This window comes from Sphaerodactylus townsendi, linkage group LG11, assembly GCF_021028975.2.
Source record: "Sphaerodactylus townsendi isolate TG3544 linkage group LG11, MPM_Stown_v2.3, whole genome shotgun sequence".
NCBI lineage: Eukaryota > Metazoa > Chordata > Lepidosauria > Squamata > Sphaerodactylidae > Sphaerodactylus > Sphaerodactylus townsendi.
This window is the reverse complement of record NC_059435.1, coordinates 73,211,622-73,351,710: the sequence shown is the minus strand read 5'-3', so window position 1 is coordinate 73,351,710 and position 140,089 is coordinate 73,211,622. Positions and strand designations below refer to the sequence as shown.

The window sequence follows — 140,089 nt, the reverse complement described above, 5'->3', positions numbered from 1 at the left end:
GTGTAAAACATATTAAAGAAGTGGAAGTGTTTGGATTTATACTCCTCCCCCCCCCTTTCCTGTAAGGAGACTTAAAGGGACTTACAAACTCCTTTCCCTTCTTCTGCCCGGAAACAGACCCCTTGTGAGGTAGGCGGGGCTGAGAGAGTTCTGAAGAACTGTGTCTAGCCCAGGGGTCTGCAACCTGCGGCTCTCCAGATGTTCATGGACTACAAATCCCATCAGCCCCTGCCAGCATGGCCAATTGGGGCTGGCAGGGGGGGATGGGATTTGTAGTCCATGAACATCCGGAGAGCCGCAGGTTGCAGACCCCTGGGCTAGCCCATGGTCACTAAGCAGGAATTTTTGAGTGGGGGCCAAACCTCGTTCACCAGCTAAGAGTCCGCTTCTCGTGAAGAGCAGTGGGGAACAAAGCCCAGTTCTCCAGATTAGAGCCCACTGCTCGTTACCACTACACCACACTGACTCTCTAATTCCTATGTCTTTTCTATTGTCTCACCCCATATGTCCCGAGTCGCACCCTTCGCTCAACGGAGGCAAACTTGCTGGTGGTCCCCTGCCCCTCTATGATGCGGCTGGCCTCCACGCGGGCCAGGGCGTTTACTGCCCTGGCCCCTGCCTGGTGGAACACTCTTCCTCCAGCAGTTAGGGCCCTGCGGGACCTTGGGGAGTTCCACAGGGCCTGTAAAACTGAGCTGTTCCACCGGGCCTTTGGGGGGACCAACCGCTGATTCCGCCCCTCTCATTGCCCTGTTCACTGGCTGTGTATCTGACCATCTGCCAGCCCCCTCCCAGAATTTGACCACTCCCAGGATTTGATCACTGGGGTGTGATGCCAGACTCCAGCAAGTTATTATCATTAATTATTAACTATTTATTGACGGATGCCGCTGCTATAGTTTTAAGGTTTTGTATTTTAACTGGGGTTATTCAATTTGTTTTATTATGTTTGCTGTTGTTTGCTGTACACCGCCCTGAGCCTTAAATAATAATAACAATAATAATAATATTGTTTTTCATAGATATATCTCACAAATGTTAATGCACATTTCCTTTTTTCCAGTTAAACTGAAAACAGATAACAAAGAAGAAGAGAGGTATTTTTTAAAATTTCTGTGATATTTAAAATTCAGTTGAAAGTGTTTTTGCTTTTCATGTATACACAAACATTCAGACTGGCCATTCAGGTTATTTAATTTTAAATTAAAATACACATTTTTAAATTTTTGCTTCTTAATATAGATGTGGATATAGATTAGTCACGTCCAAATTGTAGTCTTATATCAATGGAGCAGAAGTAAATAAAACTTCGTGATAATTTAGTGACCTGTAATCATTTCCACCTATACTTGTAGAATGAGTTTCCTTTCTGGATTCAAAAATAGTACAATGAAGAATATTTTATTGTACATTTTATTGTCATGTTTTTAGAAATAAGAGTTCCATGCGGCTGTTTTGCATTTTTCTTTGTAGTCAACAATGCGCCAATGAAAGCCAGTTGAGAGAGCTCACTCAGTATTTTGGAATCAACGATAGATTTGAATTGCCTGCCAGCAAGGAGAGCGCTCCAAAGGTGATTTATTATTCAGAGTTTCTCATTTAAATGTACTGTTCTTCAGAGGACAAGAAGACAATAACCTCATCATATCTTTTAACGATAAATACTTATATAACTTCACCTATTAGCTAGAATGTGTTTTACTTTTTAAAGAACCTTGCTTCCTTTGTTGCTTCTGAGGCCCCTTCCGCACATGCAAAATAATGCGTTTTCAAACCACTTTCACAACTGTTTGCAAGTGGGTTTTGCCATTCCGCACAGCTTCAAAGAGCAGTGAAAGCAGTTTGAAAGTGCATTATTCTGCATGTGCGGAATGAGCCTGAGTAATCACTTGTAACAACACCTTGTGAAAAACTGTATTGTTGTTTTCAGATTTTTGATCCTATAAATCCTAGAGCAGGAATATGTTTTTAACAACTCTGATCGGTTTCCCATTCCACCCTTTTTTCAAAGTCGAATATGTTGGTGGTTGTTGATTAACATTAATGAATAGGGTTTAAAAGTGATTAATGTATATTAAAAATTATTACATCCAATGAGAGCAGTCACTGTTCATACACATGTGCTGATGTTTTAGCAGAGATTTCAGTTTAGATTTCAGTGTTTTAGAGTCAGTCTAGATTTGGATTAAATTTACCAAAGTATGAAAAAATCCCCACCTTGAAAAAAATGAATGTTTATTGATAGGTTGATTGAATTTAGTATATCGCCCATCCCCGAAGGGCTCTGGGCGGTGTACAAGATAATCAACCATTACAATCACAGCAAACTATACAACAATTAATAAACCTAAAAGGATAACATAGAGAATTACCGATTTGACCACTGATATTCACAGGACAGAATCAATCCATCCAGCTCTGTCTCATTGGAATAGATCTATTGATGGAGAATATGGGTGGCAATCAGCGGTGGAACATCTCAGTTTTTAAGGGCCCACGGAACTGACCAAAGTCCCGCAGGTCCTAATGGTTGGTGGAAGAGTGTTCCACCATGTTGGGGCCAAGGCACTGAAGGCCGTGGCCCGAGTGTAGGCCAACCAAATCATGGAGGGGCCAGGGACCACCAGTAAAATTGGCCTCTGCAGAATGCAGAGGCTGAGTGGGGACATAGGGAGAAAGACGGTCCCTGAGTTATGAGGGCCCCAGGCCACGGAATCCCTTGAAGGTCATCACCAATATCTTGAAGACGATCCGGTATTCAATCAGGAGCCAGTGCAGTCGGTGCAGCACAAGAGAGAGGTGATCCTGCATAGAACATAGAACTACAGCAGTGGCGTAGGAGGTTAAGAGCTCGTGTATCTAATCTGGAGGAACTGGGTTTGATTCCCAGCTCTGCCCCCTGAGCTGTGGAGGCTTATCTGGGGAATTCAGATTAGCCTGTGCACTCCCACACACGCCAGCTGGGTGACCTTGGGCTAGTCACAGTTCTTCGGAGCTCTCTCAGCCCCATCTACCTCACAGGGTGTTTGTTGTGAGGGGGGAAGGGCAAGGAGATTGTCAGCCCCTTTGAGTCTCCTGCAGGAGAGAAAGGGGGGATATAAATCCAAACTCCTCTTCTTCTTCTTCTTCCTCTTCTAATATAGTGAAGTAGTGAAGTGGCACCATGCCAGAATTTCTTTTGGAGAAAGATAAGATCTAAGAACTGAAAAGACAGAGCGGTAATTGGCATTCTGCATATTATTTGACACATACACATCACATTTTTTTCCAGGGGAGCTCCAGGGATGGAACAGATAAGTCAGATATTGAGATAAAATTTTACTCTGACAGACGTAAACTAGTCCATGTGATTTTTTTTAAAATGGCAGTATTTATCCAACACATAAGGTGGAACTAATGCTAGCCCGACTGAACGCCCTACCTTCAGCAGTCCTGAGCGGCAGATTTCTCCAGATCCCATACCAACAAAGAATGTGTCCCTGCTCACAAAAAGCCATTGAAACAATCGAGCACATCCTCCTAGATTGCGAACTATATACTTCATCTAGAAGACAATTTATAGACCCATACACTGAGAACTATGCCAACTCACAAGACATGGTTAAATCCTTCTTTCTGCTTTGTGATCAGTCTCCTCAGAGATCCCTAGACGTTGCCAAATTCCTGGCGCTGGCACAGCAGATTCGCCACAGATTTTAGTTTATTTATTTATTTATTGTTTTAACTGCTGGAAATGTTCGAACCTACTTATTTTAACTTGATTCTCCTCAACCTCCCTGTTGTGTTTTAGACTTATTTTAGACTTATGCCAATAAAAAGGTTGATGATGATGATGAGGTGGAACTGATGCAACTGTTTGTTCTTGAACTGCCATTCCGGGAGTACTCAATGAGATCGCCCTTTAAAAATATTCTATGTGTGATTTATTATACATGGAGATTAAAGCTATGTAAATGAATATTATTTTGATATAATAAATATACTTGAACATGTGTTTACAGTATTCAGTTGGTATTCTACTGGGAACTTTTTTATTTGACTTTTTTTTCAGTCTGGCCTTGAAATCAGCATAGACAGAGCTGTAGCCGACAGAGATATTGCACGGGCTGACGAGCTAAGTGATAGATTAGCTACTCGAGAGGTAAGTGAACCTTTACAGATCTTTCTACTATGGCTAACTATTATACTTTGACAATTTGTCTGATTCTCCTGGTTCTTTTAGGAAACATATTTCTCAGGTGTATGGCTAGGAATAGACCATTACAGTTGAACAAGTGGGCACCCGCAAGGACTTGTGGGAGGCATCTCATTTCCCCCTCCCTCACTATTCCCTACTTCCTTCTCCTGAAAGCCCTCATAAACTCTTCCTTCTCTTCTTAGGGTTGCCAGTTCCAGGTTGGGAAATTTCTGGAGGTTTGTGGAAAGACTCTTGGAGGCAAAGTTTGGGGAGGGAAGTAGGATGTAATGCCAAAGAGTAATCATTCAGAGCAGGGGTGGCCAACCTATGGCACCCCAGATAAGAACATAAGAACAAGCCAGCTGGATCAGACCAGAGTCCATCTAGTCCAGCTCTCTGCTACTCGCAGTGGCCCACCAGGTGCCTTTGGGAGCTCACATGCAGGATGTGAAAGCAATGGCCTTCTGCGGCTGTTGCTCCCGAGCACCTGGACTGTTAAGGCATTTGCAATCTGAGATCAAAGAGGATCACGATTGGTAGCTGTGAAGAGTTCAGGAACATTCTGAAAGTGTCAGTTGGAGGATGTGGCTCAGAACACAGGAAGGGCAGTTAGTGAGTGAGGGTTTAACTGAAGCTGAAGCCCAGTTCGTTTTTTCCTGAAGTTTTCTTTCGTTAATTCGTTAGAGCAACTTGTAAGCTTGCCTGTTATATGTAATAAACTACAAAAAAGAAGTTTCTGTGAGTGTATTGAATCAATAAGCAATTCAAGTAGAAGGGGACTGTGGAGTCTTCCTTGACATGGTGGCAAGCGGAGGGATTTTGAAATACACTCAGTGAGCATTTTGTTGGCAAGCAAAGAGTGTAAATTTGCTCTAGTACAAACCACAGATTTCAGTTGAATGTGCAGATGGACGAACCAGTAGTGAAACCTCGATCTAAAAAGGTGAATGAAGTGCAGGCCTGCTACTGGAAGAGCTCCAGAATATGCACACCATTTTTCTCAGTTGAAGCCAGAATCAAGCAGCAGAGTGGTGAAGCCCAAGAGTTGGGAGCCACGGGACAGCTTTCGTTGAATGGCAAGGAGTTGAGAGACATGGATGAGAATGACCAAGTGAAAGGTCTGTAGTACACCCCCAGAGGGACCTTCCAGAGTTAATGCAACCAGACCGGATAGTATAGACACAGACGATTCCCCAGTACCAAATCCAGCACCGAGGGGTTTGGATGAGGATGTTGTAAACGCTTATGCACGCTAATAAGAAACCACCAAGGAACTTGCTGATGCAGGATAGACAGAGGGAGCTCTCACTGCAGCTTGGCAGAAGAGACAGTTCCCCAGGTAATCGTGCAGCAGGGTGAGTCAGTGGAAAGTTTTTTTAGCTTTGTTTGAAGCCGCCTTGAGAGCCGAAGTCTCTAGAAGAGAGCAAGTGAGGGCGCTATGGTCTTATGCTATTGGAGATTTAGCTCAGTTATTATGTGAACTTACACGTGGGTGAGTAGCCGCCGATGAGTATATTAAAAGGCAGGCCTTAGCCAGGTTTGGAATATCCTCGAGGCAGTTGTGAGAAGGACTGAGGGGAGCTTTCCTGGTGAGGAAGGAGAGCTATGTTGCTTTTATGGCTCGATTGAAACTTATAGTTCAGTTAGAATGGTATAGAGCTGCAAAGGTTCAGTCCATAGGAAGACTTTTTTGCAACTTGATAGCAAGAGAGCAATTTTTTCACACACTCCCCGAAGAAATCTCAGCTCTTGTTCAAGCTAAAGAGAGAACTTAGATTTATCTTAACTTGGCTGCTTTCGTGACCACAGATGGCCGCTATAAAAAGCAAGGAAAGAAAAACCAGCACGCTTTGTATCAGAGAAGAGAGAATTGTTTAAAACCAACCCAACAGAAATATTGGAGTTTTACGGGTAAAGATGGAGAAAAAAGCTCTGTTTGTGAGAAAAGGACTTCTTTCCAAGGCCCAGTAAACCGCTAGCTTTCGAGATCTATATACACCAAGGGAATATAATCAGTTTTTTTTGTGTGGAGAAAGGGGTCACTTCTAAATCGCCAAATGCAAGAAATAAGAGAGAAACAAGAGTGCAACATGTTGGAAATAATCGGGTTTTGGTGCAAAATGAAGATTGGGAGGAGATTAACATTCACCAGGTAGTTCTGCTTGTTCCAGTGAAGGAGAAGAGCCGGTCACCGTGGTGATGAAGAACTCTGCTAAGTCCTGGAGAAACTCTATGCTTGACAACTTAAGAGATATGCTGCTGGTGATGAAGAACTTGTTAAATCCACTGAACAAGAACCAAGAGTGAGAAATGGGAGAGTTAACAGCTGGTTGATGTAAATAGTGTGATATCTGAGGAACAGAGACAGTGGGTTGGAGATCCTAGGGCTAAGGAAAGTGTTGCTACTTGGGGGGAAGTTGTAGAAGCAAGGTTGCTTGACACAGGGGCAGATATAAGTTCTATCAACAGAAAGTTGTTAAAGCAAATAAGTCACTGCCACAGTAGCTGGGAAGGATGCAGGTTACCCCATATGAAGGACCCCCCATGTACTTAGATTTAGTAATTGATTCATATCCAGGACTCCCAGAATTGAAAAAAGGACATATATGCCATTGTACATGATGTTTCTGATATGCCTTTTATAATTGGAGCAGATGTGTTGTACCAACCTAGGGACAAAATGAACGCAGTAGTTACTTGTGGTCAAAGGCTAAAACAAGCACTGGTGAAAAGAGAGAAACAGAAGGCTCAAAGGGGGGAAATTAGAAGATGTATTAAGGAAAAGTTTCCAACTAGGGATCTCTAAAGCTGGAAAAAAACTTAAGTCAAATATATAGGTGAGCAAAAAAGAAAAAGTGGGGTGGAAGTGGGAGTTGACAGCAAAAGCTGAGCAATAATCCAAGTCACAAATTGAGGGAAAGAAAGATGAGTCATTAAGCTAACTCCTAGTCCAGCTATGGAAGTTGAAACTCTTACATTTTGAGGATAAAGAAAATGTATGTCATGAAAGGTCTGGAGCAGTTTAAAACTGAACAAAGATCATGTACCACTTTTAAAAGAGTTATGTGAAAAGGCAGAGGTTGCTTCTGGAGAAGTATCTAAAGAAAATCCCTGAGAGATTTATATGGCAATCTGGCTTATTGTAATTTCCAAAAATGGAGGCAGGGCTTTTCTGAGAAGGGAAAAGTAACCCTTACAGTTAGTAATTCCAAGAAAGTACAGGGAAGAAATTTTAGAACTATTCATAGTGTCCCATTGGCTGGACACCTAGGAATAAGAAGGACTCATGGAAAGAATTCAAAGGCAGTTTTTTTAGCTAGGGTTGGACTAAAAGCAGTTAAGGATTTTTGCAAGACATGTGATGTATGTCAACGGGTTGGGCATCGCCACTGATAGAACTAGGTGCAGCTACGCACCTACCCAGTAATTGATGAACCCTTTGTAAGGGTCAGTTTGGAGATTTTAGGTCCCTTACCTAAAAGTAGTCTGGGAAAACAGTATATATTGTAGTTATAGTTGACCATGCAAACCAGATTTCCTTTGTGCCTTTTGTGTGAGAAACATTACATCTGTGTCAGTAGCTAAGGCCTTAATGGAATTTAGGTCCACATATGGTGTGATGAAAGTACTCAATGACTGATCAAGCCCCTAATTTGATGTCACAGGTGATGAAAATTTTCTAGGAGTTGGTTGAGGTTCAGCATGCCCCTGTAGTGGCTGTGAGCAACCCTCAGTCAAATGGTTTAGTGGAGAGGGCCATTCAGAACTAATGGACAATTGTTGAAGTCTTATGTACTAAAGCATTCAAATTCATGGGATCTGCTGCACCATATTTGGACGCTTGCTCTCCTCGTGATTCAGTCCAAGAAAGCCTAGGATTTAGTCCAAATCAGTTATTGTTTGGTAGAGATAATAGAGGGTCCCTTTTGGGTTTAGCTAGAGCAAATTGGGAAGGCTTTAATTGACAACTCTTTGTCCCAAGGATGTAAATGCATATTTCTGTGAGTTGCAAAGAACTCTGGTGGAAGTAAGGACAGCTGCAGTAGAGAATTTGAAGCAGGCTCAGTAAAAGCAAAAGACCTACTTTGATGTTAAGGCTAGACCAATGCAGCCTTGCAGTGGGTAATAAAAGTTTTATTACTGTCAGTGGATAAGCCTGTTAAGTTGGATGTGGCTTGGAAGGGACCTTATGTGATAATACAGGTTTTACCCAATGACAATTATGTAATTCAAGAAGATGATGGGCAGAGAACTGTGCATGCGAATAGGTTGAAACCGTATTGTGAGAGATCTGTAATGACTTTTCCAGTACAAGTTGACACTAACGCAGATGAGTTTGTGGAATGGAATTTTGAGGAGTGTTCTGATGTGAGTAAAGTTCGAATTTCAGATGGTTTATCAGAAGGGCAATGTAAGCAAGTTAGACATTTGTTAAAGGACTTTGAATTGTTGCCACTGAATATCTGGTTTGACTCACCTGATTTCCCACCACATTGACACTGGAAGTGTCGCACCTATTAAAACCACACCATTATCAGACTTATGTAAAAAGCGAGCTCCATTTAAAGTTGTTTGGAGCGATAGATGTCAAACTGCTTTTGACGGGGTAAAAAGGGCTGTTGTAAATGCTCCAGTATTAGTTGCTCCTGATTTTAACAAACCATTTGAAGTGTATACTGATGCTTCGGAACGAGGTTTAGGTGCTACATTAGTTCAGAAAGGCGAAGACCAATTGATGCATCCAATAGTTTTCCTTAGTAGAAAGCTGTTACCTTGGGGAGAATGTGCATACTCAACGCATCGAGAAGGAATGTCTTCCCGCCATTTTGTGGGCAATCAAAAATTCACATCCCACCTAATAGGGCTCCAAGTTTATTGTAAGATCTGACCATAATCCTTTGGCCTTTTTGAGCAAGATGAAAAACAGCAATGCTCGTATTTTGAGATGGTCCTACAAGATTATGAATTTGAGATTCGACATGTAAAGGGTAAGGACAATATTATTGCTGATGCACTAAGTCGTCAGGGTAATGGTTAATTATATATAATTGCCTGTATGATATGATTTCGATCTTAACTGAAATTTTGAGACATTTAGCCCTCTAAATTTCAGCTGAAAAGGGGTATGTGAAGAGTTCTAGAACATTCTGAAAGTGTCTGCTGGAGGATGTGGGTCTAGGAACACAGGAAGGGTAGCAGTGAGTGAGGGTTTAACCGAAGCTGAAGCCCAGTTCTGTTTTTCCTGAAGTTTTCTTTCGTTAATTCGTTAGAGCAACTTGTAAGCTTGCCTGTTATATGTAATAAACTACAAAAAAGAAGTTTCTGTGAGTGTATTGAATCAATAAGCAATTCAAGTAGAAGGGGACTGTGGAGTCTTCCTTGACAGTAGCCATAAATCGACTTCTCCATAAATCTGTCCAAGCCCCTTTTAAAGCTATCCAGGTTAGTGGCCATCACTGTGGCAGCATATTCCAAACACCAATCACACGTTGTGTGAAGAAGTGTTTCCTTTTATTAGTCCTGATTCTTCCCCCCAGCATTTTCAATGAATGCCCCCTGGTTCTAGTATTGTGAGAAAGAGAGAAAAATTTCTCTCTGTCAACATTTTCTACCCCATGCATAATTTTATAGACTTCAATCATATCCCCCCTCAGACATCTCCTCTCCAAACTAAAGAGTCCCAAACGCTGCAGCCTCTCCTCATAAGGAAGGTGCTCCAATCCCTCAATGGCCAATTTGCCTTGCTGGCAGGGGCTGATGGGAATTGTAGTCCATGAACATCTGGGGTGCCATAGGTTGGCCACCCCTGATTTAGAGTCATTAAAATCCCAATAACACCCATGAAAGGATGGTTTTTGCAGTTGTTTGATGTAGGATTCCATTTTTCTGGTTTGCACCTCTAGAATATACATAATCCATCATGATTTGTTACATAGCATGCCAGTCATCTTGTGCATGCTTGACAGAGAGAATTACACTGATAAAGCAAATTGATTTATAAGTTAATTTTTGATATAGTTTAAATCAGTGCTGACATTTTAAATAAATAAAATAATGAATACTAAATACCAACGTGTCATATTATTTGCCATACATTATCTTTCATTGATCTCAAACTCTGAACCTTTTAGAGCATCTCCCCAGCTTTCTCTTTAAAAAAGTACATCCCACTAACGAAGTCCATTCAATTAAATAACACATCTGACTTCTAGCCAATGGATGATTAATTGAAACAGTGAAATGTGTTGTTGCTGTTGCATGGTCATCTCTGCCTTGTTTCACACTGTCCTCAAATTAAACGTGATGTGTAGTTGAGTTAAATGTTCTATTGCTGATTTTAACCTAGCATATGTCATCTTGTGTGTGTTGAATGCAATCCACCGGCGGTGGGGAGGGGGGAAGGCTGTGGAGCCAGCTTGACCCTGCCTCTGGCATCATTGTCAGTCCACCTGGCATGTGGCACTTCTGCCATGCAGGGAGCACTTTGCTGGCGCCAGGGAGCCGTGCAGCCCCATGTCGCCTGTGTGCCATCACAGCCACTGTGCATTCCTCCCCCTAGGAGCCAGAGCCAACAGGGTCATCCCCGGGGGCAGTGCCGACTTTAGTTAGCTTCTAAAAGCAGCAGTGGCATAGTGGTTAAGAGCAGGTGCATTCTAATCTGGAGGAACCTGGTTTGATTCCCAAATCTGCCGCTTGAACTGTGGAGGCTTATCTGGGGAATTCAGATTATCCTGTGCATTCCGACACACGCCAGCTGGGTGACCTTGGGCTAGTCACAGTTCTTCAGAGCTCTCTCAGCCCCACCCACCTCACAGGGTGTTTGTTGTGAGGGGGGAAGTGCAAGGAGATTGTCAGCCACTTTGAGTCTCCTACGGGAGAGAAAAGGGGGATATAAATCCAAACTCTTCTTCTTCTTCTGCAGGACTTCCAGCCCGGAAATGGCCTCTTTTGCTGGCATTGACATACACCAGCAAAAAAGGCTGATATAGCCATTTGGCCTGGATAGGGCCTTTTCAGCACAGCAGTTGTTAAGTATTTATTTGTACTGTGCCATACCTCCAGATACCTCCTAGGACAGTGGTTCTCAACCTTCATAATGCCCCGACCCTTTAATGCAGTTCCTCATGTTGTGGTGGCCCCCAACCTTAACATTTATCCATTCTTACAGATGGAGAACACCGATGCAGAGAATCTTAGGCGACCCCTGTGAAAGGATCGTTCGACCCCCAAAGGGGTCGCGACCCCCAGATTGAGAACCACTGTCCTAGGAGATGGTGCACCATCCCTGTTGCTGCCCAACTACCCCCCCCCCCCGCCACCCAATTGGGCTGTAAATGGCAAATGAGTGGGTATAGGTTGCTGGGTAAATAATGAAGTTTGCTCAGTGGTGGGATCCAAAAATTTTAGTAACAGGTTCCCATGGTGGTGGGATTCAAACACTGGCGTAGCGCCAATGGGGCTGGGCGGGGCATGATGGGGGCGTGGCCGGGCATTCTGGGGGCAGGGCGTTCCTGGGCGGGGCTGTGGCAAGGATGCAGCCGCTGCGCCGGTCCTTGGGTCGTTGGGTGGGAAACAAATGCACGCAGGCGCAGGCTGCCATGCACACCGGTGCACCTCCTGCTAGACTGCTTCAAGTTCTGCACGCTACTGCTGAGAGGAGGGGCATAACTAAGGCAAAAATCATGTGGCAAAATCACCCATTAGTAACCCCCTCTCAGCACACACAAATAATTAGTAACCTACTCTCGGGAACCTGTGAGAACCTGCTGGATCCCACCTCTGAGTTTGCTCACCCAGATCACCACCATTTCACTCGTTTATAGGAATATGCACAGACAAGTTCCTGTGGTGACTGGAGACAGAACAAGTGTTTGTCAAGTGAAAAATTTTTTACATGTGTTAATTTCTCTTTCTTTCCTTAGCTTGGAGTGAAAATTGCCAAAGCTGTTGCCTGTCGAAATTTCGTAAAAATGAAACGAGAGGCAGAAGTTTCTCAAGAAGCCCAAAAGAAAAAGAAGCTTGCGTGGCGGTACGTCACCGACTTTCTTTATTTTGAGCTAGTGGCTGGTCTGAGTGAATTTAATTTAGAGTCTCTTGAATATTCTCTTCCTTTAAATTGGCTTGTACTAATGCTTATTTGTTTCGTTTGACCTTGGTTCTTTTCCCTATGTCAGTGGTGGCGAATCTGTGACACGGGTCCAGAGGTGGCACTCAGAGCCCTCTCTGTGGGCACGTGCAAACAGAGTTGTTCCCACTCCCACACACACATCTAGGCTGGCCTGGGCCACTGGGCTCGATTATTAGCATTAAACCTAAGACCTAGTTTTGGGAAGCAGTGTAGGTAACCCTGTTAAGCGCTGTTAAACCCCACTGATTTTCATGCAAAGAACTAAAGCGCGATCCTTTACCTGGGAGTAAGCTCGGTTGCTGGCAATGGGGCTTGCTTCTGAGTAAACCTCCTAGGATTGTGATTCACCCGTTGGAAGAGTTGCACGGTTGCTCCAAAGCAAAGCCACCAACTACCACCAGGCTTACTCCCGAGTAACGCACGCCTTGGAGCCAACCGTTTTTTTCTAAACTAAAACCTCACTATTCAGGTTCAATAGCCATGTTGGCACTTTGCGATAAATAAGTGGGTTTTGGGTTGCAATTTGGGCACTCGGTCTCCAAAAGGTTCGCCATCACTGCCCTATGTAGTGCATCTGTCTAATGTTTAACCTTTACTACAGCTGATACATTATTCAAATGTTTATACTTCCCTTTCTGTAATTGCTAGGGTATTTAAAACCCTAGTTTCAGTTTAGCTACAGCTGCTAAATGAAATTTGATTGAAGACTCCCCAAAGTGTACGTCAGTAGTTATTGACATATGTTTGTATTTCTTTTCAGATTTGAAGCCAAGAAAAGATGGGAGACGAAAAGCAACATGGGATACATGTAGTTAGTTTGCTTTGGATGGAAGGGGAAAAATGCATTTTAAAGATAAAGGAAAGGGTTTGTTAGTACTGAGAATCCATAAATTATATGTTTATTGTGCAGCTGGACGGATCACTAAAGTAATTTAGGTTTGCATTCCATACTCTATGAGGTATCTCTGGAATCTCTTCAAACGTGTGTCTTCATAACGGGGAACGTTTCCAGCTTATTCCCTTTCACACGTCCTCAAGATTTCAAGTCTCTTGTTTGCTACAGAACCATTAAGAATATAATATTGAAAATAACCTCGTTTAAATTTATTCAAGTATGCATTAGTATCAGAATCAATCTTTATTTAAAGTAAAAATGCAATATTTGGAATGCCTGTCTTGGAACCATGAGAAAAGTTCAATCATAATATTTCCTCAAAAATAAACAAATGAACTGTGTCCCCACGGAAACTTCTTCAAATATCTCTCACCATTTTTGTTTGGATTAAACTGGTGCATTTTGCTTATTCTGCCAATAAGCACCCGAATTTTTCATTCGTCAAAGAGCAAGTCAAACAAATACATGTTCAATTGTTTCTGCCATTCCAGACTGACATGGACAGCATGTAGAATACATGCATATCTCCCTTCAGGAAAAACAGATGGAAGAGCATTAAATTGGGCCAAAGAAAAGGCTCTACAGTGTTTGGAGAATTCTAATTGTTTAAAGATAACTTGATGGAATGAAATTTTTATTGCTGTTCTTGACTGCTGGCGCTGAGTGAGTCCACTGTCATCTGTCGACTTGAAAGGCAGTATCTCATAGCCTCTGATTAGTGCTTTGAGTCCTTGGCGTAGGAGGATAAGAGCAGTGGCGTAGGAGGTTAAGAGCTCGTGTATCTAATCTGGAGGAACCGGGTTTGATTCCCCGCTCTGCCGCCTGAGCTGTGGAGGCTTATCTGGGGAATTCAGATTAGCCTGTGCACTCCCACACACGCCAGCTGGGTGACCTTGGGCTAGTCACAGCTTCTCCAAGCTCTCTCAGCCCCATCTACCTCACAGGGTGTTTGTTGTGAGGGGGGAAGGGCAAGGAGATTGTAAGCCCCTTTGAGTCTCCTGCAAGAGAGAAAGGGGGGATATAAATCCAAACTCTTCTTCCTCTTCTTCTTGGTACCCAGGGTGAAATTAACTGTTTCAGGAACAAAGAATTAGGTTAACTGTATGGTGATTTAGGAGCCATGTGGTGTAGTGGTGAAGTGCTTGCACTGCTGCTCACACAGTCAGGAGTTTGAGCCCCCTGTGGGTCAGATATCCTGGCAGCTGGCTCATGAGGTCCACTCAGCCATCCATCCATTCCTTGGTCGGTAAATGAGAACCTAGCACACAGCTAGGGGGTAAAGAATAGCCGGGGAAAGCAATGGCAAACTACCGCACAAAAACAGCTTGCCTATGAAATCACTGCTTGCAGTGGTACCCCAGCGTCAAACACGACTGAAGGGGAAACTTTACCTTTTTTTAATGGCGATTTATTGTGCTCAAGTAGTTTGAACTGAAACCAATATAACACCGGTCAGGACACAGGAAGTGACTGAAATTGGTTTCCTTCCTCTCCGAGAGTGGGCGGGAGCAACCCACACAAGATGTCCCCCTAGTTGGCCATGAGAAAGACCCTTCACGGTAAGTATCCAATGGACCTTTCTTATCCTGAGCACACTCAAAGTGGGACTAATTTTGCTGCAATAGACTAGCATAGCTATCCCTATGGACTTGTTTAACTTGCGCACCTTAACATCAATATTTTTAATTTGAACACTAAATTTTACTGGCTGTGAAGAACTGTACCATTATTAATCGTACATCCCCACCATCTTAATCTGTTTTTTCTTCTATTATCAAGGGAAGAAGAGAAGAGGAGTTTGGATTATTTCCTTGCCCTTCCCCTGTGAGGTAGGTGGGGCTGAGAGAGCTCTGAGAAGCTGTGACTAGCCCAAGGTCACCCAGCTGGCGTGTGTGGGAGTGCCCAGGCTAATCTGAATTCCCCAGAGAAGCCTCCACAGCTCAGGCGGCAGAACTGGGAATCAAACCCGGTTCCTCCAGATTAGATACACAAGTTCTTAACCTCCTACGCCACTGCTGCTCTCAAGTGTCAGAAACCTTGTTTCTTTCTACGCTGATCAGTCAGTTCTGTGTGATTGTGTTATCTAATAAGCTTTAGTTGAAAACAAGCAAGACCCATGAAATTCACGGGTCGGGAAGGAATGCTATCTTTTTGCCTGACTTCTGCCATTTCAGCACTTCCCCTCCCTTTTTTGCCCCTTCACTAATTTTCTTGCAGCAACGGTGTAGTGGTTAGCAGCAGGTGTACTCCAATCTCAAGGAACCAGGTTTGATTCCCCGCTCTGCCACCTGAGCTGTGGAGGCTTATCTGGGGAATTTAGATTAGCCTGCACACTCCCAACACACACCAGCTGACTATGCACATTAGGAGCAGGCTTGAATCTAAATTTGCTTTGCCTGGTTGGCACATGCAATTGCGTTCCTTTGTTCGTGGTCTGACTACTCCCATAATCCTTAGGGGCACTTAGAAGGGCTAGAACACCCGTCTAGCGTGGTATAGTGGTTAAGAGCAGGTGCACTCTAATCTGGAGAACCGGGTTTGACTCCCTTCTCTGCCACTTGAGCTTGTGGAGGCTTATCTGGTGAACCAGATTAGCTTGTGCGCTCCAACACATGCCAGCTGGGTGACCTTGGGCTAGTCCGAGTTCTTTGGAGCTTCTTCAGCTTCACCTACCTCACAGGGTGCTTGTTTGTTGTGAGGGGGAAAGTAAAGGAGATTGTAAGCCCCTTTAAGTCTCCTTACAGGAGAAAAAGGGGGGATATAAATCCAACTCTTCTTCTTTTTCCCTCAGGAGCGCTTTTGCTTTCCTTTTTCACCCTCTTGCTGCTTCTGTAGCTCCCTTTGCCCCTCAACAACTGTTTTGCCCTCGCTGTCTCTGTTTCTTGTCCCTGCTGCCCCCCCCCCCCCTTTCTCCTTCTGGGCTAACCTGGAAGTGGCCCCTCTGACCCCTTCCCCAACAGCTCCCCCTTCCATCTTTTCCCCTGCTTCTGATTGCTGCCATGCCTGCGAGCCCACTTGTTTGCCGTTCCTCTACCTCCACCTGTCTACTCTGGGGCCCCATTCCTGCCAACTCATAGGAGGGCCCCCACTAAATAAAGAAGAAGAAGAGTTTCAATTTATACCCACCCACCCCCTTTCTCTCCTGCAGGAGATACAACTCCAGAGCACTGTTTCTTTTTAAAAAATAAAACTTCTCTTAAAACTAAAGGTAAGAAGAACACTTGCAAACTCAATCCAAGGCGAGTTTACTGACGGAGTGGGCATCTGCCAGGTCGCAGGGGGATTACTCACAGATTAAATGTGTAGGCAGGATTGACTCCATCCTCAAGTACCCCCAACCGCTGTCTAGCATGCGAGTCATCACCCCACATCGGCTCTAGTGACAACATACAAGCGTCCAGAGTGTGACCCAAGGAGTGGCAACACATCCCAATGTTTGCGAGGCAGGCTGTTTATAGGGGTTGGTTTGCCATCGCCTTCCCCGGGCATCTACAATTTACCCCTAACAAGCTGCGTATTCATTTTAGCATCAGTGGCGTAGCGGTTAAGAGCAGGAGCAGCCATCTGAGGGACTGGGTTTGATTCCCCCCGCTTCTGTTAATTTTGAGCTGTGGAGGCTTATCTGGTGAACTAGATTAGCTTGTGCACTCCCACACACGCCAGCTGGGTGACCTTGGGCTAGTCTCGGTTCTTCGGAGCTCTCTCACCCATCTCACAGGGTGTTTGTTGTGGGGGAAGGGAAAGGAGTTTGTAAGCCCCTTTGAGTCTCCTTGCAGGAGAGAAAGGGGGGGATATAAAGAAGAAGAAGAAGAAGAAGAGTTTGGATTTATATTCCCCCTTTCTCTCCTGTAGGAGACTCAAAGGGGCTGACAATCTCCTGGCCCTTCCCCCCTCACAACAAACACCCTGTGAGGTGGGTGGGGCTGAGAGAGCTCCGAGAAGCTGTGACTAGCCCAAGGTCACCCAGCTGGCGTGTGTGGGAGTGCACAGGCTAATCTGAATTCCCCAGATAAGCCTCCACAGCTCAGGCAGCAGAGCTGGGAATCAAACCCAGTTCCTCCAGATTCAATACACGAGCTCTTAACCTCTTAATAACTTGGTTATTTGGGGGGATTTACCATCCGTCCTCAGTCTTTTAAATAATTATCTTTGTAATTCACACTGCAAACCTCTCTTCTCCATTCAGTAAAAGCAGGCCTTAAATGACCTGGTATGTCTGCTTACGGGGCTGTCATAGAAACATGTATTCTGATCTCAGTAAGTGATTCCTATTTATATACATGTAATATGATCTTAACCATAACAAACATCACATGCAGACACCCCTCCAGGAAATTAAATTTGCCGATAGCTGCAACTGCAGTAATTTTCTCCCCTGTTTTCAACTGGTGATCTTGCCTACAATTTAGTGATACCCTTTTAAGGATTGTTTAAAATAAAGTTAATGTAACATTTGTAAAATTAGCTAAGATTTTTGATTGCTTCTGACAAGAAATATCAATCTCTTCTTGTCTTGGCTACTTTAGTAGGGTTTCCAACACTGCTTCAGCTACATTTGAGGGGCAATCCTTCTAGGTCAGTGATGGTGAACCTTTTCGAGACCGAGTGCCCAAAGTGCAACCCAAAACCCACTTATTTATCGCAAAGTGCCAACCTGGCAATTTAACCTGAATACTGAGATTTTAGTTTAGAAAAAATGGTTGGCTCCGAGGCGTGCGTTACTCGGGAGTAAGCTTCATGGCTTTGCTTTGAAGCAACCGTGCAATGCTTTGAATGGGTGAATCACGAACCAAGGAGGGTTTACTCAGAAGGAAGCCCCATTGCCAACAACCGAACTTGCTCCCAGGTAAAGGAGCAGCAGTGGCGTAGGAGGTTAAGAGCTCGTGTATTTAATCTGGAGGAACCGGGTTTGATTCCCATCTTGGCCGCCTGAGATGTGGAGGTTTCTCTGGGGAATTCAGATTAGCCTGTACACTCCTACACACGCCAGCTGGGTGACCTTGGGCTAGTCACAGCTTCTCGGAGCTCTCTCAGCCCCACCCACCTCACAGGGTGTTTGTTGTGAGGGGGGAAGGGCAAGGAGATTGTAAGCCCCTTTGAGTCTCCTACAGGAGAGAAAAGGGGGGATATAAATCCAAACTCTTCTACTCTTCTTCTTTAGTTCTTCCCATGAAAATCAGTGTGGTTTAACAGCACTTAATAGGGTTACCTACATGGTGTGCCCAGCAGCCCAGGCCAGTCTAGATGTGGGGGGGGGGGCATTTTCCGCCACCCCCCACAACAAACTCTGTGCGCGGAGAGGGCTCTGAGTGCCACCTGTGGCACGCGTGCCATAGGTTCTCCACCACTGTTCTAGGTGCTGCTGTAGGTTGCTTCTACTCTCTACCACAGACAAGGGGAAATTCCTGAAGCACGGCTATATGGAGACCATTTCCCCCCTCCCACTCCACAGTTCCTCCAGATTGGAAAAAATTGGGGCCGGTAACTCCCCAGGTGGACGGGTAACTCTGAAGTAGTCTTACATAAAATGTTATGCTTGAGATTGACATTACTTTGCATTGTATTGTCGAAGGTTTTCACGGCTGGATTCAATTGTTCGTGGTGGGTTTTCTGGGCTGTGTGGCCGTGGTCTGGTGGATCTTGTTCCTAACGTTTCGCCTGCATCTGTGGCCGGCATCTTCAGAGGTGTATCACAGGGGGAAGTCTGTTATAAGAGAAGTCTGGACACAGTGTGTAACAGGCTTCCCTCTGTGATCCACCTCTGAAGATGCCGGCCACAGATGCAGGTGAAACGTTAGGAACAAGATCCACCAGACCATGGCCACACAGCCCGGAAAACCCGCCGCAGCCAGTTACTTTGCATTAGTCAGTCTGAGTGAATATTCAAATGTTTTTCATCAAAATAGATGGACGATACAGCCAGACAGCAGAGCTGGGGGAAAATATTTTCATCGACATCATGAACGTTGTTCAAAATACCTACCTTACTGTAGTCTTTCTTAATGTTTGCAAGGATAATGTGGACTAACAAAAATGTAAATATCCCGTCACAATAGTCTGTGACTCGGGAGCAAACCCCATATATTGTAGCAGAAAATATTCATCACCGCTATTCTCTTGCCCTGGGTTTAAAAAATGGCTCAACATTTCGCTTCTTGCAATTTGCAGCTGCCATCTGCCGGGCACCTGTGCGAAAAACGTATTTAAATGTGTCATCCTAGGAACCCTCAAAACCCGGGAGCCCAGGCTGCTGAAAGTTGGTTCTGCAGACTTATACTATAAAGAATATGCAAACATAAACATCTTATTTTCACTCACATAAGAATCACAACCAAAAACCCACTGTGTGAATGGTGTGTGTGTGTGTGTGTGTGTTTGTAACTTAGGCACAAATCTGAACAGTCTTTGCCCTTGATGACTGGCTCCGTGCCCAAGTGAGAGGCTGTTTCCGCATGGCCACGCTCAGGGAGTGCGTTGGCGTATACAGTGCCGACGCACACACACACACACACACACCCCCCGGGAACGTTTGCACGAAAGGTCCCGGTAGGGGCGGGGAAGACGGCGCAGCGCTGCACCGTCACCCAAACGCCTTACTGTCCCTCTGACCTTCCGGCGTGTCGCCCAGGCCAGGGGACACGCCCCCCTGCCCTGCGCGACAGCTCTGGAGTCGCAGGGCAGGGGGGGCGTGTCCCCAGGCCTGGACAACACACCGGAAGGTCGGAGGGAAGGTAAGGCGTTCGGGAAAGGGGGGAATGGCGCCTTCCAGAACGGCAGCGGTTGGAAGCCGCTGTTTCCGAAATACCTCGCCCAGGGAGCAAGGTTCGGAAACAGCGGCTTCGCGCCTGGGGGGTTACGAGGCTGCCGCTGAGTATTTCGGGGTGAGTCTTTGTATCTTAGGTCTCTGTATCTTAGGTAGAACCCACCCCACAAGCCTGTTATGAGGTTGCAGTGCTGAATTGCTCCCTGGGTAGGATAGAACAAATGTGAAAACAAACCTATCTAAACCAAAATTTCATGTTAACTCTGTGCCGCATAAAAGCATTGAGATCTGTAACATTATTCCTGCACTGGAAAACAAAAGTCTTCTACCATGGCAGGAGTTTTAGATTAAATATGTGAAACAGCATTCTGTGATCTGAAGGTGCTCCAAAAACAGAAAGCTACCAGCAAGAGGATCTGTGAGCCTTTGAAAAGAAAACTGAAAGAAGTGACAGAAAACTCTCTTGCACTGAGGTTATGTATTTCAGCTTTACATGAAATATTTTATATATAAAACTCTGGTAAGTGACTTTTTCCAATTTAAAAATCTAAAGAATTCAAAAATAAGGCATTCAATATTTTGAAAAAGTACAGATTTACAAAATATGTATATTCTGTCATGAAAACTTCACACCAACATTATGCACTTTGAAAAAAATACAAACAGGATATATTACAAATTTATGTAGCAATAACTTAAGTCATAACATGCAATAAAAAGTACATTAATCAAGGTACACAAGCGTTTTAGAGTTTTGAAACTGAAGGGCTTTTTTTGCAGACACATCTGTATGCAAATCAAATGTGGCACTTGAGAAATTCTGGTAGCATTTCCTATCGCAAGTTATATTGTACATGATAATTATGAAGACAAAAGTTAACGAAGGAAGCAGCTTCTTATGAATCGTTCCAACTTTGTTCAACAATAGCGGAAACTCTTTTTTCATACTCTCGCTTGTTTTCCTGATAAAGTTGTGCGGCCTGGCTGTTGGCGGGACTATTTGGATTGGGTTCGTCAAGCAGCGACTGAAAGAGGAGGAAAAAGAAGGCCAAAAAAATAAAGTCAATGAAAAGGGAACGGATACTCGCTGCAACCTTAACCACATCTGCTCAGAAACGTACTCGGGCCTAAACCTTGGAGAGTCAGAAGTAACACTTCACTGGCCAGGAAGAGATCTTGAAGGAAACTGTGCTCTTCACTTTCGTTTGGGTGTGGCTGACCTCTGCTGACTCAGTTAAGAGCCTGGGGGTTTTATACTGGATTTTTAACATCACTGCTTAAGAAACACATTAATGCAGCTACAAAAATGCTTTCTTCCAACTCAGCCTAGCCTGGAAGATGACCCCCTACATCACAGGTGTCAAACTCGTGGCCCTCCAGATGTTATGGGCTACAGTTCCCATCATCCCCTGCCAGCATGATGATGGCAGGGGATGATGGGAACTGTAGCCCATAACATCTGGAGGGCCACGAGTTTGACTCCTATGCCCTACACTGACATAGTTGATCAGTCACTTGAATCGATGACATGGTAGCAATGAGATTTGAGTGCAGCGAGGCACTCTATGTGGGTCTCCCACCAAAATCAATTCAGAGGCTCTAGTAGTTGATTCAGAACTCCACAGCTCAGTATTTATCAAAAGCTAGATCAGGTGTCTGCAACCTGCGGCTCTCCAGATGTTCATGGACTACAATTCCCATCAGCCCCTGCCAACTGGCCATGCTGGCAGGGGCTGATGGCAATTGTAGTCCATGAACATCTGGAGAGCCGCAGGTTGCAGACCCCTGAGCTAGATGGAGCATACAAATTACCCCCATTCTGCAGTCACTCCATTAGCCCATCAGTTACTGGGTTCAATTCAAGCTATTGGCTATCACATCTGAAGCCCCTCAGGGCCTTCTCCTGGGAGACTGCCTCTTCCCCATGTTCTGCCAAAACAGCTTCGCTGACCTCTGCCGGTGCAACCTTGCGAATGAGCAGAATCAACAAATGCCATGCATGTGCTTTCTCTGCTGTGGCCCCCACTATGTAATAGCCTGGCTGACGAGATCAGGAAGGCTCCCAATCTCCAGGTGTTCCACAGACTATACAAAACCGAATAACTGAAACAGAGCCTTCTTACACAGGTAACAGAGTTATATTGCAACGAAATGGTTCAGAAAGATGCTTGTGTAAAGGGTGAGGACTAGGTACTGTGTACAGCTTGTACCGTTGGTTTCTGTAACTACAATCCTATGTAATTTCTGCACAGGTTAACGTTTCATGTTAATGCTTACGCTTGGTTTCAGCTCTCTTTAGAGTTCTACAATCCAAATCCTATAGCAATGTTTATTAGATGTCCCATCCTGTTGACTGCATTGACTTACAAGGTGTAATCTGTTTCGAGTCTCAATGGGAAAGGCTGCCTATAAATAATGTAAAATAAATACATAATGTTCAATGGGGCTTGCTCCCGAGAAAGTGTTCTCAGAATGGACTCTAAAACTGCATTTACCAGGGAGACAGCCCCGCCAAATTAAGTGAGACTCACATAGGGTAATAAGCATGCAAAGCGGGTTGATTTAAAATATTTTATGCGACCTTTCCACCCAATTAGGGTCGTGTCAAACATAAAAACCTGAACAGTTAAAAATGTTTACTTAAACAATTAAAAACAACTGCTCATTGAATGAGCCTTCGTTGCTGTATACCTTGTTTATTTGTTTGCAACCTGACACCATACACCCAGTGGTGGGATCCAAAAATTTTAATAACAGGTTCCGATGGTGGTGGGATTCAAACAGTGGCGCCGCCGCACGCACGCACCTCTAGTCCCCGTTGGGCAGGGAGGTTGCTTTAGTAACCCCTTCTCGGCACTCAGAAAAAATTAGTAACCACTTCTAGAGAAGTGGTGAGAACTGGTTGGATCCCACCTCTGCATGCACCCTCTTGAGCCCCCTGAAATGAAACTAAAAACGGATTCAGTGGTTTCTGAAGCATGTACCCATTGTTCTGAAATATGTATCTATTGTCACATTCAACATAATGTCTTAACTGATACGGTAAAGGAAATACAAACTGATTTCTTAACCAAATGTTCCTAAGTAGGCTAGAAACAGTTCCTACTATATTGTGGTTGGTATTAAACGGGAAGCAAGGAGTAGACTTGGATGCTGCTGGTGTACGTTACCTGAATTGAGGTTAAAATAGACGAGACATCATATGTTGGACTCCAACGATTCTGAAGGATATCTAAACATATGCTACCATCTGCATACACTAAAAACAAAAGAAGGTTTTAAAATTAACGACACTCATGACTTTTGCAGAGCCCGTCCCAATGAAGTTCAGAATTTCAATTCATATTTATCTCAACAGCTTGCAACCTTTTCTGAGGGCAAATTAAGGCTGCAATTTTAAGCACAGTTACTACCGCGTTTCCCCCCAAAATAAGACCTACCTCGAAAATAAGCCCTAGCGTGATTTTTCGGTCTTTTTGGAGGATGCTTGAAATATAAGCTCTACTCCAAAAATAAGCCCTAGTTACAGATTCCCTGGTACAGCCCCCGCCCTGCGCCCCCACCCCACCCCCGGGTGCTATGCCCTGGGGCAAAATAAATAAAAGATTGATCTTGTGTTGTGGGGAGCTTCGAGCAAGCTGTATGGTTTGTTTTAGTTTAGCATTCTCTCCTGATTGTTTCAGCTTCAGATTCTGTGGCTGGCATCTTCAGAGGATCCCCTGAAGATGCCAGCTGCAGATGCAGGCGAAACGTCAGGAGAGAATGCTGCTAGAACACGGCCATACAGCCCGGAAACCACACAGCACCCCAGTGATTCCGGCCGTGAAAGCCTTCGACAATAGAAATAAGACATCCCCTGAAAATAAGCCCTTACGCATCTTTTGCAGCAAAAATTAATATAAGACCCTGTCTTATTTTCGGGGAAACACGGAAGAAAGTATGTTCCAGTGACATCAGTGGGACTTTGATCTAAGTAAACATAGATAGGATCAGACTGTGCAACAGATTTTGACACAGCCTCTTTTTCAGGTGACTCTTCAAAAATGCTGCAAACTTGCAGTTATATCAGCGTGGGTCACTAGAGGTCAGTGCCTTTGTATAAGCCCATGAAGGAGAGCAGGTCATCTCTCACCCACAGAGCATCTAATTATCTGTAATTCATGTTATGCAGGAAGAAAAAAATTATGGTGTAAAGTTAGTTTGTCAGATTCAAAAATTAGTAAGAAACTTGTTTGTTTGTTTTAAATATCCTTGATAGTTAATTAGGCTGTTGGAAGCTCATGACCCGCAGTACTTATGATACAGAGTCAAGACAGAATAGTGTTATCTAAAAAGACAAGCTTTTCTTTGCTTTGTAGATACAGAATCCTATACTTTTCTAGGAATGAGAAAATATCTGTGTCACAAATCAGAGAGGCTCTTTACGCACTTGTGCACAGCAGAACTGGTAAAAAATTTCTTTCACAGATCATCCCTCTTTGCCCTTGCCAGTATAGCCAATGCTCATGTTGGGAGGGACTGATGGGAACTGTAGTTGGTCATTGGTCATGCTGGCAGGGGCTGATGGGAATTGTAGTCCATAACATCTGGAGTGTCAACAGTTCGCCACCACGGGCATAGACTGTGTAATCTGCCTTGAGTCTTAGTGAGAAATGTAGACTAAAAATAACATAAATAAAATAAAACTGTTGTTCTTTTGTAATTCTACTGTTGGTTTTATTTATTCATATATATATTTGCATTTTGCAAGCTGTTCTGGGTCCCCATTCATAAAAGAAACCCCTTTAGATTCGCAGTTTATAATCCTAAATTTCTATCTGTTTTTGTATTTGCTGTTTTGATCGTATTGTTCACGAGCTGTGAAAACTTTCTGGGCTGAGTAATTGGCGTGACCGAGTCTTCCAATGAAGACACTGTTATATGTCAAAAAAGGACATAACATTGCATATATAAAATGTTATAAGCAAGAACACTCACCATTAGGATGGAACATTTTTGATAGAAACCTAACTGTCGGAGGCTTATTTGGATATTCTTCTGAAAATTCTATTACTAACTTAAAGGTACCTGCACAGCAAGAGAAAAGAGAGAGAAAAGACCATGTACATGCAATTGTTTCTAAAACCCGGACGTGACATTTCAGTTTTTCCAAAAAAAAGTTATGACTAACATCAGAGCCTACTACTCTAAAAATAATGCCAGACCGTGTGTTTATTTTTATTTCGAGTGTTCATAAAACTCTGCAATACGTGCTATGAATAGAAATAACATCAGCATCCTCAAGCAGCCCACTCAGCCAAATCTACACCACGATATAAATTATTCAGATATTCAGAACTGCACTGAAGAAAAGGCAGATTCAATAAGAAATTATTTCCATGGAAATTCCCACAGCCTGGGAATATTATTATTATTATTATTGTAGATTTCGTGCGGATTTCGTGGCCTTCATTACAATTCTTTAGCTGGTTTTTGGCCTTCATTACAATTCGAGCCTCACCCAGAGGCCTAGGAAGTTGTAATGTATCGGCGTAGTATTCGTGTGGATCCCAGCAGGGCTGCCTTCTGAATTTGACAGATGTTAATTTTGTCAATTCGAAGATGTTTTAGGTGCTGCCCTAGTGTTTTTGGGATGGCGCCCAGCATGTCGATTACTACTATTGTTATTATTGTTATTAATTAATTATTGTTAATAATATTGTAGATTTCACAGCTGCCAGATCTTTAGCTGGTTGTTGGCCTTCATTACAATTCGAGCCTCACCCAGAGGCCTAGGAAGTTGTAATGTATCGGAGTAGTATTTGTGCGGATCCCAGCAGGGCTGCCTTCTGAATTTGACCAATGTTAATTTTGTCAATTCGAAGATGTTTTAAGTGCTATTATTATTATTATTATTATTATTATTATTATTACTACTACTACTACTACTACTACTACTACTACTACTACTACTACTACTACTACTACTACTACTACAAAACAGTTATACACAGCAAACAAGATCAATATGCTGGATTTTTTGTATTATCCATCACATCGTCGGACACTTCCCAAGCATCTAGGACTGTGTGGATGTATCATCTAATAATGCGTGCAGAGCCGAAGTAGGGTGGCCTTTTGCAGCTGACATATGGTGATTTTGTCAAGCGCCAATTGTTTTTTAAAGTGCCGCTTCAAGATCTTTTAGGCACTGCAACCTGCAGTGTGCCGCATCACCACTGGGACCACCTTTACTGGCTTCTTCTGTGCCAGAGTCTTTGTAGTTCAATCCTTTAATCCTGCATTAATCGTAGTAAGTATTTCCGAGTTGCTTCCTCATCAATCCTTCTGTCACCAGGAATTGCAACACTCCAACTATCCTTACACTTTTTCCTTTTTTTCCCCTAACAATCGCGTGAGGTCAGGAGTATTGTGTTCCAAAACTTTGTCAGTCTGAATTCGGAAGTCCCAGAGTAGTTTTACGTGTTCATTTTCAGTGACCTTTTCAGGTTTGTGATTGTGATTATTATTGTGAATAATAACAACAACAATAATAATAATAATAATAATAATAATAATAATAATAATAATAATAATAATAACAACGTCACAATAGGCTAGCAGCAATGGTGCACTGGAACCTTTGCAAAAAGTACGGCCTGCCCTGTAGCAAGACCTGGTATCGAAAGACAGTTTCAGAGAAGTCCACAGAAATGAAGAAGCAAAAAATACTCTGGGACTTTAGAATACAGATAGACAGACACCTGGCACACAACACCCCAGACATAACAGTGATAGAGAAGAAACATGTTTCTGATCATCGATGTTGCTGTACAGCGACAGCAGGGTAGAGGACAAAGAGCTGGAAAGATCACAAAAATACAAGGACCTACAAATTGAAGTTGAACGATTGTGGCAAAAAAGAACAACAGTAATCCCACTAGTAGTCGGTGCTCTAGGAGTGAACTCTAAGAAATCTTGAAAAACATCTGGAAAGCCTAAACTTGACAGAATATCAGTCCACATTTTTCAGAAAAGCAGCACTTAGGAACTGCACATATTCTACGCGAATACTTCTAATATTCCAGTCCTGGGAAGGACTCGATATTCAGAGATGAATTCCAGACACTTGTGCTGTGTTGTTATGTGTATAACAATTATTATTATTATTATTATTATTATTATTATTATTATTATTATTATTATTATTCGATTTCTTAGCCGCTCTACCCCCCGAAGGGCTCAGAGCGGTGTACATGTAAACAAAAGAATAAAACAATAAAACCAGTGCACAAAGACAAGAGAATATGTAGGTGTCAAACTCGCGGCCCTCCAGATGTTATGGACTACAGTTCCCATCATGGCAGGGGATGATGGGAACTATAGTCCATAATATCTGGAGGGCCACAATTTTGACACGTATGTGCTGCACGGTCCATTTGCATTCTTGTGCCAAGCAAGACAGGGAGGCTTTACAAAAATCCCCCCTCCTTTCTGACTGACTATGTTAGATATGTAAGAGTAAACAGGCTAGTAAAACTATTCATGGGTTACTAACATCTTTGGACTTATCTGCAAAGCTGTTATGAACTACCCAGGCTACTTACCCACCTACCAAGTAACGCAGAATATTAAAAATCAGCGGTTGGATCCTACTTATTTTTCTGATCAGTCTTACCCATTTCCTCTCCTTGCTGCAATTGCCATCTCACCCTACTTTTGTCCTGGTTAATTTTTAAATCCTGATAATCTGATTTTGGTTATGGTGTGGAACTATAATAACTCTGACTTGATCGACATTATGAGGACATCAGAAGGATCTGCCTTTTGCTTGTCTAGACTGCAATCCTTAATGCGATTACAAATAAAAGATAATCAACCTGTAACGAATATTTGCCTATTGGTGTTGTCAACATAGGATACTTCACAATTTATGACAATTGGTATATTTTAGAGATGGATCTTTGGTTATACTTTTCTAGTTTTGGGTGGTATTACAGCAAATGAAATTTTACCATGGATTATTTCACACAGAGGCAGAACAAGAAGGAACTGCGCCCGGGGTGTGCGTTCGTTCTGCGCCCCCGGAACACCCCCGCAAGGCACGCGCCTGGGGCGTCGTGCCCCACCCGGTTCCCGGGGCGCTACGCCACTGATTTGACACAATATGGTGGCTAGTGGAAGCTGATGCTTAGACAATGGAAAGCTCCTGTAAGAAATTTAGTAAGACTGCTCCTCCCACCCCAAAAAAGTGAGGGAAAAAGACCAACTTACCATCTTCAAAAGGAGTACCTTCGGGCCTAGACAAGAAAAAAATACAAAGTGTTCTAAACAGACAAACTTTTAAAATTACCTTTCTTTTAAATTACAGAAGACTGTGACTACTATAAAAGAGCAAATGAACAGAAGTAGTACTGGTTGTGGTGGGTTTTTCAGGCTGTGTGCCCATGGTCTGGTGGATCTTGTTCTTAACATTTCGCCTGCATCTGTGGCTGGCATCTTCAGAGGTGTATCACAGAGGTGCACACCTCTGAAGATGCCAGCCACAGATGCAGACGATACGTTAGGAACGAGATCCACCAGACCACGGCCACACAGCCCGGAAAACCCACCACAACCAGTTGAATCCGGCCACGAAAGCCTTCGACAGAAGCAGTACTATTTCTTAGAACAGAGTTCTTAAAACCATTGAGGCTCCCTCAAAACTGCAGTAAGGATATTAGGTAAATATGCAAATTTATTACATAAGACAAATGTGATTCTTAGTCTCTCGTATTTCAGCAGAACAACCAGAGGTGGGATCCAGCAGGTTCTCACAGGTTCCCGAGAGTAGGTTACTAATTATTTGTGTGTGCCGAGAGGGGGTTACTAATGGGTGATGTTGCCACAGGATTTTGGCCTTAGTTACACCCCTCCTCTCAGCAGTAGCGCGCAGAACTTGAAGCAGTCTAGCAGGAGGTGCACTGGCATGCGTGGCAGCCTGCGCCTGCGTGCATTCGTTTCCCGCCCAAGGACCGGCGCAGTGGCTGCGTCCTTGCCACAGCCTCGCCCAGGAATGCCCCGCCCCCGGAATGCCCGACCACGCCCCCGTCGTGCCCCGCCCAGCCCCATTGGAGCTACGCCAAAGTTTGAATCCCACCACCATGGGAACCTGTTACTAAAATTTTTGGATCCCACCACTGAGAACAACCACCATAGTGTCTTGCTCACAGAGTCAGTTTAAGCAATGTGATCGATATACTTTAGCCAAAGTTTTGAGTATTATGAACCACATAATGCACTGATGGTTACTTGCTTCAGTCCTAATTAAGTTTCGTATTTATGTATTTACATTTAAAAATAACAGGGAATCTTTAAAAAAAGGATAAAGTATTTCCCTCTGCCTTAAAAATTCATCTCCAAAAGGGTGTTCAGTCCTTGCACAAGCTTTCATGCAGTTACCTAGAAAGTATTTATTTTCTTCTGTGCTAAAGCATTTTTCACTTACCCAAAAATAACAGCATTCCATTGCATTATATTGTTCTCAGACGGTGCACCACTCACACCCACAGGAGGATCTTCTTGTAATCTAAAACCCAGAAAAAAAAATTCACAGTGTGTACAGATGTTAACTATAGAATGACACAATAATAATAACTGCATAAATAATCAAAAGTTACTCTTAAAAGTCTAAGGACTAATCTTGGAAAGAAGGTACAATATACACCAGTACTTTGAACAACACAATGGATAGAGCAGTCGCTCTTGTCTGGATATTCAGATCCATATCTCTTGGTTCTGGACTCACAGAACTACCCAACAAATAGATTCACGCCTTAACATGGCAAGGGGGTCTGTGCGTGTCTGCACAGCCAAGAGCTATTGTAAGGAACTTCAGAAGGACTGGAAACAAAGCAACTTAAATCAGTTCATTTATTCCATAAACTTCAACGGTCTCAGTACACGCCATGCGAGAACTGACCCCCCTCGGCTAGAACTGTCGTTTTTACAGACGAAGACACTGCCCCTCCCCCTTGCACAGTTCCCAAGCAAAGTTTCACACAGGAAAAGCAAAAGTAAGCTTCAAACATACATGATAAGCATAAGCATAGAAAGGTCAATACTCCGGGCAGTAAGCCCAGCACGAGAAATGTGCCAAGGACGAGACGGCTGGGTGAGCGCACTAGCCCCCACCCTTACAGCTATACTATAAGGAGATTATACCACGTCAAGAGGCTAAACTCCTAGCACCGTGGTGGCGAACCTATGACACTCCAGATGTTCATGGACTACCATTCCGATCAGCCCCTGCCAGCATGGCCAATTGGAAATGACAAACACAGAACAAATGTAGCTGTTGTAATAATGAGGCGAGAGGAAGCACAAGAAATCAGGGACTATAATGCACAGTCTGATTAAAAAAAACACATCAACCCGATTTCATGGAAACCCTACCAACATAACCATCGTTCAAATTTATGCCCCAATTATAGATGCTAATGAAACAATTGGAAACTGTTACACAAGTGTCTAGAAAGAAATTGATCACATACTTAAACAAGACGTGAGGATAATGATAAAACTGGAACGCAAGTTGGGAAAAAAAGCAGAATTGAATATTATAGACGATTTGGAGTAGGAACACGGAATCAAGCAGGGGAATGACTCACGGAATTCTGCAACGACAACAATTTGTTCATTGCAAACACATTTCAGCCAAACAGAGATGATTTGTATCCACAGATATCTCTGAATGGCCAATATACAAACCAATCTGATTACATAATCGGAAGCGGAAGATGGAGAGGTTCTATTCTCTCTATGAAAAAAACCAGACCAGGAGCTGACTGTGGTATAAACCATGAACTGTTAATACCAAAGAAAGAAAACAAAAAGGAAAAGGAAAGAACAAGAGATCTATTCCATACAATCCAAGAATCAAAGGGAAATTCAAAGCAGTTAGGAATGCTGAAAGATCAGCATTGAAATGCATTCATTGAACAGTACAAAATAAAAAAGGCAGAAACAAATCACTGAAGAACTATGTAGAAGAGATGAAAAGATGCCTGATTCCCTCAAAGGAGAATCTTTTGAAGAAGAACTTGCAGTTTTAGATAATGAAATGATACCTGTACTCAAAGTAATTAGGAGAAATAAATCACCTGGAGTAGATCAATACAGCTAGCTCAACTCCACTAAATTATTAACAAGAATATGCCAACAGATACGGAAAACAACACAATGGCCCACAGACTAGAAACGCTCAATCAACATGTTCCAATTCAGAAAAAAGGAGACGTCAAAGACTGCAGCAATTATTGGACCCTCACATTCGTTTCTCGTGTGAGTTAATGTTCAAAATCTTACAACAAAAACTGTTACCATATATGAAACAAGAAATGCCAGATGTTCAAGCTGGATTGTGAAAAAGAAGAGGCAATTTAGATAATACGGCAAATTTCCATTGATTACTGGAGCATAAAAGAGAATTTCAGAAGAAAATCAGCATGTGTTTCAAAGATGACAGCAAAGCTTTGTACTATGAATCATGAAAATCTACGGTTGGTTTGAAAGAAATGGGTTGCCTCAACATCCGATTGTTTTGATGCTCAACCTTCACTCTGTACAAGCGGCTACTGCGAGAACAGAATACTGAGAAATAGAATTGTTTCCAGTTGGCAAAGGCATCTGATATGGATATATGTATGTGTTCAGTCTATATGCAAAACATAAGGAAATCAGGATTAGATTTAGATGAAAATGGAGTGAAAACTAGTGGCAGGAAAATTAGCAATGTTAGATATGCATTGAAGTCTTGAAACAACTATGAATGAAGGTTCAAGCAAAAAGTGCCAGTGCAGGATTATAGCTGAACCTCAAGAAGACAAAAGTAATGACTACTGAGTAATTACACAACTTTAAAGCTGATGATGAAGAAACTGATAATTGTTAAAAAGATTTTCTATTCCTTAGTACCAAAAAGGAGATTGTAAACAAGTAATCAGAAGTAGACTAAGAATGGGAAGGGCAGCTATGAAGGAGCTAGAAAAGATTTTTAACAATAAGGAAGTATCACTGGTAACCAAGATCAAAGCAATGGTGCGACCGCACTTGGAGTACTGTGTTCAGTTCTGGTCGCCACATCTCAAAAAGGATATTGAGGAGATAGAAAAAGTGCAGAGAAGGGCAACAAGGATGATTGAGGGACTGGAGCACCTTCCCTATGAGGAGAGGCTGCAGCGTTTGGGACTCTTTAGTTTGGAGAGGAGGCGGCTGAGGGGGGATATGATTGAAGTCTATAAAATTATGCATGGGGTAGAAAATGTTGACAGAGAGACATTTTTCTCTCTTTCTCACAATACTAGAACCAGGGGGCATACATTGAAAATGCTGGGGGGAAGAATTAGGACTACTAAAAGGAAACACTTCTTCACGCAACGTGTGATTGGTGTTTGGAATATGCTGTCACAGGAGGTGGTGATGGCCACTAACCTGGATAGCTTTAAAAGGGGCTTGGACAGATTTATGGAGGAGAAGTCGATTTATGGCTACCAATCTTGATCCTCTTTAATCTGAGATTGCAAATGCCTTAACAGTCCAGGTGCTCGGGAGAAACAGCCGCAGAAGGCCATTGCTTTCACATCCTGCATGTGAGCTCCCAGAGGCACCTGGTGGGCCACTGCGAGTAGCAGAGAGATGGACTAGATGGACTCTGGTATGATCCAGCTGGCTTGTTCTTATGTTCTTAAAATAATTCAAACCACAGCATTCCCAATTACTATGCTGAACAATGAAGATGAATAGTGTCGAACAATGAAGAAAGCAGAAAGGGGCAAAATGTGAAATGTGGTGATGGAGGAGAGTTTTATAGGTACCACTGTAGTCGACCCACGTGGTCAGCGTAAGAACGAGACGAGACGCGGAGATAACATCTGGTGGAGATCGCCAGCAGCGGGAGCCCGGAGGTCCGTGTTCCTAGCGAATCTCCCGCGTGCTGGTTCCTGGCACCTTTTATTGTTATTCTATCGGGGGCGTGTAGGAGGGAGGACCGGGGGGAGTTCCGGGAGAGCGGGAGGCGGGAGGTCGGGAGATCATCATGTGATGCATGATCTCACCTGGCTACGTGCGGAGAGGAGTGTAAGCGTCTGAGCCTAATCCTCACCTGGGGGCAGGACCATTGTCCCTGCGCCCGGTGACTGAGCCAGACAGTTCATGACCTGTGACTCATAGGGGGATGAGGAGTGGGGGTGCGGTGCGACCAGAAGGCCGTAGGTCCGTTGGCGTTCCAACGTTCTACCACGGTGCTGCTGGGTCAGCAGTGCATTACTACAACCACGGAACGGACCCCCCCAAAAAACCAACTCTATAGATCAAATCAAGCCTGAACTCCACATAGAAAATGAAAATGACTGAACGGAGGTTAATACATTTTGATCACGTTATGAAAAGACAAGTTTCACTGGAAAAGACAACGATGCTAGGAAAAGTTGAAGGCAGCGGGGGGGGGGGGGAAGGAAGACCCAACGTGAGATGGATTGACTCAAGCCATGGCGCTCAGTTCACGAGATCCGAGGAGGGCTATCAACACAGAACATTTTGGAGATCAATGCATATATATGGTCACCATAAACTGGAAGTGATTTGATGGCAGTTAACACACACACATTCATAGTAAATGTCAAAGAGGTATTCAGATGGATAGGGATGTGGCTCAGAGGCGTAGCTGGGCCAGAGTGCACCCGATGCACACTCTGTTTCCACACACACACCACACACACACACCTCTTACCTTGGATAAACAGGGCAGGCTGGAGAAGCAGCCTGTTCCCTTCAGGCTGAAAACGGCCTGGTGGGAACTATACTTCCCATGAGACCTTGCAAGTCCCAAGGTCTCATGGGAAATGTAGTTCCCACCAGGCTGTTTTCAGCCTGAAGGGAACAGGCTGCTTCTCCAGCCTGCCCTGTTTATCCAAGGTAAGTGTGTGGTGGGGTCGCCGGGGGGGGGGGGTAATTTTCCGCCGCCCCCTCAGGTGTGCACCTGGTTCAATGTACGGCCCCTGGCAGCTCTGCCTCTTATGTGGCTCAGTGACAGACAATCTGCTTCATATGCTGAATGTTCTAGCTTCAATCCCCGCCGTCTCTATTTAGCAACTAACAGCAGGCGATGTAAAAGCACCTAGAGAGCCCCGGCCAATCAGAGTAGACAAGTCTGACCTTGAAGGACCAATGGGCTGAATCACTGTAAGACATCTTCGTGTGATCCCTGACCCTCGCCTGGAAACAACTACTCAGAACGCTTTATTGAAGAAATATTTAAGTATGATTTGAGAGACCAACAGAAACTTACTGAAACATGAGGTTGGTGGGTTTTAATTGTCTCGATCCTATTTATCTTGCAGCGCTGTTAAGACCGTGCTGCTTTAGTCTGGTTGGTGGGCTTGTTTGACTTTAGTGAACACTGATCCTTCCAAAAACATTTTGCCTTACCACCGTGTGTTCTCTATTCCCCAAGTACCACACATTTTGCTTCCACGTGATCACGAAGCATCTATGGTGTGAATTCTTAGGATTGCACTACGCCTCATTAAGTGCAGGTTCTTTACCCTTAAATCACAGAAACGCTAGGCAGCACGGAGTCCACCCACGTGGCAAATCTGACCTCTAAATCTTCACGCAGCATAGGAACTTGCTTTCCTTTCCTTTCTACGAAATAATCTCGCCCATCAGGGACAAATATTCTCTCACTGTAACACTGGTGATATCCTGATAATGATTTCTCTTCATATTTTAAAAAGCAGAGGGCCTCGGAGATGTATTCCAGTCACAGACATTGTCGCTTTCCTTCTTCGCAGTCTCACAACACTAAGTGAGAATACAGAGCAATCCATTTCCATTTATTAATTCTAGGGAAGGGAACACTGGAAGCAATACAGCACCCTTGTTACAGTAAGAACATAAGAACATAAGAACAAGCCAGCTGGATCAGACCAGAGTCCATCTAGTCCAGCTCTCTGCTACTCACAGTGGCCCACCAGGTGCCTTTGGGAGCTCACAGGCAGGATGTGAAAGCAATGGCCTTCTGCGGCTGTTTCTCCCGATCACCTGGTCTGTTAAGGCATTTGCAATCTCAGATCAAAGAGGATCAAGATTGGTAGCCATAAATTGACTTCTCCATAAATCTGTCCAAGCCCCTTTTAAAGCTACCCAGGTTAGTGGCCATCACCACCTCCTGTGGCAGCATATTCCAAACATCAATCACACGTTGCGTGAAGAAGTATTTTCTTTTATGAGTCCTAATTCTTCCCCCCAGCATTTTCAATGAATGCCCCCTGGTTCTAGTATTGTGAGAAAGAGAGAAAAATGTCTCTCTGTCAACATTTTCTACCCCATGCATAATTTTATAGACTTTATAGTAGGTTAACAACATGGCACTGTCAATCTGTGGTTCCTTGCTCCCAAACTACCTTGTAGTCAGATAACCCTGTACTTTGAGCATGCTCTGTTCCAGCAATTCAATGTCAACAACACAAGTCACCTAAAACCTTGGCTGGAGAGCAAAGGAACGTGATTTCTTGCTACATGATAGCCCGACCGCATGCCAAAGCCCTGGCCTCAAGCACTAAGCCCCACAAGTGCAGTTCACGAAGCTTTCAAAACGAAAGCCGTCTCCACAAAGATTTTGCAGCTCAGAGTTAGCTGGAGGCCACAGGAAATATCTGTGCTCATTTACTGTTTCAGTCAGCCTAAAATCAGTGATGGCGAACCTTTTCGAGGCCGAGTGCCCAAACTGTAACCCAAAACGCACTTATTTATCGCAAAATGCCAACACGGCAATTCAAACTGAATACTGAGGTTTTCGTTTAGAAAAAAACAGTTGGCTCCAAGGCGTGCGTTACTCGGGGGTAAGCTTGGTGGTAGTCGGTGGCTTTGCTTTGAAGCACACGTGCAACTCTTCCAACGGGTGAATCGCAACCCTAGGAGCGTTTACTCAGAAGCAAGCCCCATTGCCAACAACCGAGCTTACTCCCAGGTAAAGGATCGCACTTTAGTACTTCGCATGAAAATCAGTGGGGTTTAACAGCGCTTAACAGGGTTACCTACACTGCTTCCCCTAAACTAGCTCTTAGGTTAAATGCTAATAATTGAACCCAGTGGCCCAGGCCAGCCTAGTTGTGGGGGGGGGGGGATTTCCCCCCCCCACATGACGAAGTCTGTGCACCCGTGCCATAGGTTCGCCACCACTGGCCGAAATCAAGAGCAATCAACAGAAAATGCTTTGGTTGTGCGTTCCTGCATGGCAGGGTTTGGGCTTGGTGCCCCTTGTGGTCTCTTCCAACTCTATGGTTCTACGATCATCCCAAGTGTGCCGTCATAATATTGACAGAAGAGCTGAACTAAAACATGTTCAAAGTGTCTCACTTGCACTGTTCCAAAGAATACTTAACAAGTCTGTGGCCGAGTTGAAATCGAAACTGGAGGCTTCCCAGAACCGGGGCAGCATTCTCAGCCATTATGTGAAACCCGACTATTTTCTAACGTTATACTGAATACATGCTTGATTTTATTTTGCTTCATTTTGGGTGCCCATCCCACCCTAACCCAGCCAAAGGTCAGGATCGAGGCGACTTGCATACAAAAAAAATATAATACAACAAAATTCAGCCCCAAAACAGTTAAAGTGAGGCATTTAACATAAAATTTACAAAGCTTTGGTGCCAGTAAAATTTCTAAGCAAGTTTTCCAATGGGAGGAGATCATGTCATAAGAGCAAATGAAGCTAAAAACGAAGTCTCCCACTACCTATCCGATCAAAATGGAGGAAGAGAGGGGGAAGGGGGGAAAGGAAGAAGAGGAAGAGTTGGATTTATATCCCCTCTTTCTCTCCTATAAGAGACTCAAAGGGGCTTACAAGCTCCTTTCCCTTCCCCCCCTCACAACAAATACCCTGTGAGGTAGGTGGGGCTGAGAGAGCTCCGAAGAACTGTGACTAGCCCAAGGTCACCCAGCTGGCGTGTGTTGGGAGAGTACAGACTAATCTGAATTCCCCAGATAAGCCTCCACAGCTCAGGCGGCAGAGCGGGGAATCAAACCCGGTTCCTCCAGATTAGATACACGAGCTCCTAACCTCCTATGCCACTGGAGGACGGGGAAGGGGGAAAAGGGAAGAGGAAAGGGAGGTCACTCAAGATTATAGAACTGTAACTGCCTCAACTAGAGGTCTGGTGGAACATCTCTGTCTTTCAGGCCCTGTAGAACAGTGATGGTGAACCTTTTCGAGACCGAGTGCCCAAACGGCAACCCAAAACCCACTTATTTATCGCAAAGTGCCAACGTGGCAATTTAACCTGAATGCTGAGGTTTTAGTTTAGAAAAAACGGTTGGCTCCAAGGTGCGCATCACTCGGGAGTAAGTTTGGTGGTAGTTGGTGGCTTTGCTTTGAAGCAACTGTGCAACTCTTCCAACGGGTGAATCCTGACCCTAGGAGGGTTTACTCAGAAGCAAGCCCCATTGCCAGCAACCGAGGTAAAGGATCACGCTTTCGTTCTTCCCATGAAAATCAATAGGGTTTAACAGCGCTTAACAGGGTTACCTACACTGCTTCCCCAAAACTAGATCTTAGGTTTAATGCTAAAAATCTCCCTGAAATAATTACACTATTATCACACGACGAACTCTGGGCACGTGTGCCCACAGAGAGGGCTCTGAGTGCCACCTCTGGCGCCCATGCCATAGGTTCGCCACCACTGCTGTAGAACGACACTCTATCCTGCAAGGCCCTGGTCTCAGATGACAGAAAGTTTCACCAGACCAGGGATGAAAATGCCCTGACCTTGGTTGAGACCTGCCGAATGTTCTTTGGGCCAGGGACTTCCAAGAGGTTACTTCTGCAGAAGTGTAGAGCTTTTCAGGGGTGATTTTGGGAGATGTAGTCCCGTAGACATCAGGGCCCCAGACTGCTCAGGGCTTTAAAGGTTAACAGCAGAACCATGATCCAGAATTCAACTGTTAACCAGTACAGCCGGCTTAGCACAGGAGAAATATACAGTCTTATTTTCCTTTACAACATTTAGGCTATATTCTCTGCCTCAGAAGATAAAGGGATTGTCTAAAGGATTTCATACCGAGAACGTGTATTTAATATCTCCCTCCTAGAGGAACAAGACGGCTCCCCTAATGCTACAACCACACACAATCCAGCCAGCTAAACAAAGTGTAAATTCACACCGTAAACGCTGTTAATTCTCCTCACTTTTCAGAACATTTCACTGGCATGAGCAATGCCCAGTTAACGTTCCAAGAGAGAACGTTGCTCCTGGTGACGTACAAAACCTGTCCAGCCTTTTCACATTTCATTTTACAAAGAAGCAAATGTACTCCTCCCCCCCCCATCACATTGTTTTCAAACATAATCAGAAGAGAAGGAAAAGTAGGAACTAAATGTAAGTAATTTGCTCAAGCTATTGCAGAGCCTTTAAACTTCATGCACAAGTGTCAAACTCGCGGCCCTCCAGATGTTATGGACTGCAGTTCCCATCATCCCCTACTAGAAGGATGCTGGCAGGGGATGATGGGAACTGTAGTCCAGAAGAAGAAGAAGAAGAAGAAGAAGAAGAGGAGGAGGAGGAGTTTGGATTTATATCCCCCCTTTCTCTCCTGTAGGAGATTCAAAGGGGCTTACAATCTCCTTGCCCTTCCCCCCCCTCACAACAAACACCCTGTGAGGTAGGTGGGGCTGAGAGAGCTCCGAGAAGCTGTGACTAGCCCAAGGTCACCCAGCTGCCATGTGCGGGAGTATACAGGCTAATCTGAATTCCCCAGAGAAGCCTCCACAGCTCAGGCGGCAGAGCAGAGAATCAAACCCGGTTCCTCCAGATTAGATACACGAGCTCTTAACCTCCTACGCCACTGCTGCTCCTAACATCTGGAGGGCCACGAGTTTGACGCCTGTGCATGATTTGATGAGATTACTTTTCTGATTCGCTAAAAATAAATAAATGCAGTATGGACAGTTCATTTGTAATTATTTTTGGAAAAGCTTTTTAAAATGCATTATTAAAACTGCAAAATCAAAAAGTGATTTTTAGCATAAGTAGGTAGCCAACCTGTAAAGTATATTATGTTTAACACAAAGTTTTGACTTGGAAGATGTTTTAAGACTAAGCTTAGACTTAGAGCTTCCACAAGGAGGACAAATCCAGCACAAAGTATGCCAAGAGAGCCATCCCAAAATAAAGGCAGCAGTGAATAAACTTCAAAACTGAATGCTTTTGTACACTCAGACCTCAAACATGGGAAATGGATTATTAATACTGCCTGATAGTTTTAGTAATTTTTAGCACTGATATAGTTTTTTTTTCAAATTTATTAGGCAAAACTATTATCAGTGCTACACATTATTAAAACAATCAGGCAATATTAATGACTTGTTCCTGTTTCCCATGTTTGAAGAACGAGCATACCAAAGCATTCCGTTTTGAAGTTATTTCTCCTATAGCATTTATTATAAAGTAACCCACACTGATTGCAGTGGAAGATATTCATAGGAAAAACTGATTATTGCATTTATTTATCCGGGCTTTTGACAATGTAACAGCTCTAACCCATTCTGTTGGGCAGGCAAAGCCATAGGGGCCAGCCTTAACAGCCATTGCATCCCAATCCTAAAGAATTCCCCATTTCATAAAAACAAAATGCACTGTTTGACTGCACAGCTGTTCTTCTTGACTGGACAGTTAATGCAATGCAGACCTGTTAACACCTTAATGGTACAAACTAAACTTTACTGAGCTTATAAAGGGTGCTTTTAGAGGAGAAGAACAGGTTTCTCTGCGCGATCCGTTCACAGTGCCAGGCAGTGGGCACTTTGGGTAGGATGCTTTTCTTGGCGCCAACTTGAGAAAAGAAAATGGCCATTGTTTTGCCAACATCAGCATAAGCTCTTCAGATGTCTCCAAATGTCAGTTAAAGCTATGAAGCAGAACCATTAAAGGAAGTAATCCTAAACAAACCTGGAAATGCACCAGCTTGCCTGGTGAAAGAAGGACCCAGCTGGCTTCCTTGTGAGAAAGCTGGCATTTCCTTTAAACGCCCAGGACAGCTGAGATCACTGAATTCACTGGCCTTTTCGGCATTAGGGACAATGGAAGCAGTTGGCCACACACCCCAAAAGATTCCCATGTGCCCTTTCCACAGCTTCCTCCCCTCCCTACCAGTTATGGAATCCTCAAGCCAGCCTTTCGAAAAGTTTACATTTCTGGAAGTCCAGGCGTCTGCGCACCAGGTCTCTCCACGCATCAGAAGGAAGAGTTGAGTGGACAACTACAGTAATTCTGTTCTGAAGCAGCTGGGGATTAAAAGATTCGGCCTGTCCCAGGGAAGAGGAGGTGACGGGGCTGGAGGGAGCTTTATTTACAGCCCAACCATCATTGAGGAACCTACTACTGTGACAACAGTGTCTTCCTTTTTTGAAGCCCTTGAATTGGCAAGTTCCGTTCGGATCGCTGGACACGGCGCGCTAGGTGGGAATTGACACGCCAACACGGCAGTGACGAGGAAGTGTCAGATTCGTGACCCACCTTCTGCCCTCCCTGTACAAAATTTGGCAATTATTTCCTACGCGCGTGTGCAGTCTGTTATGGCCTTTGCATGGACAGCACTTCAACCCTCCAAATAGATCTTTGGTTGTACCTTTAACCCACAGAGGCCATTTTAATACTCACTACAGGACAGTAGTGCTGGGGGGGGGGGAGGGGGGAAGGAAAATGACAGAGAACCCAGATGCATTTTTTAACCCATGGATTTGGACACACACACACACACACACACACACAGAGAGAGAGAGAGAGAGAGAGACCCCAGTTAAGGCACCCCTCAATCAGAGGGGTCCAGTAGTTTTTCCCCCTGATGTGGCCATTCCTGCCCCCTGGACCAGAGGTCTCCTACAAGGGGGCTGGCCAGTGTGTGGTAGGAAAATCCCCTGGATATTTTTTTTTTGGGGGGGGGGGGGAGAAACAGTTCCTCTCCCGGCTTGGGCCAGCCGCTGCCCTGCTGCCCTCCCCCACAGCCGCTTGGGGTGGCCACCCTTGCCGTTCGGATCACTGGACATGGCAGGCTAGGTGGGAATTGACATGCCAACACTGCAATGACAAGGAAGTGTCAGATTCGTGACCTGCCTTCTGCCCTACCTTTACAAAATTTGGCAATTATTTGCAAAAGTATTTGCAAAACACACACACACCCCAGTTAAGGCACCCTTCAATCAGAGGAGTCCAGTGATTTTTTTCCTCTGATGTGGCCATTCCTGCCCCCTGGACCAGAGGTCTCCTACAAGGGGGCTGGCCAGTGTGTGGTAGGAAAATCCCCTGGATATTTGGGGGGGGGGGGTAATAGCAAGTCCTGTTGCCTTTTGTCTCTGGAACAATCCCCCTCCTTCGCCTGGATCTCCTCTTCTCTGACAGCAGGAGGAGGAGGAGGAGGAGGGGGGGGGCAGCCCAGGGACGGGTGACATGAACAGACCCTCCTGGAAGGGGGGAGGTGGTGGCTCCTCCACTACTTTGCGGGCAGAGGGAGAGAAGGAGAAACCCGGACCTCTTCTCCCCCCCCCCCCCGCTTACAAGGAGGGGGAGGAGGAGGGGGCGCCCCAGAGGGCCCACCCGGGGGAGACACGGGGGAACCCCTACATAGATCCGTCCCACTCCAGACAAACCCAGGCGGGGGCGGGGGCGGGGGTGGGGGGCGCCCGCTGCTCCCAGGGGCGAAGAAGGGGGGCAGCACCCACCTCTTGAAGTCCCGCATGAGCCTCCTCCTGGCCGGAGTGGACATGGTCCTCCCGCTCACCACAAAAGAGTCCCTCTCCCCAGAAAGCCTCAGCACGGCCGGCAGCACAGCTGTCTCCCTCCTCCTCCTCCTCCGCCGCCGCCGCCGCCTCCTGCTGCTGCTGCTTCACAAACAACTCCGCAATGGCGTCTTCCTCCGCCGGTGGGTGGGTGGGGGAGGGAGGGAGGGAACGGGCCGCCCTTCTCGACCGTACCACGGCGCCTGCTCGGGAGGGGGGCAGAACACGGCTTAGGGGCGTACCACTGCGCCCGCGCGAAGGGGGGGGGAGAGCAGGCGTGCTTCAAACGCTCATCGCGTGTCCCGTAGGAGGACGCAGAGCCTGGCCGGGGCCTGCGGGTCTTTCCAGTGGTAGAGTCCGGGGAGGGCAAAGAGCTGTCCAAGGAGGGGCTCCAATGAGCCCCCCCTCAAAGCTCAAAATAGCCCTAAAAAGCCCCCCCCCCCCCGCCCGAAATGCATTTTGCTTAAAGATTTCAGGTGTTTCTGGGAACCTGGGACTTCCCTGAGGCTCCTAGAAAGAAAGATCCGTCTGGCAGGGTCGTGTCCCCATTCTCTGGATTTAAGCATCCACAGATGGGGCCTTGTTGAGAACTAGCTATGTTGGGTCTGGGCAAAAGGACCTGCATTTTACCTTTTTCCAGATATGTTGATGGATGCGCCTGATCACAGAAACTTTCCTTATCACGGAAAAGCACAACTCCAGACCACTGTTTCTTTTTTAAAAAATAAAACTTCTCTTAAAACTAAAGGTATGAAGAACACGGGCAAACTCAATGCAAGGCCTGTTTACTGACGGAGGGGGCATCTGCCAGGTCGCAGGGGGATTACTCGCAGATTAAATGTGTAGGCAGGATTGACTCCATCCTCAAGTACCCCCAATCGCTGTCTAGCATGCGAGTCAGCACCCCACATCGGCTCTAGTGACAACATACAAGCGTCCAGAGTGAGACCCAAGGAGTGGCAACACATCCCAATGTTTGCTAGGCAGGCTGTTTATAGGGGTTGGTTTGCCATCGCCTTCCCCGGCCATCTACAATTTACCTCCAACAAGCTGCATATTCATTTTAGCATCAGTGGCATAGTGGTTAGGAGCAGGTGCAGTCTAATCTGGAGGAACCGGGTTTGATTCCCCGCTCTGCCACTTGAACTGTGGAGGCTTATCTGGTGAACTAGGTTAGCTTGTGCACTCCAACACGCGCCAGCTGGGTGACCTTGGGCTAGTCTCAGTTCTTCGGAGCTCTCTCGCCCATCTCACAGGGTGTTTGTTGTGAGGGGGGAAGGGAAAGGAGTTTGTAAGCCCCTTTGTGCCTCCTTCAGGAGAGAAAGGTGGGGGGATATAAATCCAACTCTTCTCTTCTTCTTCTTTACCGACCTTGGAAGGATGAAAGGCGGAGCCAGCTACCTGAAACCGACTTCTGTTGGGATCACCCGCAGGTCATGAGCAGGGCTTAGACTGCTTAACACTCTGCGACACCGGGTTTCCATCATTAAAAGGAGCTAAGGTAATCTTACATGGTATAAATTGTTTCACTTCCATAGCTTTGTGGACAGGTCACTGGCAGGGCAGCTATAAGAACACTGTCCTGGGTGTAAGCCCCAGTGACCAGACCTGAATACAATTCAGAGTATACCTGCTTAAGATTGTTCTTAGTTCATCTTCTTTATCTTTATTAACCTTTAATAGGCATAGATAGATCAAGATTTACACAGACACATTCTGCAGTCTCAAATATAATTCAATAGCAAGAAAATAGTCCACATAACTTGATGGTTGACTTCAAGGGATTCAGATCACTTCAGATTTTTTTTAAAAGAGATAGCCAGAGCAAATGACAGTAAATACTCCTACACCAGAATGTAAAAATACAGTCTAATATAAAATTGCAATATAAATAGATCTGTTTAGCAAGTTAAAAGCAAAATAATACAGCAATAGGTATCCTACCATGCCTAAATATTAGACAGTGTGTGTCAGTTAGATTGGGGAAGATACCTATCTTTTATAAGAAGTTCAACATTTATTTTATGTATCATATTTAATATTTAAGGATTTGATTCTATGCCAAATTTGGTTTAGTGTACTGGTATAGTATATTTAAAAAAAACAGTTAAAAGTAATAAAATAGGAATAAGTTAGCACTTTGAAATGGTTGTCAGGTATAGAGCTACCATACGTGTTGTATGAGGTTCTTAGTTCATGTCAATTATCATTTTTTGTTTTCTTCAGGTATTTTGATAAAATTGATAGGAAGGGCTTGAACTGGATTACAGCTGACGGGCAGACGGTGTTTATATTTTCCTATTTAAAAAAAGACTTGAGTCTACATCAACGGGCATGCTTTAATTGATAGTATTTTAATGTAGCAGCAACATGATGGATGTTTGCTTTATTATCATAATCAACCTTCCCCCACCCCCCTGTCCACGATTGCACACTGCCACGAAGAAACCAGCACTGTGTGTCACATGTGGAAGTGAGGAAAAGGTATCCCAAGGAGGGCAACAAAAAAACATTAAAGTCTGATTATGCAACCGGAGAATAAAGCAACGTCAGACACTTGACGTTTCCAGAAAGTTCCAACCACCGGGACGTTTGCAGCCTTGTGAAAAAAGTTGCTTCAGAGAAATCTTGCTATGTTTAGGTGAGACTTCCCTCCTCGGTCGCCATCTCTTGACGGGAATCTATAGAACAGGGCGAGACCAAAGAAGTCCCGCACTCTGACGTAGGCAGCCCGGCTGTTTGTAGGGCTGCTTGTTGCTATGGCAACAGGGCCTGTTTGCCGGCTGAGCCTGGGTGGAGTCAACACGGGGAGCTCCCGAGAGCAGGCCAGAGGCCCTCTAGCACAGGAGTCTGCAACCTGTGGCTCTCCAGATGTTCATGGACTACAACTCCCATCAGGTCTGCAACCTGTGGCTCTCCAGATGTTCATGGACTACAACTCCCGTCAGCCCCTGCCAGCATGGCCAAGCATTTAAAAAGCTATAGGGCCACAACAAACAGTGACATTCATTAGAGGCACTTCAGAACTGCAACCTAGAACAAAAAACGCAGAGACAACCTGCCTCTCTTACCCCGTTCTGGGCAAAAAATGCCTCCGGAACAGCAAAAAAAAGCCCGCAAGGAGCATTAAACAAGTTAGAGGACCACAAAAAACTGTGGCTTGCATTAGAGGCACTCCAGAACTACAATATAGAGCAAAAATACACAAACAGTTGCATTTATTAACTCTTTCCAGGACAAAAATGCCTCCGCAACAGCAAAAAACCCCAGGAGGTGCATCCCTCAGCCAAGATGGACCCCTGACCAAGCTCTCTCTTCCTCCCCCACCCACCCCGCCCACCCAGTTGATGGCTGGTTTCGCTAGCCTTGGATTTCCGCACTGCGTCAGATGCCACATCCAGCTCTGCCACCCCGGTGGGGCCCTGGGCCAGTACATCAACCACAAGAAAGAACATCTCCTCCAAGGTGCTGTTGGCGACCTGCGACCACACGGGGATGCTCATCAACATTAGTCTCTGGAAGCAGCAGAGAGAAGTAGAAGTGGAGAAGAGGAGTGGGACAGAAAGAGCTAAGTGAGCTCTGGTTTTCTTTTTGGAGGGCTCTTCCGCAAAGCCACATCCTTTTAACAGCGTATTGTAAACAAGGGTTTTCTTATTTCAGGAGTTAACAGGCTTCTGAAAGGTGGAGGCTTTTTTATGTGGGATGGGAGAGAAATAAAGCAACTTCTTAGAGCAAATTTGCTCTGCTTCAGAGGAGAGGCCAGAGGGCTTAGTTCCCAGCCACACACCTTTCCTCAGGCAGGTGATTTTTACCTTTGGGGCCCTCAGAAGAAGCCATCAGGAGGGGGTGACTGGGAGAGGGTGGCCACACCTGACCCTGCGCATCGGACCACCTTCCCTTCTCCAGCTTGGGTGCGGATCCGAGCCCCTGTGCTGTCCCACCAGGTGGGGTAGAGGCTGGGAATTGATAATAAAACTGCAAAGATTGTCATGCCCTTATATAAAGCAGTGGTGCGACCGCACTTGGACTACTGTGTTCAGTTCTGGTCGCCACATCTCAAAAAGGATATTGAAGAGATAGAAAAAGTGCAGAGAAGGGCAATGAGGATGATTGAAGGATTGGAGCACCTTCCTTATGAGGAGAGGCTGCAGCGTTTGGGACTCCCAATCTTGATCCTTCTTGATCTGAGGTTGCAAATGCCTTAGCAGACCAGGTGCTCGGGAGCAGCAGCAGCAGCAAAAGGCCATTGCTTTCACCTCCTGCATGTGAGCTCCCAAAGGCACCTGGTGGGCCACTGCGAGTAGCAGAGTACTGGGCTAGATGGACTCTGGTCTGATCCAGCTGGCTTTTTCTGATGTTCTCATTATTATCCTACGTTTAAAACGTTATATTTATTGTAATTTAGAACATTTTGTAATGATACTATGTTTATTATTTCATGTTTATTGACATTATGTTTTTTGATGGTTGTTGCCAATGACCACATTGGTGATGATTGGTCGTGACATTTGCAGCTGTCATTCATCGCCCTGAGTGGGGGGGGGGAGAAGAAGAAGAGTTTGGATTTATATCCCTCCTTTCTCTCCTGCAGGAGACTCAAAGGGGCTTACAATCTCCTCCCCCTGCCCTCACGACAAACACCCTGCGAGGTGGGTAGGGCTGAGAGAGCTCCGAAGAACTGTGACTAGCTCAAGGTCGCCCAGCTGGCGTGTGTGGGAGTGCACAAGCTAATCTGGCTCACCAGAGAAGCCTCCACAGCTCAAGCGGCAGAGCTGGGACTCAAACCCGGTTCCTCCAGATCAGAGTGCACCTGCTCTTAACCTCCTACGCCACTGCTGCTATTATTAGATATACAAATCTAATAATAAAATCATAAAATAAAACACAGGTTCTTCCCCTCGCTCAAGGCCCGTTTCATGCCTGATTTCTGCCTCTTCTTCTTTTAGCTCCTCCTAAGTTCAGATCTAGGAGGGGGAGGGGGGGGGAGCAAAACCAGCATTTCTTTCTCTTCCGGACACAAAACGTTGTCTCCCGGCAACTGCCCGGCCGGCGGCGTCACTTCCTCTCGCCCCCGGGCCAGCCGTTCGGGAGAGAGGGCGGAAGGCGGCGCTCTTCGGGGCCTGCGGAGGGGCCACGTGGGGCTGCTGCTGCTGCCGCTGCCGGGGAAACCCAGCTGCCCGGGGCGGCCGGGGATGCAGCATGGCCGCGGCGGTGCTGGCCGAGTCGGTTCCTGGCAGCCTGGAGGCAGCTGGAGGAGGAGGAGGAAGCAGCAGCAGCAGCCGGCACGAGAAGAGCTTGGGGCTGCTCACCACCAAGTTCGTGTCCCTCCTGCAGGAGGCCAAGGACGGCGTGCTCGACCTGAAAGCGGTGCGGGGAGGACTGGACGCAGGAGGAGGAGGAGGAGGAGGAGGAGGGGGTGGACCCTTAGGATCTGGGAGATCCAGTGGGAGGATCTCTGGGATGGGATCTCGGGAGAGGGAGGAGGAAGAGACTGAGATCTGGACCTGCCTCTGTGCACATGAGCCACTTTTTGTGCCCTTTAGAGTTTTCTTTCAAGGGCTCTGGATGTCTTTTTAAGGTCTTTCTGAGTTGGTTCTGATGGGGTTTCCGGGCTGTGTGGCCGCGGTCTGGTGGATTTTGTTCCTAACTTTTCGCCTGCATCTGTGGCCGGCATCTTCAGAGGTGGATCACAGAGAAAAGTCTGTTTCACACTGTGTGTTTCACACTGTTTCACACTTTCCCTTCTCACTTAGACACAGTCTGTTTCACACACACTGTTTCACACTTTCCCTTCTCACTTAGACACACTCACAAAATCCACCAGACCACGGCCACACAGCCCGGAAAACCCACCAGAACCAGTTGAATTCGGCCGTGAAAACCTTCGACGAGACATCTTTCTGATTTGGTTTTCGTTAGGGAGAAGCGATCAGTCTAGTGCCGACTTCTGCAGCTCATGGGCTGTCCAGAAGAAAGCCCTTACCTGTGTGAACTTTAAAAGGGGCTTAGCTTTAAAAGGGGCTTGGACAGATTGGTAGAGGAGAAGTCGATCTATGGCTCCCAATCTTGATCCTCCTTGATCCCAGATTGCAAATGCCTTAGCAGACCAGGTGCTCGGGAGCAACAGCAGCAGCAGAAGGCCATTGCTTTCACCTCCTGCATGTGAGCTCCCAAAGGCACCTGGTGGGCCACTGCGAGTAGCAGAGTGCTGGACTAGATGGACTCTGGTCTGATCTAGCAGGGCCCTTTCTGATGTTCTTAACTTTACTGGTGCAGTCAGTCATCTGCTTCAAATGTGCTAAACAGTTGTGTTGTGTTACTGGGTGCGGGGTGCTTGTTGTGTACTAAGACAGCTGTGTTGTTGACAGTCTAGTTGTGGCTGGGCATATGTGGAAAACTTATTCATCTAGACTGCGTGTTTGGTGCAGTCCTTCACATTTCAGCGGCTGTTTATTTCTACCAGTGGTTTGCCCCAGGCCACAGAGCGACTCTGTGTGTTGCAGGTGTGAGACTTGAGTCCAGATCTCCTAAGGTCCAAGTTTCATTGCTCGGTCATTGGACATTAGTTGTTTCCAGCGGACATTGGACATTAGTTGTTTCCTTAGTGAAAACCTGCCACTATTGCAACTCCCCTTACTTGCCTTGAAGAAATTGTTTCCTGTCCCTGGACAAGTTGAATGGGAGAAAGTCGAGGTGAAGTAGCGAGGAACTTGTGCTGGTATTAGGCTTGAGATCAAATCCTTACTCAGTTGTGCATTCCTTTGGTGGCCTAGGGCAGGGGTAGGGAACCTGCGTCTCGAGAGCCGCATGCGGCTCTTCTGCCCTTGCACTGTGGCTCCACAAGCCGAGCCGCTGGCCCCATCCTTGCCCGCCCTGCTGCCGCATCCATGCGCTTCTCAGAATGAGCAGAGTAAAAGGTAAAAAACCCGAATATATACAGTGTTATCTTTATTTTAAATGTCAAAAATTATTTGCGGCTCCAAGTGTTTTCTTTTCCCATGGAAAACGGGTCCAAATGGCTCTTTGAGTGTTAAAGGTTCCCTACCCCTGGCCTAGGGCAAGCATTCATTCTTTATGTTCAAACAATGATGACCTGTTTGCTGAAGCTATTATGCAGATGTGCAAGACAAAAATAATAAAACATTGACGTGCTGTAAAAGTATTCACCATCTTTTTCTGGATGACCTAAGTGGCAGCAAATTAGATCTTCATACAAAGTGAGCCTGTAATTGGGAAAACAGCACTAATGAACCTTATGTTTACCTACAAGGATAATCCTGTTGATTTCAGTGGGGCTTACTACTCCCCAGGCGATAAAAAACCTTTCATTTCGAGGGCGATTTCACCACTCTTTTTAAAAAATCTTAATAAGCCTTTATTGGCATACAGAACATACAATATAAATACAGTTAAAATTTAATAGATAAAACTTCACACTGGATCATAAGTTCAGTTCGCAAACCTCAGCCATAAACTTTGCCACTGCGAGACAACAGTCAAGGTCATTACAGTTTAAGAGCATATTTACTTTATCAAGCTCTGTCAGGGTTTTCATAGAGTCAATGATTTGTAATAATAAGCTGGATCTTGGATTCTGGTAAAGTGGGCAGTGGAGGAGGATATGCTTCATAATGGAGATCCAACTGCCCTGCCACAGGCTGCAGGGGCAAAACCTCTTATCGTTTGGTAGACCCTTGAGTCTGCCTCTATGGAAGCCCGGGGATGGCATAATATTAAATCTAGCCAGCATGTAGGCTCTCCTATATATAGGGTTAGTAAAGCTGCAATATAGTAGGCCGGGTTTCCGTGCACAAATGGAATTGCCACGTTTATTGGCGGGCAGGAGTTGTTGGCCAAGCTCTGCAATTGGTGATAAGCGATTGCTAATAGCCGCCCTTTGATGAGGGCAAATGTCTCAGTAAGGGTTAGCATGTTCAGAGAGTCACTATCATAGCCCAATTCCCCAATCTTTGTTATAACTGTTGTGCACCATTTAGAGTGATGGAGTTCTCTCAAGGTGAGTTGCGTCAGTGAGTTGTCGGAGCTTTGATAATGAATATGCAGCCAAAATTTTATGATGTTTAACCAGATAGTGGCCTCTATAGAGTATTGGCCAGATTCTAGACCAGGGGTAGGGAACCTTTAACACTCAAAGAACCATTTGGACCCGTCTTCCACGGGAAAAGAAAACACTTGGAGCCGCAAATAATTTTTGACATTTAAAATAAAGATAACACTATATATATATAGGGGTTTTTTTACCTTTTACTCTGCTTATTCTGAGAAGTGCATGGATGCACCCGCCCTGCTGCCTGCAGGGCGGGCAAGGATGAAGCCGGCGGCTCGGCCTCACCAGCTGCTGGGAAAACACCCGCCCCGTTTCAACGGGGCGGGCGAGAGGGGAAGCCCGCAGTGCGGCCCAGCCGACCATGGGCAGTTGGTGCGCCCGCCCTGCTGCCTGCAGGGCGGGCAAGGATAGGGCCAGTGGCTCGGCTCGTGGAGCCACAGTGCAAGGGCAGAAGAGCCGCATGTGGCTCTTGAGCCGCAGGTTCCCTACCCCTGCATTAGATCATTCCATTCTAAACTTCTGCATAAATTATTTGGCGTGCCAAACTGCGTCCCATATGCAGTTCTATGTCTAGAACAGGGGTAGGGAACCTGCGGCTCGAGAGCCGCATGTGGCTCTTCTGCCCTTGCACTGTGGCTCCACGAGCCGAGTCGCCAGCCCCATCCTTGCCTGCAGGGCAGGCGCACCAACCGAGTCGCCGGCCCCATCCTTGCCTGCAGGGCAGGCAGCAGGGCAGGCGCACCAACTGCCCACGGTCGGCTGGGCCGCGCTGCGGGCTTCCCCTCTCTCCCGCCCCGTTGGAGCGGGGTGGGCACTTTCCCGGCGGCCGGCAAGGCCAAGCCGCCAGCAGCAGGGTGGGCGCATCCATGCGCTTCTCAGAATGAGCAGAGTAAAAGGTAAAAAAACCCCTATATATATATAGTGTTATATTTATTTTAAATGTCAAAAATTATTTGCGGCTCCAAGTGTTTTCTTTTCCCGTGGAAAACGGGTCCAAATGGCTCTTCGAGTGTTAAAGGTTCCCTACCCCTGCTTTAAAAGGTTCAAGGATAATCCGAGCCGCTCTCCCTTTGTTAAGCTGGAATAAGCAACAGGCGCTTTCAGCATTGCTTCACAATCCAGTGTGAAAGTGAACTCCTCCTGCCTTTATTGGAAAAACAAATACTCAAGGCCGCCTGCTTGGTTGCCAACAGTCCTGGGTTCTTGCCAACACAGAAGTTTGAGCCTGCGGGCTTAGGCAAGCGGATCATGTTTTCACTTAGTTGCGGCCTGAACTTTCCGGCTGTTGTTTGAGCCCCATTGAATGTGCAGTAAGGCAGAGTGCCGGCACAACTCTTGCATTTTTCATTTCAACTTTTCCGTCCCTTGCCTTCAGCGCTCGGTAAGCTTGTGAATATCCTTCCCTGGTGGTGCCACCTATTGAAGTCCTGTCTGAAACGGCCCCCTTTGTATTGTGGCAAGTCTGATTTATTTCAGACAAGCCCACAATGAAGATCCACTTGCCGAAATGCAAATAGGCCCACCCACGGCTTTTTTTCTTGCGGCTGATGATACTTGCCGGCACTGAGTACCAGTACCGTTTTTCCGGGATCTCCCTCATGCACTACTCTGCCACGCACAGCCAGAGAAAGAGAGTGGATGTGTAGGAAGAGCATCGTGTACATCTGTGGATGGAAGGGGAAATTAGGAAAGGAATTGAGAATAAAACTGCAAAGATTGTCATGCCCTTATATAAAGCAGTGGTGCGATCGCACTTGGAGTCCTGTGTCCAGTTCTGGTCGCCGCATCTCAAAAAGGATATTGAGGAGATAGAAAAAAAGTGCAGAGAGGTGTAGCGAGGGATGATTGAGGGACTGGAGCACCTTCCTATGAGGAGAGGCTGCAGGCGTTTGGGACTCTTTAGTTTTGGAGAGGAGGCTGGGGGGATATGATTGAAGTCTATAAAATTATGCATGTGGGTAGAAAAGTTTTTCTCTACTTTCTCCACAATACTAGAACCAGGGGCATTCATTATGAAAATGCTGGGGAAAAGTGGGACTAATAAAGGGAAACACTTCTTCAGCATAGCGATGTGATTTAGTTGTTTGGAATATGCACTTGGGAGGTGTGGTGATGGCCACTAACCTGGATAGCTTTAAAAGGAGGCTTGGACATGAATTTATGGAGGAGAAGTCGATTTATGGCTACCAATCTTGATCCTCTTTGATCTGAGATTGCAAATGCCTTAACAGTCCAGGTGCGCGGGAGCAACAGCCGCAGAAATCCATTGCTTTCACATCCTGCTTGTGAGCTCCCAAAGGCACCCGGTGGGCCACTGCGAGTAGCAGAGAGCTGGACTAGATGGACTCCAGTCTGATCCAGCTGGCTTGTTCTTATGTTCTTAAATTGGTGCAACCTTGCCATTTTCTTTTTGTTCTCGTTCATGAAAAGCATGCCAACTTTTCCCCGTGCCGCTGCATGTCTGGTTTGCTTCCCCTTCCCACAGTTTGACTCACGCATGGCTAACTCCAAAAGAACATATTCCCTTGCTGTGAACAGCTGGGGAATTCTCTGGGTGTGCTGTGCGGAGGTCATTCTTTTAGATGGTTTGTTTGAAGGTGACTGCCCCCTGTCTCGCTCCAGAGAGTGACGGGTATCTAATTGCACATCTGTGCCTGTGACAAGTTGAAGATTTCTCTTTCGGATCAATGATTAATATCTCCTAGGAAAGTTCCGTGGCTTCAGTGGAGCTGTTTAAGGGCTCTCCCCTTTTGCCCTTCCTCTGCGTTTATTGTCCTCTATCTCTGTCCTGTTACTAGGCGGCCGATACTCTGGCAGTGAGGCAGAAAAGGCGGATCTATGATATCACCAACGTGCTGGAAGGGATAGATCTAATTGAAAAAAAGTCAAAGAACAGCATCCAGTGGAAGTAAGATAACTTTTCGGCATTATGTTAGAGCGCCATATAATATGCTATAAATCAGTTGGACCTGTTTTCTTTGAATTGGACGAATTTCATAACTGTTAGAAATTTTTATATGATGAAAAGAGATGTCGATGATGCCTAATTTCTGAATTCCTGGGAATTACGATTGATTTTTCCCCGTGTTTTTGTTTTAAGGCAATTACCCCAGGATTGGAAATGTTTTTTTGCCATAGACACATGCCTTCCTTGGAGGTTAGGCTGAACGGTCATAATAACAGCAAGGGGTTCAGAATACCCAGAGCATCCCGTTAAAAAGAACTGAAGGGATTTGGGTTTACTGGGAAAATCTGAATTGGAAAAAACTTCCATTTTAACTAAATAGTTTAATTGAAGTTACCCAAAGATGACACATACACCCAAAGGTGGGATCCAGCAGGTTCTCACCGGTTCCCAAGATGTGTTGTGTGATGTTTTGTGTGTATAAGTCCCCCGACTGTCATGCGTTGGGCTGGTAGGGGACTACAGGGGAAGACAAGGATCTACCCTCTTGTGGCTGATTGCTGGAAGTCTGTCGGCCCATAACCTTTTTACTGCGCTATTTTAACCACTTTGCTTCCATGTTGCTCATTTATGATACTTTATTTTTGTTTCAAAGAGGCGTGGGTGCTGGCTGCAATACACAGGAAATAGTAGATCGACTGAGGCATCTTGAAGCAGAAATTGAAGACCTGGAACGAAAGGAAAAGGAGCTGGACCAGCAGAAATTGTGGTTGCAGCAAAGCATTAAAAATGTTAAAGACGACTCCACAAATAAAAGATATCCTTTATACAAATGCTGCGTAATTCTTCCAAATGGCATTATGGCAACAAGTTTTTTTTTTGGGGGGGGGGGGGAACTGAACATATAGGACAGTGGTGGCAAACCTTTGGCACTCCAGATGTTATGGACTACAAATCCCACCAGCCCCTGCCAGCATGGCCAATTGGCCGTGCTGGCAGGGGCCGATGGGAATTGTAGTCCATAACATCTGGAGTGCCAAAGGTTCGCCACCACAGATATAGGAGGAGGAAGCTGGATTACTTGAGATAATGTGACGGGTAATTTTTTAACTGATAGCTAGAGACTTTTTTTTGCTAGCATCTCCTAGAAGCATTTAAGTGGACTGTCAGACTGTTGGAAGTAAACGTTAAGGACAGAGCGTCCCATGGATTATGAGGAAAATATACTATAAGCTACAGTGAGAACAAAGCTCACTGACTGATCATTATTGTCCTAAGCCAGTGGTGGCGAACCTTTGGCACTCCAGATGCTATGGACTACAATTCCCATCAGCCCCTGCCAGCAAGGTCAATTGGCCTAAGCGGTCTCGATCAGAGGCGGACCTACTAGGGGGCGGGGGGTTTGCATTGTACCAGGTGCCCCCGCAGCCCGCAGCCCGCAGGTCTCCTGGGAAGTGCAGTTTCCATCAGGCCATTTTCAATCTCAAGTGAACAGGCCGCTTTTTCCAGCCGGCATTTTCAGGCTGAACTAAGGTGAGTGTGTGGGGGTGGGGGGGACGCAGAGTGCTCACCGGGCGCAGTATGGTCCAGCTATACCTCTGGTCTCCATCACGACCACATAAAAGAATTCTATTTGTTCCCAATAATGGAGAAATTTTTTTTTTTTTTTGCATCAGCCATTTAACAGCACAATCCCAGGCAGAGCTACTCCGTTCCAAGCTCACTGATTTTGGTGGGCTTAGGCTGGAGTAATTCTGCACAGGATCGCAGTGTGAATCATACAAGTATTTGAAGCACACTGTTTCAGTTACTGGGTTCAGGTCATGCCAGGAAAAAAAAATATTCAAAATCTACCCTCGGACTTTTAAGGACGACTCTTCTCCCGCTCACCCAATTGTCCCCAATGTTATGGTGTCATAGCCTGTCTTTCGCATTGAGACTCAAGGCAGGTTACAAACCAGTGGTGGCGAACTTTTGGCACTCCAGATGTTATGGACTACAATTCCCATCAGCCCCTGCCAGCATGGCCAATTGGCCATGCTGGCAGGGGCTGATGGGAATTGTAGTCCATAACATCTGGAGTGCCAAAGGTTCGCCACCACGGAACTGTGAAAAGCAATTTAATCAGACAGCAAAGACCTCCATTAGGATTAGGACTACAGAGGCTGTAAAACAGCATGGATGAGAGCTGCCTAAAACAACAAACCTGACCATATAGCCCAAGGCTAGCATTATTTCGTCAGCTAAACAGGGCCAGTTATGACACGAAGGCCAAAAAAAAAAGCAGCAGAAACTGCCTAAGGTCTGACTACAAATTGAAGTTGGAGGACGCTGTAGTAAAGGAAGACAGTGATGCATGCAGTAAATGCTCCACCATATTATCTCGCATACGTGTCAAACTTGCGGCCCTCCAGATGGTATGGGCTACAGTTCCCATCATCCCCTGCCGCGAGTTTGACACCTGTGCGAGAGGCAACCTCCTGACCTGTTCCGTTGCACTGCTGTTCTAAACCCTCTGTAAGAATGCTCTTAAACGTCTGTTTTGCCCTTGACAGAGCGCACTTTTTCATATATCACTCATGAAGACATTTGTGACTGTTTCAATGGTAAGTTGTTGAAAGACTTAGTGCATTGTAAATGTCACAAAAAGGATATCGAAGAGAGAGAAAAAGGGCAGAGAAGGGCAACGAGGAGGATTGAGGGATTGGAGCACCTTCCTTAGGAGAGGCTGCAGCGTTTGGGACTCTTTAGTTTGGAGAGGAGACGTCTGAGGGGGGATATGATTGAAGTCTATAAAATGGGGTAGAAAATGTCGACAAAGATAAATTTTTCTCACAATACTAGAACTAGGGGGCATATGTTGAAAATGCTGGGGGGGGGGAATAAAAGGAAACATTTTTCACGCAATGTGTGGTGTTTGGAATATGCTGTCACAGGAGGTGGTTATGGCCACTAACCTGGATTGCTTTAAAAAAGGGATTGGACAGATTTATGGAGGAGAAGTCAATGAATGGCTACCAATCTTGATCCTCCTTGATCTCAGATTGCAAATGCCTTAGCAGACCAGGTGCTCAGGAGCAGCAGCAGCAGCAGAAGGCCATTGCTTTCGCATCCTGCATCTGAGCTCCCAAAGGCACCTGGTGGGCCACTGCAAGTAGCAGAGTGCTGGACTAGATGGACTCTGGTCTGATCCAGCAGGCTGTTTCTTATGTGCTTATGTTACTTGGGAAAAGTTACTTGGGAAAATGTTCACGCTGACCTGGGACTAGCCCAATCTTGGAAGCTAAGCAGCGTTGACCCTGGTGAGTATTTGGGTGGGAGATAGGATGTTTACCTTGCCTTAAAAATCTTCAGAAAACCTTTAGCGGAGGACCAATTTCTTCCGCTAAGATTCATCATGCTTTATTTTAAATCAGACCATCCCTTCAAGCAGAAGCGCTAGACCCAATGGCCAGGCTGTTGCAAAGAAGGCAGCAGCACCAGCTCGGAGGTGGGGAGGTCTAAGCAGTAAATCTCAAACGTGGAATAACAAAATTAATGTCACGTCAGAGTTACCTGCATAAAACAATGTGATGTGTTATGGACATGAAAGACTAGACATTGTCCATGTTTGTGTCCCCTTGTGTGACAGAACTTTTCAGATAAATGAGAACAAATGGAAATTCAGCCTGATGATATGAGACTATACAAGTATTACATTCAGGCCCATTTTATGTGTTTTAAGTGCATGCAGTTAACATAATATAATTACTCCACAATCAGGGGATACACTTCTAGCAATTCAAGCACCATCTGGCACACAGTTAGAAGTACCTATACCTCATCTGGTATGTATAAAAAGCTGTTTAAATCTGTTGATGTGACAAAAAAAGTGGGGAGCAGCAGTGGCGTAGTGGCTAAGAGCAGGTGCACTCTGATCTGGAGGAACCGGGTTTGATTCCCAGCTCTGCTGCTTGAGGGAATTCAGATTAGCCTGTACACTCCCACACACGCCAGCTGGGTGACCTTGGGCTAGTCACAGCTTCTCGGAGCTCTTTCAGTCCCACCTACCACCTCACAGGGTGTTTATTGTGAGGGGGGAAGGGCAAGGAGATTGTAAGCCCCTTTGAGTCTCCTATAGGAGAGAGAGGGGGGATATAAATCCAAACTCCTCCTACATATCTGTTCAGTTCACTCAGAGGGATGGCTGGGCAGTGGGGTAGACCAACAGACTCTCTACCCACCTTCAGGAGCACATACTCAAAACAGGCAAACCGTAAGAGGCTTCTGGTTAGATGGATGGAAGCATGAAATGCAGAGGTATATGGAGACTTTGTACCATAGACCGCAGAGGAGATGGTCATCCTGTCAACCCTGCAAGTTCAACCTCACAAGATCTTGAAAGCTGAGCCCCGGTTAGTATTTGGATTTGACATCACCAAGGAAGTCTAAGGTCGCTACGCAGAGCAAAGCAATGGCTGAATCCGCATGGTCCAAAAACAGCAGTGTGAAAATGGTGTGAAAATGGTGTAAAAGGGTTTAAAATGGTGTAAAAGGGTTTATACTGTTTTCACACCATTTTCACACCGCTGTTTTTGGCCCATGCAGAATCAGCCAATGAGAAACCACTTCTAAACACCTCTTGCCTTGAAAATCTTAAGGAGATGCATTGAGGAGGCTACAACTAGATGGCACATTGAGGAGGCTACAACTAGATCCCACACACACAAAGTGCCCAATGATTATTTTTGCACTCTAGTATTGTTAGGATGTGAAACCTTGTAAAAATTGTTTCATTTAGGTTGAGTGCTAATATTTCTTAGGAAGAGTCTCTCAATGAGAGTCAGACTGACGTAATAGTTGGACTAGGAAAAATTCAAATCCCAGCTTGCTATGTAATACACTGGATGACGTTCGATCCATCACTCTCTCTCAGCCCGAGCTATTTTGCAGCTATTTTTGCAGCACTGAAACAGTTCTGGGGAAAGAGTGAATCTAAAATGCAGCTTATCTGTGATAATCTGTTATTGTGCCCAATCCACACCTGTTGTTGTGGATGCATGCAAAAAAAGTGCAAGTAGGATTTATAAGAAACCCAGTATGAATAGGGCTTTCTCTTTTTCAACGCTCTGAAATGATGTTGATTTTACAATGAAACAAAAGGGGAAAATTTAACACACTTTTGGGCTGGGCACAAAATATTTGCTGAATGTTGTTCTGGTCATAGAAGTATATGCAGTGCTGGAATGGGAAGATCCATGCTTTTTCCTGCATATGCTCTTTAATTTCATGCTTTGGGTTTTTAATTTCTGTGCAGTTCTTTGGCATGAAACATTACAGATTCTTTGGGAACTCAGGGGGCATACATTGAAAATGCCGGGGGGAAGAATTAGGACTAATAAAAGGAAACACTTCTGCACGCAACGTGTGATTGGTGTTTGGAATATGCTGCCACAGGAGGTGGTGATGGCCACTAACCTGGATAGCTTTAAAAGGGGCTTGGACAGATTTATGGAGGAGAAGTCGATCTCTGGCTACCAATCTTGATCCTCTTTGATGTGAGATTGCAAATGCCTTAACAGTCCAGGTGCTCGGGCAACAGCCGCCGCGAGAAGGCCATTGGCGGCTCAACATCCTGCATTGTGAGCCTCCCAACGGCACCTGGTGGAGGGCCCATTGCAGTAGCAGAGAGCTGGACTAGATGGACTCTGGTCTGATCCAGCTGGCTTGTTCTTATGTTCTTAACGCTATTTTGCCTGCATTGCCATTTGGCTTATTTCTGTGTTTTTTTGTAAAGGATTGAACTTTTACTTATTTCTGTTTTCATAACGGACTGCACTTATGCTTTTCAACGTCTCCTCTTTTTCAAGGGCCAGAAAAAATACCAGATCAATTTAAACAGCCACTCGGGGCCCATCCACGTGTTGCTCATCAATAAAGAGTCCAGTTCCTCTAAGGCAGTGGTTTTTCCAGTTCCGCCACCAGATGACCTTATTCATCCTCCATCTCAAGCTGTGGTTCCACTGACTTCTCCGAAACTGAACGCTGAGCCTCAGAATGTACAGGAGGATAAAAACACGAGACAGGGTCAGTCCCTTCCACAGACACCAGCTGGAGATATACCTACAGGTAGGTGTGGAGACTTTCCCCTTGCAATCATATTATGAAAAATAGGGTACAGTATACCCTTGGTGAGTTCCGCAGGGCCTGTAAGACAGAGCTATTCCACTGGGCCTTTGGGGAGGCTGGCCAGCGGGTCTCTATCAGCCCACTGAGGTGCGGAGGCTGCCTGCTATTCCATCCTGGCTGGCCCCTGATCTTCATCTTTGGGCCCTAAACTCTACCCAATTCCCCCATCCTTTTTCGGCCTTAAGATCGGGCACCTGTTTTTAACAACTCCTGTTGTTTTAATTGTATTTATTTTAGAAACTGCTGCTAAGTTTTTAACGGGTTTTATTTTTATTTGTATTGGTTGCTGTCTAGAGAACAGCTGTGTTGTGAGTCATTTCGAAGACTCTTCAAAGTGAGGCTACCATAAATAAAAAATAAAATAAATAAAAATATCTCCATAGGCAGATTCAACCCCCCCCCAATAGGGTTATTATTATATAACAGTGATGGCGAATCTTTTCGAGACCGAGTGCCCAAATTGCAGCCCACTTATTAATGGCAAAGTGCCAACACAGCAATTTAACCTGAATACTGAGGTTTTAGTTTAGAAATAAAACAGTTGGCTTCAAGGGGCATGTAACTCGAGTAAGCTTGCGGGCTGAAGCAACCGCGGCAACACCGAGATGGGATGAATCAATGACCCTAGAGGAGGGTTTACTCAGAAGCAAAGCCCCATTGCCAGCAACCGAAGCTTACTCCCCAGGTAAAGAATCAAGTTTTCCCCAGGCCAGCCTAGGGGTGTGTGTGTGGGGGTGATTTTCCTCACTAAGCTTTTGATGAGCTCTGTGCATGTGTGCCCACAGAAAGGGCTCTGAGTGCCACCTCTGGCACCCGTGCCATAGGTTCGCCACCAGTTATATAATTTGTTTTTTTTTTAACCTTCAATTCCTCCCCACCATACCTTTCGAATGGCAAATGTTAATATACATGTACTAAGATAGCATAGGACAGTGGTGGCTTAACTCCATGGGCACGGTGCCAGAGGTGGCACTCAGAGCCCTCTGTGGGCAATAACATGCAAACAGAGTGCCCCCCCCCCCCCCCCCCATCTAGGCTGGCCCTGGGCTGCTGGGCCTCGGGATTATTAGCATTAAACCTAAGACCTAGTTTTGGGGAAGCAGTGTAGGTAACCCTGTTAAGCTCCTGTTAAACCCTTCACTGATTTTCATGGCTAAGCACTAAAGCCGCCGCCATCTCTTTACCTGGGAGTAAGTTCAGTTGGCAATGGGGCTTGCTTCTGAGTAAAACCCTCCTAGGGTCGCGGATTCAATTGCTGGAAAGAGTTGCACGGTTGCTTCAAAGCAAAGCCACCGACTACCACCAAGCTTACTCCTGAGTAACGTACCCATCAGAGCCAGCCATTTTTTTCGAAACTAAAACCTAAGTATTCAGGTTAAATTGCCGTGTGGGCGCTTTGCAATAAATAAGTGGGTTTTGGGTTGCAATTTGGGCACTCGGTCTCGAAAAGGTTCGCCATCACTGGCATAGGATGCGGCCATTCACAACTTTCTCAGGTACTGGCTATATTTGTCATTGGTGTTATAGAACAAGCCATTTACAATTTTAATTACTTAAGTATGCCAAATAATATAATTTTATATGCTAATGTATCGTATAACAAACATAACACATCTTACGTTGATAAAGCAGTAAAATAATTTTAGGCTTGATAGGTAACAAAGTACTGCACTCATTTTAGTTTCCCCCCCAAACAAACCATTTTTTATCTGCAGTTGCAAAATTTCCACAAATGTTGCATGTCTCTTATATGACTAATGTATGCTTATTGTATGCTGATATGCCCTATATCTGGCCACTATGGTTGTGCCTGATCATTACAATTCCCATCAGCCCCTGGGAGGGGCTGATGGGAATTGTAGTCCATGAACATCTGGAGCACCATAGGCTGGCCACCACTGCCCTATATCAAAAAAGATGTGATAATGACTTGCTGAGATCCAGTGTAGCATAGTGGTTGAGTGGTGGACTCTAATCTGGAGAACTAGGCACCATACGCTGGCCACCACTGCCCTATATCAAAAATGATGTGATAATGACTTGCTGAGATCCAGTGTAGTATAGTGGTTGAGTGGTGGACTCTAATCTGGAGAACTAGGCACTATAGGCTGGCCACCACTGCCCTATATCAAAAAAGATGTGATAATGACTTGCTGAGATCCAGTGTAGCATAGTGGTTGAGTGGTGGACTCTAATCTGGAGAACTAGGCACCATACGCTGGCCACCACTGCCCTATATCAAAAATGATGTGATAATGACTTGCTGAGATCCAGTGTAGTATAGTGGTTGAGTGGTGGACTCCTAATCTGGAGAATCCGTAGGGCACTATAGTGCTGGCCACCACTGCCCTCATATATCAAAAGATGTGATGTAATGACTTGCATTGAGATCCACAGTAGTAGCATAGTGGTTGAGTGGTGGACTCCTTAATCTGGAGAACTATCAGGGCACCATCGCTTCGGCCATTTCACCACTGCCCCCATCAAAAATGATGTGATAATGACTTGCTGAGATCCAGTGTAGTATAGTGGTTGAGTGGTGGACTCTAATCTGGAGAACTAGGCACTATAGGCTGGCCACCACTGCCCTATATCAAAAAAGATGTGATAATGACTTGCTGAGATCCAGTGTAGTATAGTGGTTGAGTGGTGGACTCTAATCTGGAGAACTAGGCACTATAGGCTGGCCACCACTGCCCTATATCAAAAAAGATGTGATAATGACTTGCTGAGATCCAGTGTAGCATAGTGGTTGAGTGGTGGACTCTAATCTGGAGAACTAGGCACCATACGCTGGCCACCACTGCCCTATATCAAAAATGATGTGATAATGACTTGCTGAGATCCAGTGTAGTATAGTGGTTGAGTGGTGGACTCTAATCTGGAGAACTAGGCACTATAGGCTGGCCACCACTGCCCTATATCAAAAATGATGTGATAATGACTTGCTGAGATCCAGTGTAGTATAGTGGTTGAGTGGTGGACTCTAATCTGGAGAACTAGGCTCAATTCTTCCACATGAAGTCTGTTGGGTGACCTTGGGTTAGTCACAGTTCTCTCAGAACCGTCTTAGCCCACGCAGAGACAGGCATTGGCAAACCATCTCTTGCCTTGAAAACCCTACGGGATTGCTGTAAATCATCTGTGACTTGATGGCTTGCACGCACACACAACGAATTGCTGTGTATCAAAACTGACCTGTAATAAATAGCCCTGTATCAAAAAAAAAAAAAAAAGGTATGGCAAAACGGCAGTGGTTTAGGGATACCATGTCTGTTTTCTAATATTAGCTTTCTGTTGTACCAGATAGTTCTCAAGAGAATACAACTCCTGGAACTCTTTACGCCAACATTCCAGATTCTGAGCTGTACGACAGCCTTGTAAGAGAAACTACGCCGAGCTCAAATACCTGCCAGCCCTTCCTCCCGCTGGATGTTAACAGCATCCTCAAGCCCAACTCATTTGATATAGGAAAGACAGATGAGCGTGAAGGTGAACAAAACCTTTGTCTTTATGAGGATTTGGGCAGTGGTGGGATCCAAAAATTTTAGTAACACTACCCATGGTGGTGGGATTCAAACTGTGGCGTAGCGCCAATGGGGCTGGGCGGGGCACAACGGGGGCGTGGCCGGGCATTCTGGGGTGGGGCATTCCTGGGCAGGGCTGTGGCAAGGACGCAGCCGCTACGCCGGTCCTTGGGCGGGAAATGAATGCGCGCAGGCACCGGCGCACCTCCTGCTAGACTGCTTCCAGTTCTGCGCGCTACTGCTGAGAGGAGGGGCGTAACTAGGGCAAAAATCACCAATTAGTAACCCCCTCTCGGCACACGCAAATAATTAGTAACCTACTCTCGGGAACCTGTGAGAACCTGCTGGATCCCACCTCTGGATTTGGGGGCTGGGGGAGGAGAGATGGCGGGTGAATATAGTGTCTCGCTGGAAAGCAGTCTCCAATTTGACATTTGTGATGAAAAGTGATACTTTGCTTTTGTGTTCATAGGCATAATGAACAGTGATATCATCGATGAACTGATGTCCTCTGATGGTAAGTTCCTCATGTTTCCATTCTTAATAAGTGGGATCACTCAAGCTCACCTTAAAAATACACAAACAGTCCACTAGGAACCTCATGTTACTTTCCAACTCGCCCTGCTGCTTGAATGGAGATTCCCTGAAATGGCCGGATCTTTTTTTTTCCTCCTTAAAAAAAAGAGCAGCAGCAGTGGCGTAGGAGGTTAAGAGCTCGTGTATCTAATCTGGAGGAACCAAGTTTGATTCCCCGCTCTGCCGCCTGAGCTGTGGAGGCTTCTCTGGGGAATTTGGATTAGCCTGTACACTCCCACACACACCAGCTGGGTGACCTTGGGCTAGTCACAGCTTCTCGGAGCTCTCTCAGCCCCACCTACCTCACAGGTTGTGTGGGGGGAAGGGCAAGGAGATTGTAAGCCCCTTTGAGTCTCCTACAGGAGAGAAAGGGGGGATATAAATCCAAACTCTTCTTCTTCTGAACATCTCCTCTCCCTCCTCAGCAACAAAGTGATCTTTGAATGTGTCCAGTATATATTCCCTGCTAACACTGAAAGGGTGCCGCTGGCTAGAATGGATCAGGAAGTGTGTGGTCAAAAATTCACACACCTTTTTTGTTCTTTCGTCAATGGCTGTTGCACACCCATAGTTATAGCCCACATTCTGGAACTACTTGCTGCATGAATCACTGAGCAGGAGGCACTTGAATAGTGGTGTATTGACGAAGGATTATGTCCTAATTTAATTTTAAAAATGAAAGGGGAAACCGCTATTAAATTGCAAGATAGTGCACTGGAAAATATCCACAACAGCCATCCTTAAACACCAGTTCCTCATTTGAAAAAAAAAATTGGAAAGACAGGAAGAAGAAGAAGAAGAGTTTGGATTTATATCCCCCCTTTCTCTCCTGCAGGAGACTCAAAGGGGCTTACAATCTCCTTTCCCTTCCCCACTCACAACAAACACCCTGTGAGGTGGGTGGGGCTGAGAGAGCTCCGAGAAGCTGTGACTAGCCCAAGGTCACCCAGCTGGCGTGTGTGGGAGTGCACAGGCTAATCTGAATTCCCCAGATAAGCCTCCACAGCTCAGGCGGCAGAGCGGGGAATCAAACCCAGTTCCTCCAGATTAGATACACGAGCTCTTAACCTCCTACGCCACTGCTGCAGAAATTACTAAATGGAGCATATCTGTGGCAGTAACTGAGCAGTTTCCCCCTTTGTACTAACCAGATCAAGTGTTTCTTTCATCATAATGAATAATATTATATATGCAACTGACAAAGCCTTTCAACCTTGCGAAATATGTTGTGTTTGAAATATAATGTAGAATTACATATATCATATTTATCCATTTGCCTTCCTCAAGATGGCAGCTTGAAACTTTCAAAGCAGAACTAAGACTGGATCATCTTATGTTTTTGTTTGAATGCCATTGCAAAGGGCTTCCAGTTTTATTGGAGAAATGGTGCCACAGAGCAGATGTTACCCCTTACTCTAGGCCTTTTTCCATAACACTTTCTTTATCTCTATACACAGAAATAGTGTATCCCCCCCCCCCCCACACACACACTGGGGGTCCTTCCGCACATGCAAAATAATGTGTTTTCAAACCACTTTCACAACTGTTTGCAAGTGGATTTTGCCATTCCGCACAGCTTCAAAGAGCACTGAAAGTGCATTATTCTGCATGTGCGGAAGGAGCCAAAGTGAAGGGGAAAGAACTCTTCAGGGATAGGTGGGCACAAATGGAACTTTAAATAAGATTGGAGGAAAGCAGTATGGGAAGAGGGTAGAAGACTCCTTAATTTGGAAATCTGTGGGACACTTGATCTTTATTTTGACCTTGTGGCATCTGTGTTAAAGTTACCCTGAGAGATTTCTTGCTCAAGGTTACCCAAGTTCACAAGTAACTAGTAATTCTTAAATCGAATCGCAACAAGTGAACAGTCACTGTACCCACATCTAAGAAGAAGAAGAGTTTGGATTTATATCCCCCCTTTCTCTCCTGCAGGAGACTCAAAGGGGCTTACAATCTCCTTTCCCTTTCCCCCTCACAACAAACACCCTGTGAGGTAGGTGGGGCTGAGAGAGCTCCGAGAAGCTGTGACTAGCCCAAGGTCACCCAGCTGGCGTGTGTGGTAGTGTACAGGCTAATCTGAATTCCCCAGATAAACCTCCGCAGCTCAGGCAGCAGAGCTGGGAATCAAACCCAGTTCCTCCAGATTAGATACATGAGCTCTTAACCTCCTACGCCACTGGTGGATTACATTCCCTGGGAAGGTAATTTAGACAGTTCACTTACATGTGTGCCCATCACCACCGGTTCACACCCCTGTGGAAAGACTTTAAAATTTAGATTTACTAAAGGGAAAATAAAGTATAGTTTCTTTTTTAAAAAAGAAATGCATAGTTGAACTGTCATCTCATCGGGATAACAAAAATTAATCACACTATTATTAATACCACCTTTAAAGAAAAAAAATAGAGGTAACTGTTTTGAATGAAGTATCTATTCTTCACGCCATATGCACTGGCAGAGCTGATATCTAAGTGGATTCCAGCTGTTGTACACAACAGATCTTCCACAGACCAGCTTGGGGGAAACGGTTGAGGTAACAGCAGAAGGAGAATATCTGAGAGCATTCAAATTGATATGGTCCCTGGAAGTGGCTTTGTGTATCGGACTGACATGCTTTTTGTTCCATAGTGTTTCCACTGCTGCAGCTCTCTCCTGCCCCTGGTAATGACTACACCTTCAACCTGGACGATAATGAAGGAGTCTGCGATCTCTTTGATGTGCAGATACTGAACTATTAGATTCCAGCCCAGCTGGAATGCCTCATCTACCTCTCGTCGTGTAACAGACTGTTTCATAACACACACGTACAATAACGAATGTGAGATTTTGATAACAACGCCAAAATGGTCATTTTCCCTCTTACTTTGATACTAAGAAACTTCTAAACTCCGCAAACGACAAGTGGCTTTTTAAAAATGCATCACAGAAGTGCAGGCAAATGGAAAACTGGTTTCAACATATTTAAGAATAATAATTTCATAGTTCTTATTCCTGCAAGTGAAATAATGTAGACATGAAACACAGTGCTGCATTTTAGTCACACCTTGCCATTTGGACACTCTCTGTAGTCGCTTTAAAACTTTGCCCGGTTTTATCTTGATTCTTCACTGCCAATTGTAAAATGAAGAGCATTAGCTAGATAATGCTGTATCGTTCCACTGAATCCATTTCGTGGGGTGCCTTCTTTATTAGCACTTTAAGTTTCTCCTCCCTCCCTTTCTTCCCTTTTAAAAAACTTTTAACATTCCATATCCCTAGTTTTAGGAATACTCATTTATTTACTGTTATTTCAAAATATATATATACAAATTTTTGTCTTATAATTAATTTTCAGCTTCTCCGTCACAGTAATACAGTTTGTAGATTATACTGAAGAGTGCCAATGTCTGTATATTAACATTTTTTAAAAAATAAATAAACAGTATATAGATATATTGTTTGTTGGTGTAGCAGGAAATGGGAGTATCGAAGCACAGACATTTAATACTACAACTGAGACAGCAAATTGGTAGCAGCATCCACATGAATTGGTTCTCTTTCCGGGGACTTTGGAATCTTAAATTGAAAAGAGAAATTAAAAAAACAGAATCATTTTAAAAACAAATAGAAAAAGCCACACATTAAAAACTAATAACAGTACAAGTTAATGAAATTACCCAATGTCTCTTTGGTAAATCCGATGCAGTAGCTTTGGATAACTGCTTGACTTCTTTCTGTACTTCTGTGAACAACTTATTTATTCTGTTAACCTTTTCATCATTCACTATATTGATCTTTGGGGAAAGCAGAAAAGACAGAAGACTGTTATATTTTAACAGGAAACCAATATAAGAGATTCTAAATAGGAGAACAGATTTTTTTTCCTTTGATTATTCCTACATGGCACAGACCTGCCAATGGATGGGTTAGGAAATTAACCGATTAAGCATACCGATCACCAAGGCTCATTCTGCACATGCAGAATAATGCACTTTCAAACTGCTTTCAGTGCTCTTTGAAGCTGTGCGGAATAGCAACATCCACTTGCAAACAGTTGTGAAAGTGGTTTGAAAATGCATTATTTTGCCTGTGTGGAAGGAGCCCAAGAGAAACAATTTTATGGCATGGTTGTGTTCTTTATTCGCTTTAAGAAAGGGCAATTCCTCACAAAACATACAAACTTAGCATAATTATTTATAATTTATTCAGTTCACAACAAGCAATTTTTCTCTGTTGGTGACTAGCCATTGCAACAGATGCATACATCTGTTCCCTTTTAGAGCCACTTCATTACAAATTGAATTTATTATTATTATTATGCATACAGAAAACATGTATTTAGAGGGAAAATCCCACACCCAGGCTCAAGTGTGCACAGAATTGTCCTTTGACACACCGTCTGTACTGCTTTAGCTGTTGATTAACTAATATATTTGGGGGGGGGGGGAGAGATGGGAGCTGATCCAAGCAAAACAGCCACATATAGGTAGTTTTAAGAGAGAGGTTATTTTTTCGAAGAATTCAGTATTGAGTGCATCATTGTAAGAATCAAGTTCAGCTGGGGAGATAAACAGTCCTGGGTACTTTACTACTTTGTCTGCATATATGCAGTGGTGGGATCCAAAAATTTTAGTAACAGGTTCCCATGGTGGTGGGATTCAAACTGTGGCGTAGCGCCAATGGGGCTGGGCGGGACATGATGGGGGTGTGGCTGGGCATTCCGGGGCGGGGCTGTGGCAAGGACGCAGCCGCTGCGCCGGTCCTTGGGCGGGAAACGAATGCACGCAGGCGCAGGCTGCCACGCACGCCGGCGCACCTCCTGCTAGACTGCTTCAAGTTCTGCGCGCTACTGCTGAGAGGAGGGGCGTAACTAAGGCAAAAATCACGTGGCAAAATCACCACTTAGTAACCCCCTCTCGGCACACACAAATAATGAGTAACCTACTCTCGGGAACCTGTGAAAACCTGCTGGATCCCACCTCTGCATATATGTATGTAATAGGGTAGATTCCATTAAATAAGCACAGAATTGGTTGAATATATAGTGATTCCCACACAAAAAATGAATAAATACAAAGAGATATTAACTAGTTTTATAGCACTAACCTTTTTCAGACTGGTGGTCACTGGTTTTGCTTTACTTTTTGCCTTTGTGAGGTTTTTGTTGGCCACGTGGAAGACATTCTTCTGCTTCTGTCCTTTTGCTTTGTTCTTGCCCATTGCCTGAACTTTTAACAGTAAATTTCATTTTTAGTCTTGTAGGGCTACACTCTGGCACAGCCATTCAATAACTATCAGCAGACTTTAAAGCGGAGACACTCTGGTCAGATGAGAAGATTTAGTCTTCTTGCACTCACTGCAACCTCCTATCGCCCTTGGAAAAGAATACTCTTCACTCAAGATGTTCTTTCCATAGGAAGGCTTTTACTTTAGCAGTTGCAAGGTTACACAAGTCTATTCTACACAAGACTATAATACTATACAGAACTCTTCAGCAAGAACAAAGTTCAACATACACAGAACTTCACTCTATTTTTCTATCTCAGTCTCAGCATATACAAATGTATACATCAGGGATACTTTTCCCTGCCCACGCAACAGCCTCTCATTAGTCTAGAATTACAGTTGAATTCACCAATCATGTTAAAGGTGAATGGTTGCCACCTCTTGCCCCTAGACCAGTGGTGGCGAACCTTTGGCACTCCAGATGTTATGGACTACAATTCCCATCAGCCCCATGGCCAATTGGCCATGCTGGCAAGGGCTGATGGGAATTGTAGTTCATAACATCTGGAGTGTCAAAGGTTCCCCACCACGGACCTAGACTGACTGTCTCCGGCGTTTGGGTTCGCAAACCTCTGCTAACTTGAAATGACCTTCCTTGTGAACTTTTCACTCTTTTTTAATGTATCATGACAATAACATGTTCTTGTTGCTGCAGTGAGCAACATTTAAGAGTTCTTTGAATTGTTTGTGCAACTAAGACCATATGCTTGGAGTAAACCCAGTGAAATCCAATGGTACTTACCAGCAAGCGTGCACAGGATTAAGTCTCCAAGCGGTTACCTAGACAAACAGTACACACGAAAACAATGGTTTTAAAAGCAATAGAGTTGTATGGAAATGTTAAATTAATTTAGATGGTCAGCAAAATAAAAGCAGTTGTTCAAAGTCTCCTAGAAATGTTGACCATAGAACATGATAAAACTCACATCCTGGGCAGTATTAAATGAAAACTGAAAAGAGATTAAAGAAAGCTAAAATTATGTGTGAGAATAGAACAAAGTCTCACACTACCGCATTATGCAGAGGGGTAATGCTAGCAAATAGACTGGATTGTTTTCCACCAGTATCCTCTTTTATAAGTGTTGGTTTGCTAACAGCATCCGCATGACTAAAGAAACACTCGCATCTCTTATAAATAAGTGCATCATCAGTCCTTCTGCGTGGGTCCAGTGAGTAAATAAGGTCTAATTTCCTTCTGTCTATAATCCTACCAGTATCTGAGGATCAAGCGAGAGGAAATAGGAAAGGGGTTTGAGGTGGGAAAAGGAATTTTGAGGCAAGTACACGTTTAGAAAAAATGGCTTCAGAACCGTATCACGGCTGTCGTGCTTTAGCTCTTACCTGGCCACCTTAAGGGTACCTCCTGCCAGGCTCTTCCTGCACCTCTACTCGGCAGAGAACATGGGAGCCACCAGTTGGAGCTCTGGGCAGTGTGGCTCTTGGGCATCCAGTGCATGATGGCACACTCCCCAGGGAAGGGCTACAAGCCTGGCGATGAGGGGAGGCCGTGGCGCTCTGCCGGCCACTCTGGGGGTCGCATGAACCCCGGGAACTCCCGGGGCGTCCTCCGGCCCCCAACCTTGAGGCCCGATCTGGGGGACAGGGCCGGGCCCGGGAGAAGACCCGCGGCAGCTGGGCCAGCCAGGGGGTGGGACAAGGAAGGAGCGGAAGGGGGTCTAAAGACAGAGGGAGGTGGGGCGGTTAGAAGAGAGGATTTGAGAAGGGAAGGCTCTACAACATAGGTGTCAAACTCGCGGCCCTCCAGATGTTATGGACTACAGCTCCCATCATCCCCTGCCAGCATCATGCAGCATCATGCTGGCAGGGAATGACGGGAGATGTCGTCGATAACATCTGGAGGGCCGCGAGTTTGACACCTGTGCTCTACAAAATGGGTGGCCAACCTAGTGGCGCTCCAACGTTCATGGCCAATTGGCCATGCTGGCAAGGGCTGATGGGAATTGTAGTCCATGAACGTTGGAGCGCCACTAGGTTGGCCACCCCTGCTCTACAGCGAGGGAAGGGGCAGGACAGGGCTAGCGGAACGCTGCAGAGGGGGCGAGGAAAGGCAGCAGCCGTTGCCGCCCTGCAGCTTCGACGGTTAGGACCGCCCAAGAGACCGAGGAGAACAACTCCCGGGAAGGGCTTGGTGGGGTGGAGGTTTCCGGAGAGGAAAGAGCGAGCCCCGTGTGAAGAGGAGCCTGCTTCTTCCCTCTGCCATTTCGCTGCCAGGGTCCTCCTCCTCCTCCCGAGGGCCACGCTTTCCTTCTCCCTCCGCCAACTCACCCGGCTTCCCCTCTCCTGGTCCTCCACGTGCGGCTGCGCGAGCGGCTCTCCGTCATCTGAACGCGCCTCCGACCCCAGAAAGTGGGCGGTCCTTGCCTCAGACAGCCCGCCCCTTTCGGCCTTCGGCGCTGCCCGGGGCGGGGCTTGCCAGCTTTCTTGGGCTGTTCAGCTTTGCTTACATGCAGCCCCAGCGGCGGCAGCAGCAAGGCATGCTGGGATACCTCTGCGAACGTTCTAAAGATGACAGTTGGAAGACCGTTGGTCGTTCTTCTGGGAAAGACTGTTATCATGAACGTTTAATGTCTTTTCCTGAAAGCCAGAAACTCATTTGCTTGTTTATGCCCCGTCTTTCCCCCCAACAGAGACCCAAAGCAGTTTACATCATCAAAAACAACTCTGCGAGGTAGGATAGGCTGAGAGTCTGTGAGGAGCCCAAGAGCGTGAGCGGGGTGGTGGTGGTGGTTGGAATAGATGACCTCTAAGGCCCCTTCCAGCTCTGTTTTTTTTCTATGTGTCACCCAGTGAGCATCCATGGCAGAGTGGGAGCCTGGGGGAGGGAGAAGATAAATGCCCCCCCCCACCCATGCCTGAGCTACATTTCATTCTGAAATTGCTCTACCTGAGTCTCGTTTTGTGTTTTTTTTTTTTTAAATCCTTAACAAGTAGCTCCTCCTAAGTTCAGATCTATGGAAAGAGGCGTAAGCCAGATCTATGGAAAAGACTATTATAATAACTTGCAAATAGAGTATTATAATAATTTGTGGAAAAGACTATTATAATAACTTGTGAAAAGCAAGAGTGGGTGGCCCCTTCTGAGCAAATTGTGGTGGAGGGAGGGGGGGGGGTACTAAAATGAAAATCAAGGTTCCCCACTGGAGAGATTTGGGAAATCTCTAACATTAGATTTAATGTCTATTCTGAGAGCCAGAAAGGCCAGCTGGGCTCCACTGAAATGCATTTTCTTGTTTATACCCAGTAAAAGGTGGATCTGCGTGGATCCTCTGCTTTTTGAAGAGCTCCCTCCAAATTAGTATCAAATCATATGTGAAAGCCAGGGCTATGGGATGGACTATTAAACATGTGAGTGACGCTTTGTGGCTCTGCAGCAGCATAAAGATGTGGATCTGAGGCATGGATCCTCATGAATTCATATGATTTTTGCATTGAAGCGAAATGAAACCACCATGATACTGTACAGGATGTCTTAGTCCTGTAGTGGCAAACCTTTGGCACTCCAGATGTTATGGACTACAATTCCCATCAACCCCTGCCAGCATGGCCAATTTCTCTGCCATGTTTTCTGCTGAGTAGGGGTGCAGGAAGAGCCTGGCAGGAGGTACCCAATTGGCCATGCTGGCAGGGGCTGATGGGAATTGTAGTCCATAGAATATAGGCAGAACCACAAAAGTGACATGGGATCGAATGGTGATTTTAGGGTGACCTAGTGGAAAAATCATGAGGATCCATGCTTTGCAACCATGCTTTTGCACCATTATGGTGCCATGATGCATCAGATCCCTGATTGTTGTGTTCAGATCTGTAGCTAGGGACGTGACACGTAATGTGATGGGGATTCGGGGGTGCCCTAGAGCAAAAATCATGAGGATCCGTGCTTTGCAACCACATTTTTGTCACTGTGGCACCACAGTGTATCAGATCCATAATTGTGGTGTTCAGATCTGTGGCTAGGGACATGGCATGTAATATGATGGGGATTTGGGGGTGCCCTAGAGCAAAAACTATGAGGTTCCGCGCTCTGCCACCACATTTTTGCATCACACTGGTGCCATGATCCATGGTTGCTGTGCTCAGAACTGGGACTGGGGGCATGACTGTCGGTTTCCCCATTCAGACAGTAACTCACTTGAAGGGTTCAAGGATTTTATTGAAGACAGAAGAGAGACAGGAGAAAACAGGTCTGGCGAAAAGGTGCCAAAGCAGTTGATAATATGTTGTAGCAAATCCCCACCCCCACATGTGAACTGTTAGAAAAGTCCAGCCTGAAGGCCCATCCCAGCCTGAGCTCCCAAGGCCAGGGAAACAGATAAAGCAGCACCTGCAAACGCAAAAGCAGCCCCCCACAATTCCCCCCTCCCAGCAATGGCATCCTGACATTTCCACCCCCCTTAAGACACCCCCCCCCCTTTGCTTGGACAGGCACGATGAAACACTTTGATTAGCCAGGGTGCTCTGATGTCATCTGCATTCACCCACTCTCATTCTGTCCAGGTAAATAACCTTTCCAGGATACCAGGTACTGCAAGCAGTTACGATAGATGCAAGAGTCTAGCAATTCCTGCAATTAATCCGAATTGCTGCAATTAATCCAAATCGCAGGAGACTGAGAAGGAGCAGGGTGCCAGGAAGATGCTGTCTTCAGGAGGCTGCAATGAAAAACAGGATGGATTTTACGCAAAGCTTTAGCCAAATCCAGTTGCACCATTGCATCATTGATTTTGCAGGTAACCTGGAAGGGGCCAACATATGTGTGCCCACGTTTTCTGTATTTGTGCATATCTCTCAAGTTTTTGGTTGACAGACCATGTCCCCCACAGCTGGGGAGAGGGGGCAGCTATGCTTATCAGCTTGAACCTTGTGTGAGTCTTTGGCTTTCAGTAAAGCCTGGAGATGGGATCCCACCCACCAACGATCTGCTAAATCCACTCCTGCAATTCAGGAGGATCGACAGCAGGCTGGCCTAAAAGGGGGGAATGGCTTGCCCGATTGGCCTGATACTGCTTCAAAAGGTGTCTTGTTAGTACTGCTGTACAGTGCATTATTATAGGCATATTCAGCATAAGGGAGTAGGTCCACCCAGTTACCCTGGTGGTACTTACTATAGCATAGGAGGATGCTATAGGTAGGAGGATCCGCGAAACAATCTGCTCTGCCCATTTGATGGTCGGATTATGTTCCATCAGCCAGGGCATCTCCAAAATTACATGTTAGAGATGATAAAATTACACCGTTCCTAATGTCCCCGTTTTGAAAGCAGCGGGAGGCCCCTCCATGGGACACACCATCCATCTGAGTGAATTGGATGGGCTGGTGTAAGGGGATTGGGGTCAGTCCCAACCCCTTTACCACACCGGGATGCATTAGGCAATGGGAACAACCCGAAACCACTAGAGCCTGAATCATCATTCGGGTTCCCTTTGGGGAGTTAGTAACAGTCAAAGGACCCACCTCTTCACTCACCTCTGCAGTCGGGACAAGGTATCCAACAGTTCCAACTCCAGCCGACTCACCATCAGACTCAGGCGAAGAGGAACTCGGCTCCGAGTTCACTTCCCAAGCCACTTTGGAGGCAATGGCACCTTTTTTGGGTTTGAAGGACTTCGGGTTGCTCCGCTTGGTTGCACGGGGGGGAGGCGGCATTCTGGCTGCCGGTTTAGCAGGGCAGGTGGCCACCATGTGCCCACTCTCTCCACAATAAAGGCAAAGACCCAGCCGACGCCTGCGGGCATACGGGGTTTCCTCCGACTCCTCCGTCAATTTCCCGGGTGACCCGCGGGACCCCATCTGGATGGCCTGCCCCTGACGGCGACCCGTCCCTGCCTCCCTCTCGTCGCTTTCAAAATCCATCACGATTTCGGCCTTACCTGCCAACAGGATCCATTCCATAAGCGTGTCTGGGTCACCGTGCATTAAGGCCCAGCGATAAAGTTCGGGGTTCAAAGCCATCTGAAACAGATGCACAAAAAGTTGTTCAGGCCAGTCATGAATCTTGTTGGCTAAAGCCCTGAACGCCTGCGCAAATTCCCATAAGGGTCGGTTGCCTTGGCGTATGCGTCGGATGTCCCATTTGGCCTGCGCTCCTTTAAACGGGTTTTCAAACCGACTCCTCAGGGCCTTCACGAACCGGAGGAGAGAGCGAAGTTCCGGGGCTTGTCTACGATGCAGCCACACATACCAGTCTGCCGCTGGCCCCTCAAGTACTGCGCTAACGGCACAAACCCTTTGGGCCTCACTAGCATAGCTCCCCCCATAGTCCCACATGTAAGCATCCACTTGTAGGAGGAAATAGGGCAAGCGGTCCGGGTTCCCATCAAAGCGCACCTCCAATGGTGGGGGCGTGGGATACCACCTTGCAGTGCCGGCTGCTTCTGCTGCTTCTGCCCGGTCCTGCAGCAATTCGATTTCCTGATGCAGCCTTTGAATCTCGGCTTGCAATTCACCCCTTTCCTCTTTCCACAGTTTGGCTGGTCTGGTCAACCACAACAGGCTTCTCCTGAGCTCAGAGTCTGTTTCCTTTTGACCCCAAGGGCGAGGCCCCGCGGAAACGGGAATAACCAATGTTCGGGGGGGTATTCCAAGGGCTCCCTCTCCGGGTTGTAAGAGTCCTCCGGCCTGGCGCCCAGAGTCACTCACCGACTCGGCCACACAATCCACAAAGCGAGAAGACATTTCACTCCCGAGTGGGGGTGCAGCCGCAGCCCCCTGTTGAAAAGTCATGACGGAAGATTTGGAGTTCGCAACTTCAGCTGGCGCTTGAAACATGAAGCTGGCAACGTGAACAGCGGCCGAGCTGTGCTAGCGTCAGTTTCCCTGTTCAGACAATAACTCACTTGAAGGGGTCAAGGATTTTGAAGACAGGAGAGGCACAGGAGAAGTTCTGGCGAAAAGGCGCCAAAGCAGTTGATAATATGTTGTAGCAGATCCCCACCCCCACGTGTGAGCCAAGACAGTTAGAAAAGCCCAGCATGAAAGCCCGTCCCAGCCGCTGAGCTCCAAGGCCAGGGAAACAGATAACGCAGCACCTGCTAACACGAAAACAATCCCCAACAATTCCCCCCTCCCAGCAATGGCATCCTGACAATGGCATGTGATGTGATACTGATTTGGGGGCGAGCGACTTAACAAATCATGAGGATCCGTGCTTTGCAACCACATTTTGCGCCACTGTGGTACCATAATGTATCAGATCCATTGTTGGTGTGTTCAGAATTGGGGCTGGGGACATGTCATGTGATGTGAGGGTGATTATGGGGTGCCCTAGTGTACAAACCAAGAGGATCCGTGCTTTGCACCTGTGTTTTTGTGCCACTGCAGCCCCACAAAGCATTGGCTGCCCAATCTTCGTGGCTCTGCCAGCAGGCTAAATCCCACCCTACAGTATCATGGTGGTTTTATTGTCTTCCAATGTTAAAATCCTATGAATTCATAAGAGTACGTGCCTCAGATCCATGTTTTCATGCTCCTGCAAAACCACAGAGCGTCAGATCCACTTGGTTGTGGTGGGTTTTCCGGGCTGTGTGGCCGTGGTCTGGTGGATCTTGTTCCGAACGTTTCGCCTGCATCTGTGGCTGGCATCTTCAGAGGTGTATCACAGAGGGAAGCCTGTTACACACTGTGTCCAGACTTCTCTTATAACAGACTTCTCTCTGTGATACACCTTTGAAGATGCTGGCCACAGATGCAGGCAAAACGTTAGGAACAAAAGCCACCAGACCACGGCCACACAGCCTGGAAAACCCACCAGAACCAGTTGAATCCGGCCGACAACACGTCAGATCCACGTTTTTCACTGTGCAGCCTTCAGTCCTGACGATCACATCTGATTTCATACCGGGCTTTTTTTGGGGGGGGGGAGTCCTCCTTTAAAAAGAGGAGGATCCAGGAGACAGCATTCTGTGGCCTGCCCAGACCTGGGAGTCTGTCCAGCCATGGACTGAGCATTCCATCATCAGCCCATTGGCCATGCTGGCAGGGGCTGATGGAAATTGTAGTCCATGAACATCTGGACAGCCACAGGTTGCAGACCCTTGCGTAGAGCCACCTTTTACCCGCCTCCAGGTTCCAACAGCAGAGGTTGGAGGGCCGGACGTCCCGCCCCTCCCCCTCCCCCTCTGGAGCGGAAGTGGCGTGTCACGAGAGGCCCGCGCCTCCTGGCGTCTCTATGGTCTCCCTGCGCCTACCTCTTCTCTCTCTTCCTTCACGGAGACGGAAAATGGCTGCCGAGCGGCGGTGGTAGAGGCGGGCCGGAGACGTCGCCTGGAGGGGTGAGCCGGCCGCTTTGACGGCAGCCGCGGGCAGGGAGGCCGCCTGCTCCGGCTTAGCTGGCTTGTGGTCCCGGTTAGCCTCCGGGCCGCGTTTCCCTGCGAGCCCCCCACGGCTGCCTCTCCGTCCTCCCCCGGTGCCAGGGCCCAACATCCACCGGGGGGCAAGGCCGGACCCCTCCCCTTTCCATAGCTTCAGGGTTATTTTTTTTTAAAAATCCATATCATTTTGTCCTCCCCACAAGTGGGGGGGGGGGAGGGAATCCCCCCTTCCTGCCATGCACCCTCCGCAGTGACGGATTTACCTATAGCTGAAGCCTGGGGCCTCAGAATCGGGGGGGGGGGGGGCGGGCTCCAGCGTGTACTATTTTTGACACCGTCGTAGGTATAGCGACTTTATTTATGCACTTCCTCCCCCCTTGCCGCCCCCCCCCCTTGAGCAGCAGTGGCGTAGGAGGTTAAGAGCTCGTGTATCTAACCTGGAGGAACCGGGTTTGATTCCCAGCTCTGCCTCCTGAGCTGTGGAGGCTTCTCTGGGGAATTCAGATTAGCCTGTGCGCTCCCACACACGCCAGCTGGGTGACCTTGGGCTAGTCACAGTTCTTCGGAGCTCTCTCAGCCCCACCCACCTCACAGGGTGTTTGTTGTGAGGGGGGAAGGGCAAGGAGATTGTCAGCCCCTTTGAGTCTCCTGCAGGAGAGAAAGGGGAGATATAAATCCAAACTCTTCTTCTTCTTGCTATGGTATTTAATAAAAACATCTTGTGTCATTTCCTCCTTTAGAGGAGGAATTATCAGTTGCAGGATTGGAAAGCCCCCCCCCCCCCCCCCCCGGCTTTGCTCAGTTTTGCTTAAAACACTCTCCCTTCTTCCTCTAGTCAGGAGGGGGGGCTCGCAAGTGAAGTAGCCCAGCCTTCCTCATCTAAATTTGGCACTGGCCCTTCCTCTTCGCCCCTTTGGGCTGGGGCTGCTCCCTGGCGGGTGGTTGAGGTCGCCCCAAATGAACTCCCCAGGGAACGTTTGACCTCCCCAAAGGAGGAGAGTTTGCCAGAGTCGGTGGCTCATTCCTATTTTATTTGCTGCACGGCGGCGGCGAAACCTGATCTGTTTGAGCTGCGCCCGCCCCGTCGCTGCGGCAACCGATCCCTCGGGAGGGAATCTAGGGTGTTTTTTTTTTGCACGGCTGTGAAACAGTTTGTGCATTAAATCACCCCCACCTCTCCTTCCAGAGACACCTCAAAGTTTCCTAAGTGGTATTAATTCACACCTGTGAGCCGGGGGTGTGGATGCAGCCAACGTGCATTGTGCAAGCGCTCTTCGGCCAGCTGAGATCCGCTGTAGATGCCTGTTGAGTGTTTAGGTTGCTAGGAGCATTTTTCCCCCCAAAAGCTGCCACTAAAAGTACACTTTGCCTTTAGGAAATAGGAAGGTATTTGGGTATTGACATAGACAAGCCTTTATTGGCATACCAAATTACAATAAAACAATTGTCCATAAAAGGCAGATAAATACAACAAACATTCAGAGTCTTATCAATAGTGTAGTCCCAATGAACTCATCAAAAGTATTTGGGTATTCATGAGCATGCATTTGTTAGGAAAAATCACTGTGGCTTTTTATGTAAAACATTTCATTGCTGGACACAGCAAAAGCAGCAATGTGCAAATGCATCGTGTGAGCCAGTCGAAATAGGCCGTAGATGCCTGTTGATTTTACAGGGTCCGGATTTAGTTGCTAGAAGTCATAACATTTGTTTGATCCAGTGACAGTAGTCTTGTGCAAATTCTCTACTGGATTGACAATGGCACATGGAAAAGGTATATACATGTGCTTTCCTGTTCTAGTTCTCCATATCCAGGAGGACCATGCATGGGTTCTGATAGCAGGATGCAAACCCTGTATGTAGAACTGAATATTTCATTATCTCTTTATTCAGTATCGTAAGAGAGAGTCCGATTCAGGGGCTTTTATCATTCTCCCAGGCAAGTAATATGTGCTGACCGTCCTTGGAGAGAGATGTCACACCAGCATTCCGGTAGTCCAGGGCTATCTACACTTACTATCTACACTACACTTACATTACCTTTGATGTGTAATATTCCATAATTATCTGTGGCATCACGGAGTTATCACTGGCTGTAAGCTGTTCCCAGAAACATGCTAGAAGTATTGTGTTATCAAGTAAGGTTGTGTACTCATGTTGACGTACCAGTTGCTGAGGGCTAAAGATTTGAATGTATCTACTATCTGTATGTTTGAATAATCAGCAAATCCAAATGCTGTGATATAATGGTGCACAGAGGCCTCTTCCGCACATGTAGAATAATGCACTTTCAACCCACTTTTACAACTGTTTGCAAGTGGATATTGCTATTCCGCCTAGCTCCAAAGTGCATTGAAAGTGCATTATTCTGCATGTGTGGAAGGGGTTTAAGTGAAGACAAATTATAAATATACTAATACTGTGAAATGTCAGTCTCTTGTTTGTTTTGTCTGTTACAAACTTTTTTTAAAAAAAACAAACCTATGTGAGATAAAGGACTGGAGTTAAACTAACTTTACTTTTTTAAAAACAGGAATTGATATTTGAGTGCCTACTAAGAACTGTAAATTCCTTCCTTACTGACATATAGGACTGCCAGGTAAGATCAATTCTCTGTTGTTTTAAGGCTGAATTCGGGCTGTTCATTTTTTAGAGGTTAAGGGATTTTCTTCCACAGTGTTTTCTGAAAATGGCTAACTTACCGTGTAGCATGTAATGAATGGGAGGGGTTTAAGGCTAATGAAATAACAATGTGTCATCAATCGTGGTGCCCACCAGGTGTTTTTAAAAATGGTTGGGGCCAGGTGCGCCTTTTGCCCCGCAGAGCTTCTGATGGGGCATTGGAGATTTAATTATCTGTGCTGCTTAAAAAAAAAATTGCTTGGACAATACAAGGAACTTCCAGTGTGTGACTGAAGGTAAGCTGCAGAAGCCAACTTAGGGCAGCAGCCATTTTGTGGTCGACCCCACTCACGCGATTCCAGAATTCTAAAGGTGCCCCTGGGCACCCTTGAAATAATGTATGCTTCTAGTACAGTGGTGGCGACCTTATAATTAGATACAGGATTAGGACATAATTTCGATCAAAGCCCCTGCCAGCATGGCCAATTGGCCATGCTGGCAGGGGCTGATGGGAATTGTAGTCCATAACATCGGAGTGCCAAAGGTTCACCACCACGGTTCTAGTACCCAAAATAAATGACAATTAAAAAGTAGATTGACACAGGAACTGTAAACACTTTAAATGTGCTTGTTTTATAAGCGAATTGAGTATTTACTGGAAATATATGCATCTTAACTCCTATGTCATACACTTGCTTCTTGTCAGTTACTGTGCGTTAGTGTGGAATTTGACCTTGGTTCCCAGTTACACCTCAGCATTGGAGCGCTGCCTGGATTTTAGGCACGAAAAGATACTTATGTCTGTGTGCTATCTTTCTGGGGAGTTCCAGTGAATCACTGACTGTGTGAAACTTCTTTGTTTTTATTATCACCTTTTTTTTTGGGGGGGGGGGGAGCTGGGTTGGATTTAGGCTGTTGCTGGAACTCTGGATAGCCAGAGTTCTCCTGTCTTACTTTCGAAACTGTCTGCCAGCTGATTAAAGAACTGTTTGAAGTTACTTTTGCCTGGGCAGAATTTGTTTGTTACACTTCTCTAACCATTTTATCTGGGCTTGAAGCTTAATTAGTTTGGTATTAGAAATATACAAATGTCCACTGGAGAAAGTGGATTGAGGCTCCGTTAAAAAGCTTGCCAGGGAATGAATGCAATTTAATTATGCCTCCCAGCGTGAAAGTGCCACTCTCAACAAAGCCCTGTTGATTGTAACGGCCGAGGGTCATTAAAAAAATTTTTTTTTACTACTACTACTAAAACAAAGCCCTGTTTATCTTCTTCTGCCCTGTCCCTTGTATTCAGACAGCATATCTAGACAGTCTGGGGATATGCATATTTGTGAATGCCTCCCATACACTGATCTAGCCTTCCGCCTTTCCTCAAATCAAGTTATGAACAGCAAAACTCAGAAACCAGCCAGACAAGAAGGGCTGGATAAAGATGCGTAAAACAAACACAGGCTTCAAGTTTCCCATAATGGCCTGGTTTTCTGGTTAAACTGCAGTCCTGTCTTTGAGAAAGCTGCCTTGAAGATAAGCCTGAGCTCTTATTATACTGAACCGCTTGATCAAATTCAAATCAATAACTGCAGAGATTTTAAAAAATACAAACATTTACTTGAACCATATTATAAAAGAAATAGATAAGAATTTCAGTACAAGTAATTTCCAAGAGAAGACAAATAAAACACAGTAATTGCTACAATAAACAGTAGTTTTCCTCCAGACCATTACCTAAGGAACTTGCCTACCAATCTTTGGCCCCTTCCGCACACACAGAATAATGCGTTTTCAAACCACTTTCACAACTGTTTGCAAGTGGATTTTGCTATTCCGCACAGTTTCAAAGAGCGTTGAAAGCAGTTTTAAAGTGCATTATTCTGCATGTGCGGAAGGAGCCTTTCTTTCTTTCTGTAAAAAAAAGGAAGCAGAAATACAGCTGATTGGTTTCCTTGCCCCAGTAAAAGTTCTGGAGATCTCCTGGCAGGGAACAACCCATAGCATCTTGTAGCAATGCTGGAAGTCAAGGCTAAGTTAGGAGCCCAGAAGCCAGACTGGAATCACCTCAAAACACCTTTCTTTATACAATGTTCATGTTTTACCTCAACACCAACTACTCCACAATGAGATAATCTCCGGCCTCTTCCATACATGCAGAATAATGCACGTTCAATCCACTTTCAGTGCGCTTTGCGACTGGATTTTAATGTGCGGAATTCAAAATCCACTTGCAAACAGTTGTGAAAGCGGATTGAAAGTGCATCATTCTGCATGTGCGGAAGGGGCCTTAACCCAACCTTCTGTACATTAGCTATCATTCTAGGTAACTCTGGGTCACTTCTCTGAGAGCCTTATCAGGCAAGGTAGGCTTAATGATCACGTGAATCTTGCTCAGGCCTTGATGTCACCTGCAGAGCAGCTTGTCTGCCTAAGTTACCATAGCTCATTCTGCTAATAAGCACAAGTCACAGGAACTCCCTTATTAGGAAATCAGATGCCCTTGCTACAGCTTTGAAGTATGCGATGGAAAGCAAAGCAACCTTGCCCTATATCTATGTACAAAGACAAAACCAAAGTCACATCATTAAACTCCACTGAATGCTGTTAGAATACCGGCATTCTTATGCAAAATAATATTTCTGAGCATAACTTCTCCATCTAGATCACAGGTGTCAATTGTATTCTCCAGATAAAGTTAGGTGGATCATAGCCTCCCATCATCCCCTGCATGATACTGGCAGGGGATGATGGGAACTGTAGTCCATAACATCTGGAGGGCTGCGAGTTTGACACCTGTGATCTAGAGGACCAAGTCCAGATCTTGCATCCTGTAGGCCTTATTTCCTCTTAAAACATTTCTATCTTCTCCTTCTGAAGCTATATTTATGCAAAAGATGCTTAATATATTTTCTCAGAGTACGATTTCTGCTGCTCTATCGTTCTGATTTACACTAATGTTTGAACATTGGTGAATTAGAAATAGTATGAAAGGGATGTGGAGTTTGTGTTAGTGTCTGTATCAAGGACAAAGGGCAGAGCAAGATTAACAACCCAATCTAGAGGGCTCTGGCTGGTGGGGATGGTGCCATTGCCACCCCACCTCTAAAGGGATTAGTGGGGGCACAGGATGGCAGCAAGCTTCAGAAACTCCCTCTCCATAGGGCTAAACGGACATGCTACCTTTTTGGCGTAAGTCTGAGGCCAGGGGTGTTCCCGGGTCAAAAGCAAATACTCCTAGCCTGTCCTGTGAACAGCGCTAGTTTGCCCCCAGCTGCACCTGTGTACAGCTTTAGGTCTGCACAGCTCTGTGGTCTACAGGCTGTTCCGGGTCTGTGGTGCCCACCTTCCAGTTTGTTCTCTCCATCAGCATAAGTGCCACTTAACACCAGTGGGGTGGGCAAATTAATTGGCTGCAAGAGCAGATTTGGCCCCACCTCTCTGGATTGGGCTGCCTAGCTACAGAAAAATGTTGGTTCATTGTAGCCAGTCCTACATTAAGATCTTCCCATCAAGGAACAGAGCAACAGAGAGGAGGAAAAATACTTGAGGATGGTACATTCACATGGATAATGATGATGGAGAAATATTATCAGTGATGTTGCCACTTATTGTTCATACAGCATACTGTAATACTGAATTTGCCGTAAGGTGTTTTTTTCAAGATATTCTCATTTTGAGAGGCTGTGGCTAATAGCTGGCAAAAGTCTCTTCTCGGGAAAGAAGTTCCATTTAATCTTGAAATGTTTAAGAAGCTTAGTTTTTCATGTTAGGTTTATGTTAAAGTACAAAGATAGAGCATAATCTACAAGTTGCATGCATTTTTATTGACAAAATTTGATTTGAGCATTTTAATTTTAAGTTACTGTACATTTGACCAATTTTTTAATTGGGTAGGTAAACCAGTAGAGGACAATGGGTCGCTCTAATACTAGATCACATTCTTCACGATCAAAGTCCAGATCTCAGTCCAGTTCAAGGTCAAGGTCAAGATCACATTCTAGAAAAAAGAGATACAGGTAAATTTCTTGTAACTTTTAAAAAAAACCTTAAGCTTTTGCTTTGTTTTGTTTTAATTCATGATACTTGGAGGCAAGTTCTATTATCTGTAGAACTTCCCAGCATTTGCTAGCAATTGCAGATTCAGTATTTCTTCGCCTTGATAATATCCTGTTTGTTTACTTCAGTAGAATTATTTCTCTCTCGGGTGCTACTACTGGTAGTTCACAGTTGTGTAAAAATAGTTGTGGGGAGAGCTAAAAAAAGTTGGCTTATTTTAGGATGGGTTGCCTGCAAGCTATTGGAATTTTCTGTATCTGAGCTGGGTAGAAATATTTTTCTGCTGTTAAGAACTATGGTAGAATACCTCCATAAAATTTAACTTTAAAAGTTACATTTTGTGGCAATACTTCCTTTGGAAAATTGGGATAAAAACACCTCCAATATGGGAAGGGGGGGTTGACTGCTGGAAAAGGGAATAGAATCACTTTCATGGACAAGTGGAACACTATTCACGCTCAGGATTGTGGACAGTGGTTTTTAAAGGATAATGAACTCTTCATGTACTAACATTTTCATAAACCTTAGTTCCAGGTCTCGATCTAGAACATATTCACGCTCTCGCAGTAGAGATCGCATGTACAACAGAGATTATCGCAGAGATTACAGGAATAACAGAGGGATGAGACGCCCCTATGGCTACAGAGGAAGAGGCAGAGGATATTACCCAGGAGGTGGTGGTAGATATCATCGTGGAGGCTACAGACCCTGCTCTTGGAAACAGAAGGCACTTCCCGGAAAGTCCTAGGCACGGGCCAAGCTCTCGCCGCTCTAGAAGTCCTGCGTTTAAGATCAGTCTCTTCCCCAGAGGTCTCGCGCAGCAGATCTGCGGCCGCGATCCTACCGATCTTCTTAGATCTCCAAGGTCCTTCTTTCTTATCTCGCCTCGCCTTTCTCCGGTCGACATTGCAAATCACCTGCCTCTTCCATAAAGGCGCTGGCGAATTCGCCAGAAAAAGCAAGCCAAGAAAGGCCGTTTAACGGGAGCTGCTTTGCAGGACAGCCCGTTAAAAAATAAATCCCAAGAGGAAGATAAAGGGGCGTTCGAACACGACCCATCTGAGCCCATGGATGACTTCAATAAATCAGCAGCCACTTCAGGTGATATCTGGCCCGGACTTTCAGCCTATGATAACAGTCCTCGGTCTCTCCACAGTCATTCTGTTGCTTCCCCACCTAGTCAGAGCTCTTCAGGCTCTGATGCTCACTTGCTCAGCACGGTTCACTCAGCAAAAGACACGCCTCAGCATTCACATTCCATTCAACACAGCCCCGGGAGGTCCGGGTCGGGTTCTCTGGGAAACGGGTCCAGTCGCTACAGCCCTTCCCAGAACAGCCCGCTTCATCACATTCCTACAAGAAGAAGTCCTGCCAAAGCAACCGCGTCGCAGAACGCTCCACGCGAGGAGGCTCGCATGCGCTCCTTTTATCCAGAGGCTGGGGAGCAGGAAAGCGCAAAGGGTGGGAAATTCCTGAAAAGGTAAGACCCACAAATGCAAAAATAATAAAGCTTAGCAGCCATGGGCGTAGGTCGCTAAGAGCAGGTGCAGTGTACCAATCTGGGAAGTGGAACCGGGTTTGATTCTCTGCTCTGGTCGCTTGAGCTGTGGAGGCTTATCTGGTGAATTAGATTAGCTTGTGCCCTCCAGCACATGCCAGTTGGGTGACCTTGGGCTAGTCACAGTTCTTTGGAGCTCTCCCAGCCCCACCCACCTCACAGGCTGTTTGTTGTGAGGGGGAAAGGAGATTGTCAGCCCCTTTGAATCTCCTTATAGGAGAGAAAGGGGGGGATATAAATCCAACTCTTCTTCTCTTATTTAGGTAATTTGAACGGGATAATCCCGTTCGGTTGGCACTGCTGGTTCTGGTAAGCCAACCCAAGAGATGTTTGTCATTATGACTTGAGAAAACTGCCAGTCTTTCAGAAATTCTTCTCTGATGTATCTGAAAGCATCAGTGCAAAATACATTTTGTAAACCCAAGTACTTAAAAGCATTTCAAGATCAGCACAGAAATCCTAAGCATCAGAATGTGTAAATGTACTATGAAAGCAGAGCTAGAATGAATTGCAATGTTCCACACTTTCCCTAAAGGAACTGATTCCTGAATTTATAACTGTGACCAATTTATAACTTACTGGAAGAATAATTAGACATATTACATAATCAGTCTATGAATTCTTGTCTCCACCACTATCTAATCTGTGGCATTGTATTTATTTTTTGAATTTCCACCCTGCAATACAACAATAAAAACAATATACGATTAAACCAACAATAGGATAAAACTAGCATTTACAACATAAAGATGGTGACTTAAAATCCAATGTATTTTGTATTAAGCTGTAGAAGAGACTGCTTTGAGCTTGTATTTTACAGATTCAAATGCTGTATTTGGGTTGAATATCTGATTTTAAAAATAAAATAGTTGATTTTCCCTGTTGGTTTATATAAATGGGCATAGAAGGGGAGGGTTTATTGTTTGTTGTTTTAGTACTAGAACATCTGGTTTTTGCTAGGAAGATTTCTCTTTTATAAACAGTCAATGTTATAATAATTGTGTGCAGGCAGTTGTTGAATTTTGTGGTGGCGGAATGCCAGAAGATAAATGCTATCGAACTGGAACGAAGGCAGTGAAAAATCTTCATCCTCTCCTTTGGTTATCTGCAGGTTCACAGATGAAGACTCTAGAGTATACCTGCTTGATAGAGGTAATGCTAGGGAGAAAGATACGCAAAAGGAGAGAGGATCAGAAAAAGGCAGGACAGAGGGAGAATGGGAAGATCAGGAAGCTTTGGAATATTATATGGATAAAGAGTCTGGGAAACAAAAATTTAATGATTCTGAAGGGGATGACACTGAGGAGACAGAAGATTATAGACAGTTCAGGAAGTCTGTTCTGGCAGATCAGGGTAAGAGCTTTGCTGCATCTCACCGGAATAACTGAGGAGGAAGGATCCAAGTACAAATCTAAAATCTCTATGAAGACAAGTAGAGAGAGTGAAAGTTTTAGAGAAGACAAAAGTTACAAGCTTAAGGAGACTCCTAGTTACCTAGTAGAGAGGCCCGGTTTGCTGAAAGACAAGCACAAGGAAGACGAGAAGATGTCCGAGAGAATGATGAAGAAAGACACCCAGTCACCTGACCAGGTAAAGTCTGAGAAGCTCAAAGAACTCTTTGATTATAGCCCCCCTCTGCACAAGAATCTGGACGCCAGAGAAAAATCGACGTTCAGGGAGGAGAGCCCCCTTAGGATCAAAATGATAGCCAGCGACTCTCACCGGCCGGAAGTGAAACTTAAAATGGCCCCGGTGCCACTCGACGATTCCAACAGGTAACTGTCGCGATTTGGAATCATTTCCCTTGATCGGGGACGAAGCCGTGTTGCCATAACCCTCTTTGTTTTCCCTTTTGTGTGTTAGGTGTGTCCACGAGGCTCAAGGCCCTTGACTAAAGACAGGCTGCTTGCTAGCACACTTGTCCATTCGGTCAAGAAGGAGCAAGAGTTCCGGTCCATCTTTGACCACATTAAGCTCCCGCAAGCCAGCAAAAGCACATCAGAGTCATTTATTCAGCACATTGTGTCCTTAGTTCATCATGTCAAAGGTACGCCTTTAATTTAACGTACAAAGTAAGTAATATATGGCATTGAACGATACTGGATGCTGTCTGTGCAGAATTCCAGCCTGGTATTTTTGTGCTTAGTTCTGCACGTAATCTTTCTGTTATGCTTGGGCATTATAAAATTACACAGCGTTCCAAAAATGAATACCTACATATGAAAGTATTGCATATCTTTAATGTAGCTGTGAGAGTTGCAAATGTGATTTTTGTGCTCCAACATTTCCCATATTTTCCATTGTAAACATTGAAAAATCCCTCCGACTTCTTCATGCTATACTAAGGTGACCAGATGGTCACCTTTGTGAACCGGATGTATGGGTAGGCTGGCAAGATGATGCTGTACCGTTAAAGATTAGCGAGCGCTCGCTTTCCTGCCCTGTCACAGGGCAGGAACGGAGCTTCCAGAAGGTTGAAAGCGCGTCCTCGGCGCTGCACTCACGCTGGAGGCTGCCGCGACTGCCTTGTACCAGAAGGCACGCGCAGCCTTCCAAAATCGGGACACTTGAAATAACCCGTGGGATGCGGGACAAATTGTTTTAAGGTGGGACTGTCCCGCCAAAAGCGGGACGTCTGGTCAGCCTGCGCTATACATTTTGACTATGAAAAACCTTTGCTTAAGAAGTGCTTTTCTCATTCTGAAAAAGTGAATATATCCAGTGTTTCTTTTAAGTGTTCCCCTAAACTAGTGGTTCTCAACCTGGGGGTCGAACGACCCTTTCACAGGGGTCGCCTAAGACTCTCTGCATCAGTGTTCTCCATCTGTAAATGGATAAATGTGAGGGTTGGGGGTCACCACAACATGAGGAACTGTATTAAAGGGTCGCGGCATTAGGAAGGTTGAGAACCACTGCCCGAAACGTTCCGGTTTTTCAGCTGGAAAAAAGCTTTCGCATCCGTAGACTCAGCCAGTCAATCAAAATAGAAAAGGGGGGGGGTGCCAGTGTTATCCTCTCCCCGCTCCCCCCGGAGCTGAGAGAGAGGTTAAGAGAAATGAGTTGGATGGGGAAAAGAATCAGCTAACAGCTACAAGCAAAGTGGAAAACAAGAGAAATCATGGGACACAAAGGAGAAAAGAAGGGATAACTGAAAGGAACGTGCAGAGAAAAATGAAGAAAAATGTGAATAGATTGTGATGACATGTGGAGTATAGAGAGGAAAAAAGTTTTAAACATTAGCATATAAAATTATCACCGAACAACTGAATATGGTTCAAAAAAAGGGGGGGGGGGGACTGTTGCAATCACAGAAGACCCCCCAGAACAAAACTCTCTTCCAGCAGTGTGGTGCCCCGTGTTGGCGGGGACCCTTGGCTAGCCACCCATGGGGCTGGGAGTCTCCAGTTCCTCGTTATTACCCAGGGCCTTGGAGGTGAGGGGGGAGGATTCATCGGCTGCCTCTCTCCTGCGTCCTGCGCAGTTCCACAGCTGTGTGAGAATCCCAGCCAACAGCCTCTTCCTTGGCCTCTGTCTCTCCCGACACTAATGGTGGCCCCGCACCTGAGGGCCAGTCCTGCCCTTCCTTGGCCCTATGGGCTGCTCTGCTTGTCTTTCCAGGCTGGGCTGTACCCCCTTCCATACCCTCACCGGGGCCACCCTCTGGGTCTTGGCAGATGTGTCCGATCAGCTCTGAATGCTGAGAATGAATAAATAGTATGTGAATAAATAGTATGCATGTACAACCGGATTGTAGCCATAATTTGCTGAGGTTCTGTTTTGTCTGCTAGATTTATCTTGGTTTATGGCAGTAATAGGAGCGACTTGCGACCAGATGTTATGGACTACGATTAAGCTCTGCCAGCATGGCCAATTGGCCATGCTGGCAGGGCTGATGGGAATTTTGAACCGGTCGACCGGAGCGTTCACCAACAGTATCAATAAAGCCAATCGCGCATAATTCCAAATCCCTTGCTGAACAGATACTGTGTAGTCACAGCTTAATTCTCCAATCCTACCTAAGGTTAAGAAATGGCTTTGATCAGTTAGGATGCTAAGTAGATTTACAAGCATGTCTGTCCTACACTGTTACCACTAGGCAACCCAGTCCTGTGCTGTTGTACAAGGAATTTAGGCCCGCCAGCTCAGTCTATTCTGATCGCAAAGTACCAAAGATAAATGCTATGGAGGTCTGTGGGGGAGGTAATATTACTTCTTCTGTTTATAATGCTGAGCTTGGGATTTTTTCTTGCACACCTGTCCTCCATAAACACGAGTATTCTCAAACCATGAGTAACAAATAGCATGTGTATTACGTGTACCTTATTTTGTCAAGAATATAAATAATGGCAAGCAACACATCTATCACCAATGGCAAAGTTTACTCAATCCGAGGATGCATAAATCTGGTGGTTTGTGCTGTAAATGGGTAAGACAGATCTTTCTACAAACCTGAAAAGGGCCCCACGTTTGTTAAAAAGTGGTTATTTAAAAGAAAAAGTTTTTTTTTAAAATTCTAAAAATATGAATAGAGCTGCTGTAGCTTTAAGCAACCGATTTCCTCAGTGGCTGTTGCTAAGCACCCACAGATTCCAGGCTTGGTTCTGTGAGTAAAAAAGCCACAAAAGGGGACAGGGCTTTTTTCAGGCCAGTTTTAGCCTTTGAGGGAGGACATATGGAGCCAGGCTTAACTAGGTTTACCAGGTCCAGGTTGGGAAATTCTTGGAGAGTTTGTGCTGAAGTCTGTGAAGGGCAGGGTACGGAGAGGGGTGAGGCTTCCACCAGGTGTATTGTCCAGCTTCCAGAGCAGGTACTTTCTCCAGGGGATCAGTCACGTACTGTCAGCCAGAGGTGGGATCCAGCAGGTTCTCACAGGTTCCCGAGAGTAGGTTACTAATTATTTGTGTGTGCCGAGAGGGGGTTACTAATTGGTGATTAGCCACGTGATTTTTGCCTTAGTTACGCCCCTCCTCTCAGCTGTAGCGCGCAGAACTTGAAGCAGTCTAACAGGAGGTGCACCGGCGTGGGGTGAGAACTTGAAGCAGTCTAACAGGAGGTGCACCGGCGTGCGTGGCAGCCTGTGCCTGTGTGCATTCGTTTCCCGCCCAAGGCCCGGCACAGTGGCTGCGTCCTTGCCACAGCCCCGCCCAGGAATGCCACACCCCTGGAATGCCCGGCCACGCCCCCGTCATGCCCCGCCCAGCCCCATTGGCGCTATGCCACAGTTTGAATCCCACCACCATGGGAACCTGTTACTAACATTTTTGGATCCCACCACTGCTGTCAGCCAAAACTATATTGCAGGGTTGTTGTGCGGATAAAGAGGAGGAGGGAGAATAACGTAAGTCGCTTTGGTCCCCACTATGGGTGGGGTAGAAATTAAAGAAATAAATAATAAATATAGCTGAAAACGGGCAGGTAAAAGTTAGGTTGGTGAACTGCTGAGAAGGAGAGGACGGATCAGGGAAAGGGATATGGGGATTGTTAGCGGGGAGGGAGGGGAAGTACTGTGAGGAAGGCGCAGATGGGAAAGTGAGGTCCCCCCCCCAAAGAATTCCATACTGTGCAAGTGAACCTGGCTGTTGGGGGCAGGGAACTGAAGACAGAGGGATAGATAAAGGTATGTTGGCACTCCAAGAACTTGCCCTATGCCACGAAATAATAGACCCAACATCAGTCCCATGTACCGGGAGCTTAGAGACTCAGCACAAACTTGTACAACATCTGGGCAGAAGAACTGCACAAAATGACTTCACAAGATGGAATGACAAGATACTAACTGTTCTCTGTTCCACAGAAAGGTGATAGTTGGGTCAGTCGAGGTGCAGTGGTCGAGAAAGCTGGATGCTTTTGCATTAGTATATAGTCCCGAACGAATATGAGAATTATCACGTATTTTTACCCGCTGCCTTTGTCAAAACCATTATTTTGTGGATTATTGAACATGGTACTTTGATTTTTGGTACAAGAGCATTTATGCCAAAATGTATTTCTACTTTCAAACAGATGGGGCAGGGCTACGTAGGCACTGGGTCCCAGGTGGAGCATTCCACAGCAAAGAAGGTGCAGCATGCTTTGTTCTCTTGCGAAGGAAGATACAATCTACTATCATCTTTCTGTAGAGCTGAGTCTAGCATGCAAATCTGCAAGGAAGAGGGCCCTGGAAGCTATCTGAATAGGGGTGGGCCGTAAAGAAAAGCATGAAAACCATAAAGTGTTCCATTTTGAAATGTTTGTATAAAATTACTCGAGATTGATAGTATGCAGCGGGCATCAAAATGGCTAGGTAACTTCCAGACGATTGAGAATGTACGTATGTATTCCAAGGCATGTGAACTAACAGAAATATCTCAAATGGGAGCGTTTGTAATCATCCCCAGCTCTTAACCTCAAAGCTTCAGTCTGTTTAGTATATATTCCCAAACATTCTGATGTTTACTTTAGACATGAAAATCCTTCATTGTTCTGCAGTTTTTTAAAGTGATAGAAACTTAATCCGATTGAACAGTATTGCAGAAACATTTTATCAATTCCTAATTTAACACGGTGTCATACATAGTTTGAGCAGTGAGTCTGGAAACTTGCTCACCTAGAAGAAAGAATCACTCAGCCAGAGCAAGTAATTATTAGAATTGGCTAATAGTTTTATGTTTGCTTTATGACTATTTTTTATCAGAAGCTACTATTGCCATTGTAGTTGGAATAAAGCATTATTTTGGAAAGCATTCTTGGAATGTGGATATGCAGGTTAAAATGTCTCGGTTAAATATTGTAGGTCGACTGACCAAGATCCTAAGCTGTCATGACAAATGGAACACAGGTTTCTGTAAATAATGCTGTCTTAGTATTTCTTTTATAATACCTCTTTATCTCTTAATGTGCCCGCGTTGAACTTTCCAATTTTTAATAGAGGAAGAAAGGATTTTTGTAGCATGTCTGTCTGTAGAGCAGATATATGGTTTGTATTGTCGTGGTCTTTTGTCAGTGTGCTGAGCAGAACTTTCAACACTTCAAACTGATAAACTCATGCCATATTTTATGTATACTTTTTCCTGATGATTTGAAATGACTTTCTGCATAAATATTTGGCCAAGAAGACTTTTGCCTGGAACACTTGGAAAACTGTCTGGTTTTATACTGTTCGGAAATAGCCAATGTTCGCATTTCTTACTAAGAGGTGAATGGAATAAACGGAGTTTGCAAAGAAATCCATCAATGCGACGATGGCAAAAATATAATTTAAACAGAGCGTTTTACCGTAGTATATAAATTAGAGCATATGGCCAGCTCGCTAGCGGTGTTTATAGTCTATGACCAAGTTGTTGATGTGTGTAAATCATGATTTGCTTCTGAAGTTATGTAATTATTTCTGCACACTTCAAAAAGATTGTGCGGATCAAGTTTTTGGTGAAACGAGTAATTTTGCATTATTGGTGCAACGAAGCTAGAGACTGAACAGCTCTTTCCGTCCACAGAGCTGAAAATGCCCAGTGATGTGTTTCTTTTTCATTGCAACTAGGTCCTGGAATGTGTTTTGAAATGGCAAAATCCATGTTACAAAAATAAAATAGCTGTTGAAAGATAAACAGATGCACAAACAGGCACAGTTGAACCTTCTCTCTTCCTGGCAAAAATGGCACACAAAACTTGAGTTGCTAGCTCACATTCCTGTGTTCTGATTGAGGCGCTACCCTTGTAGTGGCCGTGTCAAGTTTTAATGATTGGTTGTGAGAGATGTGCTGGATTGTTGGGCGGTAAGTTGACACAGATGTACTGTTAAGCAGATAGCTTGCTTTATATGTGACATTTCATACTCCGTTATGATTTTATACATTTTTGTTCCTATCCTGCATTTAAACACATCTGTTGAACTGGTCTTTCAAACTGTAGTGGTTACTAATTATCGGTCGCTGTTTAAAAGGGGGGGCGGGGAGAGTTTAAACCAGTGATGATGAACCTTTTCGAGACCAAGTGCCCGAATTGAAACCCAAAACCCACTTATTTATCGCAAAGTGCCAACACGGCAATTTAACCTGAATGCTGAGGATTTAGTTTAGAAAAAACAGTTGGCTCTGAGGCGTGCGTTACTCAGAAGTAAGCTTGGTGGTAGTCGGTGGCTTTGCTTTGAAGCAACCGTGCAACTCTTCCAACGGGTGAGTCATGACCCTAGGAGGGTTTACTCAGAAGCGAGCTTGCTCCCAGGTAAAGGATCGTGCTTTAGCATGAAAATCAGTGGGGTTTAACAGCTCTTAACAGGGGTACCTACACTGCTTCCTCAAAACTCAGTCTTAGATTTAATACTAATAATCGAACCCAGCAGCCCAGGCCAGCCTAGATTGGGGGGGGGGGCGGCACTCTGTTTGCACGTGCCCACAGAGAGGGTTCTGAGTGCCACCTCTCGCACCCGTGCCATAGGTTCGCCACCACTGGTTTAAACTATTCTGTCAAGTTCACCAAGATGCCAGACGCTTAAACATGCTCAGCTATTGGAATCTTCCTTAGCAGATGTTCTTCTGAAAAGAAGACATGTTTGTGGGTGTTTAAATAATTCAGCTTTATATAATTTTTTTGGAAATAAGCTATCTTCAGGGCGGCTTACTTTCGAATCAGGGCACATAGGATGGCGTTTTTCATTTGCAAAATCTAGGCTATGTAGCTTTTGATGGAGTAGATAACATTGAAAACTGTAATATTTCTTCTGCAAATGTGTCATTAGCATTAGAAGAGGAGAATCCGCGTGATGTAGTAGTTAAGAGCACGTGGACTCTTAATCTGGAGAACAGGGTTTGATTCCCTGCTCCTCCGCCTGAGTGGCGGAGTCTTATCTGATGAACTAGATTTGTTTCCCCGCTCCTACATTCAAGCTGGATGACCTTGGGCTAGTCACAATTCTCTCAGCCCCACCTACCTCCCAAGGTGTCTGTTGTGGGAGAGGAAGGGAAAGGAGCTTGTAAGCCCCTTTGAGTCTCCTTAAAGGAGAGAAAGGCGGGGAATAAATCCAGACTCTTCTTTTGGAATATTGTCCTGCAAGCAACCCTTTGAAGATGTCCAATGTCACCAGCCGTTTTCCCAATTACACAGCTCTGGTTCTTGCCTCAATTGTGTCGGCTGCACATAAATGAAAGGAAAACTGTAAAAGGTGGTAGTTGCTATTTGTTGGTGTTTACTGCGAAAGAAGTTGAAAAACAAAATTTAACCTCTCCCATGTTTTACAAACTGTTTTGCCTGTTTTGCATTCTAGTAGGGTGGGATGTGTAGACCGTATCTCCCTTAACCAGACAGTTTTTGTCCTCTGCAACCAACAGAACAATATTTCAAGTCAGCTGCCATGACCCTAAGTGAGAGGTTCACTGCATATCAGAAGGCTACTGAAGAACATACCGCCCGGCAAAAGAGCCCGGAAATTCACAGGTGGGGTATCCTATTGCTCTATTTGCTGCTTGCCTGGCTGAGCCTCCAGATATCAACCTGTAGGGATGAGCCCCGCGAACCCAGCAGAGCCTCAGAAAGAGCGCAGGAATTCCTGTGCCATCTGTGTCCTTCTGGGCGCACACGCTCACCCGTCCCCCAGATCCCCGTGAGTCACAGGTCATGAACTACCTGACTCACGGTCACCAGGTGTCCCAGACAAAGGGCCGCTTGCCCCCAGGTATGGATTAGACCCAGACGCAAACGTTTCCTCCCGCACATAGGCAACCCCATGATGTTATGTATCATATGATATTCTCCCGCTCTCCCACCTCCCATATACGCCCCCATGGAAACCCTAATAAAAGGTGCCAGGGACTAGCACACGGCAGAGTTGCCGGATCCATGGATCACGCTTCCTGCTGCTGGCTCTCTCCACCGGATGATATCGCTGCATCTCACCTCTTCCTTGCGACCCTTGCAGGCCGACTTCATCAACCCACATATCAAACGAGATTAACTTCTTGGCAAACCACCCATTTATTTTTCTCTTAGGTTAAAAAAAAACCTTGAAAAAGGAATGAGGTAAAGGCTCTGGTGCCAAGCTCAGTATCTGCCTCGTAGTACATGCTGACTAAATAGACAGTGCTGTGTGAAATATGTACTAAGACCTGTGACAGATTTGTGTACCATCATTTTATTCGGTGTACATGTTAATTGTGTATATGAAGGGTTATTTTAAACTCATGCTCAGGATCCAAAGAACTACGTGACTTGTTTTGTCAACCCAAGGAGATTTTTTACATCTAACCTGGAGGAACCGGGTTTGATTCCCCGTTCTGCCGCCTGAGCTGTGGAGGCTTCTCTGGGGAATTCAGATTAGCCTGTGCACTCCCACTCACGCCAGCTGGGTGACCTTGGGCTAGTCACAGCTTCTCGGAGCTCTCTCAGCCCCACCTACCTCACAGGGTGTTTGTTGTGAGGGGGGAAGGGCAAGGAGATTGTCAGCCCCTTTGGGTCTCCTGCAGGAGAGAAAGGGGGGATATAAATCCAAACTCCACCTCCACCTGGCAAGAGGCAGCAATTCTGTAAAAACCGAATCACTAAGAAAACCTGACAAGGCCATATCGGCTTGGTACAGGGTATAAATCCCAACTCCTCCTCCTCCTCCTCCTCCTCCTCCTCCTCCTCCTCTTCTTCTTCTTCTTCTACTACTACTACTACTACTACTACTACTACTACTACTACTACTATTAATTCTTTAGATTCTGGCCCAGGTGTACTAATGACAAGGAGAGATAGGATAAGCACACGTGACACTTAAACATGCTTGAGAAATCACATTGTTGGTTTAATTTTTGAATCAATGAAACACAACAAGTGAGTTACAGTTTTCTGGATGCAGCGTTTGTCCAGCTTCCATTTGATTGGGAAAATTGCAGCTGAGGAAATTTTGAAGCCTCCAATAAAGGAAGTTTTAAGACATCTGGTTTATATTATAGTTAAGGAAGAGGTAGTTTTTGAAAAGTTCATTGAAATGTACAGTTGTCAACAGTTTGGTTTTTGTTTGGATGTTTCTGTGTTTGGGTAAAATGTATATTTAAAAATTAACAACCAGATTTGACATTTGGATGGCACTACGGCACTTCTCCTTTTGTGTTTCCAGTTTTCCACTTGACCGAGATTAATACCGGCAGCCGTAATGATTACTTTTAAAAATCTTGCATTTAGGAGGATTGACATCTCCCCAAGTGCCCTGAGGAAGCACACCCGTTTAGCGGGGGAAGAGAGAGCCTTTAAAGAAGACGCTCAGAAAGTAGGTTCAGATTGGTGCTGTTTTAATTTACTGCCTCATGGTTGTTTTCTTGTAAGATTTGATTTTACCTAGATCCTGTTGAGCCGGTTCCATTTAAAATAATCTCAGCATGAGTGATGAACCAGTTGTATGCAACCTAATCGTACAGTTCAATAACTTGACATGCAGCGATTAAATACTGTATCCCTTGTTTTTCTTTCTTAGAGAACACATTCATTACCAATTCCTTCAACAGCAATTTTGATGTTTCAGCAAGGGAAAGGGAAAGAAAATGTATCAAAAGTTTTGCTGTTTTAATTTTTATGGAAGTAACTTTTGCTATTTTTAGCTCAATCTTGGGAGATTAACTTTTCTTTTTCAGTATCCCTTCTTGGGGGCAAAGCGTGCACAGTTGCTAGTTCCGGATTGGATATAAACTACCTTGAACACGAAAAATATTCCTGAATATTTTTAATGAATATATAAGATAACGAACTGCGAGTCGAGCTCTACTCAACAACCAATCTTTCCTTTATCCCTCTTTCTTTTGCAGTCTCTACACTTCCCCCCAAAAAGCCACTTCAATTGGGGGACCCTTGAGAATAGTGTCGCCACAGAAATTGTGGGACATTTTGGTTTTGTATGAGTAGACATGCCTCCTGGCAGGGTGGGGTAAGGGCACTCCCCATAGTTAAGGAAGAGGTAGGTCTTTTCCTATCGCAGTCACGAGGAGTGGGGGTGCTAAAATAATTTCCCGGAAATGTTTCTGCCTTAGGGAGATAAAAAATTAAAGTGTGACACGGCCGATCTTCGACACGACATCGACCGTCGCCGAAAAGAAAGAAGTAAAGAACGAGGAGACTCTAAAGGTTCCCGGGAATCCAGCGGATCCAGAACGCAGGAGAAAATTTCAAAAGATTACAAGGAGTATAAAACTTTCAAGGAGGACAGGTAAAGAGGTTTAATTGCTCGTAACTAGGTTTTGAGCTTCTAATTAGACTTTTGGTAACTTTTGTAAGCTCAATTGCTTTCAGTTTGCCCTGTGCGATGGAACAGCTAAATTTAAACAATTGAAATTATTTGTTTTACAGCAAAAATGTATTTGTCTTTTACACGGCTTATGGTGGATGAGGACAAAAACTTTGGAATAGCAAGCTAACACTGAAAAAAATGACAAATTAATCTGTCCTATTATCCAGGCTACGTCAGGAGGTTGGACTTCAAAGCAGTACATTTCTGTAAACAGTTTGTGTAAGAACTTTGGTTCGTTATGCTTGATTCCGCACTTTTTCAACTCATAACACCCAGACTATGAGACTTTTTTAAAAAACTGATGGATTAGGTTAACATGGGGAGTGGGGGAGAATTTGTTTTTCTCGTGACAGGGAACGGGATATTTAAACAGTCTTTAAAAGCAATCTGTTCAGCATATTGTAATTCAATTTCAATTTAACCTTTAATGGCATATAAGCATATTGTAATAGTTATATCCACCTTTGGGGTATGGTATTAATATATAAATACGGTCAATTTAATGCCAGATGTCTTTGCCATGGGATGTTCAATACAATGACCATATACGTTGTTTTTCTTGCTCTTTCACTTGTGTAATGATGGATTTATTTGAACTTTTCTGTTTGCTTTCCTACACTTATGGTCATTCACTTATCAGTTGCTACCTAGTTCTGTAACTTGAGCCCACATTGTGAGAGGGCAAAATCAATATTTTTGCTATTCTTGGTAAGATACAAAAAAAAAGAATGAAATAGCATCACTTCAGACATATTACCTGAAAGGATTCTTTCCTGCATATTTTTTTCTGAACATAGTTTTTCTGAGCTAACTAGCTCTTTCTGCTCATCAACAATTTTCGTTAATGAGCCCTAAACTATTTTAAGAAGTTATAGATGGAAGGTTGATAGCGCGAGAACTGTAAAACTCCATAGTAGCATCAGACACGCCGACAGAGTAGCTTCTCAGAAAGACACTGTGTAGGACTTTACGGCAAACAGTGTGGTTTCTTATTTTTCAGTAAACAAAAAAGAGAGCCAGACCGTTCTCGATCTTCCTCAACTTCCTCCCCATCTTCCTCTTCATCCAGTTCCCGAGAAGAGAAAGAATGCAAGAAAGAACGAGACGAAGAGTTTAAGCCTCATCACGAACAAAAAGAATACCCTGGCTTTACAGGAGTCGGAAGACCCAGAGGAACTTTCGTGAGTTTCTGCCGTACTTTTTCTGCTTCAAAAAACTTATTACATCCCAAAAAACATTTACGTGTCCAGAGGTTGCTTGTTCTTTATATGAAAAGCATATTATAGGAAAAGGTTCAGAAGTTTTTTCCTGCTTAGAAATGTAAGTTGTCAGGAAGGAGGTGTTCATCATAAAATGCCTTCTGCTTCGGCTCCGCTTAGCTAGGGATATGTTGTCACATGATATTTTACATAGTCCTGAGATTAAAAACAGCAAGTTTTGACTAAGCCAAGCAGCCAAATTCTTTGCCATTTTTATTCCTTCATTTTGATGCTAGTCCATATTGGTTTCCATGGCTAATCTTCTGTGAGCTTTCTGCCGCTTTGCTTTGCTGGTTTGTTTCCTTCTCTCTTTTTAACAGGAACTGTGGATCAACTCCTGACTTTAAATCAGAAAGAATAGGCCCGGCAGTCTGCTTTCCTCTTTTAACAGACGGTTGCTCGGGACATTGTGGGTTTTCTGAGTTGTGTGGACAGGGTCTGATAGTTTTTGCTCCTAACGTTTCACCCGCATCTATGGCTGGCATCTTCAGAGGCAAGTCTTAGTGTAACGGGTTGTTTCCTGTGGCACCGGACCGAAGCCACACAGTTTGGAATACCCCCAACAGCCAGTGGATTCCAGCCATGAAAACTGCTCAGGAGTCTTGAAAATCTGACCACAGTTAGTACTGAAGGGAATACCAAAGAATCTGAGAGGAGAGGCTGCAGCGTTTGGCACTCTTTAGTTTGGAGAGGAGACGTCTGAGGGGGGATATGATCGAAGTCTATGAAATTATGCATGGGGTAGAAAATGTTGACAGAGAGAAATTTTTCTCTCTCACGATACTGGAACCAGGGGGCATTCAATGAAAATGCTGGGGGGAAGAATTAGGACTAATAAAAGGAAACACTTCTTCACGCAACGTGTGATTGGTGTTTGGAATATGCTGCCACAGGAGGTGGTGATGGCCACTAACCTGGATAGCTTTAAAAAGGGCTTGGACAGATTTATGGAGGAGAAGTCGATCTATGGCTACCAATCTTGATCCTCCTTGATCTGAGATCAAATGCCTTAGCAGACCAGGTGCTCGGGAGCAGCAGCAGTAGCAGCAGGCCATTGCTTTCACCTCCTGCACGTGAGCTCCCAAAGGCACCTGGTGGGCCACTGCGAGTAGCAGAGTGCTGGACTAGATGGACTCTGGTCTGATCCAGCTGGCTTGTTCTTATGTTCTTATGAGGAAGGTCACAGGATTATAACCTCAGAACAGTCACCGCCTTCAAATGTCTGCGGCAGCTCAGAGATACATTAATATGCCGATAGTGCGATTCTGACAGTATTTCCCTGGAAGATATAATGAACTCCGGTTTTCCTGCGGATTACGGCAATGTGTCATTTCCCCATTTTCAAAAGATTTTCGGTGAGGTATCTTCAAAGATAAGGAGATTAGCTTTAAAAGGGGCTTGGACAGATTTATGGAGGATAAGTCGATTTATGGCTACCAATCTTGATCCTCTTTGATCTGCGATTGTAAATGCCTTAACAGACCAGGTGCTCGGGAGCAACAGCCGCAGAAGGCCATTGCTTTCACATCCTGCATGTGAGCCCCCAAAGGCACCTGGTGGGCCACTGCGAGTAGCAGAGAGCTGAACTAGATGGACTCTGGTCTGATCCAGCTGGCTTGTTCTTACGTTCTTATTCAATCTGAGAATTCTCATATTGAGTCTTTGTAGCTTCAAAAATACCTCGCTGAATTTTTTAAAAAAACAGGAAAACGTCACATTTCCACAATCAGCGGGGAAAACGGAATTCGTTCGTCAACTTTTATCACTGAAGAGGCAGGTAGCCGCAATGCCAGCTGAGGAAATGTCCCAGGGGAACTTCAGCAAATGGCAGGTGGTACGGAGGGTTCAAGCAGCAGAAAACGGTGGCCAGGAGAAAAAAACCTGTCGCCTCCAACTCTTTATTTGTATGTGCTATCCTGAGGAAAAAATGAGATGCTTTTTAAAAAGACGTCCCCATGACGTCTAGTTATGGTTGTGCGGAAAAGACGATGGATTCCCAAGCATCTTCGTTATATGCATGGTGTTAGTTGAAGGATTATCGCAAAGCATTTTGGTTAATGTAAGACAAACTTATAATTTGCTTGGTGTCGGTTAAACACATGAATGCTTTGGTCAATCAGTTTCGAATTAGGGGCAGAGGAAGAGCCAGAGGTGTGTTTGCTGGAATAAATACTGGTCCCAGTAACTCAAATCCCGCTTTTCAAAAGAGACCGAAGGAGGAAGAATGGGATCCTGAATATACCCCCAAAAGCAAGAAGTACTTCTTGGTGGGTACCAAACTGTTATGCATGCCTCTTTTTCTCAAAGCTTATTGTATCGATAATTCAATAGAACCAAATTTTTTGTGCTTGCTTCTATCATTTCAAGGATTTATGCTAACGGCATTAGACCTCTTTTTAATATACTCAGCCGCATAAAAACTTGTGGCATTTTTTTGAAGGAATTTCTTTTGCTCAGTTTCTTATCTGTCCTTTGTGAAGGGAAGAATTCTTTCCAATGCTGACTGCGATATACAAATTCAAACACTGCCTTTTTCCCATATTTCTATCTGATCTGTAACTGAGGAGTTTGTTTTGCTTTAGAGCTCTGTGGAGAATTGTAGAGATAAAAGCTATTTGAATTCCGTGAGTAACTTCTAAACAATGGGGTTTGTAACCTTTTAAATATGTTTTGATTGTCACTGTGTTGTCATTCTGTAGAGTTCTCAAGGACGCTTCAAATTCGAAAGGCCGGGGAAGAAATCATTTCACTTTTTCCTTCTCCTTTAATTTCCTATCTGCCATTGAGCTAATTTCTGTAAAAGACATACTTTGCTTTTCAAATCTTGCCTTGCTGCTTCCTTTTCTAAATCAAATGTGAGTTTTAGGCTTTGAAGAAAGAATGATTTTCTTGCTCCCAAATGGAAACCTGTGTGATCACACCACTTAGTGCTGGGCAAGTTTAGTTCCCACCACAATATTAGTTTGACATTTAGCACTTTGTGTCACAGCAATGAACGGCTACGGGGCTCTCTGAAGGATAGCATTGGTCTCTGGACTGTGTGGATCCCAGTATTTGGAGAGAGAATTATTTATGCCTTCTCTCAACTGTGTTGCAGATGTAACCCACTGGTTTTGAGAATAAAGCCAGTTTGAACCTGTAGCTTGTACCTTGAATTTTCTCACCAGCTTATGCTAGACTGCTGGAATGGTGGATAATGGTATTTGTAAGTCACTTGGCAGATTTTCTCACTGTCTGTGGTCTTTTGACCATATTTTTTCCCCTCTAGGAAAAATCTACCATGTTACTTATCAGAAAAAATGGATGTATTTAACTTTTGTCAAACCAATGTTTACAAACTGTGTTTTTGGTATGGTATATGCAATCCTACATATTAGAGACAGATCATGTTAGTTTACTTCCAATAATACAAGCAAAGCTTTAGAACTCTTTATAAATATATATATATTTGAAGGGCTGAAATATGTCTCTTGGCATCTAAAATCCGTAAGAATAAACTACAGAGCTGGGACCAGGGTAATTGTCTCTCGCATGAAATCAGTGATTAATTAGAGGTCTTTAACTCAGGGATAAAACACGTGCTTCTGTCATGAGTTAGAGGATCACAAGTATGGGGACTGGAGGACACTTCTGCTTGAGACAAAGAAGAATCATAGAGTTGGAAGAGACCCCCAAGGGCCATCAAGTCCAACCCCCTGCAATGCAGGAACACACAATCAAAGAGCGTCTGCCTTCTAGCACATGCAGCTACAAACCAGGAGGAGCTGAGTAGGTTGAGGTACTTCTTTGGACGCTACTCTGAGTAAAGCATTGTGAGTGCTTTCATTTTTTATTTTTTTTTGTTCACTGTGTATTTGTTCTAGCATGATGATAGAGATGACGGCGTGGATTACTGGGCCAAAAGAGGAAGAGGCCGGGGCATTTTCCAGCGTGGCCGAGGAAGATTTAACTTCAAAAAATCAGGTAGCAGCCCAAAGTGGACTCATGACAAATATCAAGGGGATGGGCTTGTGGAAGAAGAAGAAGAAACAATGGAAAGCGAAGACAAAGAGAGGCGCAAGGAAGAAAAGGTGGGCAGTTGTGGTCTCTCGTCTTTGGAGATTTTCTCGCTAATGCGACGTCACGTTCTCATTTGAATTTCAAAGGGTTTAAGGTTCTATAATAATACAGTACAAATATTCTGCATCTTTTGCACAGGAATAACTCTGAAGACCCATTCCAACGGAAACTTGTGCGCCATCCACACCGCATTTTTAATATGACTGTTGTCGTCAAATGAATGTAAGCATTTTACTTCAATTTTACCGTTGGAGAGTAGTTTAGGTTTTTTGTTTTAATTCTTTAGTGATTCACTTAATAGTAGCCGGTAACAATTATACAGAAGCAAGTAGGAAAAAAAATATAACGCTGTTTGTCTTGATCAGTTTTTAAAAACGTCTGCTGTTTGTATAAGCAGTGTAATTTTGCTTTGTCCGAAAGAGATGGTTGAAGCGTTGAGAACTGTACTTCATTGACCCTCCACAATTGTGTTTTATTCTGAAGTCAACCTTAGTCTGCACATCTAAATCTTGAGCAGCATTTTTTAAAAAAATAAATCAGTATTAAATCTGAACTCTATGCTGGAGTTAGCATTTTCCTTAGTTTTAAGTTTGTTTCTGTGGCTTATGTTTAAATTGTAGTGTAATAATTGCTTGGTCTGATTTTGGGGGGTGGGGGGGAAAACTGATATTTCACTTAACGGTGACCCAGCTGCATATAGTTAATTTTGTCAACGCGTGAATAGCGCTGAAGGACTAAGGGGTTGCAATCTGTTTTCACAAAAACGATTTCTGTTCAGGTTTGGAAACTATAGTATATTCTGTTTTTTTGAAGAGTGGAAGTAGGAGGTATTTGCAGAGTTGGTGTTGAGATCGTATTAATTATTTCATACATTCACATTTCTAGACTACGATGGGAGTTCTCTTCTGAACAGATCTAGATCTGACAAGTAGAATTGTAGCTTAACAGGTGCTACGTTTCTCCGACCGCATACCCTAACAGCTAATGGGGAAATGCCTCAACTTGTTTTTGCAACAGCATTAAAAATAGCTTGACCTTCTACCCACTCTTTTCTAACAAGAAGATCTGTCCTACATTCCAAATGCATGTGCCATTAGGCGTACAACTGAAAGAGGTAAAATTGTAGTGAATAAAAGTTATCTCTTTAACACAAGCATGCTTCAATATGTTCTTTCAGAATTTACATGCATAATAAATATCGTCTGCTGTAAAACACTAGCTAATCCATTTTAAAACATTTAAGCCGAGTGAATAATGAGTGTGAAATAGCATTATTACTGCGGGAACGTGAAGAGGAAGACTCGTTTGTTTTCTGGCGAAAGTGTCGGCCCAGAAGTTCGTGGCCGTTATCGATCCAGCTATTATGTGTATAATTCTTTTCCCCAGATTGTAAAATAGTCTGTTTTGTTTTTTTCTGTGGGTTTTCTTTGGTAAATAACCTGACACGAAATGGGATATCTCCATCATGTTTTCGGTCTTCAGTGGAATAAAAATATGAAAATTCTAAAACGATATTAGACTGTTATTATGCATCACGGAAACATTGCAATCGTTATTTGTTGATGTCTAAGCAACAGGCATTGTGGGAGGAAAGTGTCATTTTATTTTGTATATCAAAACCACATCACTGAATAGTCAATTGAATGAAGCCCAAATTCATATCCGCTTAAAACGTGAAAGCTTAACACATTTTTGGCAATGTCAGAGTCATGGCTAGGGAAAATGGAGCCTGGGGCAAAAATCTGAGTTTTCCGCTCCCGTCCCGTCCTGTATGGGTAGCCACCCTCCCCCACCAGTGAACTGGATTTGTTTCCTCACTCCTCCACACGAAGCCTGCAGGGTGACCTTGGACTAGTCACAGTTCTTTCAGAACTCGCTCAGCCCCACCTGCCTCACAAAGTGTCTGATGTGGTGAGAGGAAGGGAAAGGAGCTTGTAAGCCACCTTGCAGGAGAGAAAGGTGGGGTATCAATCCAAACTCCTCTTCTTTTTCTATAGCAATTGATGTAATTTTTTTGAGAGCAGCAGTGGCATAGGAGGTTAAGAGCTCGTGTATCTAATCTGGAGGAACCGGGTTTGATTCCCAGCTCTGCCGCCTGAGTTGTGGAGGCTTATCTTGGGAATTCAGATTAGCCTGTGCACTCCCACACACGCCAGCTGGGTGACCTTGGGCTAGTCCCAGCTTCTCGGAGTTCTCTCAGCCCCACCTACCTCACAGGGGGTTTGTTGTGAGGGGGGAAGGGCAAGGAGATTGTCAGCCCCTTTGAGTCTCCTACAGGAGAAAATGGGGATATAAATCCAAACTCTTCTTTTAATTGTTAGGGGATAGTTAGAAGTCACAAATGATTTGGGAGCCTGGCACCATCTGCCTGCCACGTAAATAAAAATAAGCACATAGATTGTTAAAATTCCATAATTAAACAGGCAGATGGTTGCATTTCAACCAGGCAATAGTTAATCAAGGCAGATGGTCTTATTCATCTTTGGGTCAGTAGTGACAGAACAAGGCAGGGCTTCTGAAAGAAGGCGGAAGAGAAACTGCATCGCTCAGCAAAACTTCTACCACTTCCCGCTGGGCTTAAAAGAGAAAGAAAAACATGCAACAGCCGGGGAAGAAGGTGAATGCCACCCTCAGTGATGTATCGTGTACGTGGATCCTGTTTCCAGGCCGATGAAGAACTTGTCACACTTAAATGAGTGACTGGTTCGTACTTAAGAGGCAGAAAAATCAGTCACTCACTTCCTGTGTACACAGGTGAGCACCGTGAAGAGAAGGTACGTGCCTGAGAAAACAAAACTGTTCCTGGGAGACTTTGCCGTTGCCAAACGTGTGAATATAAGAACATAAGAACATAACAAGCCAGCTGGATCAGACCAGAGTCCATCTAGTCCAGCTCTCTGCTACTCACAGTGGCCCACCAGGTGCCTTTGGGAGCTCACATGCAGGAGGTGAAAGCAATGGCCTTCTGCGGCTGTTGCTCCTGATCACCTGGTCTGTTAAGGCATTTGCAGTCTCAGATCAAGGAGGATCAAGATTGGTAGCCATAGATCGACTTCTCCTCCATAAATCTGTCCAAGCCCCTTTTAAAGCTATCCAGGTTAGTGGCCATCACCACCTCCTGTGGCAGCATATTCCAAACACCAATCCCACGTTGCGTGAAGAAGTGTTTCCTTTTATTAGTCCTAATTCTTCCCCCCAGCATTTTCAATGGATGCCCCCTGGTTCTAGTATTGAATATGGGTGCAACGAGATAAGGGTGTCTTCTGGAGATTGCAAGAGGTTATGATAAAGATGAAAAGGAATTGGCGTGACAAAATGTGAACAATCGATGAAATCTTTTAGATGCCTGATAAGGCTGGAAATAGGTTTCCTTGCATCTTAGTAACTCGAGCTCTAATCACCTGGTCCAATTTTTAAGAGCTAGTGGCCTACGGGGTACTTGTGGGAAGTCATTGTCTTCCTTAAGAGACAACTGGCTATTTTATGTTGGTGTATATTCTGTGTCTTCCACTCATCTATATATATAAAAAGCTAACAGTGTTTTTGTTGATGATGGTATACCTCAGTAACTGCTGGGCCAATTCCTCTGAAAATCCCCAGCCACTATAGTCAGCCAGGCGAGAGTGTTTTTAGATGTTCACATATCTGAAATTTCATACCTGGCCCAGGTAAAACGCCTTTTTCCTGGCGCTCCCTGGTGAAGGACATGCAGCTGCCTGTGTGTAACTGTCACCCTTAGAATGTTCGTGCTGCTTAGAATGTTCACTCAGATGGCCAGATATGAGCAGTGGAAACAATTGCAATTGATTTGCTGCTACTGTTCCTTTCCCATTTCACCACAATAAGCCACAGCAAAGCATGGTCGGGCCCTGCTAGTAGAATCATAAGAGTTGGAAGAGACCCCAAAGGCCATCAAGTCCAACCCCCTGCAATGCAGGAACACACCACCAATTTGATTGTGCGGAAAGGGCCGCTGGGTGGCATGCGCTAATTGAACTTGTGCTTTAGATACTTGTATGCATGCGAATACAAACCTTTACATTATGGAGAGGGTATTGCTGCATCACTAGGAGGGGAGGTGGCATGGGATAGCCCAATCTCATCTGATCTCAAAAACTATCAAGGGTCGGTACTTGGGATACTTCCAAAGAAGATTCTTCAGAGGAAGGCAACAGCAAACCACCTCCGCTTCTGACTTCCCTTGAAAGCCCATTAGTTGGTTGTGAGTTGGCAGCAGTGTACACACACATTCATGCAACACTACTAGATCCTTAAGTTTTCTGCAAAATTCTGCCTTTCTATGAATTACTGAAAAGTCCAGACTTGCACTCACTCACCTGTAGATCCTAGATCAGTGATGGCAAACCTTTTCGAGACCGAGTGCCAACACGGCAATTTATTTCTTTTATTTATTTTTTATTTATATATATATCAAATCTATAAACCGCCCACCCCCGAAGGGCTCTGGGCGGTGTACACTGGGCCAAACGTACAATGGCCAAAACAACAATACACCAAATAAAATAAATTAGAACAAGTTAAAACAATTTACAAAATTCATAAAACTAGCAGCATCAGTACAATATACATAACAATAAGATTATAAAAATGTGTGGCGCCCGATCCCAAGGCCGGGCGGGGGTAGCAGTGTCAATTAGATATTATATTGGGCGTGCTGACGATGAAATGGCACGTAACATAGGGGCATCCTGGAGGGGGGGTCCGCGGCCGGCCTCACCAAAAGCCCGGTGGAACAAAACCGTTTTACAGGCCCTGCGGAATTCTCCAAGGTCCCGCAGGGCCCGCACATCTGATGGAAGGGCGTTCCACCCGGCAGGGGCCAGGGCCGTAAAAGCCCTGGCCCGGGTAGAGGCCAGTCGCATCATGGAGGGGCCAGGGCTTTTAATTTAACCTGAATACTGAGGTTTTAGTTTAGAAAAAACGGTTGGCTCCGAGGCGCGCGTCACTCAGGAGTAAGCTTGGTGGTAGTCGGAGGGTTTACTCAGAAGCAAGCCCCATTGCCAACAACCGAGCTTACTCCCCGGTAAAGGATCACGCTTTAGTTCTTCACATGAAAATCAGTGGGGTTTAACAGCGCTGAACAGGGTTACCTACACTGCTTTCCCAAAACTAGGTCTTAGGTTTAATTCTAATAATCGAGCCCAGTGGCCCAGGCCAGCCTACATGTGTGTGTGGGGTGGTGGTGGGGGCGACTCTGTTTGCCAGAAGTAGCACTCAGAACCCTCTCTGTGGGCACGGGCTCGATTATTAGAATTAAACCCAAGACCTAGTTTTGGGAAAGCAGTGTAGGTAACCCTGTTCAGCGCTGTTAAACCCCACTGATTTTCATGTGAAGAACTAAAGCGCGATCCTTTACCAGGGAGTAAGCTCGGTTGTTGGCAATGGGGCTTGCTTCTGAGTAAACCCTCCAACTACCACCAAGCTTACTCCTGAGTAACGCACGCCTCGGAGCCCACCGTTTTTTCTAAACTAAAACCTCAATATTCAGGTAAAATTGCCGTGTTGGCACTTTGCAATAAATAAGTGGGTTTTGGGTTGCAGTTGGGCATTCGGTCTTGAAAAGGTTTGCCATCACTGCCATAAAGGATGTCGCTACAAACCATCTGATCCCAGTAACTTGAGTTCTTAAAACTGCAAGGGGAGGAGGTAGGGTATGAAAACCGACAAACCCTCTTTTCCTTGATGCCCGGAGCAGTTTTCAAGGCGGGTTGCCACAGGCTTAGTGTGACGTATCAAACTCTACCACGGGTTGTCACTGTCTACCCTCGCTCTGAAATATGAAAATGTTGATTATTGGGGTCATTCTCCTGCAGCCGCCTTTCTCGCCTGTAGGGGTCGCCAGTTCGTCGTGGACTGTTTGCAAACGCAACCCTCTGCCTCTTGGAAAAGACTCCCAAACCGAATCCTCCAAAATCCCTGACTTGCAAAGTTCAGTGGAGGAATAACTACTACAGCAATATTTCCTCCAGGCAACTGGAAACAGAACTGTAAAAGCCAGTCTTCTGTGTCTGTTCCAAAAGCCGAGACTTGTTGGAAATGTGCAGTTTTTTTTTTAAAAAAAACACACACATTATAATTACTTTCTGTATTAATCTGTTTTATTAGAGCCAGAATTGTCTTTGCCAGGGAACCCTGGAGGACTCCTCCGATGAGGAATTAGTAATTGACATTTCACACCCTTTTCTCAGCCCCCAGCTGAGGCACCAGAGAAGGATGAGACAGTCCCCCTCCGCCCGACAAATAGAAGAGAAATTAGGTCAGGGTGGGGAGATGAAATAAATTTCAGACTGGGATCTTTTAGTAAACCATTTGCCTTTGTATATATTAAATTTAAGAGTCAATGTATATTATTGAAATTGTGTGAATTCTCTATGGGAACCCCCCAGAGCCTGGCTCCGGCCGGGAATGGACAGAGTATAAATAGAAATAAAATATATTGTCGAAGGCTTTCACGGCCGGAATCACTGGGGTGCTGTGTGGTTTCCGGGCTGTATGGCCGTGTTCTAGCAGCATTCTCTCCTGACGTTTCGCCTGCATCTGTGGCGGGCATCTTCAGAGGATCTGATGGTAGGAATGGAAAGCAAGTGGAGTATATATACTGTGAGGTCAAAAGGTGAGGCCATTTGAATAGAGTAGCCTGGCATGTGAGTCACAGAGAAGTCTGTAGCATGGGAGTAACAATGAAGCTAGCAAGGTCAATAGGTGAATGGATCTGAATAGAAGTATCCTGGTCTTTGTTCCCTTTGATTGCTATAGTCTATAGTTGTCCTGTGTTTGTGTGGAGCTGATCAATCACTGTCTTGATTCTAGAGTTTTTCAACACTGGCAGCCAAATTCTGTTCATTTTCATGGTTCCTTCCTTCCTTCCTTCCTTCCTTCCTTCCTTCCTTCCTTCCTTCCTTCCTTCCTTCCTTCCTTCCTTCCTTCCTTCCTTCCTTCCTTCCTTCCTTCCTTCCTTCCTTCCGATCCGATCCGATCCGATCCGATCCGATCCGATCCTCTGAAGATGCCAGCCACAGATGCAGGCGAAACATCAGGAGAGAATGCTGCTAGAACACGGCCATACAGCCCAGAAACCACACAGCACCCCAGAAATAAAATAGTCTGCAGCTAACCTATTTGTATTACAGCTGGACCAGGAAGTACTAGATTCATGGTTTTCATGGTATATTTCATGCACTGGGTTGTGATCTTTTGGAGTTATACCCCACTTTTCTCAACCATAAGGAGTCTCAAAGTGGCATATAAACTCCTTCCCTTCCCACAACAGACACCTTGTGAGACAGGTGGGGATGAGAGAGTTCCGAGAGAACTGTGACCGGCCCCAGGTCACCCAGCAGGCTTCATGTGCGGGAGTGGGGACACAAATCCAGTCCACCAGATAAGACTCCACTAAATCCCGCTGGATTTCAAGTCAACGTAGCTCACACGTGGCAGCATTATTAAAAGGGTCAAATGTATAAAATCAAGCTATTGCAAACATGGAATCAAACCCTGCATAAGGTGCGTTGGAGGGCAGCAAGCACAACCAGCTACCTGGAAGCCCAAACAAAAGGATTATACAGTTTTTAGGGGAAACAATGCAGGCCCGATCATTGCAAAAGGTCTAGCAGGCAGTTGAGGGTCAGCCACTTGGGGTTTCTGCTTCTTGAACAAACAAGAGAAGAAGAAGAAGAGTTTGGATTTATATCCCCCCTTTCTCTCCTGCAGGAGACTCAAAGGGGCTGACAATCTCCTTGCCCTTCCCCCCTCACAACAAACACCCTGTGAGGTGGGTGGGGCTGAGAGAGCTCTCGGTGAAGCTGTGAGCTAGCCCAAGGTCACCCAGCTGGCGCAGGTGTGGAGTGTACAGGCTAATCTGGGAATTCCCCAGATAAGCCTCCCACAGCTCAGGGCGGTAGAGCTTGGAATCAGAAACCCGGGTTCCTTCCCAGATTAGACACACACGAAGCTTCTTAACCTCTCACGCTTCACTGCTCCTGAATGTTCGCTGAATGCTTTGAAATTCTGAGGCCCATATCAGTGCCCGGAAATGTGGGCCATGCAATCTGAAGTGAGCGTGTTTAGTTTTCTAATTCATCAGACGTGACTGAGGACGGAATTATTGGCTGCCAAATCAAATGTCGAAGAGGTCAGGACTTGACTGGGAGAGGTTGATGTTCGCATCTCAGCCCCCACTAACTTGAGCTCTGAGAATCCTAATGTGCTCTGTGCAAAAGAAAAAGTACGTGCATTTTAATGTGGTTTCTGGGATTGCAGTTTGGATAGATCGATCCTGGGAGAGGAGCAGATAGACAGGCTGGCGACAAGCGGGAGGGTTGGGGGCCAGGGGAGAGATGTGATATTGCTGGCACACACTCTTTATTGAAGGATTGTCTCCACCACATAAGAACATAAGAACTAGCCAGCTGGATCAGACCAGAGTCCATCTAGTCCAGCCCTCTGCTACTCGCAGTGGCCCACCAGGTGCCTTTGGGAGCTCACGTGCAGGAGGTGAAAGCAATGGCCTTCTGCTGCTACTACTCCCGAGCACCTGGTCTGCTAAGGCATTTGCAACCTCAGATTAAGGAGGATCAAGATTGGGAGCCATAGATCGACTTCTCCTCCATAAATCTGTCCAAGTCCCTTTTAAAGCTATCCAGGTTAGTGGCCATCACCACCTCCTGTGGCAGCATATTCCAAATACCAATCACACGTTGGCAAGTGGGAAGAAGTGTTTCCTTTATTAGGAACTGTAATTCTTCCCCAGCATTTCTTGGCTGATCCCCCTGGTTCTAGTATTGTGAGAAAGAGAGAAAAATGTCTCTCTGTCAACATTTTCTACCCCATGCATAATTTTATAGACTTCAATCAGACCTCTCCAAACTAAAGAGTCCCAAACGCTGCAGCCTCTCCTCATAAGGAAGGTGCTCCTGTCTCTCAATCATCCTTGTTGCCCTTCTCTGCACTTTTTCTATCTCTTTAATATTCTTTTTGAGATGTGGTGACCAGAACTGAACACAGTACTCCAAGTGCGGTCACACTACTGGGTTTTATATAAGGGCATGACAGTCCTTGCAGTTTTATTATCAACTCCTTTCCTAATTATCCCCAGCATAGAGTTTGCCTTTTTCACAGCTGCCATGCATTGAGTTGACATTCCCATGGAACTATCATACTGCAAGTGTCTGGGAAAGAGAGAGAGAGGCAAGAAATAGTTTAGCATCAATAGGCGTTCTGCCCTCATTCAGGGCACCAGTAGCACAAAGACATAGTGGCCACAGGTTTGGGATTTTATGGACACCTTCCCTAAAGGCACACAGGTTTGATCCTTGCAATCATGAAGTTCCGGCTGCTCCACAACAGGGAAGTGCTTAAGGGATTTCAAATTTGAAGGAATCAATAGATTTACAACATCGATCCCAACTGTCAGCCTCACTCCTATGCAGGAACACTAGTTCGAAGTCTTGATCTTTGTGTGTGTGTGTTTGTGGGGGGAGGTAGTCGTGAATTTCCTGTGTTGTACAGAGGGTTGGACTAGACAACCCTTGAAATCCCTTTTGCCTGTGTTTTCCAGCTCTGTGTTGACATCTCTTTTAGCTCAGTGTCGGGGTTAAGAGCAGGTGGACTCTAATCTGGAGAACTGGGTTTTATTCCCTGCAGAGTCTTACCTGGTGAACTGGATTTGTTTCCCTACTCCTGCAAGGGTGACCTTGGGCCAATCACAGTTCTCTCCGAACTCTCTCCGCCCCACCTGTTTCACAAGGTGTCTGTTGTGGGAAGGGGAAGGCAATAATTTATAAGCCGCTTTGAGATTCCTTCTGGTTGAGAAAAATGGGGTATAAATCCAAAAGGATTTTTGGCATGAAATGCAACATGAAAATCATGAATCTCGAGCTTCCTGGCACGGCTATAATACAAATAGATCGAAGGCATGGAATGTCATGCATTTGATATGTAGTGTCCCCCCCCCCCCCCACACACACACACGGTATCGGATCACACCAGTGGTGGGATCCAAAAATTTTAGTAACAGGTTCCAATGGTGGTGGGATTTAAACAGTGGCGTAGCGCCAATGGGGCTGGGCAAGACGGGGCGCGGTCGTATCTCTGGGGGCGGGGCATTCCTGGGCAGGGCTGTGGCAAGGACGCAGGGCGCACACACCCTAGGTGCAGTTCCCCTTCGCCCCTCCTCTAGATTCAAATAATGACAGTTTAATGTATTAAAAAAGCAATATACCGAAAGGTAGTGTATTATTTCTTTTTTATATAATTATATTGATTGATTTTAAATAATAACACAAGTAAGGAGAAAAATCAAAAACTGTTTACAACTGTTAACATATTACAAACATATCTAATTGTCTATCTCTGTCAACCCCCCCCCCACTAAAACATCCTATATTGCCTCCCTCCTTCCCATATTTCCCTCCCTCCCTACTTTCTACTCCCCTTCAGATTTCTATAACTACTTTATCTATTCCACTTGAAAGAAAACTAACAGGGGGAGATTAAAAATCCTTAATCTAAAAGAATAGTTTAAACTCCTCTCTTTCCAATATAAATTTCAAGGGGAAAAGAAAATGAAAAATCTTTACCTATAATCTTTACCCAACCTTTATACCAATGAACAACAAAAAAATAGAATTACTATATATTGTATTATTTCATACAGTTCATAAACACGTGGGAGGGTGCCATCGGGGTCAGGGGGCCCTGGGGGGGGGGGCATTTTGCATCCCCCACTTGATGAGATTTATTGTAGCCAGGGACAGAGATTACCCCCTTGTCCCTCTAGTGGAGTTAATCATTAATAACCGGTTCTCCAAACTGAGAAAATTTTAGTAACCGGTTCTACCGAATAGGTGCGAATAGGCTGCATTCCACCTCTGGATCACACATCCCAGCTATGTCAGGCATCATTTTGTTAAATCACACTGAGGGGTTTTTTTTTTAGAAAAAAGAGGTCATACAAGTAAAAAGTTACTTATAGCCCCATTCAAAGGGGGTGGTGTCTGAATTTGCCACTTGGGGTGGTACAAGGGTACATGTCAGCAGATTTGCCCTCCCCAAGGCACTAGCCATTACTAAGGGTTACCTCAGCCCTCCATGTCGCCGCCAGCATCCCTCCACCCCTGTTACCAACTTAGCAGGGGCGCTCCAGAGGTATGGCCCAAGGAGGAGTTAACACTAGTTGGCTTCCCCCAGCTGTTGCTTCCATTACGGCAGCACCCGGGTCGTTGACTTACGCCACTGAAAAGGAATTTCTCAGCCTGGAGTTGGCAACGCTATATTCAGGTTGGGGTTTCCTCTTTAGTTTGGAGAGGAAACGTCTGAGGGGGGATATGATTGAGGTCTATAAAATTATGCATGGGGTAGAAAATGTTGACAGAGAGAATTTTCTCTCTCTTTCTCACAATACTAGAACCAGGGGGCATCCATTGAAAATGCTGGGGGGAAGAATCAGGACTAATAAAAGGAAACACTTCTTCACGCAACGTGTGATTGGTATTTGGAATATGCTGCCACAGGAGGTGGTGATGGCCACTCACCTGGATAGCTTTAAAAAGGGCTTGGACGGATTTATGGAGGAGAAGTCGATCTATGGCTACCAATCTTGATCCTCCTTGATCTCAGATTGCAGATGCCTTAACAGTCCAGGTGCTCGGGAGCAGCAGCAGCAGCAGCAGAAGGCTATTGCTTTCACCTCCTGTACGTGAGCTCCCAAAGGCACCTGGTGGGCCACTGCGAGTAGCAGAGAGTTGGACTAGATGGACTCTGGTCTGATCCAGCAGGTTAGTTCTTATGTTCTTATGTTCCTTCGCTTTGGGGAAAGCTCCCAGAACTGGAGCATGGCTTTCCCTGCTGAGTCTTGACATGGTTGTTTATTACACAGCTGGAAAGCCCAACTCTGCACTGACTTCTGTCTTCACTTTCGGCCCAGCTGAGGGGGCGTCGCAGAACACCCACGTCCCCACTTGCGCTATCCCATAAAACATGAACTGTCAACAGTCGCAATGTTGTAGCGTGACGACCCCCATCTTCCTCTTTTTGGAAGGATGCACAGATGGCTGGTTTCACAATTACGATAGCCGGGCCCTGTTTGTGTGCGCGATTATTGTGTCATGCAAAAATGTGAAATAAATTATTTTGCTAATCAACTTGCGCCATCTGGTAAAACTCTCTGCAGTGTGGTTATGGAAGCGAACATCTGCTAACACTCGATGCGAAACAATAGCCACTTAGTTCCCCTCTGTCCGCGAACACGCGTTTTTGGAGAGGTCCAAAAAGAAAATTCCTGGAGGGAAGCCAATAATGTTCACAGTGTGTTTTGTGGATTTGGGGCTCGTCTGTTATACGGTTTGATATTGGATGCCGCTTGGCTGATGCTGGTTTGAAAATGTTGGATTATTGCTGGTGGAGAGCTAATTTTTATTGGGAACTATCTTGGAGTCTCTCTGTGGGGAAAAACACATTTTACATGCGAGCTATAAAAATAGCTTGCCTATTGCAGGGTCCAAACAAACAGGCCAAAATCTCAGAATTCTGTTTATCCGTAATAGTTAAAGGATCCCCGTATAAAACTCCAGTTCGGACCAGTGCTGGGCATGGAGGAGAGAGGACATAAAGGTGTCACAGCACCTGGTACCAAAATAGTTCAGAACTTCACTGGAACATAGGCAAGATTGCCTTGCCAATCTTCAGGTAGGGAGGGACTCCCAGAATTACAACCGATCTTCAGATAGCAGAGATCAGTTCCCAAGGAGGAGGAGGAGGAGGAGGAGGAGGAGGAGGAGGAGGAGAAGAAGAGTTTAGATTTATATCCTCCCATTTGCTTTCCTGTAAGGAGACTCAAAGGGGCTTACAATCTCCTTGCCCTTCCCCCCTCACAACAAACACCCTGTGAGGTGGGTGGGGCTGAGAGAACTCCGAGAAGCTGAGACTAGCCCCAGGTCACCCAGCTGGCGTGTGTGGGAGTGCACAGGCTAATCTGAATTCCCCCAGATAAGCCTCTACAACTCAGGCGGCAGAGCTGGGAATCAAACCCGGTTCCTCCAGATTAGATACACGAGCTCTTAACCTCCTATGCCACTGCTGCTCAAAATGGCGGCTTTGGAGGGCGGGCTCTGTGTCATTATCCCCTGCTGAGGTTCCTCCCGGTCCAAATCCTGCCTCATCCGGCCTTGACCCAGAAATCTCCAGGAATTACCCAACCCAGAGTTGGCAACCTTAGCCCTTGCTTGGGCCCTGCTAGGGCATAACCTTCGGTAGCCGGCAACTAACTTCAGGAATGTAAAGTGAAACGAAAACAGGAGCCATTACAGGATCCTGTTAAATTTATTACACAAGGCAGTAAGGAAACATCATCAAAGGAATAAGGAGGAGGAGGAGTTTGGATTTATACCCCCCCTTTCTCTCCTGCAGGAGACTCAAAGGGGCTGACAATCTCCTTGCCCTTCCCCCCTCACAACAAACACTCTGTGAGGTAAGTGGGGCTGAGAGAGCTCCGAGAAGCTGTGACTAGCCCAAGGTCACCCAGCTGGCGTGTGTGGGAGTGTACAGGCTAGTCTGAATTCCCCAGATAAGCCTCCACAGCTCAGGCAGCAGAACTGGGAATCAAACCCGGTTCCTCCAGATTAGATACACGAGCTCTTAACCTCCTACGCCACTGCTGCTTCCCATGATGTAACAGGGCCGTCAACTATGGTCCCCTGGTCCCCAGTGGAGGGTACAGTTGCCAGATGGATGTTGGGAAACTCCCAGATATTTGGGGGTGGAGTGTGGGGAGGACAAGGGCTTCAGTGGGGCGTGATGCCGTAGTGCTCACCCTCCAAAGCAGCCATTTTCTTCACAGGTGCTGATCTCTATAGTCTGGAAAGGAGCTGTAACCGCAGGGCTCCCCCCGGTCCCACCTGGTGGCTAGCATCCCTACCTTTAACTCGCATGATTTCTCCAATGGCAGCCAGACTCCTTACGCCACTGTTATTTTACAGGACAAGGATGAGTTTTTCAAAGTGTTTTAAAAACATATTAACAGAAGCTCGAGAAGACTGGTTGTGATTAGGGAAACTGAGCCAGGGCCGAAGGGGGAAATCTGCTTATCTTGAAGCCTCTGACCTCAATCATGGCCAGCAGATTAAGAACATAAGAAAGAGCCTGCTGGATCAGACCAGAGTCCATCTAGTCCAGCACTCTGCTACTCGCAGTGGCCCACCAGGTGCCTTTGGGAGCTCACGTGCAGGATGTGAAAGCTAGGGCCTTCTGCTGCTGCTGCTGCTCCTGAGCACCTGGTCTGCTAAGGCATTTGCCATCTGAGATCAAGGAGGATCAAGATTGGTAGCCATAGATCGACTTCTCCTCCATAAATCTGTCCAAGCCCCTTTTAAGGCTATCCAGGTTAGTGGCCATCACCACCTCCTGCAGCAGCATCTTCCAAACACCAATCACACATTGCGTGAAGAAGTGTTTCCTTTTAATAGTCCTAATTCTATCTGGGGAATTCAGATTAGCCTGTGCACTCCCACACACGCCAGCTGGGTGACCTTGGGCTAGTCACAGCTTCTCGGAGCTCTCTCAGCCCCACCCACCTCACAGGGTGTTTGTTGTGAGGGGGAAGGGCAAGGAGATTGTAAGCCCCTTTGAGTCTCCTGCAGGAGAGAAAGGGGGGATATAAATCCAAACTCTTCTTCTTTTTCTTCTTCTCTACCCCATGCATAATTTTTTTACTCCATGCATAATTTTATAGACTTCAATCTATAGATTCTCTTTTGCAAGGAGGAGACGAACCCTCTTCTTCGTATCTGTTTTGGCCCTGACTTACCTCGTCTGTTCCTGAGAGACGCGTCTTCTTGGAAGGATCGAAATGGCAAGAGGAAGCGGATTCTGATTTCAGCCCACATAAACTACCTCTTGTTCCCTCGACTCTATCACGAAAACACCCCCCCCCCCATTTAATTTCCTCATTAAGGCCTTTGGGTAACACAATATGGAACCGCAGTGTCTATTGAGTCTCTTGTAGGTAATTAACAGGACAGTCCTCAACGGAGTTGCCCCCTTCTAATCTACTGATGTCTGTGAGCTCTGAAGGGCGTTACTCCATTTAGGATTGCGCTGGATGGACTTTCTGAAAGAGAGGAAGAGGATAAATCAATGTGTTCCACGGCCCATGTAATGCTATTAGTTGCCGCCTCCTCTCTGAAACACTTCCCCAAAGATGCATTCGCTCTTTTTTAATTGATAACATTATCTGCAGCAATCATCAATCTGCTCCGTCAGCTTCCCATTAGCTTTTCCCCCGCATTCATCTCTCCATGTGAACGGCACTGCGGCCACGTGCTCTGCATTCGAAATGGTTTGTCCTTTGTAGGTCTGTTTTCTTAACCGGGTCTCTGCCCCATAAGGGGCTCAAAACAGCGTCTGCGTCAACTGGGGTGAAAGCGTTCGGGGACAGCATCTGCTCAAACTCTACCCTCAGCTCTTCCCCTTCAGAGCATCAGTGCAAAAGCTGCAAGGAGCGTACAGTGGGACCTCGGTTTTCGTTGGTAATCCGTCCGAAAAGAATCGATGAAAACCGAAACCGATGAAAACCGAGGCAAACTTTTCCATAGGAATCAACGTAAATCCAATTAATCCGTTCTAGGCACTCCAAAAAACATACAAAAAACACTTTGGGGGGGAATAAACATAGTGTTTAATGCTGAAAACAGTAACAAACAATAATACTAGGACCAGCTTCAGAGCCAGTGGACCAATGTCGCACCAGAAAGCTGTCCAAAGCTGTTTCTGATGCCTCTTTAAGATTTGTCTGAAATGGGGCAAGACATTGTCATTAGAACATAAGAACATAAAAATACGCCAACTGGATCAGACCAGAGTCCATCTAGTCCAGCCCTCTGCTACTCGCAGTGGCCCACCAGGTTCCTTTGGGAGCTCACGTGCAGGATGTGAAAGCAAGGGCCTTCTGCTGCTGCTGCTGCTGCTCCCGAGCACCTGGTCTGCTAAGGCATTTGCAATCTCAGATCAAGGAGGATCAAGATTGGGAGCCATAGATCAACTTCTCCTCCATAAATCTGTCCAAGCCCTTTTAAAATTAAACAAGTTGCAGACGCGGCCTGCAACAGCTTTGTCCGGGTGATTTTTCTCCACAAACCCCTGCACCTTATTGCAAATCGGTGAAAACCGAGGCAAATCGATGAAAACCGAGACAAATTTTTCACTGAAAAAATCAGTGAAAACCGAAACCGATGAAAACCGAGGTTCCACTGTACTATGAGCTAGGGTAGGCCCCCACAAGTCAGTCAAATATATTTGCATGTTCCTTACATGCCCATGGACCTTAATGGCTCCCTGCACACCAGTACCTGTATCTTTAAATAAATCCCCCAATCCTTTATGTGCGAGCCTAAATTATTCACCTTTTATCACTCAAAAAATTGCCCAAACGTGGGCACACAGAGCATTGTGAGAAAACAATTAACAAAAAACAACATGGCGCCAGACGTTCAAAGACGACGTAAACTTGCATCTCACGGGACCAAGCTGAGCTCGTTGCATCTGACTGAAATAGTTGGAGGATGCTTGCTGCCCGATGTGCCCAGTTGCACAGGCGGAACTAAGTAATTTTGTCACGTATATGGCTGCCTGCTTCCAGTCAATAGCATTGGATTGTTGATCATTCTGTGCTGATCAGTATTCCGCCAGAGCCAGTGTGGTGTGGTGCTCACAGCGCTGGACTAAGACTTTGGCTTTGTTGAAGTCTTGTCTTAAGAGATTTTTTTTTTTAATGGTCGTTTGCTCTGGCAGGGACCCTGCATGTAGTCACTGATTTTGCCAGTCTATTCCAGTAGCCATTACAATATCTGGTGAGTCACTATTTTCCTGTGTAGCTGATTTCTGGGGGAAGACCAGGATGCTTTTGTTGGCTTGAGAGCCAGTGTGGTGTAGTGGCTAAGAGCAGGTGCACTCTAATCTGGGGAACCGAGTTTGATTCCCCACTCGGCCACTTAAGCTGTGGAGGCTTATCTGGCGTACCAGATTAGCTTGTTCGCTCCAACACACGCCAGCTGGGTGACCTTGGGCTAGTCACAGTTCTGTGGAGCTCTCTCAGCCCCACCCACCTCTCTGGGTGTTTGTTGTGAGGGGGGATGGGCAAGGAGATTGTAAGCCCCTTTGAGTCTCCTTACATGAGAGAAACGGGAGATATAAAGCCAAACTTCTCCTCCTCTTCTTCTTAAGAACCTTAGTAAGAGCCTTGCTGGATCAGACCAGAGTCCATCTAGTCCAGAACTCTGCTACTCGCAGTGGCCCACCAGATGCCTTTGGGAGCTCACAGGCAGGATGTGAAAGCAAGGGCCTTCTGCTGCTGCTGCTGCTGCTCCCGAGCACCTGGTCTGCTAAGGCATTTGCAATCTCAGATCAAGGAGGATCAAGATTGGGAGCCATAGATTGACTTCTCCTCCACAAATCTGTCCAAGGACTTTTAAAGCTATCCAGGCTAGTGGCCATCATCATCATCATCATCTTCATGTTCACCTCCTCCTGATCCTCCTCCTCCTCTTCCTCCTCCTGCTCCTGCTCCTGCTCCTCTTCCTCCTCCTGCTCCTGCTCCTGCTCCTCCTCTTCCTCCTCCTCCTCCTCTTCCTCCTGCTCTTCCTCCTCCTCCTCATGCTCTTCCTCTTCCTCCTCCTCCTCCTCCTCCTCCTCCTCCTCCTACTTCTTTTTCTTCTTCTTCTTGGAATATGCTGCCACAGGAGGTGATGATGGCCACTAACCTGGACAGCTGCTGCTGCTTAAACTACTACTACTACTACTACAACTACTACTAGTATTATCCTGGGGGGAAGGGGACAGGAAGGGGGGAGGACTTCTTTGACCCACAACCCCCCTGCACTCCCACATGGGCTGGTCAGGCCAGATTGGGAGCAAGGGAGAGGTTTCCTCATCAGGCTCTCAGGCCTGGTCAGTTCCCTCAAGGGGCCACCTCTGGCTCCTGGCTATATGTTTGACATCCCTGCCTTACAAGGTCACCGTAAGTAAGAACCGACAGTTTTTTTTAAAAAAAGGGTATGGTATTGTTTGCAATTGTTCCAAGTTTCAACGGCCATACGTGTTACCACCTGTCATCTCATGGAAACACTGGTTGCTGCATGAATTTCACTGCACGCTACACTAACTGGTGTGGCATGTTTCCCAATCAGATCACCAATCACTCGTACCTTTGGGACCGCATTACCCCATATGTCCCAGCTCGACCTCTGCGTTCAGCAGAGGCCAATTTACTGGAGGTCCCTGGCCCCTCGATGACGCGTCTGGCCTCCACTCGGGCCAGGGCCTTTACGGCTCTGGCCCCGGCCTGGTGGAACACTCTACCATCTACCATCCGGGCCCTGCGGGACCTTGGAGAATTCCGCAGGGCCTGTAAGACCGAGCTGTTCCACCGGGCCTTTGGAGAGACCAGCCGCTGAGGGTGCCCCCTCCCCCCACCCATTGCTCCATATGGGTCCCAAATGCCATCGGGACCCACTATTCTTTTTCGGGAGGGTTGTGTAAGGGTTTTGTGGGCCGCTGTTTTGGGATATAACTGTTGTTTTAAACTGTATGTATGATTTTATATGATATTTTATACTGTACACCGCCCTGAGCCCCTCGGGGATAGGGCGGTATATTTAATCAAATGAATGAATGAATGAATGAATCAATGAATGAATCAATCAATCAATCAATCAATCAATCAATCAATCAATCAATCAATCAATCACGTCTTTCACAACCAGGGCTGCCAATTAAATTACAATTAAAAACAAACATTTAAAACGGTTTTTTTTAAATTCATCAGCTGTGCAAATGTGATGACATCCCTCCGGGTACAAACCAGAAATGACAGCGGGTAGCTCTAGGAATCACCAGAAACTCTATGGTAAACCCCGGAAGTGATGTGCTTGCGCCTGCACTGATGTCCCCCCCCCATGCTATGACCCTTGCCCCACCTTCCTGCTGGCTGCCACTTGGAACTTATAGTGCTGAGTGGTCAGTTGCCGTGGGCTCTCATGGTCAAGTAATCCTTAACTTGTTTTCTAGTCCAGATGTCTGATGTAAGAAAAAGAGGAAGAGTTTTGGATTTAAACCTCATTTTTCTGTCCTGTCAGGAGACTCAAGGTGGCTCACAAGCTCCTTTCCCTTCCTGTTCCCACAACAGACACCTTGTGAGGTAGGTGGGGCTGAGAGAGTTCTGAGAGAACTGTGAACTAGCCCAAGGTCACCCATGGTCTTTCATGCCATAAAGTCTCATAAACAAAGGAAGAGGAGGAGTTTGGATTTATACCCCATCCTTCTCTCCTGTAAGGAGTCTCAAGGTGGCTTACAAGCTCCTTCCCCTTCCTCTCCCCACAACAGACACCTGCTGAGGTAGATGGAGCTAAGAGAGTTCTGAAGAACTGTGACTAGCCCAAGGTCACCCAGCAATAATGTACGAGTGCAGAAACACATCTGGTTCACCAGATAAGCCTCCGCCACTCAGGTGGAGGAGTGGGGAATCAAACCCAGTTCTCCAAATTAGAATCCACCAGCTCTTAACCGCTACACCACACTGGAAGGAGTACCACTGCATGCAGGAGCAAAGGACGAATGGAAGCAGTTGTACCCCAGCTTGAAGTACAATTGTGGCAGACGACTGTTTGCTCAAAGAAAATCCAGGAAGGACCAGAGAACCAGCATGTATTTCAACAATGGTGGTGTTTTGGCAGGGTGAGGCAATGTTTGGGAAGTGGGTAGGTTCACCATGAAGCGTTCTCATGCTCCGATGGTATCTCTGAAGGTACACACAGGGCTACTGCTGAGTAATATTCGAGTCCAGGAGCACTTTAAAAAACTACAAGATTTCCGTGGTATCGGCTTTTGCAAGTCACCCATCTGATAAAGGGAACTTTGACCCTCAGAAGCTGATACCCTGGAAATCTTGCTGGTCTAACCAGACTCGAATCTTGCTCTTCTACTCCAGACCAACATGGCTACCGACCTGAAACTATCTTCAGAGGGGAGTGTCATGGCTGAGAATCATTATCTGCTGTATGTTGTTTGTTGTGAGGGGGGAAGGGCAAGGAGATTGTAAGCCCCTTTGAGTCTCCTACAGGAGAGAAAGGGGGGATATAAATCCAAACTCCTCCTCCTCCTCCTCCTCCTCCTCCTCCTCTTCTTCTTCTTCGCTGAGCTGAGCTGAGCTGAGCTGAGCTGAGCTGAGCTGATTGCTTGCTGGGACAGAGGCCTCAGAGCGCTTCACGAAAGGAACGTCACGTTGAACTGGACGCGGTTCCTCAGGGCCTGTAAGACAGAGTTGTTCTACCAGGAGTATGGTTGAGGCAGCTACGAGCTTCCATCATTCAACAGGACTTCCTCTTCCATTCACCTCCTTTTTCTGGGTTTGTATTTCTGTTCCTACTAGATCAGCGGTTCTCAACCTGTGGGTCGTGAGTCGTGACCCCTTTGGGGGTCAAACGAGCCTTTCACAGGGGTCGCCTAAGACCATAGGAAAACACATATTTCTGATGGTCTTAGGAACCGAGACACAAATACTTTTATGGTTGGGGGTCACCACAACATGAGGAACTGTATTAAAGGCTCGCGGAATTAGGAAAGTTGAGAACCACTGTACTAGATGCTTTATGGTTCAGGATTTTGGCCAACCTCTGAGTGTAATCTAATTTATGCTTTTATTGTTTATACCAGGGGTAGGGAACCTTTAACACTCAAAGAGCCATTTAGACCCGTTTTCCATGGGAAAAGGAAACACTTGGAGCCGCAAATAATTTTTGACATTTAAAATAAAGATAACACTGTATATATTGGGTTTTTTTTTTTACCTTTTACTCCGCTCATTCTGAGAAGCGAATGGATGCGTCCGCCCTGCTGCCTGCAGGGTGGGCAAGGATGGGGCCAGTGGCTCGGCCTTGCCGGCCGCCGGGAAAGCGCCTGCCCCGCTCCAACGGGGCAGGCGAGAGGGGAAGCCCGCGGCGCAGCCCAGCCGGCTGTGGGCAGTTGGTGCGCCCACCCTGCTTCCTGCAGGGCGGGCAAGGATGGGGCCAGCTGCTCAGCTCGTGGAGCCGCAGTGCAAGGGCAGAAGAGCCCTTGTTAGTGTTAGGACTTGACAGTTAGATCACCAAAATCTACTTGACAGCTTGGCTGATGCAATCCTCCACCTTTCACCTAGTTTCAGTGGGTGATGCAACCGTGACTAAGCACATCTAGTGTGATTGCATCACTGCTCCCTGATTGGTTGAATGTCTCTATATGTATGCACAGAACAGTTTGGTCTATGCGTGCTTTGGTTATACAGTTGCTGCGCTGCACTCTGTCAGACTGTTTTGTGCTTTTGGAAACAAGGAATAAAACCCTTCTGTTCTTTGAAGTGAACAACGCCTGGGTTCCTGTGTTTTCTTTTCCTCAACTGCTTCTGCTGTTACCACGACCGCTGCTGAGTGGATCCTTCTCAGTTTATACCCTTCTATTTCCCTCCCTTCCCTTTCCCTTTCCCTTTACTTTTACTTTACTTTTGATTCCTACTTCTCTACCCCAGCGGAAGGGTGGGCTCAGGGTGACTTACAACAAAATAACCCGAATAACACATTTGCTGCTTGTTCTCTCTGTATTGTTGAAGGCTTTCACAGTCAGGATCAATTGGCTGTTGTGGGTTTTCTGGGCTGTGCAGCCACGGTCTGGTCGCTTTTCCTCCCCTGAAGTCCTTTCTTCCCCAAACTCTTCCCTCTTCAGGTTCCACCCCCAAATCTCTAGGTGTTTACCAATCCAGAGCTGGTAACCCCTAGAGCTAGCATGGTGTAGCAATGAAGAAGAAGAAGAAGAAGAAGAAGAAGAAGAAGAAGAAGAAGAAGAAGAAGAGGAGGAGGAGGAGGAGGAGGAGGAGGAGTTTGGATTTATATCCCCCCTTTCTCTCCTGTAGGAGACTCAAAGGGGCTTACAATCTCCTTGCCCTTCCCCCCCTCACAACAAACACCCTGTGAGGTGGGTGGGGCTGAGAGAGCTCCGAGAAGCTGTGACTAGCCCAAGGTCACCCAGCTGGCGTGTGTGGGAGTGTACAGGCTAATCTGAATTCCCCAGATAAGCCTCCACAGCTCAGCCGGCAGAGCTGGGAATCAAACCCGGTTCCTCCAGATTAGATACACGAGCTCTTAACCTCCTACGCCACTGCTGGTTTCAATTCCCCACTCCTCGACATGAGGAGTGGACTCATATCCGGTGAACTAGATTTGTTTCCCCATTTCTACACGTGAAATTGGGTGACCTTGAGCTAGTCACTGTTCTCGCCAAACACAGATTTCTCTGGCTGGTGTCTTCAAAGGCATGTCATGGTAAGATGTGAAATGGTAAAATGGGCGGACCAGTCACAGTTCTCTCTGAACTTTCTCAGCCCCACCTGCCTCACTAGGTGTCTGTTGTGGGGAAGGGAAGGGGAGGGGATTAAAAGCCGCACCGAGATTCCTTCAAGGTTGAGCAAAGGGGAGTATAAAAACAAACCTTTCTTCTTTTTCTTCTGAAGATGCCAGCCGTAAACGCAGGCCAAACGTACGTGAGAAACGCATCTTTCAGTGACAAGCCTACAGAAATCCCAAGTAGAGGTGTGGGCAAAACGTTAGGAGCAGTGGTGGGATCCAAAAATTTTAGTAACAGGTTCCCAAACTGTGGCGTAGCACCAATGGGGATGGGTGGGGCATGACGGGGGCGTGGCCGGGCATTCTGGGGGCGGGGTATTCCTGGGCAGGGCTGTGGCAAGGACGCAGCCACTGCGCCAGTCCTTGGGCGGGAAACGAATGCACGCAGGCACAGGCTGACACGCACGCCGGTGCACCTCCTGCTAGACTGCTTCCAGTTCTGCGCGCTACTGCTGAGAGGAGGGGCGTAACTAAGGCAAAAATCACGTGGCAAAATCACCAATTAGTAACCCCCTCTCGGCACACACAAATAATTAGTAACCTCCTCTCGGGAACCTGTGAGAACCTGCTGGATCCCACCTCTGGTTAGGAGCTAACTCTGCCAGATGTCAGCCACACAGCGCCGAAAACCCACAACAGCCTCTTTCCCCTTTTGTTATAATTCAAAAGACTTTTGATGATAAGTGCAACCCCTCTTCAAAGACAGTAATGCGATAGGGTAGAGTGCTCTGAAGAGCAGGAAGCGTTCTACGCGCATTGCGGCTCTGCCATCCCACCGGCAGTCTCTTGGGGATCTTTTGCCGCTTGAAGATTGCATTCGAGTCTCCACTTCAGCGTTTGGAGAAAGAACATTGCCGTTCTTATTGCTGTCGATATGCACAACAGGGCTGACTTCCAGAGACGGTTCCTTTGGCAGCAGAGCCGTAAAGTTAAAAGAAGAATTAAGTACTTCTGAGAAGCCGGGTTTTATTGTGTGCCTTCCTGTGTTTAAAACCTTACTTCCCTCCTCTGAATATGGCCACTTATCCAACAGGTTATAAATCTTCTTCAAGCCAAGAGTCTCTCCGAATGGAGCTGTAACAGTCTGCTTTCAGGGGAAACTCTGAGAAAGCTGCTATGTTCTGGTCTCAGTTAGATGTCTCCGTACGGAGGGCAGAGAGTGTTTTTCTCCATGCCCATGGTTCTGACCCTTTTGTTACATAGGCAGAAGTGACCGCGTGAGAATTGCATGCTGGGCTTTGAACCACAGTGTTTGTTTTTCATCTAAGGAGCAGCAGTGGCGTAGGAAGGTTAAGAGCTCGTGTGTCTAATCTGGAGGAACCGGGTTTGATTCCCAGCTCTGCCGCCTGAGCTGTGGAGGCTTCTCTGGGGAATTCAGATTAGCCTGTGCACTCCCACACACGCCAGCTGGGTGACCTTGGGCTAGTCACAGCTTCTCAGAGCTCTCTCAGCCCCACCTACCTCACAGGGTGTTTGTTGTGAGGGGGGAAGGGCAAGGAGATTGTCAGCCCCTTTGAGTCTCCTGCAGGAGAGAAAGGGGGGATATAAATCCAAACTCCTCCTCCTCCTCCTCCTCCTCCTCCTCCTCTTCTTCTTCTTCTTCTTCTTCTTCTTCTTCTTCTTCTTCTTCTTCTTCTTCTTCTTCCTCTTCCTCTTCCTCTTCCTCTTCCTCTTCCTCTTCCTCTTCCTCCTCCTCCTCCTCCTCCTCCTCCTCCTCCTCCTCCTCCTCCCCTCCTCCTCCTCCTCCTCCTCCTCCTCCTCTTCTTCTTCTTCTTCTTCTTCTTCTTCTTCTTCTTCTTCTTCTTCTTCTTCTTCTTCTTCTTCTTCTTCTTCTTCTTCTTCTTCTTCTTCTTCTTCTTCTTCTACTACTACTACTACTACTAAAGGTACTGTCCTTTTAACTTAGCATCTTAAGAATGCCAGGGAGCGAGTTAGAAAGCTTTTCCTCAAAAACGCCCTTTAGTAGCAAAAAGGCGTTCAAATATTAGGCAACTCAATGAAAGGGAGACTGAATTCTTGCCAAAGCGCGCAGGGTGCGCCGTGGGGTGCGCGCACAGTTGTGAGCCGCCATAACCTTATATGTGACATGCAGTCTCTTCAGATCTTCTGCCCTTTGGTGGAACTGCCACTGTCCAGAGAGGTGACCTTCTTTACAGCCCTGAAGGCCAAACTACACAAAACACCTGAGAGGTGTCGAGTCACAGGTGTCCGAACTTTCAAAAAAATAAAAAAAAAAGCTCATTCACTTGGTGCTGTAAACCAGGAGGTGGAACTTCGGGTTTCTTGCCCACTCCATTTTTGCCAGCAAAAAGGATCGCAGGGGGACTTCTTGCCCCATTTCTTTGGCTCCAGCCCAATTTCATCAGATCTCAGAAGCTAGGCAGGGTCGGCCCTGGTTAGTATATGGATGGGGGAGAAATAAGGAAACCAGGGGTCACAGCCAAGAGGCAGGTAATCAGAAACCACCTCTGAATGTCTCTTGCCTTGAAAAACAAGATACAAATGTGTATTATCAAAAGCAAATACAAAACAGCTCTGTCAACATAAAATAGAAGAAGAAGAGTTTGGATTTATATCCCCCCCTTTCTCTCCTGCAGGAGACTCAAAGGGGCTTACAATCTCCTTGCCCTTCCCCCCTCACAACAAACACCCTGTGAGGTGGGTGGGGCTGAGAGAGCTCTGAGAAGCTGTGACTAGCCCAAGGTCATCCAGCTGGCGTGTGTGGGAGTGTACAGGCTAATCTGAATTCCCCAGATAAGCCTCCACAGCTCAGGCGGCAGAGCTGGGAATCAAACCCGGTTCCTCCAGATTAGATACATGAGCTCTTAACCTCCTATGCCACTGCTGCTCCCAATCTATTATACCCAAATACCAAGGCAAATCAGAAATGCATAACCAGCCAAATATCTCTGTATACATCAAACATCAAAACAAATTAGAAATGACCAGATGTATTCCCACCACCGTGTCTTCTTCAGTCATCATCAATTATAAACAGTAGGCCACAATATACCATATACTTCAATAAACCTATACAGCGATAACAGAGGGCTTTTCAGGGCCTGTGGGGTGTGGGGAGGCTGGTTTTTAAGGTAGAGGCAGAAAATTTGCCATATATCTGCTGGTGACTCCTCAGAAGAACCCCAAGTTTGGTAAAGGTCAGGTTTTATTGGGCCCCATTTTTTCTTGCCTCCCCAACCCAGTATTTACTAAACTTGGTGTTCTTGTAAGGAGAGTCACCAGCAGCTGTGTTGCAAAGTTGATGCCTCTACCTTACAAAAGAGGTCTACGCCTAGAGCCGTGGTGGCAAACCTTTGGCACTCCAGATGTTATGGACTACAGTTCCCATCAGCCCCTGCCAGCATGCTGGCAGGGGCTGGTGGGAATTGTAGTCCATAACATCTGGAGTGCCAAAGGTTCGCCACCACTGGCCTAGAGTATAATAAAGTCAAAAAATTTCAGATATCTGAAAAAGCCAGAAAACTACCCATACTTGAGAATTTGACTTTATTTGAGAAAAGCCAAAAAAAAATATTGAGTATGAGAATTTGACTTTATTTGAGAAATGCCAAAAAAAATATTGAGTCTAATATACCCAAACTTGAAAAATACCAATTGGGGGGGCGGGGGGGGCGGGGGGTCATACCTCTATTGCCCATAACTTCCTGACCTTCTCAACCAATCACTGGGTAGTATCCATGGAACTTTGGAACTTTCCGGAGGGAGATGAGTTCCCCCTCCCTTGTCAGCTTCACAATTGAACTGCGTGAGTTAATCCACAGACCTGAAAAGACAGCCTTGACCAGTAAACGCCAGTGTGTGTGTGTATTGGGGGGGGGGTGTCTAACACCTGCAAAGAACCAGAGAACAGTGAACCAGAGCTGGAACCAACTGGAAAATCCCTCCAAGATGGCTTCTCTCTTGATAGCCTTCCCTTCTGCACTTTCTGGTGGATTCCAATAGGGTAAGGTGACCAGATGGTCACCTTTGTAAACCGGGACGGACGGATGGACGGACGGGTGGGTGGGTAGGCGGGCGGCTGGGCGGCAGCAGGAGCGCATGGCCTTCTGGGGCGCTTCCATTTCCCGCTCTGTCACAGGGTGGGAAATGGGAGCGCCCCAGAAGGCCGTGCTCCTGCGGCCACGTGCGCATGCACGCGTGGCCGCAGGAGCGCGGGAGGCTGCCGCACTGCCTTGCGCTTCAGAAGGCAGTGCCAAAAATCGGGACACTTGAAAAAAATTTTTGACAAATTTTGACAAACTTTTTGACAAATTGTTTTAAGGCGGGACTGTCCCGCCAAAAGCGGGACGTCTGGTCAGCCTACAATAGGGTCACAACCAAGGAGGCCGGTTGGGGCTGCTCTTTGTTCTACGGCTCGGCTATAGATCCCAGGATGGGTTTTTGCACCAACGCAAGATTTCTGTTGTTCTTCTGCAAAACCCTCCACAAAGTTTGCACGTGGCAGCGTTCGGGGGGAAAAAAAACTTTGCCTCCCTTAATTCAGTGTTGACAAGCTTTTGCTCCAACGGTGTTCCCTCGAGGAGCGCTTTCTGCTCCGTATTTTTCCAAATGCCAATCAGCGTCAGATTCGCTATTCATGCGGGAAGTGGCAGCCGAGCCTCTTGACGAGAGTGTTGTGACTTTTCCTAGAAGCAATTTATCACCAGATCCGGCTGCGATCATTTGCTCGGGGAAGGGCTGCCAACCCCCTTCTGAGAAAAAATCTTATTTTAGTGCCTAGCAGGCCTCTTGGCGTTCTGCAGCATCTACTTAACAATCCTTTCGAGTGTTACGGAGAGAGGGGCTTTTTCCCCCCTTCCTGCTATGCAACTATTGAAAGTAGAATCCGAACTTGTAAAAAGCAGGGAAGAGAAGCTCTAGGTTTCCTGTGCCTTTGCAAATCCCCTCTAGCCGCTCTCCGATTATTCCCTTCTAGGACTTCCCTACCACCTTTGGGTTGGCTTCCAACTCAGAGAAAAGAAGGTGGCTTCAGCCGATGTCTTGCTCTCCATGCTCCTTATTTTATTTTTCTTATCTTCCTGGTTCCCCTTTCCCCCATCGATTCCACCCCATAATGCCCTTGTGAGGAAGAAGAGTTTGGATTTATATCCCCCCCCCTTTCTCTCCTGCAGGGGCTGACAATCTCCTTGCCCTTCCCCCCTCACAACAAACACCCTGTGAGGTGGGTGGGGCTGAGAGAGCTCCGAGAAGCTGTGACTAGCCCAAGGTCACCCAGCTGGCGTGTGTGGGAGTGCACAGGCGAATCTGAATTCCCCAGATAAGCCTCCACAGCTCAGGCAGCAGAGCTGGGAATCAAACCCGGTTCCTCCAGATTAGATACACAAGCTCTTAACCTCCTACGCCACTGCTGCTCCCTGGTTCCCCTTTCCTCCATCCATTCCACCCCATAATGCCCTTGTGAGGAAGGTAACGCTAAGAGATCGGAATGGTCTCAAGGTCACCTGGCAGGCTTACCAATTCATTTTATCGGGCTTGCTCTCTGCCCCATTCCCAGCCAAAGCCAGGTTCAGGGCGGCTAACGCACATAATCGCACGATCTACAAAAAATCAATATCAAACGAAACAAGCATAAATGCTAAAAACATTAAAGCGCTACAACATCAAATCATGAGTACCGGCATGTTGCAGTGGATTCTAATCTAGAGAACCAGGTTTGATCCCCCACTCCTTCACCTGAGTGGCAGAGGACTATCTGGTGAACCAGATGTGTTTCCGCACTCCTACATTCCTGCTGGGTGACTTTGGGCTAGTCACAGTTCTCTCCGAACTCTCTCAGCCCCACCTACCTCACAAGGTGTCTGTTGTGGGGAGAGGAAGGGAAGCCACCTCGAGTCTCTTTACAGGAGAGGAAGGTGGGGTATAAATCCAAACTACTACTACTACTACTACTGCTGCTGCTGCTGCTGCTAGTACTACTGTTCTAGGAAGATTTCTTGTCTTAGCATTGGCAGAGGGTCAGATTTTCTTACATCTTGACCCCCAAATGAGAAGAGGAAGAGGAAGAGGAAGAGTAGTAGTAGTAGTAGTAGCAGCAGCAGTAGTAGTAGTAGTAGTAGTTTGGATTTATACCCCCCCTTTCTCTCCTGCAGGAGACTCAAAGGGGCTGACAATCTCCTTGTCCTTCCCCCCTCACAACAAACACCCTGTGAGGTAGGTGGGGCTGTGAGAGCTCCGAGAAGCTGTGACTAGCCCAAGGTCACCCAGCTGGCGTGTGTGGGAGTGCACAGGCTAATCTGAATTCCCCAGATAAGCCTCCACAGCTCAGGCGGCAGAGCTGGGAATCAAACCCTGTTCCTCCAGATTAGATACACGAGCTCTTAACCTCCTACGCCACTGCTGCTCCTTTTCCCTTTGGACCCTGAGCTGCCTTTGGTTCGGTTCTGCTGCGCCTGATGTCGTCTCTTTCTCTGCATCCAACACAGGCGTTGGACTCTGCTTCCTTGGACCTTCTTCTCCTAGAACTAATAGGTATCATCCTCCCTGGAATGACCTCTACCATTACAGACCTACCTTTTCACCTCTGTCTAAATCCTAGGCTCTTTCAAACTCTGTGTGTTTTGCCAAACTGTGTGTGCACCTTTTATTATTTTTGTCCTTTAGTACAATTGTCAAACTTCCCTTAAATGTTGGCTTCCTGCAGATTTCTGGAAGGCAAAGCAGCTGTATAAACTGGTGGAGATCCCAAAGCTCAGTTCCTTGCATTGCTAGGTCTGTTCCTGCTGGTACTCTCCAGATGGTACTTTGTGGCAACTTTATGATTAATTTCTTAATGTGGTTTCATAGCTATGCATTTGTATCACACCAGGTGAACACAGGAGTTGAGTCCAAGCACATTTCTAACGGCTTCATCCTTTTTTCTTTTCTTTCCTTTTTCTTTTTGCAAATTGGCAATCTATTCAGAAGCTTAATAACTCAATAACTGTTTTGGACGGCTTCCTTGATATCACACCTGAGGATCAGTTCGCAGACTATCTCTTAGGTCCTTTCCCACATTTGTCTGAACGTCTTTATTATCTGCTTTCCTTACTTGGTGTGTCAGGCATCTGTTCCCTCTATGGATTTCTAAACTTCAGATTTCCGTCCCCATAGTAAGTGGTTATTTTTTCTCATCTTTCATTCCTGAAAGTTGCAAACCTCCCAAAATTACAACGGAGATCAATTCCCCCGGGGAAAATTACAGCTTCAGAGCATGGACTCTATGCCATCACAGCTCTGCTGAGTTCCCTCCTCTCCACAAATGCCCCCTTCCCACGTTCTGTTCGCAAATTTCCAGGAATCTCCCAAACTGGAGCTGGCAACCCCACCCCCACCCCCCCACCCCCCCACCCCCCGGTGAATCCCAAGTGTGGCATGGTGGGCAGGAAGTAAGCTTATCTATCAAATCACTTTAGCTCTTCTGAATAGCCAGCACACAGGAGACTACAATAGTTTCGAGGATGATTGAGGGACTGGAGCACCTTCCTTATGAGGAGAGGCTGCAGCGTTTGGGACTCTTTAGTTTGGAGAGGAGACGGCTGAGGGGGGATATGATTGAAGTCTATAAAATTATGCATGGGGTAGAAAATGTCGACAGAGAGAACTTTTTCTCTCTTTCTCACCATACTAGAACCAGGGGGCATCCATTGAAAATGCTGGGGGGAAGAATTAGGACTAATAAAAGGAAACACTTCTTCACGCAACATGTGATTGGTGTTAGGAATATGCTGCCACAGGAGGTGGTGATGGCCACTAACCTGGATAGCTTTAAAAGGGGCTTGGACAGATTTATGGAGGAGAAGTCAATTTATGGCTACAATCTTGATCCTCTTTGATCTGAGATTGCAAATGCCTTAACAGACCAGGTGATCGGGAGCAACAGCAGCAGCAGCAGAAGGCCATTGCTTTCACATCCTGCATGTGAGCTCCCAAAGGCACCTGGTGGGCCACTGCGAGTAGCAGAGAGATGGACTAGATGGACTCTGGTCTGATCCAGCTGGCTTTTTCTTCTGTTCTTATGTTCAATAAGAACTCTCTTTATTGCTTCCAACAGGGGCAGACTACGTACAGATGGAGGATACTAAAACATACACTGGAAGACTGTGATGAACACACAGGCAGAAAAAGACCTACGTGGTAGGGTTGCACCTAGACATCCCCCCCCCATTACAATTTATGTGCAGATGGCACATTCCATTCTATTCCACGGAGAAAATGGATGCTTTTGGAGGGTAGACTCTCTGGCATTACCCCTTGCTCAGGTCCTTACCCAAAGCTCACACTCCCCAGACTCTCCAGATATAATAGTACCTCTCTATCCTGAATTGGTTAGACCTCATCTGGAATACGGGGTCCAGTCCTGAGCACCACAATTCAGGAGGATATTGACAAGCTGGATTGAGTCCAGAGAGTGTGACCAAAATGGTGGAAGATCTGGGGTCCATGCAGTGGTGGGATCCAAAAATTTTAGTAACAGGTTCCCATGGTGGTGGGATTCAAACTGTGGCGTAGCGCCAATGGGGCGGGGCGGGGCACGACGGGGGTGGGGCATTCCTGGGCGGGGCTGTGGCAAGGACGCAGCCGCTGCGCCGGTCCTTGGGTGGATAACGAATGCACGCAGGCGCAGGCTGCCACGCACGCCGGTGCACCTCCTGCTAGACTGCTTCAAGTTCTGCACACTACTGCTGAGAGGAGGGGCGTAACTAAGGTGGCAAAATCACCCATTAGTAACCCCCTCTCGGCACACACAAATAATTAGTAACCTACACTTGGGAACCTGTGAGAACCTGCTGGATCCCACCTCTGGGTCCATGCCATATGAGGAGAAACTTTGGGAGCTGGGTTTGTTTAGTCTGGAGGAGAGAACGTTAAGGGGTGACATAATAGCCATGTTTAAATATTTGGAGGGATGTTATGTCGAAGAGGGAGCCAGCCTGTTCTCTGCTGTTCCAGAAACTGGGACAAGGAGTAATGGATTCAAATGACGGGAAAAGAGAATCCACCTAAATATTAGGAAGATCGTCCTGACTCTCAGGGCTGTTTGACAGTGGAGATGCTACCTCAGAGTGTGGTGGAGTCTCCTTCTCTGGAAGCTTTTAAACATATTATGTATAGCTGCAGGGCACAGGGTCTGACTTGATAGCCCTTCTGGCTTTTTCCAACTCTATGGTTCCAGTTCCCCATCAAGGTCGATTCCGCACTGGCAGGTTTGACCTGGGTTCAACCTAGGTTCAACTTAGGTATTCCCCACAGCCGCTGAGTTCGACATGTTTCTGTCCCAGCTTCACCCCCTCAAACTGTCAAATTCTGACTCCACCAGGAAGGTACAACTTTTTCAGTGAACCTAGGTCGAACTCAGGTCGAAGCCAGTAAAGTGGGGAATCATCGAGAAACTGTTCCCTCTGGTCAGCCAATCACATGTTTTGGGCATGCTCAGAACGAAAGACTCACAGCGTGGAAAAGCGCGCCTTTTTAAAAAAAAATCCTTCTTGTATGTGAAGCGATGACCATACATATAACAGCACACTTTTACACGCTGCTTTTAGCTACATAGAGCACTGATTTGTGGCTATGTTGCTGTTATGTTAAAAAAATGGACGCACGTACACGTTCCCATGGTAACACGACAGCCAATCGGGAACGAAGAGCAGAAGAGGCGCTGAGGTGATCCCGCCCTCTGAGCTCAGCTCTGGTGGGATGAACTCGGCTGCTGTGGGGAGTAACAATGGAGTCGACCTAGGTCAGTACTGGGTCGAACCTTATTTTACTTGTGTGCGGAATCGCCCCAAGAGGAGAAACAGGAGAAAAAAATGCCAGCTGAGCCAATGGCATGATGGCACTACTGGAAGAAAAACAGTACACCACTCTAGGAACTGACAGTACATCTCGCTGGGAACTCTCTAGTTTACCATAGAGTTCCCAGCAGTTCCTCAGGAGGTGTGAGATCACCCACTTGTCCCTGTCCCTCTGGTGGTTACCTCTCACAAGCCAAGCCTGGTCAGTGCTATTTCTTGACTAGCTCTTTATTGGAAGTAAAGGCACAGAAATAATTGGATGCCTTGAATTGCTGGAATGCTTTTTTCTAGTGTTTGATCAAATTAACTATTGCCTCATTTAATTCCACTGCATCTTCTTCCGTCCCTTCCGTCAACAACCTCAATAACTTTGCCACCGCTTAAAAGCTGCCCTGTAAACAATACAGCATGACCCAAATTGATATGACAGCAATTTATTCGTTTGGGGTTTATTCCTAATAGCACTAATGGTAACGTGCGTCACATTAGCCCAGCTGAGCACGGAAAAGCACGACAAATGGGAATGGTATGTATCGTGTGGAAAGAATTAATTAAGTTTAAAAGATGTCTGCTGCCATTGACGACAAAAGACAACCGAGGTATCCATGGCGACCCACGGACAACGTTTTAAAAAAGAGCAATAGTGTAATTTACTTTTAATAAGACCAGTCAAAATAAGGGTTTCTATCGTAACACTCCAGTTGAACCAGAAAAGATTCCAAAATTGGTTGAGTGGAGTGGAAGGGATCTTATCTGGGAACCAGCTATGTAGAGACGTGATAGCTTTCTTTATGCTATTGTGGCTGGAGACCTCTCGCTATTACCGTGTTTCCCCGAATATAAGACAGTGTCTTATATTAATTTGTGCTCCCAAAGATGCGCTATGTCTTATTTTCAGGGGATGTCTTATTTTTCTGTGTTCTGTTTGTCGGGCATGCTTCCAAACAAAAACTTTGCTATGTCTTACTTTCGGGGGATGCCTTATATTTCGCACTTCAGCAAAACCTCTACTATGTCTTATTTTTAGGGGATGTCTTATATTCAGGGAAACAGGGTACAACTGATCTCCAGGTAACAAAGATCAGTTCACCTGGAGAAAATGGCCGCTTTGGAAGGTGGACTGTATGGCATTGAAGCCCCATGGAAGGCCCTCCTCTCCCTAAACTCCACCTTCCTCAAGCTCCACCCCCAAAATATCCAGGTATTTCCCAACCTGGAGCAGAAAGCTCTACCACCTCAGTATATACCCAGTGGTGGGATCCAAAAATTTTAGTAACAGGTTCCCATGGTGGTGGGATTCAAACAGTGGCGTAGCGCCAATGAAGCTGGGCGGGGCACGACGGGGGCGTGGCCGGACATTCTGGGGGCGGGGCATTAATAATGTCTCTGTTACTGTAAAAAACTCTTACTGTAAAAAAAAAAGTTCCTAATTTCCAGCTGGTATCTTTCTGTCCATAATTTAAACTCATTCTAGCAAGGTCTATCGTCTACTGCCAGCAGAAACAACTACTTCTCCTCTAATTGACTGCCTGTCAAATACTTAATACTTTCAAATATTTAATTTTGTTTCTAGAAATCAAAAGAAGGATACTTTCCTTAAACAAGGAACTTTACCATATTACTGAAACAAGTTTTTAAAACAGCCCAACAACAGGGAGAATGATCCCGTTTTCTACCTTCGCTAACCAGCCACATAGGAAACAACAGGACTTTATGATTTTTGGACCTAATGGAATTTCCAAAGGAAAAGCAGACCCAATTAGTAACCCCCTCTCGGCACACACAAATAATTAGTAACCCACTCTTGGGAACTGGTGAGAACCTGCTGGATCCCACCTCTGTATATACCCCTCATCGGTTGCATTCAAAAGAGCACTGCGATCTAACTTTATTTCTGTTAAAGCCATTATTTCCCCAGCTTTCAATCACAGGGGATTGGAACCTTTGCAGTGAATTTAGTAAGCATCTCCTTAGCGGCTGGACCGTGATAGAAACTGTTTGTTTTGGTTTTGTGTAAATCCATTATTTTTAATTAATTTCCCTACGGCGAGAGAATGCAGTGCCTGATCAGTAATAATGCGCCAACCACAGAGACCCATGCATCATCCTGAATGTCCACATTCTGCAATGTCAGCCACAGTGACCATTGCTCTACAAAATTATTTTTAAATCAAGCGACCCAGGAATGGCCTTTTACATGTTCCTTTCCTGGAGTGAACGTTATGTTCTGAATGGGACGTGGAAGGAGCTTGGCAGGATGGCTTCAAGGAGTGATTTCTGTTCTGCATTCTTAGACATCCTGAAGGGAACTTGGGAGCCTCCCATTTCACTAGGGATCCTAGAAAGAATATTGGAATGTTTTGATCTGATATTAGCAAATTTAGGGCAGCAGAGCAGTTGATGTGCCAATGTTTCAATTTGTTGTTCACCACAAGAGCATACCCTTTCGCTCATTTCCAAGTTGTTAAATCTACCACGCAATAAAGCGGAGGGGAAAACATTGAAGTGAGCAAGTGTGAGGGCTCTTCTCTGCATAGGATTAGTCAAAAATATAAATAGGGAGCCATCCTGTTTTGATATATGGGGTATTGAAAGATGTAAGGGTGAACAAGTTTTCATAGCAGCCCTAATTAAATTAATCCATTCGCTTTCCAACAATTTTTGTTTGAACAAGTTGTAGGATTCTGAACTAGATAGCGGGACAACTGTTATTTATTTACTTGCTTTACTCCACCTTGAGGCTACAATAAGGTGGGGGGAAGAATTAGGACTAATAAAAAAAGGAAACACTTCTTCACGCAACGTGTGATTGGTGTTTGGAATATGCTGCCACAGGAGGTGGTGATGGCCACTAACCTGGATAGCTTTAAAAAGGGCTTGGACAGATTTATGGAGGAGAAGTCGATTTATGGCTACCAATCTTGATCCTCCTTGATCTGAGATTGCAAATGCCTTAGCAGACCAGGTGCTCAGGAGCAGCAGCAGCAGATGGCCATTGCTTTCACATCCTGCACGTGAGCTCCCAAAGGCACCTGGTGGGCCACTGCGAGTAGCAGAGAGCTGGACTAGATGGACTCTGGTCTGATCCAGCAGGCTTGTTCTTATGTTCTTAAGGTGCTCGTATCATCTTCCTCTTCTCCATTTTATCCTCACACAGCAAATCTGTGAGATGGGTTAGCTGTGGGAGTCAGTGTAGTAATTAAGAGCCGTGGGCTCTCATCTGGAGAACCAGGTTCAATGCCCCACTCCTTCACACGAGCAGCGGACTCCCTGTCCTCCACGTGACCTTGGGCCAGCCACAGTTCTCTCAGAACTCTCTCAGCCCCGCCTACCTCACAAGGCGCCTGTGGCGAGGAGAGGAAGGGGAGGAGTTTGCGACCCATTTGGAGACTCCTTACCGGAGAGAAAGACAGGGCATAAATCCAAAAACAACTTCTTCTTATAGTCCCCTTCCGCCCATGCAGAAGAATGCACTTTCAACCCATTTTCAATGCACTTTGAAGGTGGATTTTACTGTGTGGAATCGCAAAGTCCACTTGCAAACAAATGTGGAAGTGGATTCAAAGTAGATTATTCTGCATGTGCGGAAGGGTCCGCAGATAGTATATAACTGGCTCAAGGTCAGCTAGTGATCTTCCATGACAGAAATAGGGATTCGAACCCCTGACATCCTGGCTGTCAGATCTCCAAGGTACAAAAATAGTCCCCTTGGAGAAAATGGCTGCTTTATTAATTAATTAATTAATTAATTAATTAATTAATTAATTATTGCATTTTTATACCGCCCTCCCCCGGAGGGCTCAGGGCGGTGTCCAACATTAACAACAAACAGTAAAACAAGATAAAAATAATTAAGACTTAAAATGCAGCATTCAATATTAAACCTTATTTAAGTTTTAAAATAGATGGCATCCAACTATTAAAACCTCCTCTTAAGAGAGGGACAGTGGGTCTAGAGTGTTTCTCAGCATGTTTGTTTCGGGCACCCGCATCAGCGGCTGGTCTCCCCAAAGGCCCGGTGGAAAAGCTCAGTCTTACAGGCCCTGCGGAACTCATTGAGGTCCCGCAGGCCCGGACAGCTGGGGGAAGAGCATTCCACCAGGCAGGGGCCAGGGCCGTGAATGCCCTGGCCCTGGTGGAGGCCAGCCGCATCATAGAGGGGGTGGGGATCACCAGCAGATTGGCCTCCGCAGAACGCAGAGACCGGCGTGGGACATATGGGGCCAGACGATCTCGTAGGTACGAGGGTCCCAGGCCGCGCAAGGCCTTAAAGGTTAAAACCAATACCTTGGAGACGATCCGGAATTCAACTGGGAGCCAGTGCAGGCGACGCAACACAGGCATGATGTGATCTCTAAAGGCACCGCCCGTGAGCAGACGTGCCGCCGCATGCTGGACCAGTTTCAATTTCCGAATCAGATGCAAGGGAAGGCCCGTGTAGAGCGAGCTGCAATAGTCTAATCTGGAGGTGACCGTTGCATGGATCACAGTGGCCAGGTCCACTTGGAAGAGGAAGGGGGCCAGTCGCCGGGGCTGACGAAGATGAAAAAACGCAACCTGGGTTACGTGGGCCACCTGGGTCTCCATTGAAAGAGACAAATCCAGGTGGACCCCCAGGCTGCGAACTGAGGGGGTCGGTGCCAATGAGACCCCCTCCCACACCGGCGGCTGAAAGTCCCCTGCCCCCCCCTCGGCCTAGCCAAAGGATCTCCGTCTTTGTTGGATTCAGCTTTAGCCTGCTCTGCTTCAACCAACCAGCAACCGCCTCCAAACAGTGCTGCAGAGCTGCAGGGGCGGTGACGGCTCCCCCTTCCATCGACAGAATGAGCTGGGTGTCATCAGCATACTGGTGACAGACCAGCCCAAAGCTCCGTACCAGCTGAGCAAGGGGTCGTATATAGATGTTGAATAACAGCGGGGACAGCAGCGCTCCCTGAGGTACACCGCAATAAAGCGGGCACCCTCGGGAGGCCTTGTCCCCGCACCACACTTGCTGACTCCGGTCCCAGAGAAACGAGGCAATCCATTGAAGGACAGTGCCCCGCACCCCGGAAGCGGCCAGGCGGTGGGTCAAAAGATTGTGATCGACCACATCAAACGCTGCGGTAAGATCCAATAGTACCAGCAGCGCCTATCCGCCTCGGTCAAGCTGCATACGGAGCGTGTCTGTGACGGCAACGAGAACAGTCTCCGTCCCATGCCCAGCACGGAAGCCGGACTGGAAGGGATCGAAGGCCGATGTGTCCTCCAGAAAACCTTGAAGCTGCTCCAACACCACTCTCTCAATTACCTTCCCCAGAAACGAAAGATTCGAAACTGGGCGGTAATTGGCCGGATCACTAGGATCTAATGACGGTCTTTTTAAGAGTGGGCGGACCACTGCCTCCTTCAACCCACCAGGAAAGACTCCTTGCTCAAGAGAGCTATTGATAATATTCAACAGGTGGGGTCGTAACTCCTCTCAGCACGTTTTAATAAGCCAAGAGG

The 140,089-nt window shown here is 45.8% G+C and overlaps 6 protein-coding genes across 11 annotated transcripts; 3 read left to right on the top strand and 3 right to left on the bottom strand.

Annotated features, from left to right (window-relative positions):
* Window positions 1–943: 943 nt before the first annotated feature.
* On the top strand, window positions 944–13,541 carry LOC125440535 (protein FAM204A-like). Its single transcript, XM_048510408.1, has 5 exons — window positions 944–1,097; window positions 1,474–1,573; window positions 4,052–4,141; window positions 12,100–12,206; window positions 13,066–13,541. Exons 1-5 carry the CDS (start codon window positions 1,036–1,038, stop codon window positions 13,115–13,117), a joined length of 411 nt encoding a protein of 136 aa, XP_048366365.1. The 5' UTR covers window positions 944–1,035; the 3' UTR covers window positions 13,118–13,541.
* Window positions 13,542–20,422: 6,881 nt separating this feature from the next.
* LOC125440922 (ubiquitin-conjugating enzyme E2 B) lies at window positions 20,423–41,922 on the bottom strand. Its single transcript, XM_048511041.1, has 6 exons — window positions 41,700–41,922; window positions 29,430–29,510; window positions 28,217–28,242; window positions 24,941–25,030; window positions 23,134–23,222; window positions 20,423–20,988 (listed from the first exon to the last, which is right to left on the bottom strand). The coding sequence occupies exons 1-6, from the start codon at window positions 41,741–41,743 to the stop codon at window positions 20,860–20,862; spliced, it is 459 nt and encodes a 152-aa protein (XP_048366998.1). The 5' UTR covers window positions 41,744–41,922; the 3' UTR covers window positions 20,423–20,859.
* A 4,912-nt stretch (window positions 41,923–46,834) lies between these two features.
* Window positions 46,835–66,432, top strand: E2F5 (E2F transcription factor 5). Of its 2 annotated transcripts, none has more exons than XM_048511036.1 (9): window positions 46,835–47,123; window positions 52,623–52,732; window positions 53,385–53,546; window positions 55,292–55,335; window positions 56,492–56,556; window positions 58,579–58,837; window positions 62,255–62,389; window positions 62,897–62,941; window positions 65,629–66,432. In XM_048511036.1, exons 1-9 carry the CDS (start codon window positions 46,956–46,958, stop codon window positions 65,736–65,738), a joined length of 1,098 nt encoding a protein of 365 aa, XP_048366993.1. In that variant the 5' UTR covers window positions 46,835–46,955; the 3' UTR covers window positions 65,739–66,432. The 2 variants fall into 2 exon arrangements, with proteins under 2 accessions (XP_048366993.1, XP_048366992.1); XM_048511035.1 differs by having other exon boundaries at window positions 62,204–62,389.
* On the bottom strand, window positions 66,255–70,645 carry RBIS (ribosomal biogenesis factor). Of its 2 annotated transcripts, none has more exons than XM_048511042.1 (5): window positions 70,552–70,645; window positions 69,008–69,045; window positions 68,086–68,207; window positions 66,657–66,773; window positions 66,255–66,555 (listed from the first exon to the last, which is right to left on the bottom strand). In XM_048511042.1, exons 3-5 carry the CDS (start codon window positions 68,197–68,199, stop codon window positions 66,487–66,489), a joined length of 300 nt encoding a protein of 99 aa, XP_048366999.1. In that variant the 5' UTR covers window positions 68,200–68,207; window positions 69,008–69,045; window positions 70,552–70,645; the 3' UTR covers window positions 66,255–66,486. The 2 variants fall into 2 exon arrangements, with proteins under 2 accessions (XP_048366999.1, XP_048367000.1); XM_048511043.1 differs by having other exon boundaries at window positions 68,086–68,202; window positions 70,552–70,607.
* A 1,773-nt stretch (window positions 70,646–72,418) lies between these two features.
* LOC125440920 lies at window positions 72,419–75,223 on the bottom strand. Of its 4 annotated transcripts, none has more exons than XM_048511037.1 (3): window positions 74,923–75,223; window positions 73,738–74,235; window positions 72,419–72,935 (listed from the first exon to the last, which is right to left on the bottom strand). In XM_048511037.1, the coding sequence occupies exons 1-3, from the start codon at window positions 75,049–75,051 to the stop codon at window positions 72,873–72,875; spliced, it is 690 nt and encodes a 229-aa protein (XP_048366994.1). In that variant the 5' UTR covers window positions 75,052–75,223; the 3' UTR covers window positions 72,419–72,872. The 4 variants fall into 4 exon arrangements, with proteins under 4 accessions (XP_048366994.1, XP_048366995.1, XP_048366996.1 ...); XM_048511038.1 differs by having other exon boundaries at window positions 73,750–74,235; window positions 74,923–75,222; XM_048511039.1 differs by lacking the exon at window positions 74,923–75,223 and adding an exon at window positions 74,639–74,914.
* Window positions 75,224–76,428: 1,205 nt separating this feature from the next.
* Window positions 76,429–103,881, top strand: LOC125440918 (bcl-2-associated transcription factor 1-like). Its single transcript, XM_048511034.1, is given in 15 exon segments — window positions 76,429–76,553; window positions 79,126–79,191; window positions 83,103–83,224; window positions 83,793–83,982; window positions 83,984–84,744; window positions 85,934–86,204; window positions 86,206–86,597; window positions 86,706–86,869; window positions 94,125–94,230; window positions 95,959–96,043; window positions 96,798–96,973; window positions 98,055–98,235; window positions 100,434–100,580; window positions 102,177–102,383; window positions 102,511–103,881. Coding segments are annotated over 13 exon segments (2,790 nt in total). The 5' UTR covers window positions 76,429–76,553; window positions 79,126–79,191; window positions 83,103–83,120; the 3' UTR covers window positions 102,517–103,881.
* The last annotated feature ends 36,208 nt before the right edge of the window (window positions 103,882–140,089 follow it).

Bases quoted from the DNA above. Each gene is read 5' to 3' on its own strand.
- LOC125440920 (XM_048511037.1), bottom strand. From the start codon at position 75,051: ATGTTTCAAGCGCCAGCTGAAGTTGCGAACTCCAAATCTTCCGTCATG. The intron at 74,236-74,922 runs GTGAGTGACTCT...CATCTGTTTCAG, and splicing joins TGGATTGTGTGGCCGAGTCG to ATGGCTTTGAACCCCGAACT. The intron at 72,936-73,737 runs GTGGGTCCTTTG...TTTTCATTGCAG, and splicing joins CTGCAGAGGTGAGTGAAGAG to CCTCCTGAAGACAGCATCTT.
- LOC125440535 (XM_048510408.1), top strand. From the start codon at position 1,036: ATGTTAATGCACATTTCCTTTTTTCCAGTTAAACTGAAAACAGATAAC. The intron at 1,098-1,473 runs GTATTTTTTAAA...TTTTCTTTGTAG, and splicing joins GATAACAAAGAAGAAGAGAG to TCAACAATGCGCCAATGAAA. The intron at 12,207-13,065 runs GTACGTCACCGA...ATTTCTTTTCAG, and splicing joins AAAAAGAAGCTTGCGTGGCG to ATTTGAAGCCAAGAAAAGAT.
- E2F5 (XM_048511035.1), top strand. From the start codon at position 46,956: ATGGCCGCGGCGGTGCTGGCCGAGTCGGTTCCTGGCAGCCTGGAGGCA. The intron at 53,547-55,291 runs ATATCCTTTATA...GACAGAGCGCAC, and splicing joins GACGACTCCACAAATAAAAG to TTTTTCATATATCACTCATG. The intron at 62,942-65,628 runs GTAAGTTCCTCA...TTTGTTCCATAG, and splicing joins TGAACTGATGTCCTCTGATG to TGTTTCCACTGCTGCAGCTC.
- RBIS (XM_048511042.1), bottom strand. From the start codon at position 68,199: ATGGGCAAGAACAAAGCAAAAGGACAGAAGCAGAAGAATGTCTTCCAC. The intron at 66,774-68,085 runs GTTAGTGCTATA...CTTTCCCCAAAG, and splicing joins TGACCACCAGTCTGAAAAAG to ATCAATATAGTGAATGATGA. The intron at 66,556-66,656 runs GTAATTTCATTA...TTTCAATTTAAG, and splicing joins ATTTACCAAAGAGACATTGG to ATTCCAAAGTCCCCGGAAAG.
- LOC125440922 (XM_048511041.1), bottom strand. From the start codon at position 41,743: ATGTCCACTCCGGCCAGGAGGAGGCTCATGCGGGACTTCAAGAG. The intron at 29,511-41,699 runs GTGGGTGCTGCC...TCTGGGTTTTAG, and splicing joins CTCATGCGGGACTTCAAGAG to ATTACAAGAAGATCCTCCTG. The intron at 20,989-23,133 runs GTAACGTACACC...CTCCTCTTTCAG, and splicing joins CTATTTTAACCTCAATTCAG to TCGCTGCTTGACGAACCCAA.